The sequence below is a fragment of the Carica papaya genome, chromosome 8, assembly GCF_054855325.1.
Source record: "Carica papaya isolate Zhongbai chromosome 8, ASM5485532v1, whole genome shotgun sequence".
Classification (NCBI taxonomy): Eukaryota; Viridiplantae; Streptophyta; class Magnoliopsida; order Brassicales; family Caricaceae; genus Carica; species Carica papaya.
The window spans coordinates 4,438,051-4,578,810 of NC_142316.1; the positions used below are offsets into that span (position 1 = coordinate 4,438,051).

General features: G+C 33.5%; 17 protein-coding genes across 23 annotated transcripts in view; 12 read left to right on the top strand and 5 right to left on the bottom strand.

Annotated features, from left to right (window-relative positions):
- Positions 1-1,435, top strand: part of LOC110826210 (heat shock cognate 70 kDa protein 2) — a 3,176-nt gene extending 1,741 nt beyond the window's left edge. The window contains exon 2 of the mRNA XM_022056811.2: positions 1-1,435. This exon is cut by the window's left edge and continues 525 nt beyond it. Coding sequence (XP_021912503.1) covers positions 1-1,226 — 1,226 coding nt within the window. The 3' untranslated portion in view covers positions 1,227-1,435.
- Positions 1,436-3,635: 2,200 nt separating this feature from the next.
- On the bottom strand, positions 3,636-6,384 carry LOC110826206 (HSP20-like chaperones superfamily protein). Of its 2 annotated transcripts, none has more exons than XM_022056807.2 (2): positions 6,048-6,384; positions 3,636-5,393 (listed from the first exon to the last, which is right to left on the bottom strand). In XM_022056807.2, the coding sequence occupies exon 2, from the start codon at positions 5,361-5,363 to the stop codon at positions 3,855-3,857; it is 1,509 nt and encodes a 502-aa protein (XP_021912499.1). In that variant the 5' UTR covers positions 5,364-5,393; positions 6,048-6,384; the 3' UTR covers positions 3,636-3,854. The 2 variants fall into 2 exon arrangements, with proteins under 2 accessions (XP_021912499.1, XP_021912498.1); XM_022056806.2 differs by having other exon boundaries at positions 3,636-5,507; positions 6,048-6,383.
- A 12,948-nt stretch (positions 6,385-19,332) lies between these two features.
- LOC110826207 (RING/U-box superfamily protein) lies at positions 19,333-20,230 on the top strand. The gene has a single exon (XM_022056808.2). It carries the CDS (start codon positions 19,502-19,504, stop codon positions 20,030-20,032), a length of 531 nt encoding a protein of 176 aa, XP_021912500.2. The 5' UTR covers positions 19,333-19,501; the 3' UTR covers positions 20,033-20,230.
- A 1,723-nt stretch (positions 20,231-21,953) lies between these two features.
- On the top strand, positions 21,954-43,171 carry LOC110811470 (Core-2/I-branching beta-1,6-N-acetylglucosaminyltransferase family protein). The gene is made up of 4 exons (XM_088210219.1): positions 21,954-22,836; positions 32,453-32,528; positions 32,618-32,733; positions 42,598-43,171. The coding sequence occupies exons 1-4, from the start codon at positions 22,290-22,292 to the stop codon at positions 43,110-43,112; spliced, it is 1,254 nt and encodes a 417-aa protein (XP_088066345.1). The 5' UTR covers positions 21,954-22,289; the 3' UTR covers positions 43,113-43,171.
- A 1,592-nt stretch (positions 43,172-44,763) lies between these two features.
- On the top strand, positions 44,764-50,087 carry DPA (Transcription factor DP). 4 transcript variants are annotated; one of them, XM_088209882.1, is made up of 10 exons: positions 44,765-44,962; positions 46,065-46,265; positions 46,356-46,420; positions 46,608-46,651; positions 46,907-46,972; positions 47,067-47,207; positions 47,483-47,551; positions 48,028-48,126; positions 48,695-48,765; positions 49,841-50,087. In XM_088209882.1, exons 2-10 carry the CDS (start codon positions 46,108-46,110, stop codon positions 49,881-49,883), a joined length of 756 nt encoding a protein of 251 aa, XP_088066008.1. In that variant the 5' UTR covers positions 44,765-44,962; positions 46,065-46,107; the 3' UTR covers positions 49,884-50,087. The 4 variants fall into 4 exon arrangements, with proteins under 4 accessions (XP_088066007.1, XP_088066008.1, XP_088066006.1 ...); XM_088209880.1 differs by lacking the exon at positions 49,841-50,087 and adding an exon at positions 48,863-49,269 and having other exon boundaries at positions 46,359-46,420; XM_088209879.1 differs by lacking the exon at positions 49,841-50,087 and adding an exon at positions 48,863-49,269 and having other exon boundaries at positions 44,768-44,962.
- Positions 50,088-50,340: 253 nt separating this feature from the next.
- Positions 50,341-52,101, top strand: LOC110807018 (Dof-type zinc finger DNA-binding family protein). The gene is made up of 2 exons (XM_022032035.2): positions 50,341-50,708; positions 50,901-52,101. The coding sequence occupies exons 1-2, from the start codon at positions 50,658-50,660 to the stop codon at positions 51,846-51,848; spliced, it is 999 nt and encodes a 332-aa protein (XP_021887727.1). The 5' UTR covers positions 50,341-50,657; the 3' UTR covers positions 51,849-52,101.
- A 7,403-nt stretch (positions 52,102-59,504) lies between these two features.
- On the bottom strand, positions 59,505-63,154 carry LOC110807016 (peptide transporter family protein). The gene is made up of 5 exons (XM_022032033.2): positions 62,479-63,154; positions 60,945-61,002; positions 60,752-60,869; positions 60,489-60,606; positions 59,505-59,926 (listed from the first exon to the last, which is right to left on the bottom strand). Exons 1-5 carry the CDS (start codon positions 63,022-63,024, stop codon positions 59,870-59,872), a joined length of 897 nt encoding a protein of 298 aa, XP_021887725.1. The 5' UTR covers positions 63,025-63,154; the 3' UTR covers positions 59,505-59,869.
- A 1,146-nt stretch (positions 63,155-64,300) lies between these two features.
- LOC110807017 (Transducin/WD40 repeat-like superfamily protein) lies at positions 64,301-69,183 on the top strand. The gene is made up of 7 exons (XM_022032034.2): positions 64,301-66,017; positions 66,306-66,396; positions 66,497-66,654; positions 66,765-66,816; positions 67,463-67,542; positions 67,649-67,742; positions 67,825-69,183. Exons 1-7 carry the CDS (start codon positions 64,482-64,484, stop codon positions 68,847-68,849), a joined length of 3,036 nt encoding a protein of 1,011 aa, XP_021887726.1. The 5' UTR covers positions 64,301-64,481; the 3' UTR covers positions 68,850-69,183.
- Positions 69,184-69,462: 279 nt separating this feature from the next.
- On the top strand, positions 69,463-73,944 carry LOC110807028 (cation/H(+) antiporter 20-like). Its single transcript, XM_022032046.2, has 4 exons — positions 69,463-69,979; positions 70,081-71,079; positions 72,200-73,063; positions 73,392-73,944. Exons 1-4 carry the CDS (start codon positions 69,752-69,754, stop codon positions 73,728-73,730), a joined length of 2,430 nt encoding a protein of 809 aa, XP_021887738.2. The 5' UTR covers positions 69,463-69,751; the 3' UTR covers positions 73,731-73,944.
- Positions 73,945-75,778: 1,834 nt separating this feature from the next.
- LOC110807025 (soluble inorganic pyrophosphatase 4) lies at positions 75,779-80,001 on the bottom strand. 2 transcript variants are annotated; one of them, XM_088210123.1, is made up of 9 exons: positions 79,733-80,001; positions 78,296-78,433; positions 78,168-78,196; positions 77,658-77,723; positions 77,468-77,575; positions 76,799-76,864; positions 76,596-76,716; positions 76,370-76,451; positions 75,779-76,178 (listed from the first exon to the last, which is right to left on the bottom strand). In XM_088210123.1, the coding sequence occupies exons 2-9, from the start codon at positions 78,429-78,431 to the stop codon at positions 76,136-76,138; spliced, it is 651 nt and encodes a 216-aa protein (XP_088066249.1). In that variant the 5' UTR covers positions 78,432-78,433; positions 79,733-80,001; the 3' UTR covers positions 75,779-76,135. The 2 variants fall into 2 exon arrangements, with proteins under 2 accessions (XP_088066249.1, XP_088066248.1); XM_088210122.1 differs by lacking the exon at positions 79,733-80,001 and having other exon boundaries at positions 78,296-78,452.
- A 13,814-nt stretch (positions 80,002-93,815) lies between these two features.
- Positions 93,816-109,893, top strand: LOC110807005 (Acyl-CoA N-acyltransferase with RING/FYVE/PHD-type zinc finger domain-containing protein). Its single transcript, XM_022032022.2, has 19 exons — positions 93,816-93,954; positions 94,174-95,235; positions 95,322-95,390; positions 95,483-95,681; positions 95,892-95,973; positions 97,647-97,715; positions 97,801-97,882; positions 97,970-98,029; positions 98,138-98,190; positions 98,270-98,436; positions 98,553-98,736; positions 100,218-100,275; positions 100,396-100,452; positions 100,533-100,781; positions 107,110-107,171; positions 108,181-108,237; positions 108,344-108,437; positions 108,572-108,712; positions 109,305-109,893. The coding sequence occupies exons 2-19, from the start codon at positions 94,489-94,491 to the stop codon at positions 109,398-109,400; spliced, it is 2,526 nt and encodes an 841-aa protein (XP_021887714.1). The 5' UTR covers positions 93,816-93,954; positions 94,174-94,488; the 3' UTR covers positions 109,401-109,893.
- A 1,491-nt stretch (positions 109,894-111,384) lies between these two features.
- Positions 111,385-114,225, top strand: LOC110807030 (NAD(P)-binding Rossmann-fold superfamily protein). Its single transcript, XM_022032048.2, has 8 exons — positions 111,385-111,819; positions 112,169-112,400; positions 112,488-112,567; positions 112,733-112,886; positions 112,967-113,045; positions 113,456-113,540; positions 113,630-113,676; positions 113,791-114,225. The coding sequence occupies exons 1-8, from the start codon at positions 111,552-111,554 to the stop codon at positions 113,971-113,973; spliced, it is 1,128 nt and encodes a 375-aa protein (XP_021887740.1). The 5' UTR covers positions 111,385-111,551; the 3' UTR covers positions 113,974-114,225.
- Positions 114,226-115,971: 1,746 nt separating this feature from the next.
- Positions 115,972-116,325, bottom strand: LOC110807026 (forkhead box protein G1). The gene has a single exon (XM_022032044.1). The coding sequence runs from the start codon at positions 116,323-116,325 to the stop codon at positions 115,972-115,974; it is 354 nt and encodes a 117-aa protein (XP_021887736.1).
- A 492-nt stretch (positions 116,326-116,817) lies between these two features.
- On the bottom strand, positions 116,818-127,212 carry LOC110807006 (Major facilitator superfamily protein). Of its 2 annotated transcripts, none has more exons than XM_022032024.2 (11): positions 126,942-127,212; positions 126,613-126,818; positions 126,148-126,305; positions 123,381-123,444; positions 123,163-123,276; positions 122,978-123,022; positions 119,629-119,879; positions 119,416-119,506; positions 117,937-118,049; positions 117,711-117,834; positions 116,818-117,181 (listed from the first exon to the last, which is right to left on the bottom strand). In XM_022032024.2, the coding sequence occupies exons 2-11, from the start codon at positions 126,769-126,771 to the stop codon at positions 116,990-116,992; spliced, it is 1,311 nt and encodes a 436-aa protein (XP_021887716.1). In that variant the 5' UTR covers positions 126,772-126,818; positions 126,942-127,212; the 3' UTR covers positions 116,818-116,989. The 2 variants fall into 2 exon arrangements, with proteins under 2 accessions (XP_021887716.1, XP_021887715.1); XM_022032023.2 differs by having other exon boundaries at positions 122,960-123,022.
- Positions 127,213-128,580: 1,368 nt separating this feature from the next.
- Positions 128,581-129,273, top strand: LOC148240399 (stress-induced protein KIN2-like). The gene is made up of 3 exons (XM_088209420.1): positions 128,581-128,709; positions 128,844-128,912; positions 128,988-129,273. The coding sequence occupies exons 1-3, from the start codon at positions 128,644-128,646 to the stop codon at positions 129,063-129,065; spliced, it is 213 nt and encodes a 70-aa protein (XP_088065546.1). The 5' UTR covers positions 128,581-128,643; the 3' UTR covers positions 129,066-129,273.
- A 2,961-nt stretch (positions 129,274-132,234) lies between these two features.
- On the top strand, positions 132,235-132,870 carry LOC110807023 (stress-induced protein KIN2-like). Its single transcript, XM_022032039.2, has 3 exons — positions 132,235-132,370; positions 132,484-132,552; positions 132,630-132,870. The coding sequence occupies exons 1-3, from the start codon at positions 132,305-132,307 to the stop codon at positions 132,705-132,707; spliced, it is 213 nt and encodes a 70-aa protein (XP_021887731.1). The 5' UTR covers positions 132,235-132,304; the 3' UTR covers positions 132,708-132,870.
- A 2,364-nt stretch (positions 132,871-135,234) lies between these two features.
- LOC110807021 (stress-induced protein KIN2-like) lies at positions 135,235-135,891 on the top strand. Its single transcript, XM_022032038.2, has 3 exons — positions 135,235-135,345; positions 135,460-135,528; positions 135,606-135,891. Exons 1-3 carry the CDS (start codon positions 135,280-135,282, stop codon positions 135,681-135,683), a joined length of 213 nt encoding a protein of 70 aa, XP_021887730.1. The 5' UTR covers positions 135,235-135,279; the 3' UTR covers positions 135,684-135,891.
- The last annotated feature ends 4,869 nt before the right edge of the window (positions 135,892-140,760 follow it).

Below are 140,760 nucleotides of genomic sequence, written 5' to 3' on the forward strand. Positions count from 1 at the left end.
TCGTTCAGGAGTTTAAGAGGAAGAACAAGAAGGACATCAGTGGAAATCCGAGAGCACTTAGGAGGTTGAGGACTGCTTGTGAGAGAGCTAAGAGAACCCTCTCATCCACTGCCCAGACTACTATTGAAATTGATTCCTTGTATGAGGGAATTGACTTCTACTCCACCATTACTCGTGCTAGATTTGAAGAACTCAACATGGATCTGTTCAGAAAGTGTATGGAACCAGTTGAGAAGTGCTTGAGGGATGCCAAGATGGACAAAAGCACAGTTCATGATGTCGTGCTTGTTGGTGGATCTACTAGAATTCCCAAGGTCCAGCAGCTTTTGCAGGACTTTTTCAACGGAAAGGAGCTCTGCAAGAGCATCAACCCTGATGAGGCTGTTGCCTATGGTGCTGCTGTACAAGCTGCTATTTTGAGTGGTGAAGGTAATGAGAAGGTGCAGGATCTCCTGCTGTTGGATGTCACTCCTCTGTCTCTTGGTCTAGAAACAGCTGGTGGTGTTATGACTGTGTTGATTCCCAGGAACACAACCATTCCCACAAAGAAGGAGCAGGTCTTCTCCACTTACTCCGACAATCAGCCTGGAGTGTTGATTCAGGTATACGAGGGTGAGAGAACAAGGACCCGGGACAACAACTTGCTTGGCAAATTTGAACTATCAGGGATCCCTCCTGCTCCAAGGGGTGTTCCACAGATCACAGTGTGCTTTGATATTGATGCTAATGGTATCTTGAATGTCTCTGCGGAGGACAAGACAACTGGTCAGAAGAACAAGATCACCATCACCAATGACAAGGGAAGACTGTCTAAGGAGGAGATTGAAAAGATGGTTCAGGAGGCAGAGAAGTACAAGTCGGAAGATGAGGAACATAAGAAAAAAGTTGAGGCCAAGAACGCATTAGAGAACTATGCATACAACATGAGAAATACAGTTAAGGATGAGAAGATTGGTGCCAAGCTCCCTCCACCTGATAAGAAGAAGATTGAGGATGCTATTGAGCAGGCCATCCAATGGCTCGACAGCAACCAACTTGCCGAGGCTGATGAATTTGAGGACAAAATGAAGGAACTGGAGAGCATCTGCAACCCTATCATTGCAAAAATGTACCAGGGTGCTGGGGCTGATATGGGTGCAGGAATGGATGACGACGCCCCTGGTGCTGGTGGAAGTGGTGCTGGTGCTGGTGCTGGTGCTGGCCCCAAGATTGAGGAAGTGGATTAAGTATTTTCATTGCCTATTTTTATCTTGTGGGTTTCATTTCAGCAACTTAGGTTTTTATTATTTTGGCTTTAATTGGTTTTTTATGGCTTTGAAGAACAATTCTAATAGTCTCGTTATCGGATATTCAGTATTTCGTTGAACTTATAATTTGGTATTTTTGCCTGGAGGCTGAATTTAGGTTTGAAACATTGATCAGCTTTTGTGGGATAGCGACCGCCCAGGTGTGCATAAATTATTTGTGGTTCTTCCTTTTTAGTTTTTTTATTTTAGAAGTAGTATTGGGTGAGTGACTTGAGGGAATGCAGGCGCAGACCGCAGCCACATTTTATCGTCCAATTTATCAACAAAGATAAAGAGGGGTAAAAATTGCTTCTAGGGAATTGTATGGCCACTCAAACCATGACATGTCATATGGGTCTATTGATGATTGTTAAATTTATACGAAGGAAAAAAAAAAAATAAAAAATTAAAGATCACTGTATCATATACCTCAATCGTTATCCCAATCTTATTTCAATAAGCAACTCAGTGTCATTCTGGAAAGAGTGCAAAAATTTATTGTGCGCTTAAAACTGTATGGTTTGGTTGAGCAGAGCAAAGCACATGGTCTTATTAGATGCCATTCCTTCATCATTCTATAAAAAACTTAATTGGAAAAATGATTAGAGCTTTATTTTTTTATGTGCAAGCTTTCTTCCACTTAGTTTTCTTACTAAAAGGAGTTCAATGAAACAAACATAGCTCTAATAATTTCAAAACTTCAATTTCGTATATGGAGTTTTTTTTTTTTTTTTTTTTTAACCAAATACTTGTTAATGGAATAATTTTTACCAAACAATGAAACCTTTTTATCTCCTTATTTCTTTATCATTTGTTCTGTTATTTTCGCATAGAAAATATTTGAACTTATATAGTGTTTTATAAATAAAACCTCATGCCTCCTTTATTTCGTAATTAATATATTTTACAAATAACTTCAAATCTACTATAATTGGTTTAGCTAATCTTTAAATTATTAACAAATTTCATATCCTATTTTTTCCAAGTTTACCATTACACACGACGACAATTGCTTAAACAGCTAATCCTACACCTCCTTACGCTATCTAAACAAACTGTGCATTTAGGTCTAATTAAAAAAAAGGAAACCTCCTCTTGCCTTACACAATGTATATAATTCTTGAGATATTCGATCATCTATTTCTAGAGAGAAAAAAAAGAAAGAAATAAAAAAAAAACATAATGGTTCCATTAGGTGTGCCTGAATTTTGTTCCTAAAATAAGCAGAGGTAAAAATTCGTTCATTACAAAACAATCAATTAAATATTATAATAAAAAAAAATGATATAAAATGACTTTTTAGATTTAGAGGCTTTCCCTTAAATATTTGATTTTGTCTTCATTTTATTCAGTAATTTATTTAAATTTCATTTTTTTATACTACTTAAACGTGCAAGAAGTTGCATTAGTAATTATTACTTTCATATGTAATGCATACAACAAAGATGAATAAAGCCTCAAAAGGCAGAAATGAGGGAAGATATTATCTTCTTGAACACATCAAGATAATGCCGTCGACCTATTCAAGCATCCTTGCAACATATTACTCCTTTCTCAACATGTATATGTATACGTGTACATATATATATATATATATGTGTTTGTGTGTGAGATAAAGATGAAATATAAAAAAAGACAAAAAGGAGATGCTTGTATAGGTTTACGTCTGGGAAACTGCCACCGGCATACCCATAAAAAGTATTAACGTGATAACGGGACTACCCTCGACCAACCATTCATGTCTCCTACGCTTATCTATCAGCTTATCATAATCTCTCTACTTATCCACTCCTCTCTCTTTCTTTCTAATTTATTTATTAATATTTTGTTCCAACAAAAGTTTTCATAAGAATTCTCCGCCTATCGGCACTACAAGTATTATAAGCCACAATAAGCGGTTCCCAATGGAATCCAAACTGTCAACTCTGTAAAATGACACCAATCACGCGGTGAGAGAAAGATGATGCATGAACCTTCAATTTAAAAGTAGTTGATGTTGTCAATGCTTAAAGATATATTAATTTATATTGACACCCAAAACCCAAAAAGTAGAGAAAAATCAACAGAAAAAGACTTGTACTGAAAACATGTATTCAAAATAAAATTCTATACATATATTTCACCAACCAACACAAAAGAACTTGAAAGAAAAGCTACCAAAAAGTAAGTAACTGGTTCCAAACAACATAATGCCCATTCCCTCTCCATTTCATTATATTCTCTGCATGTATAAATGTATTATCAGCTCTCAGCCTCATATCATCAATGATACATATACGCAACTGACAATGGTAGGGAGATAAAACAGCTATAGAAAGGTCAACAACTAACATTCAACAGACACTCAAATAAATTGTGATTGTAACTTCATATAAATAAATGTAATTGAGGTTTTCCCAAACTAATCATACCTACAGTCAAACCCACAGCAGTTAGCAAGCAAAAAGATTTAACAAGGGAAATCATAAATGCCAGTTTCTTTTCTTCATGGGTTCAAAGTATGGTACACAAGCAAGTTAAGGAATGAAGCACAACTACCCTCAAAATTCAAAATTCTTAATTAGTTATTCAGGTCAACATAAGGTCATTTCCCCCAAGGTGAGGACGAAGGCAAACACGAACCTCATGTTCTTCAGGTCCAATACGTAGCTTTGGCACCATAATCTCTAGCACTGATCCTGGTCCATCATAATAAGCTTCTACATTAGCATCCTCAGGAATCCTAGTTGAAAGAGGAATTTCTCTTACAAATTCACCAGGAGGGCAGTGCTCGGAAGCTGGATCTGTAAGCTTGAATGTCCTATCATGTCTCTTGATGAAAGGCATGCGAGATATGCTCACACAAGAGACCTTTATAATACCACGTGTGGGAGTGTTCCTCCATGAAACCTTCACATTCTGGAGGTCCACAAATGGCAAGCTGATGATGATCAAATAACCACTATCATCCTCATAGATTGTTTTTGCAGCAGTAACAGGCCCATGTACATTCTTCATCACCCCACTGAATTCATTTAACCAGTGAGGCTCACGGGTGTGAATTTCCATGTCAGAGATCCTATCAGATGGAGGATTCACTGCTAGGTAACAATCATCATCACCATTACCATGTGGAAAGAAGTCCTTCCTCCTTTTACTGCTTACTGGTGATAGATCCATTCCATCACCATTGCTGTGGCTTGTCGGCTGAGTTGACAAATTAAGTCCAGAACCGTTGAGCAGTTTCTTTGAGTGAGAATTTGGGGCACTCTTTATTGGAAGAGGCCTCTCGAGCTCAAAATCTGTGTTTGGAAGGTTTCTCCATGAACTGAAGTCACTAGCTTCAGGTGGAATACTGAAATTCAAGTCTCTTCCTGTAAGTTCCATCCACCTTTTCTGTTCGTCCTCATCAAGAGTCATGAGATTGGGAGATGGAACAAGTTCAATACCATGAAGACACTGAGGGTTTGAAAGTCCCCTGTAGTGCTTCCTTTGCATCCTGTGAGATCGGACAAATCCCTTATCTGCACTGAAAGGAAATGGCCGCTCCCCTTGGCGAGAATGCCCATTCATGTAGCTTCTCAGCTGCATCTTTCCCAGTGCATTCTCAGGCCTTTCCTTGAAAACCCACATGTACATGTTCTCCATATCATGTTGCACCAAAAAAACATCAAGTCTGACATCGGATTTTTCAAACCCCGAAACTCCATTGCTGTCGCGGATAACTTTGGCCTTAGATTTCTCATTCAACGCAGGCCTAAAATAGAAGCTAAAGAAAAACCAAGCACCCCAAATGCTATCAACCCGCTTGGCGCATTTTCTCCCAACCTTGGGGATACTGATATAACTCTCAGTCTCATAAACTTGTGAGCTGAGCCCAACATCTAAAATATCACATGACTCTGAGTTCCATGGCTGTGGAGGTGGGCTACGCTCTGCTGAAAGGGGCAAATTGATATCCGGTGGACGCGAAAGAATGATCTGCCGGTTCATTTCCAAGTCCAATTCCTCGTGAGAGGAAGCACTTGAGTCCATAGATAACAAGGTGGATGGGTGATGATTCTCCATTGACAGGGCTGTGAGAAGGGAATCTCCCATTTCAGCTCATCTCCATGGTAGGTTCTGTGGCTGGTAGGTAGAATATTTCCATTTCGCAATAAAACAATTCAACAAAACAAGCTTATGAACGCCTTCATCATATGATCATATCAATCTCCACAAGATCTCCCCTCCATCAAAATGCTATACATCTCAAGCAGACAATAAAATAGCGAAATTCCCCACAAACCCAGACAAACAAATCAACAAATCAAGCAAAATTCAACTTAATTACTCCCTTATTATTAAAAAAAAAAGTACAAACAAAAATTTAAAGAAGAACCGCAAAATTTGTGTACTTTCTTTTCAAGAAATAGGCACCTTATACAAACACCAAACCCAGAAAATTATTAAAAGAAACTTTTTTTTTTAAAAAAAAGAATCTCTTCAATCTCTACGAAACGAGAGAGAGAAAGAGATTAAACAAATAGGCTAAAGAAAGACAATATCTAACCCCAGCCCAAGAATCTCTCGAAATCCTCCAAACACTGGTGGGAAACAGTCAATCATAACCATCAAATCCATAAAAAATTCCAAAAAAGAAAAGTTTCTTCTTCCGTGTAATATTTGACCTTTTATACCCACACCAAAATAAGATAAAAAAAAAACTAAAAATTGAATCTTAAGTGGGGAAAATCAGAGTGAAAGATCTACAAGAGAGACATATGGGAAATCAATTTGTACCTTTGGGGACAAGCGTCAAGGAAAGTAAAGCAAGAGGGATATCCATGAACTACGACGATTCTCATCTCCACCATATCATCATCATCTCCTGCAACCACATCAACCATTTTCCTGTTTATCAATCCCAGTATCCACTACTTTTCTTCTTCTCCCTCTCTTCTTGTTTATATCCAAAAAGAACAGAAACAACGAGAATTTTCTTGCATTTATCGATCGAAAGGAAAACAACAAAACCCAAAAAAGAAACGAAAAAAGCAGAGAGAGTTTTGATGAATTTGTGTTAGTGCGAGAGTGAAAACAAGAGGAGGATAGAAACAGAAACGGAGTTCATTATGTAAGAAAAACTCCGGTAAAAGCCTCCACAAGATAACACCCAACCAAGTGGTGCCGTTTGTTAACGGCGACGGTGCACTTTTTCTTACTTTTATTTATTATTATTTTTATTTATTTTTCCTGTAATGGACTCATATTATATTTGTACTGGACCAAAGAATATATATTATATTAATTTCTACTTATAAAAATTAACAAGTACATATATATATATATATATACACATGAGGAAACATGATTACGTGTGAAAATTTTGTAAGCGGTTAAATGAAAATGTATATATAAGAATATATTTTTTTTAAAGTTTATTGAATCTAGCTTTTGTATAAATAAATTAAGGAGAGTTAAAAAAAAAACCTTGATGGTTTATTGTTTTAGATTTAGGATTTATTAATCCTATTTAATTTTAATATAACAAATTACATATCTGGTTTATAATTAGAAATAAGTATAGACACGAGTGTTTGAAATTAGGGAATAACTAGCTCATTACTAACCCGATCCGGATATCGCTGTAATAAGTTGATCTTATACATTAGAGATAACTTCACGAAAGAGATTTAGACTGAAATCAGATAAGTGTATGAATGCTTACAAATGTAGTTTAATCTTTCTAATATATTAAAAACTATGATATTTAATAATTAATGATTAGGCACATGATTCCGACGGGATTTTACTACTGATTATTGTGTTCTTATTTATATTTACTATTAAAATTGCTGATGAATTGTTTTACTATGTTTTGGTAACTGAATTCGTAGATGTACTAGTTTCTATGTAATTTAGAGTATAGTAAGAATATGTAGAAGAATCTAGGGTAATGAATGATTACCGTATGCATGTTATAGGTATAAAATATATTAAATAATAAAAATTAGAAAATTAATTAGTGAATTAAAATAAATAAATAGATAATAAAATATTTGAAAAACTCATTTAACTGGTATCATCGAATAGTGGGTGTGTGTGTGTACCTTTTTGGCGTGTGACTGTGGTGAACCCTACCTATGGATACTATTTTAGTTAGACGTGACGAAGTGATAGGAATTATGAACTAAATACTATGTATTGTAAACTATAAACTGTGAGCTCAACTGTAACGTATTCACGTGGTAAAAGGGATCTTTACTACTCTCGTTGATACTTACATAAATGACATCGCGTGGTGAAGTTATTTTATAGGATATAAGCTGATAGGAATGAATAGAAAGTCGTGTGTAATGTTTATGATACTGAAATACTGAACTGCTTACTGCCTAAATTATGATACTGAATACTGAATTATGTTATTTATTGCACTATTTATACCCTAAGTTATGATACTAAAATAATGAATTCTCAATGTTTACTAAATAAATTGATTTATAAGGTTTGGTTAATGAATTAGAGTCTAGATATTACGTGTTTTTTGAATTAAAGATAAAAATATTTTGAACCATCTCCGTCGACAGTTTTATGTTTTCTACCAACTTAGACAAATTACCCTATTATTTTTTGATATTTACATGCTTACTGAGCATATTAAGCTCATCCTATTTATTATTCATTTCTTTCAAATCATGATATTTAGAACCCCGCTTCTAAACAGTGAAAGACTTACTAGAAGATCTTTTAATTTTTATTTCAATTCGAACGGTACTTAATGTTAATCATTTCATTATTTGTGAATTTTTATTTTAAAGTTTAGATATGTCTCACGGATACTGGATATTTTGAGCTAGACATGCAAATGATGTACCTTTTATTATTTTAAATTATTACGCGAATTATTATTACAGATTATTTTATCATGAAATGATGTGCGAATGGTCAAGATTCTGAATGGGAGTCCAGGCTGTCACAATTGATATCAGAACCCACGTTCTTCGTAACCGTCCCTTGTGCATGAGACTTAAGCATAAGATTACAGTTGAGAATATAATTTTAAAAATGTAAATCTTGAAAGTTTTGTATAGTGATGTAGGCAAATAAAAATGAGGCGATGACGACCCCCCATGAACAGATCTTCTCAAATAAAATCATTATGGAAAGATGTTGATCGTCTTTACAACTTGGTGAAGAGACTCATTATTAGTCAACAAGCTAGAGAAGAAAGGAAGGACCTTTCGGATCCTCCATCTGTTGCTACATAGGGGGACCTACCAGATCCTCCACCTCCTCCTCCACCTCAACAAGGCCCAACTCTACTAGTGATGGATCCAAGTTATGTTGTGAGGTACAAGTAACTGAATCCAGTCCCCTTTATAGGAGCATCGACTTTTTATGAGGCTAAGAATTGGCTAAAAATAACTGAAAAGTCTTTTAGAGTTATGGGGGTGACTGATGAATAGAAGGTTATCCTCGCCACCTTTATATTTGAGGGAGATACAGAGCACTGGTGGGAAATTAAACAGACTACTCTACCCATGCCCATCAAATGGGAGCACTTTTTGGAGTCGTTTAATACTGAGTACTTCCCTAACCACATTCGTCATAAAAAAAGATAGAGTTCACCTAACTTACCCAAGAAAGCCTCTCAGTCACTGATTATGCTAGAAGATTCACATAACTTAGCTGCTAGTCTCCCGAGATTACATCTGATGAAGGGAAGATGGCTCGAAGATTTCAATGGGGTCTCCGTCAAGAGATTAGGAATCCCTTTGTAATACTTGAGCTTCATACCTATCAGTAGGTTCTGGTCAATGCGCAACTCATTGAGAGTATTATTGAGACATCTGCACCGACAAAAAGTAGTTCCAAATGTCCAATCCCTTGTAAAAAACCACTCCAAAGCCAGCGCCACCAGAATATGAGCTACCCCACTCCAAAATTTATTGGCCAAACAAGATTAGAGTTGCGTTCACTGTAGCAAGAATCATGGGAGCATCTCGTGTTACCAGCTCAACAATGCCTACTTCAAATGTAGAAGTACCAATCATCAGATCCGTGATTGGCCCCAACCTCAATCGCAAGCTAGGCCAGCAGTCCTAAGCTGAGTTTATGCCATCACAGCTAAGGATACGGAAGCTACTCCCGACGTGATTTAAGGTACGTACCTTATTTGCAAGCACATAGCACATGTTTTAATTTATCCTGGAGCTATACATTCTTTTGTTTCACATGCATTTGCACCATATTTAAGTGTTGTTCCTATGTCTCTTGATCTTGTTTTAGTAGTGTCTACCCCCGCAAATGGTAATATGGCAGCCAATATAGTTTACAAGTGATGTATTATAAAAGTCGCATATAAAGAAATTGAGGTAGATTTACTATTATTATATATTAACGATTTTGACGTGATACTAGGGATGAACTGGTTAGCAGCCTATCATGTTACTATTGACTGCTACTACAAGAAGCTTGTACTCAATATTCCTAATTAAGCACCTTTTTTGTGCTAATGACTTTTCCTTTTTCTTCTTAATTATTTGCGTATAAGGAAAATAATTTATTGATTTTAATTTATATGATGTGATATAATAATCTTAATATGTAATAGGTAAGATAAGTAAGGGAGTTGATATCTAAGAAATTTCAGTAGTCATGGAATTCCTGGATGTATTCCCTGATGACCTACTAGGATTACCTGTAGATCGAGAAGTAGAATTCACCATCGATCTTTAGCCAGGTACTCAACCAATTTCATTGGCCCCACACAAGATGAGCCAAATTGCAATGAATGAGTTGGGAAAGCAGTTTCAAGAACTTTTGGATTAGGGTTTCATCCGGTATAGTCCTTGGGGTGCTCCAATCACATTTGCAAAGAAGAATGACGAGACATTGAGATTGTGCATAGATTACAGGAAGCTAAATAGAGTTACAATCAAGAATAAGTACCCCCTTCCCAGAATTGATGATCTCTTTGACCACTATAGGGTACACAAGTCTTTTCTAAGATTGATCTACATTCAGGGTACCATCAAATAAAGGTAAAAGCTGAAGACATTCCAAAGACGGCTTCGGACTAGGTACAAACATTATAAGTTTCTTGTCTTACCGTTTAGGTTGATTAATACACCTACAATCTTCATGAACTTGATGAATAAGCTCCTCAGACCATTTTTTGATCAATTTATCATAGTCTTCATTGATGATATCTTGGTCTACTCTAAGAATAAGGAGGAACATGTTTCACATATGGCTCAAGTTTTGCAGGTTCTTAGAGAAAAGAAGTTGTATACGAAGTTAAATAAGTGTGATTTTTCGTTGGATCAGGTTGCCTTCCTAAGACATGTAATATCAAAAGATGGTGTATTAGTGGATCCCTGCAAAATTGAGATCGTGTTAACTTGGGAACGATTGGCCACAGTCAAGGATATCAGAGAATTTTTGGGATTAGCTGGGTATTATCGCAGGTTTGTGAAGGGATTTTCCAAGATTGCAGCTCCTCTTACTTGGTTTACCAAAAAAGATGTTAAGTTCGAATGGGATGAAGCATGTGAGAGAAGTTTCACAGAGCTCAAGCAATGGTTGACCATAACTCATGTGCTAACTTTACCAAATGGGACTGGTGGGTATACAATATACAGTGATGCTTTTTATCAAGGATTGGGATGTATTTTAATGCAGCATAAATGGGTTATAGTGTACGGGTCTAGACAACTGAAGACACATGAACGAAATTACCCCATTCATGACTTAGTCTTGCTGTAATTGTCTATGCCCTAAAACTCTAGCATCATTATTTGTACGGTAAAACATTCGAGATCTATACTGATCATAAAAGTTTAAAATATATTTTCACTCAGAAAGATATTAACATGTGTAAGACGCAATGGATAGAACTACTAAAAGATTATGACTATAAGATCTTATATCATTCAAACAAGGGTACTATAGTAGCAGATGTAGTTAGTAGGAAGAATATAGGTACACTAGCTTGTATGATGGTTTCTGAGTGGAAGCTTTTAAAGGTTGTGCAGAAAATTCAATTTTATAATCAGGTTGAAGGTGTTTATTTGGCCAGTTTAAATGTCCAACCTGCGATACTACAACAGGTCAGAGATGCTCAGTTGACTGACTCTACATTATCAGCCATTAGGAGAGACACAGGGCAAGGTTTAATGACAGGGTTCAGAGTGTCGGATGATGGGTTACTCAGATTTAATGATAGGGTGTATGTCCCCAATAACGATGAATTAAAAAAAGGCATTTTGACTGAGGTTCACTACTTCAATTCGCCATGCATCCGAGTAGTACTAAAATGTATCAGAATTTGAGACCTCAATTTTGGTTGAATGGTATGAAAAGAGACATTGGTAAGTATGCTCCTAAATGTCTTCCTTGTCAGCAGGTGAAAGCAGAACAACAACGCCTTGATGGACCCCTCTAACCCTTACCAATTTTCAAGTAAAAATGAGAACACATCACCATGGACTTTGTGATTAGATTACCTAGGACCCGAGCAGGCCATGATGATATCTGGGTGATCGTGGATAAGTTAACCAAGTCCTCCCACTTCCTGACAGTGAAGATGATAGACTATTTGGATAAGTTAGCTGAAACTTATGTCCATGAGATCATAAGACTACATGAGATTCCAGTTAGAAGGATTTATCCTATGAAGAAATTCATGTTACTGTCTTGGACCATAAGGAAAAGGTGTTTCGAAATAAAATGATTCTCCTAGTCAAGGTCTTATGGCAGAACCATACTAAAGAGGAAGCCACTTGGGAGGTAGAAACGGAATTTCAAGATAAGTATCCCAATCTATTTAATGTTTTGTAATTTTAATTAACTTTATGTAAAGATATTTTATATTAATAAAATAAATTTGAAGGACCAATTTTTTTCTAAGGATAAGGGATTCTAATAGACCCAAAACAACGTCGTTTTTGAAAACCCCCAAAACAACGTTGTTTTACGTAAGAATGAGAAAAAACAAAGGTGATTGCCTCTGGTCAAGGAAGTGAAGAGGTAGAGGTGTGTATGCCTCTACCACCGACTAGAAAAGGAGGAGAGGAGACCTGCACGACAGAGAAAAAGAATCGTGCAGGACTCTTTCTGCCCCTCCCTATAAAAATAAAGGGAGGGGAGGCGATCGGTGTAGGAAAAGAGAGAGAAAGAGAGAGAGAAAAAAAAAGAGAGAGGGAAAAAGTCGCAACTACTGTCAGTTGGTAGCCGAGAGAGGAGAGGAGAAGGATACGAGGGTAAAGGAGGAAAAAAGGGTGGTGTTGTGCCCAGTGGTGCGCGGGAGAAGAAAACAGTTTACTCAGAAGCTCCAAGTGCGTTTGGCCATTTTGTGGCTCTCTTCGGCGTGATTTCACTAGATTTGTACCAGATCTGAGGGTGCGAGGCTCTCTGCGGTGAATTTTAGCCAATCGTAGTAACGATCGGTGGTGCGTGGCGGTCTGGTGGCGCCGCATATCGAGGCGCATGGACTTTCGATAGTTATGCGCAGTGAGTCCTAGGGACTCGATTCAGATAGGTGAGTTCAAAAAACCCTGATGGTTTATTATTTTAGATTTAGGGTTTATTAATCCTATTTAATTTTAATATAACAAATTACGTATTTGGTTTATAATTAAGAATAAGTCTAGACATGAGGGTTTGAAATTATAAGATAACCAGCTCATTACTAACCGATTTGGATATCACTATAATAGGTTGATCTTGTACATTGAAAATAATTTCACGAAAGAGATTTAGACGGAAATCAGGTAAGTGCATAAATGCTTACAAATGTAGTTTAACCTTTTTAAGATATTAAAAACTGTGACATTTAATAATTAATAATTAGTCACATAATTCTGACGGAATTTTACTACTGATTATTTTGTTCTTATTTATGTTTACTACTGAAATTGCTGATGAATTGTTTTGTTATGTTTTGATAACTGAATTCGTAGATGTATTAGTTATTATGTAATTGAGAGTATATTAAGAATATGTAGAATAATCTACGGTGATGAATGGCTACCGTATGCATGTTATAGGTATAAAATAAATTATGTAATAAAAATTAGAAAATTTATTAGTGAGTTAAAATAAATAAATATATAATAAAAGATTTAAAAAACTCATTTAACTGGTATCACCAAGGGGTGGATATATGTGTAGATTTTTGGCGTGTGACTATGGTGAATCCTACATGTGGATACGACTTTAGCGAGACATGGCAAAGTGATAGGAACTGTGAACTGAATACTGTGTACTGTAAATTGTAAACTGTGAACCCAACTGTAACATATTCACGTGGTAAAAGAGATCTTTACTGCTCTCATTGATACCGGCAGAAATAGCATCCCGCGGAGAAACTATTTTATAGGATATAAACTGATATGAATGAATAGGAAGTCGTGTGTAACGTTTATGATACTGAAATATTAAATTAGTATCTATTAAACTGTTTGTTATCTAAACTGTGATACTGAATATTGAATGATGCTATTTATTGCACTAATTATGCCATAAGTTATAATATCGAAATAATGAATTCTGAATGTTTACTAAATAAACTGATTTGTAAAGTTTGGCTAATGATTAGAGTATAAATATCACATGTTTTCTAAATTAAAGATAAAATTGTTTTGAACTATCTCTGTCGACAGTTTTATATTTTCTACCAACTTGGATAAATTACCCTATTATTTGTCGGTACTTACATATTTACTGAGTATGTTAAGCTAATCCTATTTATTATTCATTTTTTTCATATCAAAATATTCAGAATCCCGCTCCTAAACAGTAAAAGACTTAATAGGAGATTGTTCAATTTTTATTTCGATTCGAACAGTATTTAATGTTACTCATTTCATTTTTTGTGAGTTTTTATTTTAAAGTTTAGATGTATCTTACAAACACTAGATATTTTGAGTTAGACATGCAAGGGATGTACTTTATATTATTTTAAAATTATTGCGCGAAGTATTACTATAAATTATTTTATCATAAAATGGTATACAAACGGTCAGGACTCTGGATCGGAGTCCGAGCTGTCACAAATAGAATTCGTAATACTAACAATTATGGTGAATTCAATCTAAAGTTAATCAAAAATTACATTATTCATAGTCCTAAACTTCAGCTTACATGACAAATTCATAACCTTACTCTTTATGTACAAAATCAACCAAGTGTAATGGTTGCCTCATTGAGATCATTGAATAAATGACAATATATTGATCAAGTTTTTTAATCCAATGTAATGATGCCCTTACTCAAACAAATGACTTCAGTATTGCTTAATTCTAACTTTTCAAAAACAAAATTGAAGTTAAAAAATAACTAAAAAAATGATATACATAATTTAAACAAATAAATGATAATATCCTCATCGAGTTTCTCACGTAACTCATGTATTGATCTTCGTCTACGTATACTTTAGGTTTACCCCAAAGCCAATCTTGTTTACAAATTTAAACTTTTACCATTTATATTTTCAATAAGATAACAAACGAAAAAGTAATAAGTAAATGATGACATTTTTATGGTATCGTATTAAAAGAATGTACTAAAAAGAATATATAGACTTTCATGCTAAAAAACTCATGAATTCTTCAAGGGTATGTCCTTTAGTACTAAATATTGATTCAGAGGCCAATATATCATATGTAATAAATGAAGGGATATGAAATATACGATAGTGGTAAGAGCATGAAAAATTTGGAAAGTCCATTCTCAATTTCTTATGTCAAATGTTCATTCATTTCATTTTTACAAAATTTAGTTGTCCCTAAATCAATTTGCACTTTGATATAATTCTCTCTGATCAAATGATGAAATTGAAGAACCTTACTTTTTAACGAATTTGAAGCACTATTACTGAATGACGATGACCACATAGATTATTATCATATATAAAATTAGACACGCAAATCTTTTATATTTATCATGAAGTTCATAAGAAACTCTTTTATATTGCTCAACATTTCATATACTTTATACTCATCATAATAATATAAAAGATAGCATTTAAAAGCTCCAAGTTGTACCTCAAATCAAGAATATAAGCAACAAAAACAAGCGTGTTCATTTTGTTAGCCTCACAACATATTTATTGAACTCTAATCTCATCCTCATAACCATTTAACACGTATGCTCGGATCATCATTGTTCTATCAAGTATTCAAGAGGTGTTGTAATTTACATATTTTAGTAACAAAGGTGTTCATTACCACATATAAAGACCCAAAGATATGCAAGTTAGGTCCATAAAAACTCTTAAATATTATAGACAACTTTGTAACAACTCTTTAATATACTTCAGTAGGCAACCCAGGCGATTATCTTTATTAAATTCATATCTAAAAGACATGTTATTATCTACATATCTATCAAATACTCTCTTAAATTTGTTGGTTGTATTCAACATATTTTATGTTAAATCTTAACACGGTGCGACATTAATACATAAAAGATCATCACTCTTTATATTCTCAATTACTTCACATTCTTTAAGAGTGTGCAACCGATTGGGTTTATGCCTGATATATTTAACCACTAGATATACACGCTTAATATTAATATTGTGCTCTCCTAACCCATCTTGTAAAATAAAATTAAGTATACGTGCAACACATATCATGTGGATACATTTCCCCTCACAAATTGCAACCCGTGTCAAAGTGAGCTTTCTTCCAAATATTGACAAACAACACCATCAGTTGATATATACCGATCGTGACAGTTAGGACTTTATTCTAAAGTCCTAAATCCATCAAACCATCTTTAATCACTCTCCCAATATCCTCACCCTTCTGAAAATGTATTTGATCAAAATCAATAATATTTTTTTGAAAAACCTCAACTTCTATCAAAGGAAAATATAGTTATAAAAATATTAATTTTTTAGTTTGAGATCTAGGTGTCAATTTTAAGACAAACCCATTGAACAACATATTTAAAAAATTTCCTTCAATTTTGATTTCTAACGAATATACAACTTATAACTTTTCCATGCAATAGTTATTCGTGAATAAATAAAAAACTGAGGGCAAATACTTCATACAAAAATCACATAATTTTTCATGCTCAATAAACTTAAATGGTAGCTCATGTACCATAATCATTCATGTTAAATGATCTCTAGCAACTTATTGATTGAATTTCAAACAAGATATTAACCCTTATTCTTCAGTTATCAATATGGGTTTATAACTTAAATAGGTTTGTACTTCTTGTTTATGTTTTTTTATTAATAGGATTTAACTAACATTTTCTCATGTAATTTAATAGGGTTTTTTTTTCTTTATTGTTTTTAAAAGAGTTAGCAACATACTTAGCATGAAATAATTACAATTGGCCTTACTTCCATCAAGTTGGTAAACAAATTGTCAGAGTGGTGCTTTTCTCATGGTACATAGTAAGGAATGTAAGTTCTACAATTTCATCCATAATTCTGTGCATTTCTAATTTTAACTTATTATTCATCTTGGTTTATTTTTTATATTTTAAGTGTAAACAATAAACACTATGCTTTAAGGTGCAAAAAAAGTGAAAAAGGATGAAAACAAGGTTCAAAAGTCATATGAATCCACTACAGCTCAGAAACTCCACACTATAGTGAGTAGACGAAAAATCCAAAACATAGGCACTACAGTGAGGTGCTGCAGCAAAAGTCAAAGAAAGTTTGTCGTACAACAAGTGATCGCACGCTATAACAACACAACATTGTGTAAGAGGATATAAAATCATCATATTTTTATCGTAATAGCAATGAAAATATAAGCAGAAAAAAAATACTAGCATAGTTAAGATAAAAAAGTCATAAAATAAAACTGAAGAAAAAAAGTAAAGATCAAGATATATTACAAAAGCATGAATTTTTTTTAGAATGAAAAATAAAATAAAATAATATAAAATAAAAATACTAATAAATGAAACTAAAGCAAAGACAGAAATAAAATAAAGCAAACATTAAGAAATAAAAGTAAAATGAAATATAAGAAAGTAAATTAAACATCATAAATGAAAATTATTAAAAGTTGTACACTCTTTGTGATGATTATAAAAGTAAGCATTCCCATAACTTAAATGATACATTGAACTTAATGTGTAAAACTTGAATGTGTGAGAGAGAGATTACTTATAAGGGAGGTGAGACCGACTTATCCACCTCATTTTGTTTAGTGGCTCTCCCTCTTTTATTTCGTGCATGTGCACCAACATGTTCCTCTTATCCTCTTTAACAATTGTGAAATGACGTTTTTAGTTAAGTATTCTTACGAAATAAACACTTTTGGTCAAATATATTAACACCAACTATAGTAGAAGTTAAAAGTAATCGCACCCATATTGAATGGAAGATCATGTTTAATGACAAAGAGTGCTAGGGCTTTATCCGTAACGATCTTCTCAAAGTGAGAAGTGGGGATTAAGTGGGCATAAAGAAATGGTTTTAAACCTTCACACCGGGCTTGTGTTCCTTAGTGAGAAACACAGTATGCACTCCTCTCATCATGACCCATCAAAACTCCCTGTAAATGTCTCAATAAATCATATCCCCGTCAGCTTCTCGAGTAAGCCTATCAAACTTATCCACATGCGTGATACTGATATAGAGATGTCAGATGAAATAAAGCTAATAATATCATGTTAATCCTACTTTACTTAATATAATATCATGTTTATTTGTGATTTTTAGTATTTTCAAGATCAAGTATTTTGAAAAAAAAAATATTATAACACTATCAAATTGTATTATTTACCTTTTAGATTTTTTTTTTTTAAAAGCATGTAAATGCTCTAACTTTATAAGACAAAATATATTTGGTTGATGAATTTATTGTATTTATATTTTTAAAAAATTGAATTAAAAAATCTTAGTTATTAAGTTGAATTGGTACTCATTTTTCTCAAGAAAAAATAAATTATAAAAAAATTCAACTAATTGAGAATCTTTGACTTAAATATAGAAAATGCCGAAAAATAAAATAGTGAATTGTATACGTGAGAGTTTTTTTTTTCTATAATAATATATTTTGAGGTAATTTAAAAATTAACAATAGAAATGGATAAGGGGTAATACGTGTAATAATTTTTATAGTAATTTATAAAAATAGTATTTTCTCTTTGATATAATAAATTTTAGAGGTGAATTATAATTATATATATATATATAACTAATTAACTTTATATATAAAATAATCATAAAGGTGGTGAAAGGTATTAGCATGATAAAGACGTGAAATTAAAAGCAGGAAAAGTCGGAAATTTTATATTACTTCAATGTAAGTATTCAATCCCTACAAGAATATAATGCAATTAATTGTAACTTACAACTGAAATAAAATTAAGGCCTCAGTTGATTTTATTAGGTCCAAAAGTCATTGAAAATTAAGAAAGTTTATGATAAAGTATTAATTAAGTCCTTGAATTACAGACTATATAATAATTTAATCCATTTTATATATATATATATATTTGTATATAAACTTATAAAATTATTTCAAAATTAATTATTGAGGCTAAAATAGTAAAAATCCTCTTGTCTTAATTAATTAACATAAAATTAAAAACGTAATTTAAATTATAGAGTACTATATTGAATTTTAAGTAAATATTTTTTCTATTTTTTTAAAAAATTATTTTAAGATGTAAAATATTAAAAAATATATATATCTTTTCTTGGATTAAATAAATATAAAATATATAATTTACAATTTAAGGCTAAAAATTCAAAATAATTTTGAAGAAATAGTTATTATAGATTTTTATATCTTTTGTTATACTTACGTGGATATTTAAATAAATTCATAATAAAAATTTTAATATTGTGATTATAAATTAATTTAAAAATTAAATTAAATTAAATTAATAATTCACCAAAAATTCACTTTCCAATCAGCATTTGCTTGGGAATATTTTTTTTTTATGACTCACTGAATGACCAGTGCCCCGCGACTGTAACTCAGTTTTGTCTCTAACCTCATATATATATATACATATACATATATAAATTATATATTTCCCTTCAATTATTGATCTAAAAAATTTCACACCATTTTTTATTATTATTATTTTTATTAAAAAAAAAAAAAAAAACATAGACCCACCGCTTTCATCACCTTCGATCACCATCACCGTCTTCTTCTAACAGATCTCTTATCCATTCTTCGAAGCCCAAATATGAAATAACCAATATATGTGTATATATGTATGTATATACTGGTTTCTTTCTGAAATTAAAAAAAAATTAAATGATGGATAATAACACAACCACAGTGATTACTGTTGTCCAGCCACCACCACCATTCCCTGCTCCTCCTCGAAGCATCGATTTATCTCCACTCGAGTTCATTCTCGCTCTCATCGCCGTCATCACCATCCCCGCCTTGGTCTACGCTTTCTATTTCGCCCTTCCCTGTCCTCCCTACTCTTCCCGCCGACGTCACCGGAGCTCCGACGATGTATCCTCCGCCGCCAATCATGCCAATCCGGAGGCGGCTTCTGGTTTGAAGTACCAGAAAGAGGCGCACGTTAAGGAAATCGGCAGCGACTGCCCTGTTTGCTTATCGGCGTTTGCCGATGGAGAGGAGGTTAAACAGTTGAGCGCGTGTAAGCACTCGTTTCACGCTTCTTGCATCGATCTGTGGCTTAATTGTCACGCCAATTGCCCGATTTGTCGGGCTACTGTCGCCGTGAAACGGCCGACTCGTCCCCGCAATTTGCCGTCTGGTAGAGAGGATGATCTGCAACAAGGTTTGCCGGATGCCTCTGCTCTGGTTTGAATTTTGATTTCTTCGTCATTCTTGCCTTGAATTGTTTTGAGGTGAATCTGAAGCTAGTATTATAAGATCTGTGAAATTTTCCTTCAATCGAATGGAAAGTTCAGTACAGGTTTTAAGAGTAATTTGAATCGTCAATAGTTCTATTCTTTAATCTTCAACAGTTGAAATGAAATGAAGTAGGGCTAATTTTGATGGCCATGTTCGTCGTCTTCTCTTTCCCTGTTCAAGAAGAAATTCGAGGAACCATTGTAGCTTTTGTGGAGTCGATGACCAAAGCCATGGAGTGAAACCAGAGTAGTTACAGGTTATTTTCTGATTATTAATTAATTAGGAGTTTAGTTTTAAATTTATATTAAAAAAATTTAATGATGTATAATAATTACAATGTAAATAAAATATATTTTTAATATTAAAACAATATTTTATAATTTTTTATTTTGTTTAATTAAAGAATTAATAATTGAAAATGTTTTTGTACCAACAAAAGTTAAAAAGGCAGGTGAACAGTCATGCGAACAATATATTTTACAATTTAGTGAAGTAAATAAAGCATGTATATATATAATACAAAAGGTTGAATTTGCTAATAGGGAATCATCCATCAACATAAATATAACCATAGTTCTCTTTCGGTCAATATTAAACATGAAAATTACTCATCGTTTCATCAACAAGAGACTTCACAAAATACTTAATAAATTCATACATATGTTCTGATAGAAGTGACATGAGAAAATCTTTATTCCCGGAAGGTCTCACAACTTTTTTTTATAGAGAAACATATGTAGATTCTCATAAATAATAAAAATTTAGTGATTTAGAGTAATACAATGACATATATTTATTTAAATAAATTATATTATTCTAATATTTTTTAAATTTTGAATAATCTGTTTAAAAGAGTTCGACTCATTTAAAGTAAATAAATTTACATAATTGTATAGATAATATAGAAACAAACTTAAATTTTAAAGATTATATTACTAAGTATTCCTGGGTAGGTCGACATGTTTCTTCTAACGATGAAACTATAAAACTTATTCTTCATGACAGTGGATATGAGATTACAATGCACCTCTTAAATGATTGACAACCTTTTCTTAGTGATCGGTATAAGTTGAATACTGATGGATTTGCTCAGGTGATCTAGAAGACGTTACTTTATGTAGCTTGATTAAAAACAATTATGGAAGATGTGTAACTAGATTTATGTATGGCATAATATTTGGTGTTGTGATATCATTTGAGATTCAAGTTCACTCATAAGATATGTATTAAGAGATTAATTATTGAAGTTGATTCATTTTATCTCATTAAACTCTTCTATAGTTATTTTATCTATACTAGTTTTAATATAGTTTTATCGTTCAGATTTATTATATTATTAACAGTAATTAAGATATTTAGGTAACTCACATTTATTATAAAATAATATCTACCTATATCAACTGATAATATAGACTCATAATGCTCATATTAGTTTACCTTAATTTTCGAGTACCTCATATGAGTTGAAGCGATTATTATATTTTAATTTCTTTAATATTTTTTGAGGTTGGTTCATTGAGATGTAGAGTTTTTTTATTTATTTGTGTCAAATTTTTTTTTTATTTCCTCTTCGCCTTGTAGACAAAATAAAAATCGAAACTTTTATGATTTAATTGCAACAAAAATATTTTTAAGATTAAATTTTAAACAAAATAAATATTAACAATCTCTTCATGGTAAATTTTTTTAAAACAAAATTTTCTTATATTAAAACTTTTTTTTATTGAATATCACTTTATATTTACTTTTTAATAATATAATTCTAACTTTAAATGCAAATTAATAATTAAATTTCATAATTTAAGTTCGTATAAGACACATTTAAATTCAAAAATATATTGACAATTACTTTTGTGGATATGGGAGAATCAAGGTGGGGCCATCACCTCGAGACATAAGTTCAGATACAAATTAACCGTTAGATCACCAAGTACGAGCCCATCGACGGTCGTGGATTACCCGATTAGCCTCACCCGGTACAAGAAAGACCAGGATCAGTACCACCGTACAAACTTGGCCGCGTCGCATTGGATCACAACTTGCATTTCAAATTATACTTCCCTCTCCAACGAACAAACTTCAACAGTAAACTTCGAGCCGACAAAAACCTTTCACCGAAACCAAACTATCTACCTCTCCACCAGTTTAAAGCTAAACCCTAAAATTTCTCTTCTCTGTCCTGAATATCTTCACCAGTAAAGAATTTCAAATGAAACGAGCTCATCAATCGTATTCTGTCAATCGGTTATGGCTGATGCCAGTTTTGACCATCGCCATTTTCTCTCTCTTGCTTCTTCTCACAGTTATTTTGAGTCTCAGTAAACCTTCTTCAACAACCGGATTTTCTTTTAACAGACCGAAAATCGCTGATTCATACCAGAGTCTCGCCGAGCCGTCGGAGCTCCCTCGGCTGCCGAAATTCGCTTATCTGATATCCGGCACGAGGGGAGAAGGGACACGTGTAAAACGGCTTCTTCAAGCGGTTTATCATCCGAGGAATTACTATGTGCTGCATCTCGATCTAGAAGCGCCTGATGCGGAGAGACTCGAGCTTGCGAAGTATGCAAAACTGGAGAACGCGATTGGTGGATTTGGAAATGTGATGGTGATTGGTAAGGCGGATTTGATCACCTATAAGGGTCCAACAACAGTTGCCAGCACACTTCACGCGATCGCCATCCTGTTGAAGCAAGCCGAGGACTGGGATTGGTTTATTAATCTCAGTGCCTCGGATTATCCTCTTATGTCTCAAGACGGTAATTCTAAATTTCTGCTTTAGTTTTGATTTTCTTTTTCTCTTCTCCGTAATGAGGGGTTCAATTATTAGTTTACTGAACACTGTATCAATTACTGAAGTACCTAGAGAGATTGCATTTATTGCATTATTTATGATTGCATTTGTTACATTAAAACTTCATCAATTCTCAGACACCACTAATCTATTTTATTTTATTATTGGGCCTGAAAGATTGTCTTGAATTTGTGGTGCATAAGATGGTTGGGAGAAAAGAGGAATTGACAAATTTTTCAATTAAGAGAAGTTATTTAGATTGTTTAGATTTATTTAGGTATTATTTTAGTTTTCTATTTATATAGATATTAAGTACTATAGGAATTAGATTCTTTTCGATTTTCTTTTTTTGATTTTCTTTATTAGTTGCAATCACTGTCTATATAATGGCTAGTAACTAAAAGGGAAAGAAAGAATAAATGATGATGAATTAAAAACATGTTCTTAGGATTTTATTCTTTGTTTTTTCTCATTTCGTTTATTTGATTTTTGTTTTTCAAACCTATATCCTTTCAGTCTATTTCTCCCTATATTTATGGACGTTGATCTTTGATTTCATTTGGCCTCTATTTAATTTGGGTTTCTAACCTAAGTTTCCTCTATTTCTAAACTAGTCGACAGACAAGTTAGTTTAATTATCACTTATTCAGCATTAGTTGGTTTTAGAATTCAACTTCTATCTCTACTTTCTACCATTCTTACACTACATAAAAGAACTGTAGATTCTTCCATCGCATCTAGCTAAAAGAAATCCTAACAAAAAGAATAAAGAAAAACCGAACAGCCAAACAACCATGAAATCTTTCGATTTATCACCATACACCAAGAGTAGTTAGCAACACCACAACCATTATGTTCAGACAGCACTGACTAGCCCCAGGAACTGTTGACTTAGACCACCAGAAACCATGTCACTTGCTTTTAGTCTCCCAAACTGTGTAGCCCTAGATCTTTGTTTTCCTGGCTGAAATGAGTAGCACTAGCCGCCAACCTGGAATCCCTGAAGGTCGATGCTGAACGATTACCAGAGAACCATGAATGGTAATCAAGTGCCCATGAAAACGAGTGGGCTTTAACTTTTTTGCTACTGTTTCTTGGTTGATTCACCCCTTATTCAACCGGGTTTGGTCTAACCAGTTTGGTTCAAACTTGTACAAACTGATTTTCCTTCCATATAGACTCGTTTCTAAGATTTCTCAGTTTGTTCTACATGTTTTTTATTTTACTTTGATGATATTGAATTTGATAACTGGCTTTAGAAAAAATAAAATTGAAGGTAACAACTTGGTGTGGAACCATACAAACTTATGGTTTGTAATTTATCACGTAATCTAGCTGTTTAGTCATAATGTGTTGTACTAAGTTTTTGATCCTTGTGGATGCATAGGGAGTATTAATATTGTTGGAAACTGTAGTTAATTGTACTAATTGTATTATTTGTTTCCTATTTGTAAAGATAGTTTTTTCCTATAATAGGCTTATTTAATCAGCCTACTTATTTTCCTAGGGTTTCCTTCTCTGCGAGTAAGATTGTGCATAAATAGTGGTGTATTGTGTCATAAAATTATATCCATTCTTCTAATTCTTCCATAGATACGTTTCCACAAAATCAAGCTTGTACTTATTTAATGTTTTGAAGAGGCTATGCATGCTAAAATTATTTATATAGTTGTTGCATTTATAGTATTCGTTGTTGGACGAGTTTGAGGTGTATTCGACCTATTTGCAAGAAATAAAGAACTATGGGATACTCTATAAGAACATAAAAATGAGGTAAAATGTTCAACTAAGTTTTCTCATAAACTAGAAGAGTCAAAGTTTAAAGTTCCTTCTGAATTACTAGTGGCAGCTCAATAGGTTTTGGCTCTTGTTGAAGTTATTTCTGCTTATAGTAATGATATTGACAATCCTTCTTTCAATGATCTTGTTTTACTTCTTATTGCTATTGAAGTAGTTCTCATCCATGATGACTACATTACAGAAATATTTTTGGATGATTTCGTTTTGCTTCACTAGTTTTATGATCTAAGGAATGTTTTATTCTGGTTAGCTTTCAATTCTTCTATAAATATTATCAGAAGCCTCCATTTTTTTGAAGATTATAAAGAGTCTGTTTGAGCCATTCCTATCTATTAGCACAAGAAACCTTTGAAGGTTTACCAGAGCATTAAGCTCTATAGAGAAATAGGAGTGTGATTAATTATAGTTGACTGTTGTCAAGCGGGAGCCAAAGTAAGTTGGAGTTGTTGTTCTGTTAACAGAAATGTATAAAAAGTTTGATGTTGACAGAACCTAGGCATGTAAGACTGTACTCATTGATAAATCAATCTAATTCTCTCTCGAATCCTCATCTCTATCTTTATCTCTCCTTTATAACTTTTGCTACAAACTTGTTGGAGGCAATGTCCAAAGCTCTAGACAAATTGGGACAGAGCAGAGACTCCATGGAAACACAAGCTGCTGTGGTAACAATGACCAGAAACAAGGGAAAAACCATAGCTGTGGATCAACGCATTCAACAGATTGATGAATCTGTAAAAGAGGTTGATTGGAGGCTGTCTGATTTCATATTAGAAATGTATGAGTTGCAAAGACAGATGCACCAACAATTTGACCAGATCGTGGAGCTTCTATGGGGTAAAACATGACTGTCCGACTTTAATGCATCGGTAAGTCCCTGACCATCTACTATTCCTTCTGATAAAGGACTTCTGCCTATGCCAAAAGTGCGAGAGGCTTGAGGAGTGGTGATGATGGAAGAGCAAGGAACTTCTATAACAGTTTATTGCTTAGGATTAGAATTCTTATTTTTGAAGAAGTAAATCCTTTGGGATAGATTAGAAGGTGTATTTCATGGAGTTCCTAACTAATAGATGATTGAAATGTTGAATTAAATAAATCTTTAGAATAGAAACTCACCCTACATTCAATTAAATGAGAACAAAAAAAAAAAAAAAAAATAGTGAAAACATACCTTGATCCATTGTGGAAATGATTGTTCTTGATGATTAGGGTTTGATTATTACAATTTAAAATAATCTTAGAGTTTATAAGTTTTTCTGTTGAAAAAAGAAAAAAATCTCTTGACAGTTTTTGAGAACCATAATTCTTTAAAAACACATATGAAAAGGCACATGCTTTCATTATTTCTAATTTGTCTCATAATCAAATTAGAAATAACAATTTGGTCTCTATACATTAAATCTATGACAATTTAATATCTTAAAGTTAATTATCAACTTTATTAGAACACCAATTAAAACGATACACATTAAATCACATATGTGTGCTCATATATTGAAATTTTTTCCAACATGAGATTGCTTATCTCTATCTTGGAGAAGTGGGTGATGTTTGATTAAAAGGTTTGCATGCGAAGAATGACAATCAAGACTGAGATCTATTCGTAGAAGAATTATTTCGAAGGTTTGAAGGAACTTATTGCAGAGTTAACCAGTATTCTTTCGAGACAAAATGTAACCGGTCCTTGAGGCCTCCTCGAGTTGGGCCCAAAGCTTGGCATTTCTTTTTGATTCCTCAAGCCCATTAATCTTACTTGGGCTTTAAGTCTTCTGGCTTGGACAAACTTGGCCCATCTCTTTAAATAATCAATTAGGAAAGAGTTCAAGAATGAAATTACTTTCCTATTCTGAGCATTCCTCATTGATACAAGATTGCATCTTTGGAACTAATTATAGGCTATTTAGGATCACATCATCCACCCCTTTTTCAAAAAGATTCATTCTCGAATTTGGACCTTCATCATAAGGAAAAAGATTAGTGATTACAATAAAAAACAAACCATATTTCCCTGACATGTTTACTTTGTTATTGGTCTATGTCATAGCTTGATTTACAATTCCTTCGGGATCTGGATCAAATATTTGTAGCCCACTTGCATGGTAATTAGCCGAAAGAGGAAAATAGTATTACTACGCAAAGAGTGGTTAGGGTCAAAATGAATCTCCTTGTAGGTAAATACAATCAAACTTCTCTTTTCACAAGAGATATTCCTTAATATTTTATCCCCTTTCAAGAGTCACAAGTTGCCTTCCTAAGACCAATCAAAAAGAGATTGAGGCTAAAAAGGCGGCCAATTTGTGTCCCAAGTGTAGAGACAAAGATTACCTTGGCCATCAATGCTGCACCAGAATGGTGATGGCTGTGGAGGAGACAAAGGAGGTTGGTGAAGTTGATGATGAGGAGGAGGAGGAAAAAGTTGAAGGAGAGGAGGGCACAAGAACATCTCTGCAAGCCATAGAAGAGGTGACAACTGGAGGAACTTTAAAGATTATAGGAACAATGGGGGCCGAGTATCATTTTACTTGACAGTAGAAGCTCACTCTCATTTATAGACGTGGATGCTGCAAACATTTTCAAAGACGAATTGTAAGCAACAAATTGTGTGACGGTGGTAAATGGTAAGAGAATGACTAGCAGAGAAGAGTGTTTGGAAGTGAAGGAATTATGCATCAGTATAAGTTCAGGTACAATTTTGGGGTGATAGAGTTGGAGGGAGATATGGTATGATCCTGGAGGTTGACTAGATGAAAAAATATAGTCCTTCAGTTTTTGACTTCGTGAAGTCCATAGTTATATTTAGATACAAAGACATGGAGGTACTGTTGAACATGGCAATAAGGACCCAAAGATTGTTGAGGTTGTCGATAGATGAAGTTGTCATGAAAAAGTTATTTTTTATGTAATGAGAATCAGAGTAGCTAATAGTAACTATAATATCCAAATTAATTTTAATGTAATTTAAATTAATTTATAAATATAATTTTTTAATTTTTTAATTTTAATTTAATGGAAAAATGAAGGAAAATAGGTGAAAGATGAAATTAAAAATATTTTTGGGAAAAAAAGGTAGAAATTTAGGTTTCGAGGGTATTTTTGAAAGAAAAATCGAAAACTGGGGGTCAAAACGCAATTTAGAAATGTACCACGTAGGACGCTCAGTCAGTAGCCTCGACGAACTAGAACGCGCTGCGTGGTAAGGGATGCTGACGCGGTGCCACGCGAGAGGTCACGTGGGCGATCCGCATGCCCGCAATCGAATGACCCAGATTCGCTCCCGCGCGCACGGACGGCCTGGATGCATTCCCTTCCCAAACACAATCGGACGGTTAGATTTAAACGCGATCAACAGTTCAGATCCACTTCCTATTTAAATGCGATCGAACGACCCAAATCAGATTGCGATGAATGACCCAGATTCACTTCCTATTTAATCGCGATTGGACGGTTCAGATCAAACGCGATGGATGACCCAAATTAAAAGGGAATGGATATAAATAACCATTTTCACACCAAATCCTAACCCTATTCGCCAGACACCCTTGTCGGAGAAGAAGACCCAGCCGACGGGAAGGAGAGCTGCCGCCACCTGCCGCCGTGCCGGAGCCACTTTCGACTGCCAAAAGAAGTAAAAATTTCTTCATTTGCTCGAAATTCAATTTTAAACACTCTCAAGGCCGAATTGGAGCAAAAAAACCGGCGGATTGATCGGAAACCACAGGTAAAGTCCGGGGGTACCCGCGGTGACGCTGCAGGAAATTTAAAAAAATACCTCCGATGAGACCCTTCCTGATTCTCGTTCTACGTAATTCTTTCACCATTACAACCACTGTTTTTTTCTCTACAGGTTGACTGAAGTAAAAACACCCAACTGCAAAGGTGAGCCGGCGGAGCCGTCGCACCGGAGAACCCAACCGCCAGTGAGTTTCAGTTTTTTATTTTTTTTAACCAACCGAGATCGCTTAACATGTTTTCTCACAGGAATGATGCAAAACCGGTCGAAAACAGCCGATCTGAGGCAAACCGCCGCTGTCACCGGTGGAGCCGCTGTGCTGAAATTCTGGAATTGGCCAAAAAGAGGTCTTGACATCGATTTTGGGTTTTGAGGATATTTGTAGGTATTTATAGCGCGTTTTAATTCCCGAAGAAAAATTTAGAGAACCCGAGGACCGCCAGTAGGCGCAGTCAACAAGTTTAGTTTTTTGAACATCAATTTGATTAAAAATCACTCACCCTATTCTCTGTTATGAAATTGATTTTTAATTATAAATAATGTAGTATTTTGTACAATTTAAAAAAATATCCATAATTAATTACATGTCATTAATGGAGTCAAAATCGAAAATTATTTACTGTTGATTTTGTTGATTGATTTTACAGTTTGAATACATTATAGTATCTGATTGATCGATTTTATAGTTTTGAATACATGTATTGTTGGTTTTATGTGATTACGGTTGAATTGAGAAACTAGAGATTAAAGGTAAACGGACATTATGTGATTAAGTGAATGGATGAAACGACAGCCTTATTGGATATTTTGGGAGATGATGGATGGATCGGGTATATAAGGAACCCTACCGTGAATGTTGCCTCATACTGGATGAGGTATCGAGACTTGGTAATTTAGCGTTCATATCGGACGGGGTATGGAGACGGCTCGTTTTACCCTCATACCGGACGGGGTATGGGGACGACCCGTTAATTAGAAATGTTAAAGGAAATGGTTCATTCATTGTGGGAACATCCTTATGAATCCCCATGGATACCAGCAGGCTGATAAAAGAGAAAATTGTTGTTCCAACTAATTACATATGAAATCATGAGATGTGTTATGTTATTGTCTCTATAATTTGTAAATCTCGTTACGGTAAGAAGACGGTAAACGATTTTACTTATGATAAATGAATTTGCTTAATTAAGAGTTTCATTAGTTGTTTTGATTTTTCTACCAACCTTTATTTCTGTGTCGGTGAATAGCGTGAGATTTTTACTGGTTTAGTGTAATTCATTCCTTTATTAACAATTTCATATCAAGAAAATCAGGATTCGGAGACCGACCCACAAGAGGGTTGCGAGTAGGATGCCAGTTTTATTTATTTTCCGTTTATCGCTTTAATTTTTTTGTATTTCTTTCAAAAAATAATTCCTGTAGCACTATTTGGTACTTTAAATTATTGTATAAGAAATGTAAAGCTTAACTAATTTTTTCGTTTTCACCCTTAATTTATGATTTATTTCTTTTAGAATTCTGGGATTGTTACAGTAATCGAGAAGAATATGAGAAAATAGGGGCCAGTTCCCACAACCAAAGGTTATCTTGGAAAAGTTATAGGATGTATACTAGGAATCAAAACGGTTTCTGCCCAATTGGACCTTTGGTCATGCCATTCCATTAAAGGGAGACAGTCAACTGGTTAATGTTAGATCCTGTCAATATGCCTATCCCTAGAAAAATGAGATAGAGCAGCAGATGACCAGAATGTTACAAGATTCGGTCATTCGATCGAACAATAATCTTTTGTATCCCCAATACTTTTGGTAAGAAGAAAGGTACTAGATGGAGGTTTTGTGTAGACTACCGTGAACTCAATTCAATCACTATGAAGGACAAGTTTTCAATCCCATCATTGATAGTTTTTTAGTGAGAAAATTTTTATTGGTTGATGAACATTTATCAAATTAGACAAACTGTGAGATATGATACAAAAGATGTTTAGTGTATTCTCTTGTACCTTTGTAGAGTGCTATAGGTATATCATTATCAGACTGTGTAAGTTTTTCGAGATTTAACTGAATTTTTGGATGAGGGTTAGACTCTTAGATCGACTTTAGCTCAGTTCCTGACATCTTTCTTCTTGTATATACTTGTGTTACCAATCTTATTTTGTATCTCTTGATTATCTTATTTGCTTTATATTTGATTGTAAACACCCATTTGCATCCCACTGGTTTTTTGTCCTTGGGTAAATCCACCATTTATCAAGTTTGGTTCTTTTCAAATCCTTATATTTCCATACTTATAGCGTTTTTTCATTTTTTATAGAATAATGTCTAAGATACTGTGTTAGAGATGAACTTAGCACTCTAGCTTGAAGATGATTTCTTTTCAGGCCTTGTATGGATACAGTCCATCTGAATATTTGGATACTACATAGACTCCTTCACAAGTAGTGCAGAATTTCTTACTTGAAAGGCTGCAGATTAGTCGAGACATTCGGCAACAATTGCTCAAGACTCAACACATATCTAAGCAATATGCGGACATGCGCTGTAGTGAATGGCAATTCAACATCATGAATTATTTCTGTTGAAATTTCAGGCTTGTAGGCAAGGTGGGAGAGGTTGCATACCGGCTGAGTTTGTCGGTTACTTCCTGAATTCACCTGTTTTTCATGTTTCCCAACTAAAGAAGTATGTTTAGGCAAAAAATTGTATTTTCAAGGACTGCCGCAGTTAGACTCTGAGGGAGCTGCGCTCGTGTTGCTGAACAAGATTCTACAAGTCAAAAAAATTCTCTGGAATGAAAAAGAAGTTGAGCAAATCCTGGTCCAGTGGTATTGATGATTGTACGTGGGAAGACAGACTTTTTGATGCAGCAATTTCTTGAGTTCAACCTTGAGGACGAGGTTAATGTTCAGGGAGAGGGGGGAAGGAGGGGTATTGTTAGCACAGATAATCCTCTGAAGGTTTGCCAAAGGTGTAAAGCCCTATAAAGAAGTAGGAGGTGCGATCAATTGTATTTAAATGTTGTCAAGTGGAAGCCAAAGTTAGTTGGAGCTGTTATTTTGTCCCAAGAAGGTTGATGTTGTTAGAATGTATTGATAAATCAGTCAAAATTTCTCTCAACTCTCTATCTCTTTCTCTTCTCTAAATCTATAACTCCAAGTCGTTGAAGCTAATGTCTTAGCTCTTGACAGTATCTTGATGTTTCATCACTTCGAAACTTGAGCCTGAATATTCTCCAACTGGGTACAATTCTGCAGAACAAGAAGTTATTTTCGGGACAAATTTTCAATTAAAGAATCTTTTTGTAATGATTATTGCTATTTGGTTTTTTTTTCCCAAAAGTTCCGTTATTTATGTTTATTTAGTCATTGTATACATTAATTTCGTATTTATATAGATCTAAACTATTATGGAAATTAGAATTTTTTAGATTTCTTTTATAATTTCCCTATTAGTTGTATTTAGGTTTCTATATAAAGGCTAGTAGGTAGGTAAGAAAAAGAAGAATAGACAATATTGAATTAAGAATTTATTTGTTAGGATTTTATGTCCTTTTATCACTCTCTTTGTTCTTTTGGTTATTGTTTTATTAACATATCTTGCTTAGTCTATTTTTCATTATATTTTTTTCACCTTGATCTTTAGTTTCCTTCAGCCAATCTTTATTCTTCAGTCTCTCACCTAAAATTTCTCTATTTCTAGACTATCCATGAGACGAGTTAGTTTAATTGCCGCTTGTCCTGCATCACTTGCTCTTCTTTCTATGGGTCCGGCAGGTGTAAACCTGGTCAGTAACTGGATTAAGATCATTGGTTTTGACAATGAGGGGCTATTCAATTTTGTTTTTCTTTTGTTTTATTTCACTGCACCTTGTTCATATCATTTTGAAGGAACCTTCTGCCTCAGTGTGAATTAGCAGATTGTCTGCATTATTGGCCTTTCCAAATGATTTATATAAGTATTTAACTTGGCATTTTCTCTGCTACGCATATTTCAAAGATTTGTGGGGATTTATCAGTTATGCTGATCCTATCTTTTGGTTCTTGCTTCAGATATCCTCAACATATTTTCATACTTGCCGAAGGATCTGAATTTCCTGGAGCACACAAGCAGTATTGGTTGGAAAGAGTAAGGGTCTAATGTGTTTTGAAATGTAAAAACATCTGTATCTGCTGGTTATAGCTTGTCTATATATAATACTCCCCTGTACTTCTCAGGAATGAAAGAGCAAGGCCCATAATCATAGATCCAGGACTGTATCATCCAAAGAAATCTGGTGTCTTTTGGGCTAAGGAGAAAAGATCTTTGCCTGCTGCTTTCAAGTTATTCATCGGTAATGCTTTAATGTTGTTATGGTTTCTGTTTCTGGTCGATAATCTTCTCAACCCCACTGGAAGCCTAGTTTCTTTGCACTTGTATATGAAATGTTGTATAATCAGTAGATATTTTGCAAACTGAATGTGTAAAGTCTAGTTATTAGTACTTTATATTGCATCTTCACGGATTTCGGATGGTAAATAGTTGAAAAATGAGGATTATGCAGACTGGACATCATGCATTAAAAAAGTAGCTAGCCAATATGGGTATGAAATTCTCAAATTTTTTGTTTTGGAGTACTAATGGGTCACTTAATGTGACATGCATTGATATTTTAATATTAGAGCATAAAAAGGCAACTGCAATTTTCTAGAGTTGTTTTCAGTTTAAGTTCTTGGAAAGCAATAAATGTAGCTGGGGATTGATGCAACTCTAATGCAAGATTTCTTTTTGTTCTCTAAGGTTTTATTTTTTTTAATCCTAGAGAGTCTTTAGTTAATATAATTTTGTACTACTTAAAAGGAATCTCCTCCAGTTGAACTAAGTTGATCATTTTTATTGTGAGATTTGCAATTGTTTTTTTGCTAAGAGTGACGGGAACGCATTTGTTCTCTCAGTACTCTCTCTCTTTCAGTTTTTGTATATTTTATTCTATTGCGAGAGTTGCGATTCTTTCTATCCTATGTTTGGTTCAGTTCTCATTTCATTCCCATTTAATTTGTACCTCGATTTTATATACGGCTCTTATGTGTGCTTGGTTCATTTTCTATTAAATTCCTAGTTTTACTTCTCATTTTAGTCATGGTAGGAGTAGTTCAATTGCCATAGCCTGTCTTCATTGAAGGAACTTAACAGCCTAGGAATATGACTTAGGTTCTTCAGGTAAAGGAGAGGAGACAACAGTAGCAGCAAGAAAACTATCCTTGATTTTGGGCTTAAGATGACTTATGCCACTTTGAGTCAACACTGGATGGAAGTGAGAATGGGAGGATCGGAAGTAGTAGGTCCAGAAGCATTGAAGGGCACAACAACGGTGGTGGCTGGTGAAATCTGAGTCTTAGGTTTTATTATTATTATTATTATTTTTCTTTTGAAAATAGGTAATAAGAGGTTCTGTATTGGATATACCTTGTGATGGCGAACTTGGAGTTGATGACTGGAGATGACGATTAGCCTTAGTAATAGAGGAAACCTTGGATTTGAGAGTTGAAATAAGAGAGGAGTTGATGATGAGGTTGACAGAGCAAACCAAATACTTAGCATAGTAAAAATCGTGTTCACAGAAAACAACATGATGAGAAGTAGTAACCTTTTGTATTTCAACATGAAAGCAAAGATAACTTTTGTGATTGTCTGAATATCCGATGGAATCACATTTAGTGGAGCAATGCCTCAATTTGTTATTAATTTGGAAGATAGATTTGGATAACATGTACAACCAAATACCCACAAATGATCATATTTAGGCAACTTGTTATAAAGAAGTTCAAACATATTCAAATTCTGAATAGAAGAGGAAGGTAGTCTGTCAATAAGATGTGCAACAATCTTGAGAGGTTCTATCCGAAAATAGGAGTCATGGAGGCCGGAAAAATAATGTATAAACCATATTGACAATGGTGAAGTTTTTAGAGAAAGTAAACTTATAATTTTTTTATTTCTTGTTTTGTTTACATTTAGAAGATATATATAGATTAGTTATCTTTATTTTATTTGAACTTTAATTATAGGATATAATTATACTATTAGAACTCTAAATAATATAATATTCTACTTAACATAAAATCCTTATCAACACTCTCCCTCAAGTTGGCGCAAAGATATTACACATGCCTAATTTGCAAATCAGGTTCTGAAGAGATTTGTTGTATAGTCCTTTAGTGAAAATATCAATCACTTGATCGTCAAAAGATACATGATATAAGCATAGAGAGCCACCAACCATCTTCTTTTTTATGAAATGTCGATCAATATCAATGTGTTTTGTCCGATCATGTTAAACTGGATTATGAGCAATATTAGTTGTTGCTTTATTGTCACAAAACATGGATAATTTCTCATTTTTAAGCAGTTTTAACTCCCTTATTAGCTTTTGCAACCATAGTACTTCACATTCTCCTTGGGACATTGCTCTATATTTTGCCTCAGCATTGGAGCAAGTAACCACATTTTGTTTCTTACTTTTCCATGTGATTAAGTTGCCTCTTACAAGTGTGTAGTAATCTGTAGTTGATCTTCTATCATTTAGGGAACCAACCTAATTGGCATCTGCAAATGTTTCTATTTTAAGGTAATCATGCTTAGAAAAGAGCAGACATTTTCCTGGTGTAGACTTCAGGTATCGTAATATGCAGAAGACAGCATGTAAATTAGTCTCACGAGGATCATGCATGTACTAGCTCATAAGACTAACTGCATATGCTATATCGGGTCTGGTATATGAGAGATAAATGAGTCTTTCAACTAGTCTCTGGTATCTTCCCAAGTCAGTTGATGTACCACTACCTGCTTGCAATTTGTGGTTGCCTCAATAAGTGATTCTGCCGATTTGTTACCCATCATATCAGTATCTTCTAATAAGTTTAGAATATATTTCATTTGAGAAATGAAAATCTCTTTATTAGATCTGACAACTTCAATCTTCAAGAAATATTGCAATGTTTTTAAATCTTTTATTTCAAACTCTTGAGTAAGAAGTTCCTTCAACCGAGCCATCTCATTTGTATCATTTTCAGTCACCACAATATCATCCACATAAATAATGAAAAAAGTGATTTTACCCTCACAATGTTTAATGAATAAGGTATGATCCGCATTACTTTGTTGATATCCAAAAGAGATCATAACTGTTCTAAACCGTTCAAACCATACTCTTAGAAACTGCTTCAATCCATATAAAATCTTTTTTAATTGACAAATTGTATTCTATCATCTTCAAATTCAGGTTGGAATTTACATATACACCTCTTCTAAGTCTCCATTGAGGAATGCATTTTTTACATCAAACTGCTGTAAATTCCAATTAGGGTTAGCTGCACAAAATAAAAGTATCCTAATTGTGTTCATCTTCGCAACAGGTACAAATGTCTCCTGATAGTCAATCCCATAAGTTTGAGTAGATCCTTTAGCCACCAATCTAGTTTTGTGCCTTTCGATCGATCTGTATGCTTTGTGTTCTATAGTGAACACCCATTTGCAATCAATTATATTCTTTCCCTGTGGAGGTGAAACAAGTTCCTATGTTTTATTCTTTGTCAATACTCTCATTTCTTCAATCATGACTTTCTTCCACTTGAAGTCTCATAGAACTTCTCTCCAATCCTTTGGAATAGACACAGAGGAAACAGATAAGAAAAAATCTCTATAGGAGGGAGATAGAGAGTCATAGGAAACAAAGTTAGATATAAGGTGCTTAGTGCAAGTTCTCGTTCCCTTTCTAATAGCAATAAGTTTATTTGATAAATTATAAGAGAAAAATAATTTACCAGTATTTTATGGAACCAAAGAAGATTCTTGACCTAGAACAGATTGCATAATAATTTTTTCAGACTTCTCTATCCTTGAATACCTTTTCAAGTATAATTTATCTATATGTCCAACACTATTTATTTTCTTGATTAAAACTTTCTGTAATAGAATTCTCCCATTGAATATGATTCTCAATCGATACCCAATTAGGTATCATTTCTTCCTTCTCACTCTTCTCCTAAAGAGGTGTTGGGTTTGAGTTGAAGTAAGGCTCATTCTATCTAAAGGTAACATTTATAGTTATAAAATATTTTTTAAATGGTGGATGATAACACTTATAGCCTTTTTGGGTAGAAGAATATCCAACAAATACACATTTAAGAGCTCTAGGTTCTAGTTTACCCACATTTCTAGCATGAATAAAGCACACACATCCTTTTGGGGGAACAATATAGGAAGTTTTTCCTTGCAAAACTTTTATATGACTTTTAAAATTCAGGATCCACAAAGACATTCTATTGATAAGATAGACAGCTGAGAGAGCTGCATCTCTCCAATAACTCTTTGATAGATTCATGGTGAACATTAGTGATTGAGATATCTTTAGTACGTGTCTGTTTTTTCTTTCAGCAACTCTATTTTGTTCACTAGTGTAGGCACAATTTGTTTGATGAATTATCCCATTTGACTCCAAGTAGGCACGGAACCCACTATCCATATATTCTGTACCATTGTCAGTTCGCAGAATCTTAACTTCAGTACCAAACTGTGTACATATCATTTTGTAAAAAGATTGAAAACGTAAAAATATATCATTTTTTGCTTTTAATAGATGATTCCATATTAATATAGCACAACAGTCAATAAAAGTAACAAATCATTTATGACCGGAAATAGAGTATTCTGAGTAGGTCTCCACACATCAGAGTGAATAGTTTTAAAAGGATCAATACTTCTATTATTACTTAAATGATAAGAGCTCATCTTTTGTTTAAGAAGTTTGCATTTATCACAAAATAAAGATTTCATATAAGTTTTTTTAAATAATTTAGGATATAATTTTTCTAAAATAAAAAAGGAAGGATGTCCCAATCGTCGGTGCCATTGTAGTATCTCCATATTGACTTCTTTATTTCTAATGGTTGCTTGATTTCCAATTAAGTTCAGATGTCTATTCAAGACATATGAGCCATCTTGCAGTCTACCAATGCCAATCCTCTTCCTGGTTTGATGATTATGAAAAAATTCAATTTTACAGTTGAGATCTCTAGTTATGACACTAATAGATAAAAGATTATCATAAAAACTAGACACATGTAAAACTGAAGATAGTGTAATAGTAGGAGTATAATTAATGAAACTTGTTCCCGATACGGGGGTGTATAACCTATTTGCTATACGGACATTATCCCCTTCAGTACAAGAAAAATAAGTTAAGGATTTTTTATAAGAGTCTGTCGTATGTCTATTAGTTTTAGAGTTTATGATCAAATTATCAGGAGTAGAAATAGAATGAACAATACCTGATTTTCGCATATTTGATGTGCCAACAGTTGATGGAAAGTTAAGTTGATTCAGAAGGCGTTTCAGATATTGAATTTTTTATGTGGAAAAAGCTCTAATGGATAATGAACTGGGTGTTTCCCTAGTTTCAACAAAATTTGCTTGAGCTCTTGTGGTTCTAGCTCTTTTTCCTCCCTGACCTTTAATTGATCTTCCATGCAACTTCCAACAAGTTTCCTAATGTGTCTTGGCTTGCCACAATAGTCACATTTGTATATATCTCTGGATTGATCAGACTGAGCAACTAATCCAGCTTTTTCAACTGGTGCAATGTGAAGCATGACATTTCTTCTACTCTTTTCTTGTTGAACATAAGTATAAGTTTGTTCTAATGAAGCACTTAGACCCGCATTTGATCATATTCAGTGTTCAAACCAGTTAAAAAACTATAAATTCGCTATTTTTCTATCAATTTCTGAAATTTGACTGTATTTGCATAGCACTTTGCTTGAAAATCTTGATAGTAATTTGACTCCTGCCATAATCCATTTAGTTCAGAAAAATATTGAAAAATAGTCATCTCTCCTTATTTTGTGTTATGAACTTTATTTTAGAGTTCATAAATCTGGGCGTCATTACTCATATGTGAATATGTAAGATATGTTGCATTTCATATTTTTTCGGCAGTGTTAAGCAACAGATATGTTCTGACAATATAGAGTTGCATGGAATTTATGAGCCATGACATTACCAATGAGCTCTCAGAATCTCATTTATGATATAAACTATTAACATCCGGTTTCTTCACCTCAGCAGTAATGTAATCTTGCAATCCTCTATATTTGATAAATAATAAATAAGATATCGACCAAATAAGATAATTAGTTCTATCAACTTTTACGGGACTGATTTGTAATGAAAGATTATTAAAACTAGTAACACTCACTTTTTTTACTTTTATCATTTTAGAATACTAAAATTAAGAAGAAAAAATACCTAGTAATGAAAAATAGACCTCCTATTTGCACCAAAGAGCCAAAAACATAGAACTAAATTTGGTTTGGCTCTAAACAGCTTGGGTTTAGTTCTAAAACGGCTTAAACTCGGTTCTAAAACGACTCAGACTCGGCTCTAAAACAACTCAAGCTTCGTTCTAAAACGGTTCAAAGTCGGCTTGGCTCGTCTTTTCAGACAGATCTTTGAACGTGTGCAGAAAAAGATAATGGTGTGGCCTTTTTTACCTGCATCTATTGATGTGCGGCTGTAATTTTTTACTAGTGTTTCTGAATGTGCGGTTTAAATTTTTACCAGCGTCTCCGGATGTGCGACTGTACCTTTTCACTGACGGTTGTATATTATTACCGGCGCTTTCGGATGTGCAGCTGCACTTTTTACCGATGTCTGCGAATGTGATGTTTCAATTTATACCGATGCCTGCGAATGTGCAGCTTCAACTTTTACCGGCACCTGCGAATGTGCGGGTTCAATTTTTACCGACGCCTGCGAATGTGCAATTTCAGTTTTTACCGATGTTTGCAAATGTGCGGCTGCAGCTTTTTACCGGTGCTCTGATACTATGAAGTTTTTAGAGAAAGTAAACTTTTAATTTTTTTATTTATTGTTTTGTTTACATTTAAAAGATATATATGCACTAATTATTCTTATTTTATTTAAATTCTAATTATATGATATAATTATACTATTAGAACTCTAAATAATATAATATTCTATTTAGTATAAAATCTTTATCAACAAATCGTTATATGCATATGTTCAGTCATACCATTCTATTGTGGTGTTGAAGGATGTGACGATTTGATGTACATGTCATTGTCTTGAGCAAAGGTCTCAAATTTACTGTTGATAAATTCACCACCACCTTCCACTGGAGTTTGTTTAATTTGCACCCAAACTAGGTGAATGTATAATTATAGAAACTGAAATAGGTACCATATACCTGGGATTTTCTTTGCATGGGGAATGCTCGTATGAAGCGAAAATATTCATTAAGGAATAAAACATAATATTGACAATTAGAAAATGAAAGAGGTCCAAACATATGAATGTATTATTGAGAATAACTCAGTGACATAAATAAATGGCTGGCGAAAGAGAAGCCTTGTGCTTTTGCCTTTCAAACAAGACTCTCAATTAAAAGAATCAAATTCAGAAATTAATGAAGGATTTACATAATCATTTTTAAGTCTAGATAACGTCGAAGAATTGCAATGTCCTAAATGATGATGCCAAAGCTTAAGACTTGATGAAAGAGAAATGTAGGATATATAACCAGAAGAGGGAAAAACCAAAGCTGATGATGGAAAAAAATATAAATCACGTGGTTAATTGCATTTGAGAATAGGTGTCTGAATCTTTAGGTTCTTAGCACAAAAACCAAAAGGATCAAATTCTATTGAACAAGAGTTATCTGTAGTGAAACGTTTAACTAAGATGAGATTAGTAGTGAGAGATGGCACAACAAAAACATTGTTTAGGTAAAATTTTTTACCAGAACAATTTAGGACAGAAGAACCAATATGAGGGACATTATGGACCAAACTATCTCCAAACATGACTTTGGAGGTATTTCTGAGAGAGGAAAAGTTGAGAATACCTGGTGTGGCTTTGATATGAGAGGCTGCCCCAGCATCAGGCAACCAGGAAGTTTCATGGGTTTCCTAGAGTTAAAGAGCAGCAAATAACTTTTACATTGGATTAGGTTGGGTCGTGAGTTGTGTGTATACTTACCTCGTCAGTGAAGGACATTCTCGGGCAGTGTAATTATTTCCCAAATAAAATTGGCATTGAAGACTTGTAAAAAGCGATTATAGTGTTGTGTTTGAGGAGTTGGACCAATAATTCAATTTGAAAAGTGTTGATGAGAATTAGGAGACCGATGGATAGGTTGGTGGTGACTCTACCATGTGATCGTCCATGTTCCCTGTAACTAAAAGTAAACTTTCCTCATGGAGGTTGAGAAGATTGATTCATGGGAGCATGCGATTATTAAGAAGTGTTTGTGGCAACAAAAGCAGGGGAATTCACTGCCAAGGAAGGCTTTTTTTGTTGTGCAAGTCGAACCTCTTGGAGATATTGTGCAGTCCGAAGGTCGACAAAGGAGGCTAGCGATTTTTGGGAACTTAAAACTGATGACAACATTCTCATATCAAGGGGAAGACATCTAGGATTTGAAAAACCAAATCTCATTTAGAGAGCTTATCGCCAATAGATACCAAGGAGTCGAACAGAATCTTCATCTTTTAAAGGTATGCATCAATTGACAGATCAGATTTAGAGGTACTATAAAATTCTGATTTTAGTTGAAGAAGCCGAACAGGAGCTTGATCTTGGAATAGTCTTTCAATAGCAAGCCAAGCGTCTCTGGCAGTGTGAGAGTCATTGGGTTTGAGAAGGCTTCGGAGGATGTTAGGAGAGACTGTTGCTTGAATCCATGAAGCTACTAGAGTATCAATCTGCTTTTATAAAACATAATCTGGATTTGGCACCTATTGTCTGTTCTCGAGGAGACTTACACTGTAGCCTTGAAAAGTCGGGAAGAAAAGGAATTTCCAAACTAAAGAATTAGTGAAATCAAGTTATCGATTAACATGGTTGTGAATGTTGGAAACACCGAAAGGAGGATGAGAAAAAGCATGAGAAAGCTGAAGGAAAGAGGAGGGGCAAGAGTCACCTAAGTGGAAGGAGAAGAGAGACATGTTGTTTGATCAAAAGTTTTTTTTTTTTTTTTTTGAGGAGATTGATCAAAAGGCAAATAACAAAAATTATTTATTGTCATATAAATAGTGGAAGTGGTGTGGATCAAAGTATATATAACAATAAATATAAAAATCAGCAGACCTTCTTTTAGGTAGAGTGGCAGAAAGGGCTACTTCGCAGGAGAGAGAATCACTTATTGAGAGAGTTTGAGGCTGTTGGTGCTGCAGGAGAAAGAATCACAAAATAAGAGAGAGCCAAGGCAGTAACATTTCTTATCTGATATTTCAAAAAAAGAGAGAGCCAAGGCAGTAGTTCTGCAGTGAGAGGACAGAGACACAAATAACAGAGGCTTTTCTCTATCAATGTTTCTGTAGGAGAGAGAACGGAGTCCTGTGCTTGATTAAAAATGGCAGAGACAGTAGAGATAAACTGACAGTCTGGTAGAGGAGAAGAAAAAATTGTGATCGAGGGAAGAGACAGCAACTGAAGAGAAATTAACGATCGTGATGTAAGAGAGAAATTTCGCCTGAGGAGAGAGGAAAATTGCAATTCTAGTTTGCCTGGCAGAGGAGAAAAATTGCGCCTGAAGAGAGATAGAAGAGGTTTTGACCAGAAGGGCACACGCACTATTATTGGTCTGAAGAGAGAGAGTTTGAGAGATAGAACTGTTGAGAGCTGCCGTAGGTGCACTGTTGGGAGACGCCGAAGGTGCAGACGCAGAGTGGAACTTTTTTTTTAACAGTAGACCAGTGGGTTAACGGAAAAATTTTAAATTTTTTTTACATAATATGTTCTAATACATGAACAGATGCGAATAGGATGATCCTATTCATCACATGAACATGCTATTTTATTTATATACAAGATGTAGAGTCCTAATCTAACTAATCTTAGGTTCTAGAATCCTGATGATACAAAAACAATGCTATGTTAGAGCTATGTACAAATGACAATACAATTAAAAATAAGATATATTTATCCTTTTATCCCTTTAAATCAGACACATCCGTATGGTAACATCATTTTTGTTCCCAGTGGACATCACCTTTTTAGGAACAACAGAAACATTTGATATTCTGGAAGTGAAGTAAATTGTATTAGCTCAGAGTTTATTTGTTTATTTATTTTTTTGATTTTCTTATTTGCATGTTATGCTTCTGTTCCAACGTGTTTCAGTCTTTTTGGTCTCCAGGATCTGAATGGGTGGTCTTGACAAGGTCATTCCTTGAGTTTTGTGTTTGGGGATGGGATAATCTTCCCCGCACACTTCTCATGTACTACACAAATTTTCTGTCATCCCCTGAAGGCTACTTCCACACTGTCATCTGCAACCACAAAGACTACCAGAACACTACCATAAACCATGACTTGCATTATATAAGGTGGGACAACCCTCCAAAGCAGCATCCATTGACTCTCAAGTTGGAGCACTTCAATGACATGGTTGAAAGTGGAGCTCCATTTGCCCGTGAGTTTGCAAAGGATGATCCAGTTCTCGAAAAAATCGATAAGGAGCTTCTACGGAGATCAAATGGCAGGATTGCACCTGGTGCTTGGTGTTTGGGGGATTCTTTTATGGGTAAAGATCCTTGTGTAATTTATGGAAATCCAAATATTATTAAGCCAACTGTAAATACAAAAAGGCTTCAGAGGTTAATGATCAAACTCCTGGATCCTGAAAGTTTCAGATATAAACAGTGTAAATAGTTATTGTAATGTACATTACTCCTGCAAATCATTTTTTACCTGTTATCTCCTTCTGATAATCGAGATTGTATATGTCAACGTAGAATACACAAAGTGTTAACACAAAATTTTATTTGTCATCTTAATCATATTTTAAATAAATCTCATAATCATAAAATGAATTGAGTATAATTATAAAATTGATTGATAAAAATTAAGAGAAGTTGAAGAGATTTTATGATACATACAATTGTTTAGGATTTTCTCAAAAAATTTCACTAATTCGATATTTTCCTATTAAAATCAAGGATATGCATCAATTCGATAAATTAATTTCACTCTGCAATATATTCAAGTTAATCAAATTTCGAATAAGATAATAGTCTTACCAAATTTTCAATACTTATTATTTTTCTTTGTAATCTAAAATATCTTCAAGTATGACTTCATCATCATGATTGAACTTTCTTCCTCAATTTTTGCAACTAATTCATGGGAGGTATCTACAAGCATGCCCAATCTTTGATATTTATTACCTAAATTTTCTCAAATCCATTAGGAGTAATACTAGAAAGTATGACTTCTTTTGGAACTCAATTTTTTTTTTTTTAAACTTCATGTAATATATTTCTTTTAATTAGATATGAATGAGATGTTAAAATTAAATCAAACTATATCTGAAACTATAAATAAATCTCGTATTAAATAAAAAAAATAAATATAGTAGAAAAAAATTTCGTGTAGTACGGTAGATTTTCCTAATCGACACGCAATTATAAAAAGTAATATTTTCTGCTGACGAGATAATATGAAATAACTTAAACGCACGTATGATTTGAGAATTATAACTATTTTTTTTTAAATCGTCAACTTTTATTATTTCTTATTTTTCTCATCATAAAATAAAAAATTACAAATATAATATTTACACATATTATAAACATATACTTAAATATGATGTATTAAAGTTTATAATTATTTAAATATAATTAATTATTTTTAAACGAACTTAATAAATTAATAATTTATTACGCATGTGAAACCCCGAATTAAACTTACTAATCGATAAAAATCTAGTATAGAGAACTTGCATATTTATTCTTAAAGATCTAATCTTCTTATCAAATTTACTTGATGTGTTTCCCCTCAAACACTTAATAAATTCACTTGATGGAGAGTAATGGAAAGAGAAAGTGAACGAATAAGAACAAATGAACAGACCAAAACCCATTTAGAGAAATGTGTATTTTTCCAGTTCTTATCTTAATTATTAAAATTAGTGTTTATTTGTAATATATATGTAGAATTTGGCATATATTTAGAGTCTCATTACTTGTGTAATATATATATATATATATTTACATAATTACTTATTGGTAAGTGATATTTAATTTTATTAATAACGCAGTGTTTAATTATTTAATTTCTAGATCGTTCTTGTCCAACATACAATATATCTATATATATAATATAATTTGTTCAACATATAATATATATACACACAAAATTTAAAGTTTCGTTGCTTTATGAATATATATATATATATATAGTAGGCAGATACTGGGAATGAAGTTCTTTAAATTTTAAAATTCTAAGGTGTTTATAAAATATTTAGAAAAATTGTGTTAAACAAAATTAATTAATATCATGATATTTAATTTTAATTTCTCATTAATTAGATGCAAAACGACGTCGGTGCTTGGCACAATTGCAACTTTTGAAATTCTCTCCCACGGCGGAGAAACATCTTGGCTTTGCCGCTGCCGGTGATCAATATTTAATATTTAGCAGGGACGCAAGAATGCATCTTCTTCGCTGGGGCCTTTAGGGTTTCTGTGAAAGTCAATCCCAAATGCACCACTGGTCTTCTGGTGCGTCTGTCGTTTTCTTCCTACTTCTCAGATTTAAACGTATTTTCTAGTTCCTTTTATTTGCGATTATGGCCCGGTATATTTATTATTTTATTTATTTATCGTACTGCATTGGTCTATCGAGTTTGTTACGAGCAATAAGAGACTCTGATTTGATCTTTGTTGCATTATATCTGATAATGTTGTATTTCTTCTGTAATTTCTTTGATGAAAATCTTAGCGTTTATGTTTGAGGTATCTTAGAATTCAAATATAGTTCAGAATTTTTATGGCACTGAAAGGACTTTATGGTTGATGGTTGATGGTTGATGATTGGGCGATTGTTTTAGCCACTGTTGAGTTTCTAAGGAAACTAGTAGTTCGAATTAAAGGAGTTTTTTCCGCATTAAACAAGGTCCTTTAAGTCAGAGGATGATATAAATGATCAGGATCCACATTGATGGTGTGTAATTTCATCCTAAATCAGTAAACTGTGCTTGCCTCCAAAGGAGAACAATTTTACCTTGGTTCTGTAAGTGCGGGTTGAGGGAAACACACACATATACACCCCTTTAAATGGTAACTTAACATTTAAGGCATCCCAAAATCAGAAGCATATAATCCAGAGCTTAAGGAACTGTCTTTGCGGCAATGAATTTGTAAATTATTGCATATTTCACCCAAAGTTAGCACTCATCGTTGCTTCTTGCTTGGCTTAGTATGTGGTCCGTGTGTTTTCTGGTAAATTTTGTTCGGTATTTTCATCGAATACTTGGATCTTTTAGCCAAGCCCAAGTTTAAGAGCTGAACAAAAGATATCAAGCATTGGTACACAACATAGAAAAATATAATTCATTGATTAATTGGGTGGTTAGGAGGAAGTCGTCACTATTTTTGCTTACTGATAAGTTTCTGGCCTAAAAAATCTATATAAATTAAGAAAAGGATGATGGAGGTCCTTGTCAATGTTTGTGTTTCTTCTTCAGGAGATATAAAGGAAGTGTCTTGTATACTTTTTCAATATCTATTTTCTTTCTTTTTGGCCCCGTTGAAATGAGATTTACTTGCACCAATTCCATCTCTGTTTGCTGCTTTAACCATGCTACACTTTTCACATGAGTAGGAAAAAAAGGGATTGTTGATGAAGGAAGTCACTTCTAGAACTTATGGCTAGCAAGTACTTAGATAAGACCCAACTTAGCGAACAGTGTCCTTTTGGCTCTTCAAAGAGCCCTAGGCAAGCTTCATCTTCTGAGAGTACTCCAGTTCTGAATAAAATGGCTGTTCTCAATCACGGGCGTGACAATACTGATGTTTCAAACAGGTGTTTGTACTTAAGAACTATTTTCTCATTCTTCTTAGTTTTCCCTGTTTTCCCTTCAAATGGTAAAATTTCTCTCTTTTTGCCAAAAAGAAGTTCAGCAAATAAGAAAAAGGTATCAAGAGTAATTGGAGGGCTGCGCCAATTCAGTGTCCTAGGTAAGTGATTTCTGTACTCAATTCGATATATTTCGTCTTATACACATTGCATTTCTTGCTGTTTTCATTAGGAGATACTGTGCAAAGACTTTGTAAAACAAGACTTTATTAAAAATATCATGGTTTCATATGCTAAGTGTAAATTTCTGATGGTGATACTGATGAGAGTCACCAATGATTTCCCCAGTATGTAAGACATTGGAGACAAAAGGAACGACTACATATAGTGAGGTATTTCCTCGCCTGATTTATGTTATGATTTATTCTTAAATCTGCTTTGCTCAGGAACCTGGTAGAGATATGGGAAGAAATCGAATTGGTTTCATGTCAGATTAAATCAAGTTGTTTCCCTATGCTTACACATTAGAGGATTCCTTAACTGCTTGTTTTTCAGCTTGGTTGTATTTTGTTATGCCGTCTTTTAATCTGCTTGTTAAGTTCATTAATTACTCTGTGATCCTAAAAATTTCTTGAGTGGGTCTCCAGGTTGCAGATGAAATTGTTGCAGAGTTTGCTGCTATACAGAGTAATGCAGCAGCGTCTTCGGAAGAGGTTCTAAACTAACTGAGGAGTTTTAATTGTTCTGTTATTCAATCATGTGAATTATCATGTTTAATGTCAAATAACAAATATTTCAATTTATCAGTTCAATGAGAAGAACATACGGCGTCGAGTGTATGATGCATTAAATGTTCTTATGGCATTGGACATCATCACAAGAGACAAAAAGGAAATTTGTTGGAAAGGTCTTCCTACTATATGCACAAAGGATTTAGAAGAGATGAAGGTGACTTAACTAATGCGATTAATGTTTCAGTGAGAAAAAAGAGTTGACAAAACTCTCCTCTTTTTCTCTCTCAGACACACACTTTCTCTCTATGTCCCTCCCTCTCTCTCTCTCTCTCTCTCTCTCTCTCTCTTGTGTGTGTGTGTGTATATATATTTCTCCTCATGTCACTTACATCCATGGTCACAATCATTCATGAATGATGGTCATGAAGAAACCAATTTGAACAAATCTGAATAGTGAAGCCTTTGATCATTTGATTTTTATCCTTGCAGAAACAACGTGCTAAACTTATTACCAGTATTGTGAAAAAAACTGCTTACTTAAAAGATTTGGAAGAACAGGTATTGTTGGCTGATTATTTCAGACATGCTTTATGCTTAGATAATGTTTTGATTGTATCTAGAACTTGAGATGGTACAAAAAAATGTTTTTCTTTTCATGTCCATTACAATGGACGTATAGCTGAATCAGACTCACGTGGTGTAGAAAAGTAGAAATACTAACTACTCAATCAAGAGGTGGTTTGTAAGAGAAAAAGAACTTGAGATAGTGAACTGATAATCTTCTCTTGTAGAAATTGGACGATTGAGTCTCTTGCTCTTACAGTTCATTTCTTGGATATTGTGAACTAGTTTTGAATTTCTTAGAGTAGGAGTTTCTGTGCCTCTTGGGGATGCATAACTTATATCCAAATGATGTTTCTTACAAATTTTTCTTCTGTTTGATTAGGTGATTTTATTTAACATTCTGTTTTAGATGAAATGGTTACAGTTTATTGGTTGAGTGGTGGGCACTAAATTCTTTGTGGAACTAAAAGATTGCAGGTATTCAAAACCTTATCTTGAGAAATCACCAGCTGCTCAAGAGTAACAAAGCCCCTGCAGAAGGATTTACCTTGCCTTTTATACTGGTTCAAGTATGTGTATTTTTGTTCAGACACTCTTTTTGTCATGTTAATTACTTGCAGATTTATTTTTAGAGGAATTTTGCTCAGTTAGTATGAACTTGGAAATATTTTGGTATCATTTTCCGTTCTTTATGTTAAATGCAAGGTAACATCTTGTACTTCTTATAATTTTCCAGGGAAAAGTCGGACTTGATATGAAAAAATTAATAAGTCTTTAACTTCTTTCCCACTCAATTCCTTTTGAAATTATTCGTCTTAGTTAGTTAGATGCAAAAGAGTACTGTTCTTTTTTTTTTTTTTCAAATCCTATATAAAAATTGCAAAGAACACATTCTTTAGTATCATTTTTATAATTTTATGATGGGAGTGGAGGAGAATAGACTGGTTTACTCCCGCAAAGAAGCTAGGAAGGAACCCCATTGATTTGTATATAAATTAATAAAAAAGCATTAGTTCTCCATTTTATTGTTGGATTTTGGATTTGTAATTCAGTTATATCTGCTTCATGGTTTGTGCTGATATTAGTTCTTTGACTTAATTATGACTTGTGGGTATGCATTATCGCCAATTTCTGCAGACAAGCCCTCACGCCTCAGTTGAGATTGAGATTTCAGAGGACATGCAATTAGTTCACTTTGACTTTAACAGGTATGAGTACTAAATGGTAACAACCTAGCATTTCGTTTGTAAATATAGCGACGCCATTTGGTTCTCATGCTTCACTTGATCATCATTCAATTGACAGTACACCGTTCGCATTGCATGATGATTCTTATATTTTGAAGTTAATGCAAAATTATCAACATCCCCAAAGGTCTTCATCTCGTTCATCTTCCAGTTCTTGCATCGCATCAGGAGGCACAAACTATGAAAAAGATATTCGTTGATGAGAACATAATAGTAGACAATGGTCTTAAAGTGGGGAAAAAGAAAAAGGGTATAGGGGTATGGGGAATGCTAAATTTTGATTTCCTTGCACAGGTTACTGGTGATTTTGACTATATGATATATACCTTGTCAAATTATCTGCTTTCAAATTTTTTGTCGACAGGCTGTAATGACAAAATCAGCAGCATCTTATGTCTTTATCACCATTAAAATGTCGGATGATTCATGAAAATTATTAGAAGGAAACTTTTCATGATTTATAAAGTTGAGTTGGTAATGTATTTAGGAAACATGAAATCTTTGGATTAAGGAAGGACCTTGCGAGGCAGGGTTTTCAATCCAAGCTGTGATAATATGCTTTGTGGATTTTTCAAGTATTTTACGGGTTCTTTTAATTAGTAAAAAAAATATAATCTTCATCAACGAGGAGTCTTTTAGTATAAAAAAAAATTTAAAAATTTTAATTTTAATAAAATTTAGTTCATCATACATCTTATTTCCAAAAATTAAGATATTTTAATTTCATAAATATATCACTTAATTATAACTCAATGAAGATCAAATTAAATATATATATTTTATCTATATTTAATAATTTTAATCTTCATAATTTAAATATTGGTAATATAACATCACATGTTTAGTTATAAAGTACGAATTTTAAGAATTTCGTTCATATAAAGTTTTTTATAATCAAGAAGTAAAATTTTAAAAATTTAAAATAAATTAAATGAAAAATTGAAAAAGAAAAAAGACAAATTTCACATTTTAATATATATATATATATATTTGTTTATTTATATGTTTGAAATTTTTTTGTGCTTTCACTCTGTAGGAGAAGTATGAAATGGCGGGAGAGAGAGAGAGTATGGAGATAGGCGCGTGAAGGGAGAATAGGGAAGATAGATATTCCCATGCAAAATAAAGCAAAGAGTGGGGAAGACAAGAGGACAAACCCGGCAAAAGAAGGTCCAATTCAGTTGGGACACTTACACCAACAACCAACTTTTCTTAATTAACGTTTTATTTACTTAATTAATTATTAATTACTTTTTAAACAATTATTTTCTGATTCTGTGATTAATTTTCTGTATTTGACATACAACATGTTATTTTATTAATAATTAATTAGTGAGTAATCTTAATCAATTCAAGCTGCTCTGCTCTGCAACTACACTCACTCATAGGCAACCTTTTTTTTTACATGCAAAGAGGGAGTGAGAGCCACTAATCTCCTTTCTCATTTTTATTTTAATATGCAGAGTAAATACAGAGAAGCTTATGAGTTAAGAAACATCTCCATCTCTAAACCCTAAAAAGAAAAGCAAGAAAACAAAAAGAGTCTACCAAGAAGGAACAAGAACTCAAGTAATTATATTATATATTAATATGAAGTTGTCTCTCTCTCTCTCTCTCTCTGTGTATATATATATATATATATACATGTATATATACACAAAGGTTCCTCCTTTTAGTTTTTGCTCTCCCCATTCCGCATCCGCGTCTTCCTTTCTTTTTCTTTCTCCCCAAACACTCTCTTGAGTGTTGATGTGATTCTCCACTGTTACTCCTCACAAAAACCCAATCAGCCTTTATCAAAAAGAAAACTAAAAAAAGAAGAAACAAAAGGAAGAAGAAGAAGAAGAACGAATATGGTTTTTACTTCAATCCCAGCTTATCTTGATCCAGTCAACTGGCAACAAGTAAGAAGTTTAATTCTTGAGTAAAAATTCAAAAGACAAATATTCCTGCTACTTTTTTGTTTTTTTTTTGTTTTTATCTCTGGTTACATATACCCGATTGTTTGATTTTTTTGAAATAAATTTATATCTTTATTTATTGGGTAATATATATAAGTTGATTTTATTTATATATATGTTGCTCTATTTTTCCAGCAACAAGTAGCAAATCATCAAGCTGGAGGAACAAGCGGTGCAGGCATTCACCTTCTTCCTCCTCCTCCTCCTCCTCCTCCGCTGCCACCAGCAGTTCCCCAACCTCATGGAGAGGGAGGGGCTGGATCGATCAGGCCTGGTTCGATGGCAGATCGAGCAAGGCTGGCCAACATACCAATGCCAGAAACAGCTTTAAAATGCCCTAGATGCGAATCCACAAATACTAAATTTTGCTACTTCAACAACTACAGCCTATCTCAGCCTCGCCACTTCTGCAAGACCTGCAGGAGGTACTGGACAAGAGGTGGGGCCTTGAGAAACGTTCCGGTGGGTGGTGGGTGCAGGAGAAACAAGAGAAGCAAAGGGAGTAACAGCTCTAAATCTTCTTCGGCCGTGAGCGGTGACCGGCCAACTGGGTCTGGTTCTACTGCCTCAATGTCATGTAATAGTAATGAAATGATAGGCCTTGGAACCCCGTTACCACAACTAAGGTTCATGGCTCCTTTACATCATCTCACTGGCCATGATGATTTAGGTCTGAGTTATGGTCCAGTTTCAGCTCCACTAGTGGGAGGAACAAGTGAGTTGGTTCCTGGTACTTCTCTTCTTCTTGATCAATGGCGCCTTCAACAATTTCCTTTATTGGGTGGGTTTGATTCTTCTTATGGATTATACCCATTTGAAGCATCAAGCTACGGAGGTGGAGCGGGTCAGATCCGACCCAAGTTATCAACAACTGGGATGGCAACTCAGTTGGCTTCTGTGAAAATGGAAGATAGTAATAATAATAATAATAGTAATCAGCAGGAGATGAATTTGTCAAGGCAGTTTCTTGGGGTGAATCCAGCAGCAGGATATGATCATATTCACCACTATTGGAATAATGCTGCTACTTCATGGAGTGACGTTTCTAGCTTCAGCTCTTCTTCAACCAGCAACCCTTTATAGATTGCCTCATTTCTTAGTTTCAGTTCAGTCCTCTTGCAACTTAAAATATGGAGAAGCTAGTTTAAAACCCTAGAATTATTACCTTCTTTTCTTCTTTCAAAAATTAGTTTTAGGTCCCAAATTTAATCATTACAAGCTTGTTTGCCACAGGGTGTGCGTGAGTTGTTGGTTTTTTTAGGCAGATGGAGATATATGTATCTTAATATATATGTATCTCAGACATCAAATTGAATAGTATCTTTCTTTTTTGGTATTTTCATGGATTTCAAATAATTCATTCAATTAATTATTTTGAAAAACTTAAAAATGAATATAATCAATTATTTATACTTTAATACATCTTTAATTAATTATTTTTAAAGTTTAAATTGATAAAAAAATCTAATCAATCATGTATATTTCAAGATATCATTACGTGTAAACTCAACAGATTTAAGCATACGATATCTTATTTTGATATTATTTTAAATAAATTTTTAAATTAACTATTTCTAAAAATTTAAAGTGAAGGAAAATTACTTCAATAACTAATTTATATCCCACCTTTACCCAAGTTAAGTATTTGATTGATTCAAACTCATCACAGAATTACTTAATCTAATTCTTCAAATCCATCAGCCTAGCTAGGTTTATAATTCTCTCGTACTCATACCATCACGTGTACATACAAGTTATATCTACGCATAACTTAAAGTTCATAATTAGGACGAAGTAATTCTAACCTTTGGTCGATATTGCTGATGAACTCAATACCCAAAAATGTGAAGTGCATGCAGTAACTATTACCTTAATTTGCACATTAACTTATTTAATTACCCAAATATGATCTTAGAATTATTTCCATCACCTTCAAATTGTCTAGCTTTTTGAAAATCATACGTAATTAATGCATTATTTTACATTTATCTATACAAACATTTGATTATACATTAAACCCAAGAAGTATCTTACACTTAATTAGAAGCATATGAAAATAAGAGAGATCGATTTGATTTTCATTTCTCTCTTGTCCATAATCTGATTTAAGATTAATGTTTCTATGCTTGAATTATCAATTATGTAACACATCTCTTAATAAGCTAGAGATTTTACATATTTGATTAATAATTTTGATTATTTAAGCTAAATTAGGTGATACATCTTATGTATATTTTTATTAAAAAAAAATTGTATTATACTCAGCGTACAATCGTCAAATTATAAATAAAATATATAAATTAGTTTATAATAAAAAATATTAAATCTATTGTGATCGAAAATATTTTTTGTTTATAAAAAAAAAAAAAACTATTTTAGTCAAAACTATGAAATGATACCAAACATTTTGCAACCACTAGTGTCTTTGTGTATGGTTTTGGTCATTACTATAATCATTATATTTCATTCATTTGATTTCCTTAAGTTAAGATTTACATTTTATTTGTAATTTTATATTATCTCAACCTATATAATTATGACATGATATTTGTATGCTTGATTAACCTCACTCTCAACTTAAATTTTGATCATGCAAATTCAACTCTATTACTTTAAAAATTACAAATTGAAATCTTGCTCACATAAAATTAAAATTGCACATAGAAATAAGTCAAAAGCAATAACTATGCTCTTATATGGATTAAAATGTTATGTAAAAGAATAGTTAATTAAGTTTTAAATTGGATGTAACAAAATAAATGCATATTTATTAATGTTATAAAAATATAGGTGAATATTTATATCTTTACACTCTAAGACCAATGATAATACTATATGAAATAATTAACTAATAATAATAATTTAAATAACACAAATTAGTGAAAAACGAATTATCTATACCACCACAAGAAAAGGTAAATTATCATTCTAGTTCCCAATTTAGACCTATTTTTTAAAATAGCCCCAAATGTTCTTTTTTTTTTTTTTTGTTCCGAATTGATCTTTGAAAATTTTAATGTTTTCAAAAGCATTAACATTGTCAATGCTTTCAAAAGTATTACGACTTATACATTAATTGTTCATCTTCTTCGCTAAAGAGAAAAAAGTTAAAGAGATTGAGAGGGGGAAGTAAAGAGGATCTGCATGAATTATGTTGAAACTATACAACTTCTTTTAAATTCAAATTAAAAACAAGAAACAAATCATTTAACATATTTATGGTTAAGTGAATCTTGTATGACAAATATAACATAATGATAGTGTTGATATGAATCTAAAATACACGACCATCAGTCAAGCTTATGAATCAAATATCTCAAAACTTAAAAAATTGAAGGAAATTGCTCATGTAAGGTCACTGGTATTTTAAGTCTTACTAACAATGAGCTTTTAGTTGAACCAACAAAGCCTCCCTAATTCTTCAAACGAGTAATTACCAAAAACCTTAATGCTTTTATAGAAGAAGTTTGTAATTCACTTTTTTGAGTTCCCCTTTAATTTCTTATCTATTTCTCTCTCACATCATACGTTATTTTTTCTTCTTATATTTAGTCCATAAAGTTTTCTCTTTCTTGATTCTTTATCACTTTAGACCAAATATTCAACTTTTCACATATTTTTTTCCTTTTATTTTTGCTATGAATTTTCATCCTTCCCTTGCAAAGAACCATAGTTTTTACTTCTTAAATCTTAACTTCCCATAATTTCAAATCTCTACCCATGAAATGTAGCCAACATATTCTAATTCCTCACACGCAAACCCTCTACTTCACTTTACTGTTGACTTCTAATGCACCATCCATCTAGCTCTAAAAGAGCTCCATGTATGTCATTGAGTTCTTAACTGGAATCAGAGAATTGGGTATGCTATAAGCCATCTAAAGAGAAAAGAAAACACGAAAAAGCTCTTGAAAGCTTAGAGAGTAGGCATTTAGGTTTTTATTTTATTTTTATGAAGAGAAGAGAAACATATATGAAGAAGAGAAAATCAAGTTTTTTTAAAAAAATAATAATTTAAACATAATCTCTTATAAAATCTATTTTTACTCTCTTTTTATTTCTCTACCTTTTTTTCTTTAATGAAAAAAATGAATAGTTAATGTCATAAGTCAAAAACTATTTTTTTCCAAATAAATCAGTATATTACTGTGTAATCTTATTATTTATTAAGATTTATCAAGAAAGTAGAAAAAAAAGTAAGAAGAATAATTCAAATCCTTCGTAGAGGCACAAGATAGATCCATCCAAGAGAGAGAAAATCCTATTAAGGTTTTATAATAAGATGAGAGTTTTAAAAGAATGTAAGGTATTTATACCTCAAGCAAAACAAGTAAACATATAGCATGCTTATAATTCATCAATGTCTCTGTATGTTTAATGAAATATCGCACTTTAGACTCTTTTTTACAGTGGGTTCAGGCACATAACCACTTCTCTTTAGCACAAAGTCCATTAACATACATATTTTGAAATTAAAATTAAATATAATGTATTATTCTAATATTAAAAAATAATTTTTCATTTCAGTTCGAAACAAAAATAGAATAGATAAAAATAAAAGTAATTATATAAAAATTAAAAAAATCAAACAGAATCAATTTATTCAGTCAATTTGCTTTTCTCATATTTACCCTATCCTAATTTATATTACTATCATCTATTTAATTAAAATAAAAGAAATCAACTTTCTCAGTTTAAATTTATTAAGGTTAATATTTTATTTATTGCTACTTAAATTTTATATAAAACAAATAGTGAGACAACAAAAACAAAAAATGTTATTTTTAAGTCAAATTATAATTGGCATAAAAATTAAAAATTTAGAATCAATTATAACAAATATTTTTTAAAAGAATTAATTATAATTTTGCCAATAATTTTGTAAACTAAAATATTAATTTATAATTTTTAAAAAATAAAGAAAAAGAATTTGTCAGCATGAAGAGCGTGAATTATAAATAATTAAATTATTTTATTATTTTATTGACTGGTGGTGTCGTGTCAAATTCTAATTTTTATTTAATATATATATATATATCATTTTTATTTTTTAATGACCCCAAATTTATATATTTTTTATTCATAAAATTATGTAAGAATTATATATTTATAACCTAATCATGATATAAGTAAAATATCCTTAAAGAAAAGATATCCTAAAAAATGTTTAGTTTTTTTTTTTTTTTTTGGTTCATTTTCACTATCATTAAATCTTTATTATTAACCAACTTATATCTTTTTATGAAGGAAATATATATATATATATATATGTATATAAATTTTGACCATTGATGATTCAATTAAGAATCATGTTTGCAGAAAGTTAGACAAATATGGGTATGCATAGCCAGAGTGTATATAAGGTTAAAGAATATAATATTAAGGTCATGATGATGATTGGGTCTCAAAATAATAAACCCAAAACATGTTTATATTATACAAAAGAAAAGAGAAAAGATGGGAGTATTCGCATGCAATACCTAAGAAAGTTGGTAGATGTATTAGAAGAGAACGTTACATCTATACATATAATACATATATATATATATATATTAATCCAACAGGGATTGGGTCATCCGGAAAGAAAAGAATCTATGTGGTTTGATTTGCTTTTGCAATAACCAAGGCTGCTTACCAAGAAGGAATAAAGCACATTCAAAATTATAAAGCTTCTGTCTTCTCCAAACCTGTAATATGAAAGAAAAAGAAAGAAAAAAGAGAAAGAAAGAGAAGACTGTGATTTTGTTGGTCGGTTTACATAGTAAGATCCCCAAATACTGAATGCATGTTTACATATGTATATATACACACACACATATATAAATATATAATAAAAGAATAGCATAAGATCAGTAGGAATGGAGACTGAAGGAAGGTGGCTCGGAAATCCAAGCAAAATCTCTCAGCGTTCTCTCCAAGACACGTTGAATGTTTTCATGAATCTCTGTGCAAAATTCTCCTTCCTCTTACTAGCTATGTACTTGCCAGCCAACACAGCTTTTACTTTTGTAAGCAAAATCTTCATTAAAATTTACTTCTACACATGCACCTTCTCCCCAATTTATACCCCAATCATTTTATTTAACATTGATTCAACAGATTCCCTTGTAGTAAGCTCCCACATGTTAGTCAAATATGGGTAATTATAAGCTACTATATATAGCTCATAGAGTAATTTTGAAGTGTTTCAAAATTATTGACGAATTTGTAAATCTCTTAATACGATTAATATATTTTAAACTTTTGTTAAATATTCAATATGTTGATTAAGTTTGCCAGTCTTAATAGACAGGCTAGTAACTTTCTTCTAACATGCTGTTTAGTTGCTGAACTTTATATCACATATCTACATATACATATATGTGTGTGTGTGTGTGTGTGTGTGTGTGTGTGTATAACAACAAACAAAATACTATTAGTTTCATATATATATTTAACTGCATGTCTTAAGTAGCCTCTTATACTTTTTAAAACATCTCAAAGAAACTCTCTAAAACATTTAAATAGTCTTGAAGCAATAAATAAAAAATGTAGAGTATTTACCCACCTTTTTTCTGTAGCAAGAAGATACTTTTGTTGGTGTGGATATTTATTACAGAGACAAAGTTTGGGCCAAGGGGCCTAGTGAGATGACCCAATTCAGTACATTTTGGGCTATGTGATTTTGACTGAGCTTTATGCAAAACTAATGGAGATTCAAATATGCTGTGAGGTGTTTAAAACTGTGGATGGAATAAGATAGTCCGATGTTGGAGTGCTGGAAATCATGTTGTTGAGTCATGAATAAGTTAGAATTGAAACGAATATTTGGTTTTGTATAGTTGAGTGATTGACCCAACCATTTATAGTGTACTTGTAGGATGTCGAGATAGTTCTTAAGGTTAGTTTTAGTGCATGCATCAAATAGGAAAAGATCATCAATATATAGGATATTGAGGAAGCAGTTTAGTTGAGCTAAAAAGAACTTTTATGAAGTAATGTGTTTCTACTTGAGTTAATATGCAAGAAAAAGGGATAGTACATAATATGAATAAATAAGGAAAGATGGCAGATCCCCTTATCTAAGACCTCTATAAGAAAGATTGGGACGACCATTAATAATGAGTTAGTAAGAGATAGTAGTATAACATTGAGAAAGAAGTTGCATTACTTTCGAAAAATAGCAAATAGAATGAAGAACTTGAGTGATAAAATGTTATTTAGTATGATCAAATGCTTTGCTCATATTTCATTTGATCAAAACTAATTCTTTTTATTTTATTTTATTTTATTTGTTAGTATAAAACATATGACTTTGTAAAAATATCAAAAAAGGTAAATCAATTACGAAATATTTAAAGAAGTCAAATTCATTATAGATAAATCATTACATTTGGTCGATCCCATCTCTTGTTAAATTTAATTTACTACAATATTGTACAATCTTAATCTTGTTTTATCATCTTTTGGTTAATTCTCCGAATCTTTGCCCTATTCCATTACTACTCATGAGTTGTATTGGCATTATTTAGCTCATGACATCATACTAAAATTTCTTCATAAATCCAATATGGTCAATATGGTTTAGAGTTCCTAACAAGCTCATATCTTTTGGAACATTTGCTTAATTAACAATGATTTTTTAAGGAGATGCTCATTCAGTTCGAGTTAAGTTTGTAGTTTTCCTAATTGTTCTATAGGTCAGTATAAAAAACAACACATTGAAAGGAATTATTATTGGATTATGATGGAAATGATGAATCACAATCCCGTATAGCATCTTGAATTATTTTCAAGAGCAAGACAAATTTAAAGTACAAAATGAAAAATGCATAATCAGATTCAAAACCTAAAAAAAATTAAAAAACTTCATAAAAGAATCTAGTTAAACTCAAAAAGAAAATGAAGTTAAAACACCTAATAGGGTATGAAAAACAAAGATAAGATAAAACATACTTGTAACAAAAAGGGATTAGTAAATTACAATGTATTTAAAACATGCTTGAAGTGCTACTATAAACACCAAGAAATTTAGGATATGAAACAACACATTTAAAAATAAAATTGACAAACATGAAACAAATATGGTCGGTAAATATGACAACAAATAAAATAAAGGAGAGTTAGGCGTCGGAGCTCATAAGGACATGCATATTTAAATACTTCACATTCGCTTTATCATTCAAACAAGATTTTTGGAAACAGAAATTGAAGGGGAAAAAAGAAAAGAAAAAATCTCATTCTCTTATTTGCGCCATTCTTACATTTTCGTAAATTATAACAACGCTCACATCAAATTAATCTCAATCATTTCATGCTTTCAATGAGATTACATCAACTATTATGCATACGGGAAACATAAGCAGAAGAGTATCACTAAATTTCATTTTCATAGCATTTATATTTTGGAAGACACAACCAATACAGGGAATAAGAGTTTTAGGTTCTTAGATATAGATCTAATATGCTTTATGTTTTATGTAAACTAACAATACACTTTGACTGGAATTGAAAAGCCAACGAAAGTAATCATTTCTGAGATGTTTTATGTAACTTAACAAATTTTAATATAGCTGTAAATAATTCAGGTTTTCTGAGAGACCACCCCCGTATAAAGGGTAAAGGAAAGTGCTTCTGCTTTTCTTTAGGAGTACATTAAACTGATGGAAGGGACAACTTATTTTTGCTCCACAAAACCCTGTTGGCTACATTGTTTCTCAGTCTTGGAGCTCTACACTGACGTCAGAATATGTTCTGAAATTACAAAATTGAACGAGTGAAACGCCAATAAAGTGCTTCAAATCAAAAGAGAGGTTCCCCACATCCATCATTTAAACAGTGGAGGAATACAGGCCCCTGTGTAAAAGCTGGAGTAATCACTTGCCAATGGAATATATATCTAGTTGGTGGAATTCTATACATTTTCATATTCAATTTTTGATACCGAATAAAACAAATCTTGGTTTTTTTTTTCCCTTGTGATGGGCCGGGAAGAGGGGGAACATGTCAAGTATCCGCTTGGGATCATGTCTTCTTACAACTATTCTGGATGTGGGTTGTATGCTTTCAGGGAGAAGTGGGCTATTTCATTACATTGGTCATGGACATTTGTTGTTGAACCAGAATTACCGACTCTGAAATTGGCTGGCACCTGGTCGATACTCTCCAATGCCTAGAAGGTCCTGCTAGCACAGAATTGCTCATTCAGAGGGGAAACAGATAAAATATGTGCTGAAAGATGGGCTATTTCTGGGCCTAATGATCTTTCCGGATATAACGACAATATGAATCAGCACAAGCAGTACTTCAAATTGTAAAGAAATTGCAGTTTTGCTCCTTATTGTCATTGATCAGCATAAGCAATGGAACCACAAGTCAGCTAATGGACTTTCAGAAAATTAACATGTAAAGCCATAAACAGCAAAACAAGAGCAAAACCCATTTCGTTAAGGGAATAGAAGACAGGTTTGATGTGCACAGCAATCAGATATGTGTGATATGACAGCTTAATTCTCAAAAGTTCAACAAAATCTTCCACATCTTGGAAATATGTGGAAATTTACAAAATGGAAAAGCCTATTGAGTTTATTGATCATGTCAGGCAGATAAGAACTGAACCAGTTCAGCTAGGCCTAGCATGCAACATTCATACCAGGGTCCACCAGAATCATTTTGAAGCTAATTAACCGTCTCTTTTTAGGCAATAAAATCAAAGTAGCCAATATTAGGAGAAAAAGAACATACCTGGCAAGCTTTATTTTTTGCTCTTGTTTCTGCTGTACTAGGGATATCATTATTTGGTTTTATAAATTTCTTCTCACGTCGATCACATGAACCCCATCCATCCGAAAACCTGCCACCTCTGATGGTAAGAAAAATAGGAGTCAACTTAGTTACCAATAGAAAGTCTCATGAATGCAGTTTCATTTTTTTGGCTAGAAATATATTCACAACTATTTAATTGCTCTATGCCTAATTCGTGAGAGGTGATAAACCCAAGAACATACTGCATATATGCCCGAACTACAAACTCGGCGCGCTGAACATTGTGGTTTTCGTCGTATTCAATAGTCTTGTCTTTGATTTCAAAAGAAAGATTGAAGTAAAATGATATCTTCCTCCAACCTGTAAAGGTGTATAATCCACATTAAATCCCTCTTTTAACACTAACAAAAATGAACTATTGATATCATTCTTCACCTGTCTTTTTTATGAAGGGGTGCCCAGAAATCATAGTGTAATCGGATTTCTCCAGGATCTGGATATTTAACAATACAAAACAGATTTTGATTAGATGAAAATAGAGTTTAAAAACTGTTTAAAAGATCTTGCGAGATGATAAAAGATATAAGTACGTCCAAATACTTAGAAAGATCAGCATGGACTTATAACTGCAGCAAATATCTCGAGTCTGAAATATGTGCATTTATTGCATTGGCGAACAAAGAATATTCATGCTTACAGATTTTATACCCCAAATTAGTATGAACAAGACAAATATAATATAGAATATGTTTAAATAAATCAACAATTTCTGTAGAATTGATTTAAAAATTCACAATTAACAGATAATAATATTTTATTAGAATTTTTGAAATTTCAGATGGAAGTAAAATAATGCATTTTAAATTTAAAAAATTTAATGTAAGTCGAAATATATTATTTTATCTTCACATGAGCTATGTTTGAAGATTTACATTGTATTCACTTGCAAGTCCATAATTATTCAGATAGAAGTTGAAATATATTACCCCACTTCCACATAGAATTCCATATCAATTCAAGATTTATGACATTCAAATAGAACTAAAATAAAAATTAGAATTAGCAATTACCTATAATTGAATTTAAGATTGACCAAATGATTCAATAAGGTGGAAACCAACAAATTAAGGTTGCAATTACCCATATTATGACTAATATGAAAAATGTCTAGTGCATCAAGTAACAAGACACTATTAGTGAACTGAGGACTCAGAGTTTGATTTTGAGTCCTCCACCAATCTGGTCTTGAAAAAACTAAATTCAAATTCAAATTAGAAATTGATTAAAAGTTAAGCAGAAAATAAACGAATCTCAGCTTAGAGTTAATTTGCATTCTCTTACTGCTGAATTGAGAATATACTCCCAAAAGAATTTCACAAAATAGTTCATTTCTTCCAATTTCAAATATAATCTTCTGGGAAACTATAAATGCGTGAGTAAAGTTGGTCCAAACAAGAAAACTATCACTTGTATACACCAAATCAGTCTATTAATCAACTGCATTGATAGTAACAGTATGGACATTGAATCAAACGGGCAACCATGAGATTATTTCATCTATTTGATTAATGCGAATCAGCTAAACATTTTCACAGAAAATCAAACACTACAAACTTCATATATTCACACATCTGCTTGGCACTCGCTTCTCTGATTTGAATGGATAATAGCCGTCCGTTGAAATCCTAAACCCTAAATTCAGTAGATTAAGTTTACAAAAGAATCAGTGTCTTATAGGAAACGCATACTGGGGAAACCATTGTTCGACCTTTCATCAAACACCTAGAAGGCAAGAAAGCAACCCCCGCCCCGCCCAAAAAAAAAAACCAAAGAAAAAGAGAGAAATGAACATACGACTAATTTGCAATCACTTTAACAATTAAAATTTCTATGGCTACAAAGTCAATGCCGGTTTCTGATACTAAGGAAAGGTAAAATGAGCAAGCAAAAACAAAGACGAATCAATTACCGCCATAGCCGCATTCTGATACTCCTTAAACAACGAAACTGAAGGAAAACTCCCGGACAAACTGTGCCGCATAACATCTCTCTCGTCGCTCCTCCCACTACTTCCGGGAGGAGAAGCCTCCGAGACATCGCAAGATCTCCCTATCTCAGGCGACAAGAAACTCTCCGGGGCCGAAAACATCGTATTTGTGGGCGAAGTTTTGTGGACAGTCCTAACCAGAACAAGAGGACTAGTGGTCTCACTCATCTCGGAGGGTAAAGACCTGGCCATCTTGTGCGGTCGGTGATTGGCCACGAATGAGTCTCGATGTGCGTTAGGAGAAGGGAATCTGTGACTGCGGGGCTGGTTTCTAGGATTTTGAGGCAGCTTCGGGGACGAAGAAGGGTGTGAGTTCGGGGCAGATGGAGATTGGAAGTTGATAGGCAGAGACTTGATGGGCTTTGAGGAGGCGATGGAGTGAGAGGCTGCAGTAGAGTCGATCACAGCCCACAAAGCAGCGTCGTCTAGGTCCTTCTCATCGATGGAATATGAAATAGGCAAGGACATCGTCTTCTTCCTTCAGCTCTGCTTCTTCCTTCTTCTCTCACACCGAAGCGCGCTGGTGTTCACTTTTGAAATTCAAACTCAAGTTCGAGGAGCCCCTCCAAGTAAACAAAACGGTGTCGTAGCTCTCAGCTTATTGGAGAAGCGGCAACAACTTTGGGCTCATAATATAATCTGCTAACTTATAAAAATTTGGGTCTCATTCAATTCAAAGCGTTGATTTTAATTTTAAAAATAAAATGAATGATTATATATTATAATACTATGAATTTATGGATCGATAATAATCGTGAATATAAAAATAAGTTTCGGAACATTTGCAAATAAGATGGGTTGATATCAAAAGTTTTCGATAAACTATAAATGTTAAGAGAAAGAACAAGTTAATGACATAATTAAGTATTAATTAGGAACCTGTTAAATTAAGTACAATGCATATATAAAATGAGAGAATGAAATAGAAATTGTAAGTTTAATTTTTTATGGCACACGCACTTATTTTTCTCTTTTAAATCGTCGCTTGAGTATTCAACTGAATTTTAGTAAAATTTTTACAAGTGTTAGTTTGTAGTATATAATTTATTTTAGTAATAAATTCATCTCTTACGAGAATTAAAATTTTTTTTACAATATCATTTATTTCGTAAAAAAATTTTATTATTTTATTAAAAGTACAAAAGTCTCGCACTTTTGTAGAAAAGTTTCGCATTTTTTCACAAGAGTTTTGTACTTCTTTACAAAAGGTTTTTTGAACCCTTCAACGAGAGATTCATACGATTTTTTGTAACGAAATTTACGTATTTTTTTTAAAAGAGTCAAAACTCTTTCACGAAAGGATTTTTCTTACTCAGATTCTATATCCTTGGTAGAACTTCTCCTCTCGCAAAAGCAAGACTCCCCTTTTTTAATGATTCTAAATCCTTTCGTTACAATACCAAAAGAAAAAATTAGATGAAAATGTTACAACAGATTTTTTTTCTCGACGAACAAGTTGGAAGTGTACAAGTTTTTGAAGAGTTATTTTTCCCAGTCAAAACGTGATAAAAGGGTTGACCAGGCTTGGGAATTTTGTTTCTTGGTGCTCCCCCACCACCTCACATGAATGGGTCCCACTAATTCCACGTGGCAAGAATTGATCGGTTACCCACAAATCTCACAATGTGGCGCCAACTTCCTTACGTCTGTAGACGTGATCGTAACGGATCCAATTGAATTGACCGTTTCCTTTTATTGGATTTTCACAACCCCAAAAATAAATAAAATAAAAACAAGTTTTAACTTAACGGTAACCACCACCACCACCACCCCCACCCCCTTCTTTTCCTCCCATCCCTTCTTCTCCCTCCTCCCCAAAATCTCACTGTCTGAAACCAGAAACAAAAAAATCACAAAACACCTTCCACTTTCTTTTGATTTTTTCATTTTTTTCTTATTTCTTTTTGCGGATTTCATGTGGGGAAATGGACGTCGCCAACAGGTTAGATCGAAGGAAGACTCTTACCATGAACTGGGCTGGGCTCGGGGATCATGACGACGACGATGACAGGTTTTTTGAGAGCTGTGATAGAATATCTTCCGTCATGTCTTTGGACCTTGCTTCTTCTGGCTCCGATGAGGATGACGACGACTACGATGACTGTCGTATCTCCTTCGCCTCCGCTGTTTCCTCTATCGTCCCCAACAAGGAATTTCGAGCTCCAGCCATGTCTCCCGATTACGATATCTGGATGGCCGCTCCGGGATCCATTAAGGAGCGTCGCAAGCGACTTCTGCACGGAATGGGTCTCGCCGCCGACAAGAATCTCCTTCGGGTCACCAGCGTCGAGTTCAAACGCGCTGTTTCCGTCAAGCCCGTCAACGGCGAGGTCCCTGACGCAGTCCACGATGATTCCAAGTCGACTCCTTCCCCTTCACCTCCGGTGCGGGTTCTGCTCGTGCGGTCTAGATCCGAATCGGATATCGAGTCTTTCTCTGTGGATAAAATCAGGAAAGAGGAGATCCTGGGAGTTGTATCTAAACAACGCCTCACGAGAACCTCTTCCACCATAGCCGCACAATGCGCGCGAATTTGCCCTTATCAGACTCCCGCCAGAACGCCGCTGAATGATGGCGGACATGGGCGGTCTCCCGGTGGTGGTTCATTCACGCCGCTTCTACCGAACGGAGGATTCGGTGCATTTTTCTTGATAAAGAATCTGGATACGGGGAAGGAGTTTATCGTTAAGGAGTACGACGAAGATGGGATGTGGAACAGACTGAGTGATCTTCAAACGGGTAAGCAGCTGACAATGGAGGAATTCGAGAAATGCGTCGGGTATTCGCCAGTGGTTAAGGAGCTTATGCGACGAGAGAACGTGAATAGGATGCAGGTTGAGGGAGCCAATATTGACTTTCGGAAATTCAATTCATATCTATCGAAAAGCTTGAGAATGAGCAAGAGAAGAGGAGCTGCTTTGTTGAAGAACATAAAAGGTGTTGCCAATTCCATGAGCTTAAGGGTTAACGAGAAAGAGAAAGAAATTGGGAATATACCAGCAATGACAGATCCAAAACAGGGAAAGAATGGTTGGGTTAAAGTTAGGCAAACAGGGAAATCATACAAGGAGCTTAGTGCATTGCATTTGAGTCAAGAAATTCAGGCTCATCAGGGATCCATTTGGACTATCAAGTTCAGTTTGGATGCTCATTTGTTGGCGAGTGCAGGGGAGGATCGAGTAATTCATGTTTGGGAGGTTCAAGAATGTGAGATTATGTCGATGAATGAAGGGAGTTTGACTCCCCTTCACCCTTCCATGGACAAGCCTAGCATTGGTGAGGTTCCACTAATGCCCTCAGAAAAGAAGAAGAAGGGGAAAGGCTCAAGTGCCAAAAAGGGAAATCATATTCCTGACTACGTCCATGCCCCTGAAACTGTCTTCTCCCTCTCTGAGAAACCAATCTGCTCTTTCAAGGGTCATTTGGATGATGTCTTGGACTTATCCTGGTCCAGATCTCAGGTTACCTTCTTTTCTCTTTCAATTCTTATTCTTAGTTTAAGAGTTTGATTCAAATTACTCTCATTCAATTCCTAGTTCTCAGTTCTTACTTTTTAGTTATTTGATAGCTAGAATCTAGTTAATTTGCACATTCTTGACGTCTAAATCCACTTTACTTCTTAGTTATTTGATAGGTAAAATCTAGGTATTTTTATTAAAGTTTTTGTCATACTTGTATTGTAATATAATTTGTATTGAAGTGAAATTTAGAAAAGATATAACTTGTAGCTACCTTCTGTTGGTATGCAGCTACTGCTTTCATCTTCTATGGACAAAACAGTCAGACTATGGGACTTGGAATCCAGGAGCTGTTTAAAATTGTTTGCTCACAATGATTATGGTAACATTTGTTGTGTTTAACGAAAGGAATTACTATAATTATGACTAGAATTTCTTGGAACTCTTAGACATGGAGCTTTGCTATTGTTTGGGTTTGACAGTAACTTGTATACAATTCAATCCGACGGATGATGATTATTTCATCAGCGGCTCACTTGATGCGAAGGTTCGAATATGGAACATACCTGACCGGTACGTTGTCGACTGGACAGATATTCATGAAATGGTCACCTCTGCTTGTTATACGCCTGACGGCCAGGTCTGCCTATACATAATTCTCATGAAAACTAGGTTTTCTTATAAGCATAAAAAAACTGTTAGAGTTGATGTTACTCATTTGTTTGATGTTTTTTGTTTCTGAGTTTTCAGGGTGCCTTTGTTGGTACGCATAAAGGGAGTTGCCGCTTGTACAATACAGAAGGTACCAAATAGTTTACCACTTAGTTCAAGATAGAGTACTAAATATAAAGATTTAGAAATACAAAGGATCCTTTTTAACCCAAGAGAGTACAAAATTTCTAACAAAATGCTTTCAAGTTAAACACTAGCACAAAAATAAGAGACTATCACAGCTCTTGGTAAAATTTAGACTAGCATAGGATGAAATTGGATATAATTGAATAGAACTAAGCATAGCTAGAACAGTTTGTTTTGTATAAATAGATTAGAACAGATCAAGATATTCGCCTAATTACCTAAAAATGATATGTTGATTGTTCTTTCTTTTTTTCTTTTGTAGTTGCACAAGATATATTGTTATATTTACAAAATTTATTTCAATTAAGACTGTAATAAAAAATATAAATGCAACAAATTGAAAAAATGATTTTTAATTTAAAATTAATAAACCATTTTAAGTAACTTCGATTTAATAGAATGTAAAATAATATAGTTCTACTAATTATCAAAGCAAATGGTCCCCGTAATTGAATTCTTTTTCATAGAGAAAACCCACACTTGTTTTTCAAATCAGTACTAAATTATGAAGTTGAAGCAAATATAGATTTTGTCTCAAATTTAAACAAATTATATCAATAACCTTTTCTCTTTTTTCTTTTCCGAGGTAGGTTGTAAATTAACTCAACAAACCCAGATTGATTTACGGATTAAAAAGAAGTCTCATGGGAAAAAAGTTACTGGCTTTCAGGTACTATTCTTTTTGCCTCTTAATGCAACTCATCACAATTTGTTTACAAGGTTAGTTTCATGTTGCTGCTGGAAGTTGAGTGCCCCCCCCCTCTGTGTTTTAACAGTTTTCTCCAGGAAATCCATCTGAAGTGCTTGTTACTTCTGCTGATTCTCGTATTCGAATCTTGGATGGTGCAGAAATCATTCATAAATTCAGAGGTAACTCAAAAGAAATGTTTTTTAATGTTTGTCCCTGGAGTTTTTTTTGAAAATGACAATACATTTGTTGTTTTGCTAACAGGTTTTCGAAACACCAGTAGCCAGATTGCAGCTTCATTTAGTTTAGATGGAAAACATATTATATGTGCAAGCGAAGATTCTCATGTTTATGTCTGGAAGCACGATGATTCTCGAAATGCAAGCACTGGAAAAAGAACTGTAACTAACACAAGATCTCATGAACAATTCCAGTGTAGAGATGTCTCGGTAGCAATCCCGTGGCCAGGTACTATAAAGGGTGATCTCCCACCTATGCCACTACATTCGAAAAGGCATTCAAGACGTATCAGCTCACAACCTCCTTCTGTTGGATCACCAACTAAGGAAGACTCCTCTGCTGTAGCAAACAGTAAGAGGATGTTGCCACCTCTTCCAAAGAAAGTTAACCCCATAGAACGAACTATAACTCCTCCAGAAGAAGATCTCGTGCAGATTTCCCGGTCTGAATCAGGCATTGGTGAGTCATTCAGTATGAACTCTCCTCCCTCAATAACATCTGGCGATTCTCCTTCCATTTCTGCAGCTTCCAACTCTAATTCTGATCTAGTGACGCATGGGGATTCACCGTCTATCTCTGCCACGGCTGCTGCATCTAATCATTCTGCTTCAATTAGCCATGGTGATTCACCTTCTATCTCTGCTACTGCTGCTGCATTGAATCATTCTTCTTCAATTAGAAATTGTGATTCACCCTCCATTTCTGCTGCTTCTAATATCAATTCTGCTTCAATAAGAAATGGTGATTCATTTTCAATTTCTGCTGCTGTCAACACCAATTCTCCCTCAATAAAATATGGTGATTCACTTTCAATTTCGAGTGCTTCAAGGTGTGGTGATTCACCTTCCATATCTGCCAGCTCCCATGCGCCATCTTCATCTTGGTCATCTTCTTGGTCTTGGTTTGATGTTAGTAGCCATGGAGCACACACTATACAACCAACAGCATGGGGCATGGTAATTGTGACAGCAACATTGGGAGGTGAAATAAGAACTTACCAAAATTTTGGCTTACCACGTAGACTTGGTCGCCAGGCAAACCTTTTTTGAAACTAAAAGAAGTGGCTTTTTCATTAGTCAAAGGTGTTAGCAGTGTTATCTTTCTACCTCAAGAGTACTTTAGTCTTGAAGTATGATTATGTATAGGAATCTAAACGTACCGTGTTATACAGGTAGGAGCTAAAGCCATGGTGCAATACTTGTTTTGCTTTCTCAGTTTTGTAAGTGTTTAGTGTTGTATTTGAAGATGTTTAGGAGAATTTTTGAATTGATTTCATAAGTTTGAGTTCAAGATATATATAGACTGTACAGTTGAGACACTTTACGTGTTGTTAAGCAGATTTATACATATATATAGAGATATAATAACATTCTATTCTAAGTTAGAACCAGAGTTTTACAAATGAAACTAAATTTCAGACATGATTTGATCTTTGAGATACAGTAACATTCTATTCTAAGCTAGATTCAGAATTGTATAAGTGAGACTCAGTTTCAGACACGATTTGATTCTCATATACATTTATATAGAGATACAATAACATTCTATCCTGAGCTAGAGCTAGAGTTCTATAAGTGAGATTCAGTTTCAGCCCTGATTTGATCCTTTTTACATGCCCCCTCTGAAAGGAAGTTTGTGTTAATAATAATAATAATAATAATAATAGTAGAGGGGCCAATATACAATTTTATTCCAGAATTTCATTTATAATTTTTTTAGTTCCTGATAAACACAATTAATTTACTTGAGCGACTATGGTTTCACAAATTGTCCCTGTTGTTCAAATTCCCACCGCCCCATTAACATTGGAAGAACAATTAACATCACCATCTTCTAATGAACAAATACCCCTAAGTATTCCCACACCCCCAGTGTGTGTGTGTGTGTGTGTGTGTATATATACCCATCAAGAAACTCTCAGATATCTTAAACTCTTTCCGTTAAAATTTGAATGTTGGAAACTTGGAGCATTAATTCTGTAATTGTACGCAGAGTAAGCATGACAGTCAACATATCCACCATCAAAACCTCATCAGAGGGCGCATGGCAAGGCCAGAATCCTCTGGACTACGCCTTTCCTTTGTTAATCCTCCAAACAACTTTAGTCCTTTCCATCACCCGCTTCCTCTCCATCCTCCTCAAACCCCTCAGACAACCCAAAGTCATTGCCGAGATTCTTGTGAGTAATCATCATATATTCATTAGATATATATATATATATATATACTTTTATGTAAGTTGTGGTTAATTATATAGTTTTACTTGGGTTTTGTCTATCAGGGTGGGATTCTTTTGGGACCATCTGGTATAGGCCGAAACAAGAAGTTCTTACAGCTTGTTTTCCCTTCATGGAGCACTCCTATACTGGAATCTGCTGCAACCATTGGCCTTCTCTTCTTTCTTTTCCTCGTGGGTCTGGAGCTGGACTTAACCTCCATTAGACGAAGCGGCAAGAAAGCTTTCGGCATAGCACTCGCCGGAATATCTCTTCCATTTGTCTTTGGAGCCGCAGTGTCTCTTCTTCTCCGCAAGGGAGAAAACAAAGTGGGATACGTTCAGTATCTCATGTTCATGGGTGTCGTCTTCTCCATCACAGCTTTCCCTGTTCTCGCCCGCATTCTAGCTGAACTCAAGCTCCTAACCACTCACGTAGGACAAACCGCCATGGCTGCAGCTGCTCTAAACGACGTCGCCGCATGGATCTTGCTGGCTCTAGCCGTCGCATTATCAGGCAATAAAGGAAATCAAAACGGCACGCTGATATCCGTCGAGGTGCTTATCTCGGCGGTTGCCTTTGTGGGTTTCATGATGTTGATCGTCCGACCCATGATGAACTGGGTAGCCCACCAGTGCGCACTTCGTCACGACGCGTGCATCTGCATGACCTTAGCCGGAGTGTTGGTGTCCGGGTTCATGACAGATATGATAGGGATCCACGCCATTTTTGGGGCTTTTATCTTTGGGTTGACGATCCCGAAAGAGGGAGATTTTGCGGGGAGACTGGTGAAGAGGATAGAGGATTTTGTGTGCAGTTTGCTGTTGCCACTTTACTTCGCGTCGAGTGGGTTGAAAACAGACGTGGGTAAAATACGAGGAGGTGAGGCGTGGGGTTTGGTGGTGGTGGTGATATCGGCGGCGTCTGTGGGGAAGATATTGGGGACGTTCATGGTGGCGATGGTGTGTAGGATGACGATGAGAGAATCGTTAGCACTGGGAGTGTTGATGAACACCAAAGGATTAGTGGAACTGATTCTGCTGAATATTGGCAAGGAGAAGAAGGTGATGTCTCTCTCTCTCACCATCTTCTTTTTCATTACTTTCCCATAATTTTTATATAAATTCATTAATTAGTCTTTACACCTCTAAGATATATTAAATAGTACTTTAAAATAAGAATATTGTTTGTTCGAATCCATAATCTTAATTAAATATAATTGAACTAACCATGATCTTATAATCTCTTACAAGTCTTTTTATTAATTAAGTTTTCGTGCATGCATATTATCTCACCTATATGTGTGTATATATATATGTATACATACAGTCACATATGACTCAATATAAAATATACATTTTTTCTTTGGGTTTTGGTACGAAATCCAAGTAATCTGATTCTTTTTTTCTCTATGAGCTTTCAGTTTTAGTATTCTTGTTCTCTTCTTTTTCTTTCTGGTCGACTATTGAATAATTATATTATTCTTCATGCACCATCATCTTTAAACATCCAGAAATGGAGCACTTGCCGAACATTTGTGTTTGCCTATTCCTCCTGATGGAATATATATATGTATATATACGTTCTGCTAATATCAAAATTATAAAAGATGAAACTGATATTCAGAAAAGAAGAACCAAATAAGGAATATGAATTTATTCAATTAAAAGCTAGGTTATTTAGCACTGTTATAGATTATTGTTTATCATGAGTGGAGTAGAACCACATCAAGTTCACAAAACAGACACGACAGATAATATACTCTTTCCTCAATCAAGTCTTTGTTCCAAGTATTTCTATTTCATATATTAATGAATTTTCGTTATATCATTCATCTGATAATTTGTTATTTCACACCCGAATCGCCTGTAGTCGATGATAAATACATGTTCATTTTCTCTAATCTTATTCCAATAGAAAGTTAAATTTCATGTGGGTTGGCTTGATTACTATTCAACTTATACCATCTTTTTTGTGATTTACTTTGTTTTCTATTTTACATTTATTGTCAGTCTTTTGGAATGTATGTCTGCATATAAAACTTTGAATCTAAACAAATCAAAATTAGTAGAAAAATACCAAAAAGATTACGAGATAAAATTGTCTAAACAACACAAAAAAAACCAAAAGATACCAGATTAATTTAATTCTAATCAAGCTAATTTTGTAATTAACTAAACCCAGGTGCTTAATGATGAGAGCTTCGCAATCCTGGTTTTAATGGCAATCGTCACCAGCTTCATCACAACACCAACAGTAATAGCCATCTATAAACCTGCTCGTGGCATCTCCGGTCGAACCCACCGGAAACTTAACGACTTATCCACCACTCCCGACGAGGAGCTGAGAATTCTGGCTTGCCTCCGGGGACCTGAAAGTATAACCTCCATTATCACTCTCATCGAATCAACCAACAGATCCCCACTCAAGCTCTTCATCATGCACCTGGTCGAGCTCACTGATCGCTCATCTTCCATTATCATGGTCCAAAGAGCTCGTAAAAATGGCCTCCCTTTCATTACCCACTTTCGTCGTAGACTCGGCTGGTGGCATGACCAAGTGGGTGAAGCTTTTCAAGCTTACAGTCAACTGGGTCGGATCTCAATCCGGCACATAACAGCTATTTCTTCGTTATCCACCATGGACGAGGATATTTGTCAAGTGGCAGACAAGAAGAGAGTGTCTCTCATTATCTTACCCTTTCATAAACAGTGGAAGGGTGGGAGTGAGGAGAGAGTAGAAAATGTGGGAGATGAATGGAGATTGGTGAACCAGAGAGTTGGGAAGAATGCACCTTGCTCGGTGGCAGTGCTTGTAGATCGTGGATTGGGTGGTGGAGGACAGACTACCATGGCAACACGAAAAGTCTGTGTAATGTTTTTTGGCGGAGGTGATGATCGTGAAGCCCTAGAGTTGGGGAAGAGAATGGCTCAACACCCTGCTGTCAATTTCACTCTTTTTAGGTTCATTAAGGAAAATGAAGAAACTGGTTTCTCAACTTCGTCCCTGCAAAAAGACCAGAGCTCCTTAGCCACTAAAAATGACAAGGTAAGTTGCCTTCTCTTAAATAGTTTTTCCACACATTATTCTTCTCTCTTTTCCCTTTTTTTTTTAGTTTAAAATTCTTTCATAAATACAGTATGGAAATATTAATTTTTCATAAAATTTTAAACTTGAAATGCTTCTTTTAATGAATATTTATATATTTCAAAAATAAAGTTCATCCAATATTCAAAACCCCAGTAATATAGGTTTTCTCTTATGATGAAAGTTCCTTTGTAACTCACTACACTCTCATTCAACTAAAATATTGCATCATGTGGTGAAATAAAAGTGTTATAGTAACTAGTTTTCATCATTTTGGATCTCAATTCAGGAATTGGATGACGATGCCATAAGAGAGTTCATGAGTAAAATGGGTGGTGCGATCGAGTATATAGAAAAAATAGTTTCCGACATTACAGAAGAAGTATTGGCCATAGGTCGTGGTGGAGAATTTGAGTTAATAATGGTGGGAAAGGGAAGGTCCCCATTAGATGTAATGGTTGATGTTGCAAACCACCAGGTTGAGTCCGTCGAGTTGGGTCCTATAGGCGACTTGTTAGCTCACCCAGTACATGGAATAGTGTCTTCTGTGCTTGTAATTCGACAGTACCAAATTGCAGATGCCTCTCAAGCTTCAATATCTATGGTTAATAGCACCATTGATGCATGAACAAATGAAGAAGAGACTTTTAAAGATTTTGTATGTTAGTTTTTAAACAATAATAATTTAAAAACATTATAATATAACGCCAAACAATCATTATTTATAAGTAATGTTATCCTTTGGACTTACAATAGCACTATCTTTTTTAAGTTTGTACAAATTTATTTGTAATATTATGTAATTTAGCTGGTTGTGGATAATCATGCAGTATTTGGTTGTATCCCCCTCTTGGAAGTGTATAGGTCAAGTTTCATACTTTTTGGAAGTGCCAATCAACAACTTATCTTTTTATTTCAAAATCTTTTTTGTTTCTCGTTTAATAAAAGATCGTATAAATTTATTATTACGAGATTTTTTTATCAATATTTATATGAAAGAATTTTTTTTTCATAATTATATCTCATATTTTTTAAAAGTGTGACATAATAGTGATTAGAGAGAGAGAGAGAGAGAGAGGAGTGAATTGAACTTCTCAACTTTTTAATTTTTAACAAATCATGAAATGTAATAAGTAATGTATTTAAATTTTTAAGATATAATTAATGCAACTGTTATAAACGATATCTACCAATCAAGCAAATAAAAGAAATAGAAAATATGGTGAAACCCAAATAAGCAAAGATTTAAAAAAAAAAAAAAATTGAAGTTGGGGCATTCTTAGATATTAAAATTTTGATGTTAAATTATTATTTGATTCAACTCTTGATTAAATGAAATGAAATGGTAATTGATTTTTGTAGAATGGTGGTAAGAAAAAGGCCTAATAAATAATTTGTTACTTCAATTATTTTAAAGAAAGTTCAACAAATAATTTTTTTTTGGGTACGGTTCGTAAAAATTCAATACGTAGTGATATTGTATTTGTTGTAGAATTTTAAAAATAATCCTAGTTATTATGTCACATTTATTTCTTTTTTTTTTTCAAAAATTATAAAAGATGAGCAATAAATTTCCAAAGTAAGAACAAATTTTCCCATTTATGAAGTTTTCTTCTCAAGAGGAAGAGACCTTATTTCCTAGCATCTTCTTTGGTAGTTCTTCCAAAATTTTCTAACAGGCAACAAGATCTCTTCAAATTGCCAAATAATCTAACTCACATCTAAAATAAAAAATCTTCAAAAGAATTTAAGAATTTTGGTATCAAGTTAATAGTTATAAATAGTTATCGACTCCTCAAAAAAAAATAGAAGAATATGATCTATTATGAAATATATAAGAAATTACAGATATATGATCATTACGTTTCAACCGAGTTATTTTATTTTACTTCTTAAAAAAAAGTAACTTAAATCAAAATATTTAATAGTATGACGATATATTTATATAAAACTTTTACTCCGAACACATAGAATAATATTGTAGACAGTTAAATAAAATCCAATTCACGAAATAATTTGATCACTAGATCTCCCAACAAGAAAAAATATAAGTTTGATTATGAAAGAACCACGTAGTCTTTGATTATTCCATCAACAAATTATTTTTTTATTAAAAATTGACATCGTTCAAGATCAAGTGAATTCGCTCTCAAATTAAGAATTATTTTAAATTAAGTCCAAAAGCATTATTTTCTTAATAAAAGAACAGAAGTTTGAAATTTGTACTTTAATCTTCACTACATTAGAAATTAATTATTTTGCAACAGATTTAGGTGTATACTTAGTTTTAACCATGAAATTTTATACAAGTAGATAAAGTTTGTAATACATAATAAATTAAGGCCTTATCATAAAGTCTTTTTTGTTAGATACTTGTTCCCTTCTTAGTACCAAAAGTTTTTTCTTAATTTATAATTTTATTTTCCAATTTTTATTTTGACAAGTAAGCACTTTTTACTTCTAAAAAGAGATTCTACAGAAGAACTAACAAAATATCTTCACTTACAATATTAATAGACAATTACATAATATATACAACTGAATAACAAATTAATTAGAAAATAATATACTAATACATAGTAATAATATATTAACTTATTGATTACCATAAAGAGCCTAATATTTTTTGAATGATATAAAATAACAATTCTTCGGGAGGGTAAAAGATGCCAAGTATGGAGGGAAGAGGGATTGAAACATTAGAAGAAAATCAAATACAGCAACATGTTCAAAGCTACAAGAATATCATCACTATAATCAAATGTCCATAATTGTCATCATCATCATTGCAAAATCTATTACAACTATTACAATAACTCCCAAAGAGTAAATGCAGATGTGTGAAATAATACTTGAAAATATAGTGAGATCTAACTTTTTTGTAGTTGTAGAATTGAAAATATGCTTGAGAGTAACTTGTCTAACTTTTTTTGTAGTCGTAGAATTGAAAGTAACTTGTCTAAGCTGAGCATCACATCTATGTAACAGGATCAAGAACCCAATTTTATCACTTGCACGTGTGAGTTGGAGAAACTAGCGCCTCAAGCTCTCGACAATGTAGTCCGCATAAAGATCCCTTCAAAACAGAACTACTTGTTAACAACCCAAAAATATAACTCCACATCAGTTGGGTAAAGTTGATTCTGGAGAATGATGACAAATTAGATGCAAATAGTATCTATAGGAAAAAATATTCTGGTGAATGACTTCTTAGATAGATACGATGCTCGCTACACCATCACATAGATATGATCATGATTCACTTACATCGATTCCTGAATTGCTTCATAAGCAGAAGTGGCAGGCAAAAAGTCATTAACTGCAACTTCCTTGTTCTCATTTTTCTTGTCTTAAATAACTTATTAAGGTGAACTAATTCCATTCTTTAACAGCTTGGCAAGACAGACCAGCAAGTTATGCCAGAAGAGATGATTGCAGAGACTTCATATAACTGGTGCTAAATAAGAATCAATAACAGAAATATTAAGGATACAGTCCTCAAAGAAGCGGCGGATCTCAGCCAATCGATGTGGTGGAAGATCCTTTATGTCCTTGAAATGTCGATATTCAGGATCATCAGCACAAACAGCAATAATCTTGTCATCTTTTTCACCCTGTTATCACCAAATAACCTGAGCATTTTCTTTCTCATATTGGTTATCGAAAAAAAGAAATTGTCTCTTTAGGAAAGTATACCTGATCAATCATGGGCATCAGGCCTATGGCTTTAGCCCGAAGAAAGCATCCCGGAAGAACTGGCTCCTGCAATTGTCATCTGTCAGCATCTATGCATTGCTGGTTAACATGATAACTTTTATATTTTTGTTATTGGCAAGCTAACAAGGCCATAATAATAATAATGTAGACTTTACATGCGTATGTCCACGACATTCTGTCTACAGTGGACCAAAGAAATGCAAGGCTTCATATTTTTGCCATGTATCCTTCCCTTAAATCTCTTTTCCCAAACTGGGTAATTTATTTACACCGAATACTTAAATAGGTCACATTTTTTAAGTGCCTATTACTATTCTTTATCTATATATATTTAAAAACAATTTATTAATTGAATTATTTAAATTATTCAAAAATTTAGAAGTTCAGAATCGCATCCAGTCATATTTTTCAGATATCTTGATTTGCTGTTTCTTTATTTTCCTTGCACGCTCTCATTTTCCTACATTGATGGCTATAACCAAATATTCGACCTGTATCAGTGTGTGATAAAGGAGATGCATGAATTAGAATGAAAATTGCTTCAGGTCTTAAGAAGAAGACAGAAGAGATGGTATAACAAAATCTGCATTCATCCATTTACTAAATGTTCCAGAAATTGAATGGGAAAATGTAAACCAAATGTCACACCTGCATGATTACTAATACGTCCATGGGATCATTGTCTTGGCAAAGAGTGCGAGGGATGAAGCCATAATTGTGGGGATACACAACTGATGAGTAAAGAATCCGATCAACCTGCCCATGCACATCTAGCAAGACTTAACAAACCTATAAAGGAAAAAGCACTACTGAGAACCAGTTTGGTATAAGTAAGTACCTTGATAAGTCCTGTCTTTTTGTCAAGTTCATATTTCACCTTGCTCCCTTTTCCAATCTCAACGACCTGTAATTGAAAAATCATTAGATACCCAAAAAATGGAAAAACCAACAGAGTATGGCAAGTTCCTTGCAGATTCCATATTTATTTGAAACAAAAGTCATGCAGAAAAAAAATATTTTGATCTGTGCCATATCAGTTTTCAGTACAGAAAATGTACCCATCCTTTAGGTCCTAAGATCCAAATGAACAAGACATGTACATAGCATGTTGAATCCAGGATAAAAAGTGAGAAAATATACCCATTTCTTGCCATTTGATATCCAATAAACCTCATTTTGCTTTGTAATATGTGTGTGTGCATTTACAATCACATATCCAAACTATTAGGAGTTGGCTAGCTTTTTTTCTATGGTATCTGATAAAACACTAGCCAAAGTATTGACATAAAAAATTCATATGTAGATAAAGCAAATGTTCTAATATGATCATTATTGAATATGTTCTTACACAGTTGAAGATAATTGGGGCTTCAGGTCCTGTGAACAATGTGAGGAAAAAAGTAATATATCAGGTCAAGTTTAGTTACTAAAAGACTAATGAAACAAAACCGCATATGACTTATATGTGCAGCATACCTATCTCAAGATCATGCCAAGGATGTGCAGCAACAGATCTCCTGGTCAGCGACGAAAGTATTCTCTCATTGAGAGGTGGATGCGAAGAATGGTGGCTAGCAGCAGCTTTGATTGGGGAGTCAATAGGTGGAGTCATAACTGCAAGTTAAAACATGTCAAAACGAATTAGAGGAAGAACAATGGAAATCCATGCTTTAAAGTTTAAGAGAAAATCGAGCAAAATTAAATGACAAGCTTCCATGCTTTTCTTGGAAGCATTTGTGGCAACTCAATTAAATAAACAAGAAAAGGAAAAATAAAAGAAAGGAAGAAACTACCTATAGGTAACATCTTCAGATTAAAATGCAGTCAACAAATGAGAAAAAGAAAATAAAAGGGATAAACCATATACCAAGCACCATCTTCAGATGAAACACAGACACGTCTCTGCAATATTTCTCAATTATAAGGTTGTAAACTTAGTAACAACAGAGGCAAACAAGCCTCTTAATCACAGTCTTCCAAGATGCAATGGAGATATAATTTCTCTTTTAAAATGGAAAGAATCTAAAATCACTGTAAAAGAACATCTGAAAATATTTGTAACTCCCTTATTTTAGTTGAACTTGCAAGTCCTTTTTCAGCCTAAGAAAAAGTGCAAAATAAATATTAAGAAACTTGCGTGCTACTTCAATTGAATTTTCTTTTTTTTTTCTTTTCTTTTTTTTTTTTTTTCTTATTGAGCTTTAAAGCCTAAAATTGCTTGCCAAGGCTCTTGCGGCATAGTAGCAACATTTAGTGGAGATCTTTCGGGCTTCAAACCCGCTAATCTAAATTCCACTCTCCCGTCCCAAATCAGTAAAATATTGAGCCCAAGATCTGGAGGAACAGATTAATATCAGAATGTTCCCAATTCATTGTTCACAAATATCATCGGTGACAAATAAAATATCAGTACCTCGCAACAGTTACAAATCACAACAGTTACAGACTGTTTTTAGCTATGTTTTTTACATTTGCAGACAAATCAAAACGTCAAAAGAAAAAATATATGTTTGTATATATGTATATAACGAAAAGAAAAACGTAACAAGCAAACATAGATCGTTTATTTTGAAAACCGCCATTCATGGAGAAAACGTAGATCCACTAAATTATAACCCCCAATCAATGCCAGCCGCTAAAAAATGGTAAAACATCACTGAAGAAGGAGAAATAGCAACAAAACCAAACAAATCGAACAAATATGAAATGTTGATCATGGAAATAATAATAGTAATAATAATAAGATTCCAGAGTGATGTGCAAGACGCGTTGCTACAAGTACGCCTACGCGCTTGTAATGGTGAAGAAGAAAGCGGCCGGATAAAGATTTAAGAAATAAGAGATCAACATATCAACAGAAAAGACATCGAAACCCTAAAAGAAACGATAATTTCAGGATTTAGCGAGCATTACCTGTTGAGAGTTGAAGTAGTGATCCGACGACGAGGTCTGAAAGAGCTGAAAAAAGAAAAACTCACAGATCTCAAAAAGACGAGAGGAAATCAGTGAAGAGATGATGAGAAATGGAGAAGAGAGTTGCTTAAGTAGAGGAAAGCAAGCAATGGCGAAGTGCAGGTTCCCGCTCTCTTCCCGTAAGCGTTTAAAGGAACTATCACCACCTCAGCAGGAAAAAGAGAAAGGTCAAAGAATTAATACGGTGGAAAATTCTGATGCGTCTGATAAAGCAGAATGAAATGGCATAAAAATTGCTTTGAAGAATACAATCTCGCGTATATTACGTGAACACGAATTTTTCGTGTTTACAGCTGTAACACCTTGTTTACGTGTCGGTTTCTGATTGGGTATTTGAATGCGGACTTCGGGACCCACTGGGATGCAAGACGCGTTGCTAATGGTTGTTTCCTTCAATAGTCTTAACGGTCAGGTGTTATTATCATAAAACGCATATTTTCTCATTCCTCAAATATTTTATATATATTTAAACTAATAATATATTTTTTTTTTCTTTTGAGTTTATTTAATAATAAATATATATTATTTTCATTAATATATAACTAAAATATTATTAATCAAATAACAATTAGATCGAATTTTATATTTTAAAAAAACCAAATAATAACATTAAATTACTAAGTTAAAGTTTATGAACTATTTTACTGCATGAAAAGTGATGATCACTGTAAAGATTTATTACATGTAATTATTGTGGTTCCCTTTTCCACATTATCATCAAGTTAGAACGTAGAAATGTTCAATCTTATGTTATTATGTAATGTGAATGTTAGAATTTAAGTAATTAATAATGGAGTGTATAATTTTGCGTGTTCTACATGAACAATTATTTCTTACAATGAACAATTAATAAATAGTGATATTAAACATGTATAGATAATAAAGCACTACTTTTTTTTAGGGAATTAAAATATTATTTGATTTTGTAATGTTATGATTACATATAATTATATTTTGATATATATTCCAACTATATGTTAAAAATTTTGAAAGATTAAGATGAGACAATACGTCAAATACTAACATCTTTATGGTACATTAGCTGTAATGTCATGTAGTCTTTTGTTACTGTAAATTATTTCTTAAGTTCATTTATTCTCGATATGAATCTAGACTTTACATAATATAAAATTATTTCATCTCGTGATTCTCCTTCAAGCCAAAAATATACGTGAAATGATCCTTAAACATGGATTGGATCCTTCATCCACTATTGTAATGCATTATTCACCCTAGTAATGGCATTTCCCTTCTTCCTTTATGTTGACTATTTGTGAAAAAACCTAGTCTTTTGGTCTCCCCATTTGAGCTAATCCAATGTAATATTTGAGCTAGCATTATTTTTTCCTTTTGATAAAGCTCATCTAGTCTTTTATCTCGCTCTTTTAAGTGAAACTACATTATTCTTTAAATTTAAAATCTCATATGATACTGTCATATCGTATTTAATTATAATAATTTGGTTTTTGATACTTTACATAAGGTTCCGTTCCCAACTACTTAACATTATTTAAGATATACTAAAGTTTACTATCAACTTACCACTAAAATGGCTTTTATTTTTTTATCATGAATTCTCAACCACTCCCTTAAAGTTTCTTCTTTTGATTGTTATGCCTCAAACTGAATAACTTGTATTTTGTTAGTAACCCTTATTATATGCATTAAGTTAAGTATATTAGGTACATGATCATATCCATACCTTAATAGATTTCGAACACCATAGTTAAAGAATGCAGCTTCCCAAATAGAGGTTGTCAATAATCTATCCAACTTTTTTAAAATATTGTTTTATCCTTTCACTCATTATTTTAAGTGAACTTATACTTATCAAACCTAGGAGCTCCCAACTTACAATCGATTAGTGAATTCCTAAAAGTTTAGATTTAATATTTTTCATTAATAAAAAAGACTTTATTAAAGTTACTTCTACTATCGAATGATGATAATATTCTTTTTTAAATTACATAACAATTCCTAGGTATTGTGTTTTATATGTCATTTAAAATGGCTATAGATCCTAGTAAATCTTCACATGGTCTCCCCTAATCCCTTAACAATCATATTATATTATGATTAGATGTAAATTTCACTTCCACTTGGATTTAACTGGTCTATAATACACACATCACAATGTTCGATTATGCTCTAAGACATTGCATTCAACATGGAACTTGTTCATGGAATTCATGAAATTGAATAATTCTTTTAGTGTTTTCATTTCTGCAATTGCTTTAATACTTAAGGCCTCATAAGATTTTAGCTTATGTTCATTTATGTGTGGTCATGGTAAAGAAGAAACATGTGGATTCACAAGCAAAAATGGATGGAACCACTCTCATGGATATTAAAATTGCATAACTACATTTACGATTTAGAGATACTGTATGATGAAAATGGTATCAACGAAGCGCAATCACTATATAATAGAAATAGTAGACAAAATAACACTAATAGTCACCACCTAGAAAAAGAAAAAAAAAAGGGGGGTTCAAAACGACATCATTTTGGAAAACTCTAAAACGACGTCGTTTTGGAAGAGTAAAAAAGAAAAAAGACCAGAGATGTGTTTGCCTTTAGTCGGGGAAGATGAAGAGGCAGAGGCGTGTATGCCTTTACTGCCATCCGTAAAAGAAGAAGAGGGGACCTGTAGCGCCCGGGAAATTGAAGAAGAAGAGAAAAAAAAAAGGGGGGGGGCACGTCAGCAGTCCCGGCCAATCGGGACTTGCCACGTGGCAAGACCACGTCGATCCGGGACGGGCCACGTTGGCGATCCGCGTATGCACAATCGGACGGCCCAGATCAAACGTGCGATCGGACGGTCCAGATGCAATCGCACGGACGGCCCAGATTAAATCAAAAACGGACGGCCCAGATTAAATCAAAATGGACGACTGAGATCAAAAGGCAAAAGGGTATAAATAAGACTCCCACACCAGACCACAAAACCCTAGCCGCCTGCCCTCGCCGGAGAAGACGAACCAGAAGCCGGCCGCCGCCACCCGCCGCCGCACCGGAGGGATTTCCGACCGCCGATTGAGGTAAATTTCATATCCCCGACTCGTTTTTCCACGCTGATTTCCCCTGTGGCCAAATCGGAGCCAAAATCCCGGTCAAACGGCCGAAAAATACGGCCGAAGCCCAGCGGCGCCACCGCTCCCCTCCTCGGTTTTTGCCTCTGATGAGGCCCTTCCCGGCCTCCGTTTAATGCAATTTTTATATCACCGTGATCACCATTCTTTTCTCTACAGGTTGATCGGAGCTGAATCACCAAAACACGAACTTCACCATAGAGCCGCCGCACCCGAGAGCACCGCCGCCGGTAAGCTTTAGTTTTTCGTAATTTTTTGGCCCCCCGAGGGCCTTAGAGTTGTTTAATCGCAAGGATCGATGCAAGTGTGGCCGAATTCGGCCGAAAACGGCCAAAACGAGGCGAATCGCCGTCGCAAGCGGCGTCGCCGGAGCACGGCGGAGCCGCCGTGCTGGAGTTGCGATATTGGCCGAAAGGGGCCCTGGGCCTAATTTGGGATTTTTTGGAACACGTGCAGGTACCAGTAGTGCGTTTCAGTTCCCCGGAAAAAATTCAGGAAAAATTAGGGACAGCCTGTAGGCGCACTGTGAAGCCGTGTTCGGACCCCGAAACGAGTAAGGACCCCTCACCCTATTTCCTATCATGGTATTAAAGTTCAATAAATGATAAAACGGTATTTCATGAATCAACGAATGTGTGAAATTGTTTAGGGTCGCTAATGGAGCCCGAGTCTAGTGTGTTTGTCGGTTAACTGTTATTTGGCCTGTTTTACAGTTTTAAATGCAGTATGAGGTTTGATGTTTTCATTTTATAGTTTCACGTGCATATTGTACTGTTTTATTGATTATGGATTGAATGACTGGGATATTGATGCTGTATGTTGTCTGTTTGGCATAAATTACTGTTTTACTTGTTTGTATGTGGATTGATGATGCTGACTGAGGGAAAAGAGAATGATAGATTATGTAAATGGGTAATTGTATAATGTGGTCAGCCTGACTATATATCCTGGGAGATGGTGGACGGACCGGGTCCGTAGGGAACCCTATCGGGATTGTGGTCTCCCATACCGGACGGGGTATGAAGATCTTATGTGTTTTGGCGCCCATACCGGACGGGGTATGGGAACGGCCCGTTTCACCCTCATACCGGACGGGGTAATGAGGTCTATAGTTTTGGCGCCCATACCGAACGGGGTATGGGGACGGCCCTGGAAAAATGATTTCAAGTGTTAAGAGTTAACGGGTAGCGGGACCCCTATGGATCCCCATGGATACTAGTGGGCTGGTAAATGAGAAAAATATGTTATGTAATGATTGAATTACAAAAGGCTTGATAAATATTATGTTATACAGTTTATATATGATTTCATGATGATGATGATGTTATTGCTTTCGTACACTGTTTTCTGGATTCTATCGAGGTAAGTGAATGGTAAATGTTTTATTATTGATAAAAGAATTTATTGTAAATTATACTCCATTGGTCTTTTTGTGTTTTCTACCCACCTTTACCTCCGTGACGGTGAGATATCGTGATGTCTTTACTGAGCTAGTGTAGCTCATTCCTTATTTAATCATTTTAGATCAAGAGGACATCGTTCCTGAGCCGGTTCCGCAGGAGGACGACGAAGGGGACGCCTAAAGACTCCATAGTCATATTCGTAGCTTTTACTTTCAAGTTTCTCCTTTCGGTAGTTTGATCTTTTATATTTTGTGAGAACGTTTTTGGTTTTAGTGTAAGGGATGTTATTCAAATTTTGACTTCGCTTCGGCATTTGATATTTTTAATATACATTTCATTTTAAATTTCCGGGGCTGTTACAGGACCTGCATGCCGAGGAAGAAGGGTCGTGCAAGACTTCTTTTGTTTCTCTTAATAAAAAGGTGAGTTGCGCAAAAAGAGAGAAGGAGAAGCGGGTGCTGGGCACGACAGTGGAACTGAAGAAGAAGAACTTCGCGGTGGTGACCAAGTGCAACTTCGTATTCCCAAGCGTGTTTCGGCATGGTACCACCAGATCTGTGCTGGATCTTAGGGCGGAAGCGTTCTGCGGTGAATTTTGGCGAATTCACAGCAACGAGCGACGGTGGTGCGTGGAGGTCCAGTGGTGGCGTGTGTGGAGGTGCGCGGACTTCCGGTGGTTGCGCGCAGTGAGTCCTATGAATCCTATTCAGGTAGGTGAGTCCAAAAACCCTGATGGTTTACCATTTTATATTTAAGATTAATTAATCATATTTAATTTTAATGCAATAAATTATTTATCCGATTTAGAATTAAGAATAAGTCTAGACATGGGTGTTTGAAATTATGGGATAACCGATTCATTATTAATCTGATACGAATATCATTATAATAGGTTAATCTTATATCTCAAAGATAATTTTACGAACGAGATTTGGATGAAAATTAGGTAAGTGTATAAGTGCTTACAAATGTAGTTTAATATTTCTAAGATATTAAAATTATGACATTTAATATTTGATAATTTGGCGCAAGATTCCGACGAGATTTTACTATTGATTATTGTGTTCTCATTTATGTTTACTACTGAAATTGCTGATGAATTGTTTTATTATATTTTGTAACTGAATTCGTACATGTACTGGTTGCTATGTTATTGAGAGTATATTAAGGATATGTAGAAGAGTTTAGGGTGATGAATACTCATACTATGTGTGTTATAGGTATAAAATTAAAAAATTAAAAAATTTATTAGTGAGTTAAAATAAATAAATAAATATTAAAATATTTAAAAAAAAATCCATTTAACCGGTATCACCGATGGGTGGGTGTGCGTGTAGCCTTTTGACATATGACTATGGTGAACTCTACTCGTTGATATAACTTTAGCCAGACGTAGCAAAACAATAAGAATTGTGAACTGTATACTTTTTATTGCAAAATGTAAACTATAAACTAAATTGTGACATATTCACGTGATAGAGGGGATCCTTACTGCTCTTGTTGATACCAGCGAAAATGACATCGTGCGGTGAAATTATTTTTAATAAGATATAAACTGACATGAGTGAATAAGAAGTCATGAGTAAAGTTTACGATACTGAAATACTAAATTGATATCTACTGAATTCCTTATTACCTAAATTATGATACTGAATACTGAATTACATTATTTATTAAATTATTTATATTATGATTTATAATACTGAAATAAGAAATTCTAAACGTTTACTGAATAAACTGATTTAAAAGATTTGACGATTGAATTAGGGTGTAGATACCACGTATTTTCTAAATTAAAGAGAAAAGTATTTTGAACCACTTATGTTAATAGTTTTATGTTTTCTACCAACTTAGACATATGATACTATTATTTGTTAGTACTTACAAGTTTACTGAGCATAGTAAACCCACCATATTTATTATTTATTTATTTTTCAGATCAGAATATTCAAAATTTCACTCCTGAACAGTGAGAGACTTGCTAGGATATCATTTTATTTTTATTTTAATTCAAACAGTACTTAATGTTAATTATTTTATTTTTAGTTAATATTTATTTTAGAGTTTAGACGTGTCTAATGGATATTGAATATTTTTAACTAAGCATGTAAGAGATATACTTTTATTATTTTAAATTTTATTGTGCAGAGTATTCCTATTAATTATCTTATTATAATATTGTGGGCATTCGATTAGAATTCTGTTTATAATGAAAATAGTATCAACGAAGCGCAATCACTATATAATAGAAATAGTAGACAAAATAACGTCAATAGTCACCATCGGTGGGTATATATAAGTTGAATTTTTATGCATCAAATGGCAATAAAAGAAAATTCTTTTATATTCACACTTTCATTTTATGTTTAATATTTATTTCCAACTAACTTTAAGAGTCTATAAAAGAAAATTCTAAGTTATTAGTATTAATAAATATATAACAAAAACAAAAGACTATTTGTTGGCATACAAGTAACGGCAAAGTCATTTGTCACCTAATCAGACTTAGTCATAAATCTTCATCATCACATTGCATGCCATAACATTGATCGTGCACATGATTAGAGTCATTGTAGGACTGCCCACACTTTACTCATTCCCCCAACCACCAGTCTTCCTAAATTCCACATTCCTTGCCTCCTACTTTTCATATATATATATATATATATATATATATATTCTGAGAGGCATACTTTTCAAATTTACTCCATCTGGACCCAGCAAATAAACATTAACATATGTATTCAAACTATGAAGAAGCTGACGAGGTCAATTTTTGGCATAATCAGTAGTCATGTTGTGTGTGTGTGTGTGTTTTTTTTTAAATGGTATTCTTATAAAAAAATAATGTACACCAAGTCATTGTGGTTTTAACAAAGTATAGAATTGGAATAAATAGAATCTTATAAATTCGAAACCTACTTAGATTAAATGATATATTATCTCCGCACTTAGACTTGTCTTGTTATATATATAATAAATTTTAATTAATATTTTTAATTTTATTTAAATTAATTAAATTTTGATTGATAAATGTTTAATATTGTATATTTTTAATTCTTATCATAGTTAACATTAAGTAGATTATGTATAAAAATTATTTAAATTATAGTTTAATTAATATTTAATATTTTCAATCAAGGTTTAATTATTTATTTAAAAATTTATAAAATTCTTTAAAATCAAAATTAGGTAAATGGGTAAGGTAAATAAGTTTAAGTACGTGAATTGTATGAAATTATATTTTTATTACCATAACGAATATAAAATTTAAATATTATTTAAAATTATAGTTTAATAATATTTAATATTTTTAATCAATATTTAATTACTAATTTAAGATACATAAATAATATAAATTTATATTTTTATTAGCAAAATGAATATAAAAATTAACATACCTACCTTATATTTGTCTCATATCTACCATTATATGAACTTACGATATAAATTAATATTTTTTTGTTCGGATATTAAATGAAATTATTGTAGCTTTATTCTAAAAAAAAAAATAGACCGTTGGATATAAATCAATATTTACTTTAGACTTAAAATTTTATAGTTTCATTAAAAAAAAAAAATAGTTTAGACCAAAACAAAGAAATATTCTTTCTTCTTGGACCATCTTTATATTCCCTAATCATATTTCTCGTCATATATCTACTTGTTTTCTAACAAGAAATTGAGAAAAATCAAGAGAGAAAAAAGTATATTCTCTTGAGCCAAACTTAAAAACAATTTTCCTGGTTCCAGAAGAACTAAGATGCTCTCCATCATTCTCAGTGTCTCCTCTGAACTCGAGATCCTCGAGCTCGTAGAGGAGACCTCACAACAATCCACATGATTTGCACTAGTCAACTGTGCTCGTTGGCTGTTGATATCTTAAAGACTTGATGCAGTGTATTTGGGAGACAGGAGAGGTTTTGAAACTTCTGATCTTATGTCATCATTTGAAGCTTCTTTTGCGTGCTTCTTGTTCGAAAATCTGTCAACTTCGACATCTCCTGCCAAAAACTGATTGTCTAGCTTCAATTCATTTATCGGCGACCTTCCATTCCCCACAATCCCATTTTCTGGTATCTCAACGCAGACTGCTGTTTCTCCCTTTCAATGATATTTTATCAAGAAACCTGATTCTTGATGAAATCTTTCAAGAAATGAGAGGAGAGAAAAACAAACCCTAAGTTCACTAGAGAATGGTGATTGATGAAATCAAAACCAGAAGCTTGTATTTGAATTAAAAACTGTCACGATGAAATTGCTCCACGCCATTCAATGGCCCCTAAAAACGACAAAACCAACAACACCAAAACAATTCAAAAGAAAACCAAAAGAAATTTCAAGGTCAGAGATCTGAGATTCATAAATATTCTTGATTAATATTGAATTATTATAATAAGAAATGAAGGGCAATATGAAACAAGTGTGAACGATGTGGGTTATAGAGCAATTACTTTGATTCATCATATTCATGGTCGTTTTAGTATTGATGAATACTAAGCTAATGACGATGTAGATAATTGTCTGTGATTACATTTCATTAGTTATGTCGAATTCGACTAGTCATTCAAGATTAAGACATACATATTGTATCATACTTGTAAGAGGAAGAACGAGATTAAGGTTATTATAAGATTGTACATTAAGAGGGTCTACAAGAGCAGAATGTAAAGACAGCTAAATATTAAGTTGTTGGTGCTACAATGAGCAATAAATAACAAAAAAATTTAAGTGAATGCGACAATGAGCAAATGTCGACGAGTAATAAGATTGTTTTAGAAGAGCTTGAAGGTTCATACAAGTTTCAGTACATTAGACTTTACGACTATACTGAGGAACTAATAGTTATTAATCTTACTTAATTGTGAATGTTGAGGCTCGGAACTTAAAAGGTAATAAAATCATAAATTAAATGCGAAAAATGAAATAATAGAGTTTAGGGTTTACATTTCTTACACAATAAATTAGAATGCCCAATAGGACTACAAGAATATCCATTCTCAAAAGAACAAATAAAAGTCAAAGATATAAATAAAAGACAAATAATTAAGCATTTTAGGACGACCTTCACTAGTTTCTGAAAGGAGTTTGAGTGGTGGATTTATTCACAACCCTCTTATTGATCAGGATCTGGATCTTGGTCCTCTTGATCTGAAATAATTGATGAAAGAGTGAGCTACACTACTACAGTAAGAATATCACAGTACTCACTGATAGAGAAACTGAAAGTTGGTAAAAATCATAAAAACAATCAATAAAACTCTTGATTTAAATAAATTCATTTATCATAAAGAAAACCATTTATTGCATATATTTACCGTTGCGAGATTTTCTGAAATCGACCTATAGAGACAATAACTCAAATAACATTCCAATCTCATATTCAAATGAGTAAGAACAATAACTTTTCTTTTTTATTTGTCTACTGGTATTCTTGTGGGTTCATATAGATGTCCTCCTATACGTGAACTAATATCCAACATTGTTAACTAACTAGCTGTCCCCATACCCTGTCTGGTATGAGCACCAAAAATATCATCTCTCAATACCTCGTTCGGTATGAGGGTGAATCGAGCCGTCCTCATACCCCGTTCGGTATGAACGCCAAAATTACCATTTCTCGATACCTCGTTCAGTATGAGGCAATGTTCACAGTAAGGTTCCTTATATACCAGATCCGTCTACAATCTCCCAAAATATCCAGTAAGACTACTATTCATTAATTCACATGACCAAATAATTTCTCGTTTGCATATTAATTACCAATTTCACAAATCAACCGTAAATCACATAAGACAAGCAATATATATATCCAGAAAGCACAATTGAATCAATTAACCATTCTACTATATCATAATGTATTTAAAGCTGTAAATTCAACAATCAGTTAAATAGGATAAATAAATAATTAACCAGTTTTGGCTCCATAGTAACCTATAATTATTATATCAGTTTTTTAATTTACACAAAATACCATATTATCGATTATTAAGCTTCAATTGCATAACATAGAATAAGACGATGGATTCTTACCCGAATTGATATTCGAAATACCGAACTTTATATTGTGCCTACTGACAGTACCTAAGTTTTTTGAATTTTTATGTGGATATTAAAACACACTTCACGTTCTTAAAAATATCCAAAAAATCTAAAATTTGTATTAAAAACCTTTTTTGACCAATTTTGAAATTTTGGCACGGCAGCACTGCCGAGCTCCGACAACGGCACCGCCACTCGGGACAACAGTTTACCTTGGTTTGGCCGTTTTTGGCCAGTTTTGACCGGTTTTATACCTATCCTTGTGCAAAAACACGTTAGGAGGTCTTATTTGGCCGAAAAAAATCAAAAAACAGAAGCTTACCAGTGGTAAAATTTTTTTGGTGTGGCGGCTCCGTCGGCTCACCTTCGCGGCTGGACGTTTTTCTTCAGTCAACCTGTAAAAAACAGAACGGTGAACACAATAGTGAAAAAATCGTACGAAACGGAAAACAGAAAAAGACTCATCAGAGGCGGTTGCAGGTTTTGCCTGCGGCAGCGCTGCCGGATATCACTCGCAGTTTTCGACTCACCCACCATTTTTTTTGCTCTGATTTATCCATGAGGGTGTTCGGAATCAAATTTCGAGCGGATAGGAGAATTTTTACCTTTTTTGACGGTCGGAGGTGGCTTCGGCGCGGCTGTAGGTCGCGGGCGGCGGGTAGTGATCGATTCCCTTCTCCGGCGACTGGTTCTTCTTCTTTGGCAGGAGGCTAGCGGTTAGGGTTTGGGTTCAGTGTGATGCAAAATATTTATATCTGTCTCGCGTAAATCTAGGTGATTCATTATGATTGATCTTGACCGTCCAATCGCGTTTAAAGAAGAATAAATATGAACCGTTCATCGCAATTTGATCTCGACCGTTCAATCGCGTTTAAAGAGAGAACGAATCTAGACCGTTCATCGCATTTAATCGTGACCATCTGATCGCGCCTGATGAGGGAACGGATCCGGATCGTCCATGCGCATGGGAACGCTTCCAGACCATCCAATCACAGGGCACACAGATTGCCAGCGTGGCCTCCTACATGGCACCGAGTCAGTGTGTTTTGCCACGTGGAGCACTCCGGTTCGTCAAGGCTATTGATTGGGCAGTTCTACGTGACACAATTTTTCTTAATTACGTTTTAACCTCTAATTTCTGATTTTTCTTTCAAAAATACCATCCAACCCCAAATTTTTACTCTTTTTTTCCCAAAATTATTTTTAATTTCATCATCAACTTATTATTTTTTCATAATTCTATATTAAATTAAAATTTATTAATTTTAAAAATATATTTTTACACATTTTTTAACACTAAAATTAATTTTGGGCCAAATTATGGGCCCGAATATTACAGTGAAAGTCAGGTCCACAGGAAGGAGATAGATGGGAAAAAATTGCTTATTCAAAAATTTATAGGTGTGTTTTACAGCTCCTAAAGATGGGTGGAGAGTCGAATATAGACCAATTATAAGCATCAAAGGATTTTGTTTAAAAAAAAAAAACAAAGATGGGGATATTTTTAGCTACTTTTTGTGATAAGTAGAGGCACAAATAATTAAATGTTTTCAATTACACGAGGAATTATAAAGGTATTAAAAGTAAATCATATATTTGTGGCATGAAAATATGTCATACAATTTTCGTTCTTTATAAAATATAATGTTAATAATTACATAAAATTTATGGTATTATATAGTATTTAGTTGTTAAATTGGTATATAAGTTTGTAAAATACAAGTTGTTGAGCATGAACATATTTGGCAAAACACAAGTCAGTAAATTGAACATTACTTTTAAGGTAAAGAGCAAACCAACACAAGCCTTACCATAACAACCATTGCACTCAGACTAACACAAGTTCTTGATGCCAAACAATAATTTTTTATATATCCCAAAATATTCTCGTAAAAAATTATTATTTCACAATCAACTAAATGAATGTCATTAAGTTCTTCATAGAGTCTGACATCTTTCTTAGGAAAGTAAGCAAATGACAATGATGCTTTGTAATTATCTCCTGGTTATACCAGTAAAAAAAGTTATAGTTACACAACTGCATTAAAGTAAATAAGATTATAATGTTTATCGTAATATAATATAAAAATTAAAATATCTATAAATAAGCTCTATCAATTGGGTCATCAAAATCGAATTTAACCTTTTAACGTATTGAGAAATCATATGATCTTGAGGTATTTGTGTCCATCTTGATGCTAGTAATTACATCACCAAACATAATGCATAAGCTTCAAAGATTATGAATGCAATAGTTTTTACATCATTAATAAATATTATTATGTTTTCTTGACACGAATAACTATTCACTTGAGTATATGTAGTGGATACTTTTAATAATTGACACTTAATGGTACAATAGATCTTGCATGATACATATGTACATACTTTTATTAATTATAAAAAACAACACAACTACACCATTCAGTTTCATTTGTTATATCTATTTTTTATCATAAATATTTTACTATATCAGTAAATGATGTCCACTAAAAAATGAACAAAATGAATAATTAAAGAATGATATCAACTTAAACAATATGGCAAGATTCATGCACAAATTAGCGTCTACATTCCTAAGTTCCTTTACTAATGAAATCCTTATTTATCTTTGTATAATTTTTTTGCCTTTTTAATCTCCAATCTTTTTGTCTTTGTATTTATCTCTATTCTCATATAAACTCGAATCACATATATAAAAAAAGAAAACTGAATAGAAAAGAGCGAGAAATAAAACAGAAAACTTATCATGGTAAGAGCGTGGGTGTTGTGAAGAAGGAAAACTCGTGTGAAGGAGGCAAATGTGCGTGTGTTAAACAAAAATAAGTTTGGCATGGACACTGCGTTAGTTTTTTGTGAAGAAGATGAACAATTTTATGAAGAATACGATCGAATAAAAAAAAAAAGTTAATGGGAGAGAAACTAGTGTTCATGTTCGAGTACAAATAAAAAGAAATAATAGGTATAAAAAAGAGTTTGATGGAGTAAAAAAGATTAAAATGGTTCATGTAGTAAGTTTAAAATAGATATGACGTAGCAAAACCATGTCATTTGCTAAGTCAGCAACATCCACGCTGTTAAGGAAAGTTAACGGAGAGGGAGATTTTTGTGACATCTTTAGAAGTCTGAGGAAAACTTTAAACACGCAAATAATTGGGGGAAAACTAAACAATTTTGTATAATTCAAGGCAAAACATGGTATTTTTAGCCATTTTTATTATAACCCAAGAAAATGATACTGCAACGGTCCATATTTCACGCTCTACCTATAACCAGTAACAAGTGTCCACGTGGATTATCTGACACGTGTCCAACAATGATATTCATCCCATTTGTATAGCTGTGCTACGGTTACAGGGCAGTCATGCTACGTGTCATTGTATTATAGGTCCACGGCACCGTAATTTATCACGGCCCCACCTGGCTTCTCAAGTCATCCACCTGTCTTCTCGTATCTTCCAAACATCGTCAGCAACATTTTGGCCTTTTCCTTTTTAATATATAAAATAAAATGTCGTCTCTCCATCGTCCTTCTTGAAATAGTTCAATCTCGACCGCGAACGAAGCCTTTTGTTCTGGTTCATTGCCGCCTTGTGCGTTCTCTCTGTTTTTTTCCTTTTCACAGGCAAAAACCCTAACCCTAGTTATTCGCTCTTCTTTTCATATTATAATAATTCAATATTAATTAAGAATATTTATGAATCTCAGATCTGCAAGATTTGGAACATGACCTTGAAAGTTTCTTCTCTTTTTTTTTTTTTTTTTTTCTTAGCTCTTAATTCTCAGATTTGAAATAAGTGCATGTTTGCTTGATCTATTGTTTCTTTTGAATCGATTTCTGTAGATTGGAGGATTTGTAAAGGGGGATGTTCTGAATTTACGCGGGCCAAAACAACCAAATTCAAATAAAGATTTAGCGGTTATTGACTTTTTGGATTTTTTTTTTTGAATTGGTTTCCGCGTCGTTGGTTTTGTCAGTTTTCGGGGCCATGAAATGGTGTGGAGCAAATTTATCTTGACAGTTTCTAATTCACATACAAGCTTCTGGTTTTGATTTCCTCGATAATCCATCTTCAGTGAACTTAGGGTTCATTTCTCGCTTTTTTCCTTTCTTGAATGCTTTCATCAAGAATCAGGTTTCTTGATAAATTGTCGTTGAATGGGAGAAGCAGCAGTCTGCGTTGAGATACCAGAAAATGGGATTATGGGGAATGGAAGCTCGCCGAGAAATGAATTGAAGCGAGACAGTCAGTTTTTGGCTGGAGATATCGAAGCTGACGCATTTCCGAACAAAAAGCACACAAAAGAAGCTTCAAACGATGACATAAGATCAGAAGTTTCAAACCCTCTTGTGTCCCCCAAAGGCACTGCATCAAGTCTTCAAGATATCAGTAGCCAACCAGCACAATTGACTAGTGCTGATCATGTGGTTTGCGGTGAGGTCTCTTCTACGAGCTTGAGGAGCTCAAGTTCAGAGGAGACACTGAGTGATGGAGAGCGTAGTGGAAATGATCCTTCTAGGACTGATAGTTCTCAGATCGAGAATTCAGGCGCTGTATCAACGTCTCAAGTTGTATTGGAAATCCCTAAGCATCTTAGTTCTTCTGGAATCAGGAAAATTACTTTCAAGTTTAGTAAGAGAAAGGATGATTTCAATAATCTCTTATCTTCTTCGGTATCTGAGCCTTTGATGGACTCATCTTCATTTGGTACAAATAGCGTAAATATAAATACCTGTTTGAAAGGATCACCTGATTGGAGCAATCGTCATGCATGTGCTCCCAACATGGAATTGAGGATGTCCAAGAAGGTTATTCTCAGGAACTATCCTACCAATGTTAAAAAGTTGTTATCAACTGGTATCCTAGATGGAGCACGGGTGAAGTATATTTCAACTCCGCCAGTGGTAAATTTCAGCCCTTTGGTTTTTGGTGCAATTAGTTTGTAATTTTTTAAAAAATCTCATTTTGTGGTACTATTAATTGTTGGTAGAGAGAGCTTCAGGGGGTTATTCATGCGGGTGGATACTTGTGTGGTTGTACATCATGCGGTTTTTCAAAAGTAAGTACCCACAGTTCAAAATAGTTATTATTGACATGAACATATATTGTATTTTCTGTATTTCTATGACGATATTTCCATGGTTTAAGCAGGTTCTGAGTGCCTATGAGTTTGAGCAGCATGCTGGTACTAAAACTAGACATCCCAATAATCACATATATTTGGAGAATGGAAAACCAGTCTATAATATTATCCAAGAGTTAAAAACTGCTCCACTTGATGCACTGGATGAAGTGATACGTAATGTGGCTGGTTCATCCCTCAATGGGGAGAATTTTCAATTATGGAAAGGTAATGACGGGGATCTAAATTTATACAAAATTGAGAGAGTTGTGTTGCTTGACACGGTACCAATATCGTCCCACCCTGCTCAAAGAAAGCTTTTGGATATATGTTTTTGTATATATGCTTCGTGTATTCAATATATTTCTTACTCTTTTATCTCAAAAAAATAAAAATATATGCTTCGTGTATATTAGCTACTGACTGATGATTATGCAGCTTGTTTTTGGCAAAGCAATGGAATGGCTGAAGCTGATAGGAATCATAAAATTGAGCATCCGAGTACATCTTCGCTTATAAGGTATAGAAGTTACCTATGACTATTCCTCCTACTAGCTACAAAATTTTCCGTGTAAATTCCAATTCCATTTTGGAGTGGTTTCTGCTCTTACTGTCATGAAAGAAAGGCCTTCTGATGAAAATATCAATAAACTAAGGGTAGAATATCCTGAGATGGATGTTGCTTTAGGTTTTGTTGGGAGTTTTTGGAACTAGACTGCAACTTCATGGAATGTTTGGTTTTGATGGGGTATATGGAGAGGACATGAAATTGATACTGATTAAATTTTGTGAGTTCCTTAATGTTTAATAGAAGTTATAAGTGGTTGGTTACATATGACAAATAGCATCAATACTCAGTCAAATTCTTTTATATCTTGTCTTTATTTTTCTAAAAAATTGTACAAAAGCTTTATTTCTTCTTGATATTGGGATTGAATAAATAAAATCAATCAGTTCAATAGGGAATGGAAATCATTCCTTTTCTATTCGTTACTTCGATATTAACTTCTATGTTATAAAGATAAAGTGGATTCTAAAATAAATTACCTTTTCAAGTTATGCCAGCGCAGATTATTCTAATGTTTTGTGATCTCCACTATAGAAAAAAAGGAAAGAAAGCGCGGCTAGTAAATTAAATACTAGAAAAAAATAGGCTTTCTACATACGCATTGTCCAAAACACGATTTTTATCAGCTGTAGCAAAGAAATAAACTTCATAGAAGTCGAACTATGAAGAATTAGATATGCTTAAATACTTTATTATATGGATAAAGGATCTAATTGGGAAGCACTGTAAAGATCAATTAGCGAGGTTATGGGCCGATACGATAAGAACTGCTTATATATGTCACGATATGAAATAAAAATTCGGAATGAATTTATTTTATCTCAATTTAGCTCATACAGGACTTTTTGAATTTGGAGTGCAAAAAGGGGTTTGAATATATTCTAGCTTCTACACATGGTAGTCATGCTTTAATATTGTGTCCTTAAAGCAAAAAAAGAATAGATATCAACTTTCCATTGTCCGCAAATTTCTGGTTTTATGGGTCGTTTTCTTTGTTTGTGTAGTGGCTAAGATTATTATGTTGAAATTCGCAGTTATCTGTCAGGAAATTAAGGGTAAAAAGGGAAATAACAAAAGGGTAAATTAGTCTTGTATGTTAGGGTTAGGGTTAGTGTCATGAATGTATTTCCAGGGCAGCCGCCGCTGCATCATGAATGGCCATTTTGATTCTGGCTGTGATTGTCGCCTCTTTGTTCTTTTGTAATCTATAAAAGGCTCACTATTTATGCTTGTAATTAGGAAGGAAAAGAATAAGAATTATATCTCAGATTTTCCTCTCTATTTCTCCACTCTCTTTCCCTCCTCTCTTCCTTTCTTTCTCAAGATCAGACAGCCATGACAAAGGGCTCCGACATCGTCCTGTTTAACTTTTAGAAGAAAGTTTAGTCCTCCTTACTGCATCCTCCCGCAGAACAATCCTTTTAGGGAGCACTTGGTTGTAAAGGACAGAATGAAGGAGAGGAAGCGTGTGGTTAAAAAGTAGATATCGCATTCCCTTTTATTCTTACCCCTCCTCTCATTCTATTTTCTTTATCTATATTTTCCCTGATCCAAATGATTGCTACTGGCTAGTTATGAATTGTTGGAATATGTTTTTGGTTGCCAACGTTGTGGTTGTTTTTCAGGCCTAATCCCTACATCTCTAACTCAGTCGTGAAACAAAAGAAGACCACTGAAGGTGGCACGAAGAAAAGGTTTGTCTAGCTTCCTTAGGTAATTAATTCTGCTTTTTTATCATGTTCTTTTTTAAACCTGAAGATTTTTTCCACTTGTTGGCAGAGACAATGATTTACACCGCTTACTTTTCATGCCAAATGGACTCCCCGATGGGACTGAATTGGCTTATTATGTAAAAGGACAGGTGCTTTATCTTCTACTTGAAGCTTAAGATTTTTTGCAATGAATAATTTGTGTTCTTGAAGTTCTGATATTTTGGTCTATTTCGCAGCGAATACTTGAAGGCTATAAACAAGGAAATGGCATTTTCTGTAGTTGCTGTAATAGAGAGGTAAAACTATTATGCAGTTGCAAGAAATTCAGACTTCTGCATGTCTTGGTGGGACTTAGCAAGGTTTTTTATTATTAACATTATTGTAGCTAATATTTTTGTGAACAGATTAGCCCTTCACAGTTTGAAGCTCATGCTGGAATGGCTGCCAGGAGACAACCGTGAGTAATACTAAACATCTCCGATGTATTGCTGGAGTTTCTGTTTGAATTATGATTAAGTTCCTTTATCCTTCAACAGCTACCGTCACATCTACACATCTACCGGATTGACACTTCATGATATAGCCACATCATTGGCAAATGGGCAACAAATCACTACTGGTGGTAGTGATGACATGTGCACAGTTTGTGGAGACGGTGGAGATCTCCTCTTTTGTGGTGGTTGCCCTCGTGCGTTCCATAAAGGTGGATGTTGCTTTTCTTGAGTATCTTTAACTTGGTAACATACAGGCCAGAGTTGTCTTGTGGTCATAGAAAGTTTTCTTTCATATTCAACTACAATGAATTTGTTTGTCTTGCAGTGTGTTTGAATCTAGATTCCATTCCCGAAGGCGATTGGCACTGTACAAATTGCAGGGATAAATCTGGCCCTGGCAGAAAAGCTTCTGCTGGAGAATCTTCAAATATCGCCAGACCTATTATTATACGACTGACGCGAGTTGTGAAGGCACCAGAATCTGAAATTGGTGGTTGTGTTGTTTGCAGGTATGCTCCTCTGGATTTCTTTTTCATTCTGTTACTAGAACTCTTCTGTATAAGCATTATGCTTTTCATTCTTTGAATAGTTTCCTTTGGTTTTGTTTCACCTATTGCTAGCAATGACCTCATTCGCATGTGGCTGATGTTAGCACGATTTTGTTCTGATTTCATTTGTCAATACGCATTCCTTTAGAAGATGGTTCATTCTCTGTTATAGCCCTAGCTTGTAACTCAATCCAACTATCTATTACATCATCCTTACACAAGCTTTACAAATATCAATTTACGTTTTCCTCAAGGTGTACATTGGAGATGAGAAATGGGTCTGTAGAAAATTCTAATAGTGGTAGATTCTGATTGCAGAGAACATGTATAGGATTGTTGAGCCTTTTGGCAATCCAGGACTGCAGTGTTTGAAGATGAATTTTATATGTTTCTTGTAGAAGGTTGAAATTTGGCGCAAATAACACACATTACAAATAAGCTAAATCTAACCTTCTCCTTAAGCCTCAGACTCTAAGACAAATTGAAGAGATATTGTCAAGTCGCCGAATCTTCTTGCTGCCAAAATCTCTGAAGCTTCACCAGGAAGTTGCAAGTCCTCTGAAGCTTCACCAGAAAACTGCCCCTTTCAAGAACTCACTTCCACATACCCATGAATAGTACAAAAGCATTAATTATATAGATTTTATAGGAACTCTGTACAGGCCTCTCTAACAATTCTATATTGCCATCTAAAAGTTCCCATTCTATAGAGCTTGGGGTTCCTCCAAAAACATCTACTGGTTTTGCAAAGATGCACTTGATTCGGATCGATTTTCTTGTGAATCTTCATCATCGACATCATCAGACGAAGCTGCGAAAGAATCAGCTGAGGCTTTGAAGAATTGTTTCGGTGTTAAGTCTTCTTTTATCATCCTTGTGACATCGTCCGAGCATAACAAGAGTTTATCCACCATTTGATCCATTATTGTGGTGCTATTCTCTCAACTATTGTTTTTTGATGGTTAAGGAAAAAATGGTACAGAAAAGAACATGTATAGGATAATTAATATGTTTTGATGACCGTGCCTTATTCTCAGCTTGTAACAACCTAATTGTCTTTGTTATCCATCTTTAGATGCATCAAGGGTGCCCAACATCAGCTGTTTGGACTAAGGCGGTGATCCATAGTTTTCTTGGTTTTGCTGTTCTCTTCATTTAATATGAAATCTATGAAGGATATACTGCAGAAGACCAAAACAATTGGTTGGCAAACCATGCTTTAGTTTTCTATTGTTGTGAAAAGTCTTACCTACTTAAGAGGACTACTCTGGGGAATGCATGTTAGTAAAAAATATCCAATTCTGACATTGTTGAAAATATTCTAGATTTTATTTGAGGAAACTTTTATGATTTGCTCGTTAGTTTATGAGGTGGTGTTATCATATGCTTTCTAATCCTTTATTAATTGCAAGTCTTTTCTTTTTCTCTACTCTGTTTATCAGGGCCCATGACTTCAGTGTTGCAAAATTTGATGATCGAACAGTTATTCTTTGTGACCAGGTATTTGGGCTTCTCTCTCTACTTTTCTGGAGGCATGGTCATTATGTATTTCTAGTGGAAGTTATCCTTTAAACCAAATTGTGCTTTTCTTGTGTATGTTACTTATCTGCTATTTTCCAGTGTGAGAAAGAGTACCATGTTGGGTGCTTGCGGGACAGTGGACTCTGCGATTTGAAAGTAAGTCTAGAAAGATTATCATAACTAAACTTATTATGCACCATTGTCAGTATGCACTAACCCTTTGTTTAATCAAACAGGAAATTCCCCGTGAAAAGTGGTTCTGTTGTGATGGGTGCAGCAGGATTCATGTGTTTCTTCAGAGTTCTGTTTCAACTGGAGCACAGCTAATTCCTACTTCCCTGTCAGACATTATAAGCAGGAAGCACAAAGAAAAAGGATTATTTATTGATGGAGTGGCCAATTGTATTCAGTGGCGTATTCTTAGTGGAAAAAGCCGTTATCCAGAACATCTGCCATTACTTTCAAGGGCAGCTGCAATATTTCGAGTATGTTTTTTGTTTTGCTGATCTATTTCTTTCTTTTCTTTGACTTCTTATAAACAAAATTATGCTTATTAATTGTGGTGCGCTATTTCATGGAGCACTGCAATATTTCAATTATGATTTTCATTTTGGAACCATTTTTGCTTGTTACGATTACCATGTTGGGAATATAGGCAGTTTAAGGGACAGTTTTAAGAGAGAGGGGATGCCACATGCACAGAAGAGCTTGTTTTGGGAATGAGCACCTTCTACACTTCTTGCTTACCTTTCTATTTGCAATTTGCAACTGTAAAAATGCTGAAAATTCAGTCCCTTAAAGTGAAGGTAGTAGATTATAAAAGACATCTTTTGAGTGAAAGCATGAAACTGAGTGGGGATAGAAGCAGATGTTACTTGGGCTACATATGAGTCAATTTTTTTCTCTTTGGACGGGGAAAAATGGAATTAAGAATTCTGTAGAATTACTTTTAGTGTTTTCCTTTTTTACTGTTTATTTTTCGTTCATTAACAACTTGGCAATGTAACAAAATGTTTACTGCCATTTTCTGCCTTTTCACTTCCACTAGGGAAGATTGTTAGTTTTTGTCATTTTCTCCTTTTGCCTATAAAATGTGTCTGATCATTGATGAATAAAAAATGTGAGAAAAAGGAAATTATTTTTTACTCTAAAATTCTTCATAGTATTAGAGCATGCTTGATTCAAATCCTCTAGCATCCCTCATGCATTCAATAGGCTGCAATGGATGAGCAGACCTCTTCTTCGCCCGAAGTCCTTTCGGGCTTCCATCTTCAGGTGCCTGACAGCCATGCTCTTGCTGATCAGGCTCCCTCTTTCGTTACTAGCTATTGACTAAATGACAGTAATTATCTTCAATGGTCATCCTCGGTGTTAATGTTCATCCGAGGAAAAGGCCGGGATGAATATCTTACTGGAGAGCTCTCACCTCCTCCCGCAAACGATCAAAATGCTCGTTGGTGAACTCAATGACTTGGTTGTTGAACTCAATGACTACCGAGGTTGGAGAAAATTTTCTCCTTTATCAGATGGCGCACGATATCTGGGTCGCAGCTCGTGAGTTCTACTCCACTCGCGATAACACTTCTGCCATCTTTGAAATCGAAGTAAGTCTTCATGACTTGCGCTAAGGAGAAAAAATGGTAACTTAATATTACAATTTTCTTACTCGAAAATGGCAGCAACTTGACGCTTTTGAGGAACATGCTTGGAGCTGCCCAGAGGATGCCAGAAGATTTGGAAGCATCGTGGAACAAAAATGAATCTTCAAATTCCTATTCGGACTGAACAAATACCTCGACGAGGTATGAGGACGCATCCTTGGAACCAAATCTCTTCCGAACATCAGAGAGGTGTTCTCTAAGGAGTGACGCGAAGAAAGCAGGAAGAAAGTGATGATGGGTGACTCGCAACTCAACCCTAACCTTGCTGAAAGCATATCTCTCTCGCTCGAGACTGGTGTAGTCCTCACAAGTTGGGTGACTGAGCGGAAGGGACAGCCATGGTGCGAATACTGTAAAAGGCCAGGACATGTTCGTGGAAGATACTGGAAGCTTCACGGGAAACTAGCTGAGAAGGAATCGGCTGAGAAGAAGAAGACACCAAAGCAGAAAATGGAGGAAATTCATCGGGGAAATTTGTCTCAACAGAGGAGGAATCAGCTGCAGCTGTTCTTATCGAAAGCTCCCTATTTAGTCCTGAACAAATCATCCTCCTTTAAAAAATATTTTCTCCCAATATGGTTATCGATAATGCTTCCACAACTCACAAAGGTAATTTTTCTGGTTTCTAAACTTATTCCACAAAAAAAGGAATATAGATCATTGACTCAGGTGCTTCCGATCATATGACTGGGGATATCTCACTATTCAAAGAATACAATAAGTGTAGAAGTAAATTTTCGGTTAAAATTTTTAATGGCTCTAGCTCACAGCTCGAAGGAACATGAATGATTGCACTGACACCCAAGTTAATTTTGTACTCTGTGCTATATGTTCCAAATTTGGATTGCAATATCCTGTCAATAAGTAAACTATCACAGGACTTGAATTGTGTTGTTACATTTAACTCTAAACAATGTGAATTTCAGGAATTGGACTCGGGGAAGACAATTGGCAATGCTAGTGTGGATTCGGGTCTTTATCTATTGCAAGCTGACAACTCTTCTCTTAATAGACAAACTCATCATGCAGTATGTACTAATTCTGAATCTGTAAACAACTTAAATATGGAATGCCCTATCATGTTATGGCATTACCGTTTAGGATGTCCTAACTTCGTGTACTTAAAAAAAAATATTTCTTGCTTTGTTTCGAAATAAAAATCTAACTTCCTTTCAATGCGAAGTGTGTCAACTGTCCAAACATATTCGAAACTCATTTCCCAGTTTAGTTTACAAACCCACAAAATCTTTTTCATTAATCCATAATGATGTATGGGTTCCCTCTCGGGTCAATAATATTATCGGGACAAAATGGTTTGTATCATTTGTTGATGATTACACTAGAATTACCTGCATTTTTCTTATAAAAGACATATGAAGTTGGCCAAATTTTTAAAAAATTTCACATTATGATTCAAAATCAATTTCACACCAAGATTCAAGTAGTGAGATCAGACAATGGATGTGAATACTTTGAAACCATTTTGAGCCAATATTTTTCTGACTATGACATTATCCATCAAAGTTCCTGTGTTAATACCCCACAACAAAATGATATAGCTGAACGAAAAAATAGATACATTCTTGAAGTAGCCCGATCAATCATGTTCACTACCCACATTCCAAAATTTCTTTGGGGAGAAGCTGTTCTCACCACTGCATATTTGATAAACCGCATGCCCTATCGAACTCTCTCATTTCGAAGACCCTATGATATTATTCTCAAGACCTTTCCACAATCTTATATTCTTCATACCCTTCCCTATAAAGTTTTTGGTTGTTCAGCCTATGTCCATGTTCATACTCACTTCAGGGGTAAGCTTGACTCACGGGCCATTAAATGTGTTTTTGTTGGATATTCACCAAGTAAAAAAGGATATAAATGTTTTTGTCCTAAGACTCGTCGTTTCTACAAAACTATGAATGTTACTTTTTTGGAAAAGCAGTCATTCTATCCCACTACCGATATTAAGAGGGAGAGTACTAATTAGGAATATCAAATATGGGATATAAGTACACCACCTCTCCCCTCTCTTCCCTTCACTATTCCCGAGTCTTTATCAAATTTTTCTAAAACCAGTATCAAAGAGTCTGAACCTGAACCTATACCTACTACTATCAACAAAGAGTTACGTGTCTATACTAGGAGACACAAAACTCCAGTTAATAAAGATTCTGAACCAACTACATTGACATGAGTCTATTCTAGTTCCAAGCAGTAAGAACACATTAGGTAATGAGTTTTCAGGCACAATTTCTGACACTGTTATCATTATTGATCATAATACTGAGTTACCTATTTTGTACTAGACACTCTATACAGGATTACATTTCATTCAGCAACTTGTCTTCAAAGTATCATGTATATATAAGTAAACTTGATGACAGCTCCACTGAACTCATGAAGCCCTTGCATTGCCAATGTGGAGAGGTGATATTCAAGAAGAGATTAGGGCCCTGGAAAAGAACAAGACTTGGGAACTGGTAGAACTTCCACCGGGAAAACATAAAGTTAGGTGCAAATGGGTATTTACTGTAAAATACAATCCTGATGGAAGTGTGAATCGATACAAAGCTCGTCTAGTAGCTAAAGGCTTCACTCAGTCCTACGAGATAGACTCTCAGGAGACATTCGCCCAAGTGGCTAAGCACAATACTACTCGGATATTACTCTCTCTTACCTCTAAACTTGATTGGCCTCTCTGTCAACTTGATGTAAAGAATGCATTTCTCAAGGAAGATTTAGAAGAAAAGGTATATATAGAAGTTCCTCCAGGCTTTGAGACCACATATGAAACTCACAAGGTATGCAAACTCAGAAAGGCACCCTGTGGTCTAAAACAATCTCTGAGAGCTTGGTTTGACAGATTTACTAAAGCAGTTAAACATATGAGTTATGAGCAATGTCAGTCTGATCATACTTTGTTTGTCAAGAATAGTGCCTTTGGTAAGAAAGCTATCCTAATTGTTTATGTTGATGATATTATTTTAACAGATAACATAGAGGAAATTCAGAAATTCAAAACTTTTCTTGCCACGAAGTTTGAGATAGAAGAACTTGGAGCACTCAGGTATTTTCTGGGAATGGAATTTGCTCGTTCTAAAAGGGGGATATCTGTGTCACAACGGAAATATGTTCTTGACCTACTAAAAGAAATAGAAATGCTTGGGGTGTAAACCAGCAGAAACACCCATGGAAACGATTATAAAAGTTGGATTTAGAAATGGCAAGTCAGTTGATAAAGAAAGATATCAGAGACTTGTGGACAAACTTATCTATCTCGCTCATACTAAACTTGACATTAGTTTTGTTGTAAGTACTGCAAGTCAATTCATGAACCAACCTATTGATGTTCATATGAATATGGTATATTGGATCTTAAGATACCTTAAGAAAACTTCAGGATAAGGACTATTTTTCTAAAAAACAATGAGCAGGAATATTGAAATTTACACATATGCAGATTGGGCGGGTTCTATAACTGATAGAAGATCTATGTCTGGGTACTGTACTTATGTTTGGGGAAACTTAGTCACTTGGCGGAGTAAAAAAAAATCTGTTGTGTCACGAAGTAGTGCAGAAGTTTAATTTTGGTCATTTGCTCATGGAATATGTGAGGGCATTTAGTTAAAAAGAGTTCTAATGGAAATAAAATTCTCGGTTACTACTCCCATGAAAGTATGGTGCGACAATCAATCAACAATCAGCATAGGTAAAAATTCTGTATATCATGATCGAACTAAATACGTGGAGATAGATAGACACTTTATTAGGGAGAAGATTGAAGATCAAACTATTACAATACTCCACGTTCCTACTAATCAGCAAACTGCAGATATTTTAACAAAGGCACTTCTCAAAGGACTCTTCAACGAATTGATATCCAATTTAGGCTTACTAAACATTTATGTAGCCTAGATTGAGGGGGAGTGTAGAATTACTTTTAGTATTTTCTTTTTTTACTGTTTATTTTTCCTTCATTGACAAACTAGTAATGTAACAAAATGCTTATTGCCATTTTCTGCCTTTTTCCTTCCACTAGGGAAGATTGTTAGTTTTTGTCATTTTCTCCTTCTTTTGCCTATAAAATGTGTCTGATCATCGATGAATAAAAAATGTGAGAAAAAGAGAATTATTTCTTATTCTAAAATTTTTCAAATTCAATTACTTGTTTTGTGATTTTCTTTAAAAATAATTTAAATTATTAACAAGGAGAAAAATTGTAGACTTTGCTCTGTATTTTCTCTATGGGTGAAGTTAATAATTTTAATGTGGATTAGTTACCATTTATACTCTAAATAGTTGTGATTTTTTCCTATCAAATTAGGATTACATTAATTAGTTCGGTATTGGATTTCTTTTTATTAATTATTTTTATTTTAGGATTAGTAGTAAGGACACTATAAAAATATAATTCCTATTTTTTTGTAAAATAGATGTTTAATTTTTACTAAATTCTATATTATTTTTGATTTTCTTCTTGGTGCATTCCAAGATTTTCTTATCATGGTGCATTAGAGTCAAAGCCTTAGTGGACTCTAGCTTACGCATCTAGCTTGGATGATATCAAGTAAATGGGTTTCCCCTTGTTAAATGTAAGCATGGAAACAAAAAAAAAGTTTAGAATTTTGCCTCCGAACTTTCATGTAGATCTGCAGCACCCACGCATAAATCAGCAAGCAGGACTTAAGTATTGAGTTTCTTCCCTATGTTTAGCTTGAAGAGTGCTCTTTCAATGAGCGTTTACACAGTCCGCCACAACAAACCTATAACTATATCCCTATTAAGGGACCTAATAATTCTTTTATTTGGAGCAATAGAATGAGGGATAAAATGAACTTTTTGCTGATAACTTTTAATTTTAGACCTCATGCATTTATAAGGGTAAAAAATCGAATTTCTGACTGATAACTTTTAATTTTGCGGATTGTGCCTTGAGCAAAGGCCTTTCTTTACAAATATATTATAGCAAACTTTGGGTTTTTTTTTTTGGTTGGGGGGAGGTCTTTTCTCTTTTCCTATTGGTGTTACTGCTGGAATAGACTTAATTAGATGTGTGATTAGCATCTTTCTTTAAGTTATTGACCAAATATTGGGTTTACTAGATCACATTTTTTCGTCCTGTCTAATCATATGCCTGTCATATTTCCAGGAATGTTTTGATCCTATTGTTGCGAAATCTGGTCGGGATCTCATTCCAGTTATGGTCTATGGGTAAGATATAGTGTTATTTTCCTGGTTAACATTATATGATGATAATTATATATTAGTTGGCTGCTTTCTTTTTCTCTTGGTTTATCAAGATCTTCTTGATGTTCTATATGATGCATTGTTGGCTGTGCTTGGACCATGGTTCAATGGGATCATTGGTTCATGATATTCCATCAGAGTTTTGCTTAAATGGAAGAATAATTGCTTAATTTTTTAAAATTTATTTTTCACTTTAGGATCTTATCAACGGATGGTGTATGGGAATTATTGAAAAATGGTTCATGGAATGCCAGATAAATCTCTTATCACATCCTGAGTTTTTCTCAACCTGGAAATTGACCATATAAGTGCATTCAAATACAAGAGCAGATTGCTTTACCTTTGAAATGCGGCTAGGGATAATCTTAACACCATTTGTGTTGACAGATGACTGTGGTAGTTTTGGGGTCAACAATGAAACAATTATAGGAATATTACTTACCATTAATTTTCTCTTGTTTACTTTCTACTTTCTGAACATGATAAATTGGGTTTGAAGTAAATATTTCCCTTGCCAATTATGCAGTTCTTATGTAGGCTGTCTTTTTGAATTTTTTTCCTTTGGGCTGTTTCTGATTTATGGTTGCCACATCTGGGATCAAAAACAATCTCTGGTATCTTATAAGGAGGGGGAAAAGGCTAATGAAAAGGTTCTTGCAGCTGTTCTCACATGAATTATATCCAGTGAAATTGTCATTCTTTCATCCTTTTAATATCTTATCCTGTTCAAAGATAACACCTTATCACACTGAAAATGCTTAGGATTGTAATCCATAACTACAGTGTTAGGGGAGCTGTGATTGAATATACATACTGAGCATTGATATATGCATACACATACATGCAAATTAGTAGGAACAAATCAGTTTTTCTCAAAACTGCATATAGTGTGCTTGGTGGAAGTTTTCTTCTGATGACTTGTTTTGCTCTTCTGCCAATACCTAGGATGACAACTCTTTGAATCTTTTTGCAGGAGAAATATATCTGGCCAGGAATTTGGGGGCATGTATTGTGTGGTTTTGACAGTGAAGTACGAACCCATTCAAAATTGCCTGTCTTTTCTTGAGCATTCTCCACTTAGCTTCATTTTACATTTTTGCTAATTAGTTCATTTTTTACATTTAATGGATGATCAGTTCTGTTGTTGTATCGGCTGGACTTCTTAGAATTTTTGGTCATGAGGTTGCTGAACTTCCTCTAGTTGCTACAAGTCGAGAACATCAAGGACAGGTAAGCATTAACTGTCTGGATGTGATCAATACTTATTTTTTGATAGATTTTATTATTCCCCTAATCATTTCTCATATGCTGATGGTAAGCATTATTCTAAGTTTTTTTTTTTTTCCAAAAAAATTTGTTTTTAGGGCTACTTCCAAGTGTTATTCTCATGTATCGAGACATTACTGAGTTCCTTGAATGTTGAAAACCTGGTACTTCCGGCAGCTGAGGAGGCTGAGTCTATCTGGACAAAGAAATTTGGCTTCAGAAAGATGACTGAAGGACAAGTAAGTGCTTTTTCCTTAGTATTCAATACTTTAGCAGCAAAAATTATTCAGTAAAAGATACTTTGGACATATTTCATTATCTCTCTCTTTTGTATCCACAAAAGGCCACACGACCGAGGAGAAACACTGATATTTATTTTTATATAATTTAAAAATTTGAAAGAAGAAAGCTCTGATGAGTTTTGGGATCCATGGATTGTTGTGATAATATTTCCGTTGGGTGTTATTGAGGTATTGCTATGATTGGTTATATTTGGTTTTTCTGCAAATCTAGTGGCTAATTACTATTAAAAAGTCATCCAATGGAACAGAGAACAACTAGATAAACAGAGCCATTTCTTTTATGATTAATTATGTTTCTCCATAACGAGCCTGATTACAACATTAAAATGTCGTCCCAGCAAAACAGAGAACCTTTTCGTAAACAATTGATATTATATGTTGATTTTTAATGAACATTAAAAGATTCATGAAATATATGGCTGTTACACAATGAAATAGAGAGCCTTTTGTTATAACAATTTATATTTACATGTTCTTGTTTCACTAAAATTGAGAACACTAGATAATCACGATATATGTTGTTTTGCAGTTGCTGAGGTACCAAAGAGAGCTGCAACTGACAATTTTTAAGGGAACATCTATGCTAGAGAAGAAGGTGCAGCAGATACCGGAACAGCCTGAATAATTCATAGTAACAAATCAGTTGCATCACAGGATTCTTATTGGAATCACAAAATGGTTTGGAAGTTTTGGTAGCAAGTCGTATCATATAGTTGCCTGTTCTAATTTTCCTTCTCTTTGAGCAGTATCTGTAAAGAGATCACTGCATGCTGACCTTTTATTATGCATGCATGTGCGAGAGTAATTCTTTGATTGTATTGCTATGTGGCTTAAGTATGTAGAAAAGAAAAGGCTTGCAACTGTTAGAAAGTTTAAAAATTAGATTTTGCTTCGATTCAAAAGTTGATGTCAGTGATTGTAAGGGTTTGTTTTTTGGGTTTTTGCTCCGCAGGGTTACTAGGTTGAGATGCCATACAGATGGGGTTTATCATTGTTATATATGTGTATATATTTTGAGAGGGAGGGAGTAGGAGTACAACCGATAACTAGTCTTTTATGGCTCTGTCTAACATTTCAACATACAGATTTGTGATCAAGATGCAAGATTTACATTTCAACCGATAACTAAAAGTCTGCCAAATTTTCAACCGTTCAAGTGGTTGGAATTTTATGAGTACACTGTTTTTTTTGTATTAGTTGGTGCGGGTTTAGAGCACAAGAAGAAGTCTTGGAACTACAGAGACCAATTTACATGTTGATTAAAATATCTTGGGATGTGTTTATCCTGCACAATTTCTTAGACAGCATTGGTGTCTGGCATGATATTGTTAGAAACAAGCATGTCCAATGGATAAGACGGGTAGGTAGTGCCAATGATTTCACATAAACCATAAATCTTTTCAAACATAATAGCGGGCAGAGACCATGTATTGAAACATTGCACTACTTCCAAACTGTTGTGGTAGGCTCTTAGTTCTCAAAAAATTAATTGAAGGGATCTGCATGTAGTTTCAAGGTAAATTTAAATAGGTGTGTGTATTGTTGAAAGGGGCAACTTTTATTACTAAAGCAGAGGAGAAAATAGACAAATAAAAGTAGTAGAGGTTAAGAAGGTGAGGAAAAACTTATTGGTAACGTAAACTGTAAACTAATCGAATTAGCATCTAATTTGCATGAGTTTTATTTTGTATCCTACTCAAGTGTGTGACCACGTAAAAGGGTCGATTAAATTAGAGATAAAATATGTATCTAACACAGAATGTCAGAAGAAGAAGCAAAAGAGAGTTGTCGTTCGAACCCTCTGGCATTACAACATTTCAATAGTACACAAATATATACAAAGACTGTTTCTGTGAGAAGCCAATTCTTTATGTTGTTAACGTAATTATATTAAATATGTTGATTCACTCGTACACTGAGCATAGACCAATGTAGAGGAGGAGCTATTGATTTCCAAGATCGGTAACACTCTCAGATCAACTGAAGACAACATGAATATATATACACATATGTATTCAATCTCCAAATCAACTGACAAAGTTAAATCTTATTTTATATTAGAAACAAGTTGCGGATGCTAGTATACAACTTCGTGTGTATTTACTGAAGAAAATACATTTTTCTAAAAAGAATTTGTAAATATTTGTAGCTCTGTAAGCAAATAATAACAAATTTTCTACATAGTATTTTGATTGTTAGGGTCTTGGTGTATTTTCTATATATGCAACTCAATAATCTTATAAATAACATCATAATATATTAATCACAAATCATTAATGATACTCGTACAATTATATATTGTTGTAATCTTTTTCTTTGTTGATTAATTTAAAGGCAAAAAAGTTACATTAGAATGTAATTAATTTGGATTAAACAATTGGGTCGTCCTAATTATGAATTAATTAAAAAGTTTTGATTGGAAAATTATGTAGTAGAGAAAAAAGTAATTAATTTTTAACCACAATATTTTTTACATTCCATAAATTATTAAAACCTACCAAACTTGCTTTCAAGAGTAGTACAATGTGATAGGAGTAGGAATAAATAAATAAATATAAATAAAGATAAGGAAGGAAAAAAGGAAAGAAGAAAATGTGGGGCGAGGAGGTAGGGGAGCCAGAAATCAGCGCAAGTCCCAACCAGCTCCTATAACGCGGTCGTTGAGAGTATTAACGCCGTGCCATTTAATGCCATTCAAATTGCTTTATTTTTATTTCAAAAAATTTCTCCTCCTTTCCCTCCCCCCAACTACACTTCTCCAAACCCATAAATTCTCATGCACGTCTTCCCTTCTCTTACCATTCCCCAGTCACCTGCCTTGCTTTTTATTTGCTGGGTTAAGAAATCCTCTCTTTCTTTATTGAGTGATTTGTGCCATTTGTCAGAGGAGAGGAAGAAGAAGAAGAGTTTGGCGGGGTGGAGGGAAATGGGGCTTTTTTCATTGGTGACAGGGAGGCCGGGACTAAGTGGGTTTGGTTCTGCTTCTACTGCAGAAGAGGTTACTCAAGGGATTGATGGTAGCAACCTAACTGCTATTATCACAGGTCATTCACTTATTTCCCTATTTTCTGTTGGTTCAATTGGGTTTCTTTTATAACTTTCATTTTTGTTTTACGGGTGTTTTTTTTGTTCTGGTCATCTGGGTTAATTTCGTATGTTTGGTTTCATTTTTGCTTTATGGGTTCTTCTTTTTGGATCCGAGGAAATTGTTCTTGGAGCTTTAATTTGTTTCCCTTTTGTGGAAATTGTACGAGTTCTTTATGGTTTTCTTTGTTGGTTGAGAAATGATGCAAGGCATGATATGGAACAATTTGTGAAAAAGCTAATAGTAGTAAAGTAGATTGGAAAAAGAGGAGCAAGGAAATTGATTATTTAATGAAAATCTTTATGCAGGAGGGGCTAGTGGGATTGGATTGGAGACTGCAAGAGTTATGGCTCTTAGGAAAGTTCATGTCATTATAGGAGCAAGGAACATGGAGGCTGCAAATGAGGCCAAACGTCTCATTCTTGAAGAGAATCAATCTGCTCAAATTGACGTTTTGAAGCTTGATCTCAGCTCGGTGAAGTCAATTGGTCAATTTGTTGATAAGTTTAATGCTCTTAAACTCCCTCTCAATATCTTAATGTACAATCTCATTCTCACTCTCTTTCTCTCTCTTCTTTGTCAGTTTTATTGAATCATTAAATTAAATGGTTTGATTTGATTGAACAGAAACAATGCTGGGATCATGTTTTGTCCATTCCAGCTCTCAGAAGATGGCATAGAGATGCAATTTGCTACAAATCATCTTGGTAGGATATGTAATATAGAATATTTACAAGATGAAACTGAAACTGTTAAAAATGGATGTAATCCCAATACAAAGATTTACAATAGCTTATATATATATATATGTTTATATTTGTGTTAAAATTCTAACAGAAAGTTGGGCTTCTTTCACTTCCTTTTTTCCCCAGGCCATTTTCACTTGACAAATCTGCTCCTGGAGAAAATGAAGAAAACAGCAAAATCTACTGGAATAGAGGGGAGGATTGTGAATTTGTCATCAATAGCTCACATTCACTGCTACAAGAATGGGATTCGATTTGATAAGCTAAACGATCGATCAGGGTGGGTACGCTGTTGTCCTTCGTTTCCAAAAGACTCTTTCTTTATAAATATGCTAACATTTTTTATCTTTTCACATTCAGTTACTCGGACAAGAGGGCCTATGGACAATCCAAATTAGCCAACATATTGCATTCCAATGAGCTCTCTCGTCGATTCCAGGTGACCGGAATTCATTGGAACATACGTTTTAATCTAAAGATCCTAGATCTGTAAATCTAACTTTGTGTTTCTTTCAAATTTTAGTTTCACAAAATATGGAGAAGAAAACACAGAAATGAGCTGGAAATGTGAAAGAGAATTTAGTTTTAAGTTAATTGTATATCTATCCATTTCAAGTTCTTACTCTGTACGTAGAAATATAAAGTTATAATTGTAGAATTCACACGTGAGTGAAATTGATTCAGTTATATATCAAATATATAAATTATGATTGATTTTTACTTAGTAAATCATTAAAATCTAAGAATTGAACTAACTAAAATAAAATAAATTTAACGAAACTCGTCGAAATAGAATAGAAAAGATGATTTGACATCGAATTTTGACAAATCTTTTTCCGCAAAACACAGGAAGAAGGTGTGAACATCACAGCAAATTCTGTCCACCCTGGACTGATAATGACAAATCTCATGAAACATTCAGCCATGTTAATGAGTGTGATCTCTTTCCTCCATCCATCATCTTTAAAACCCTATCTTTTTTCTTTTCTAACCTTCTTATCTTTTTACTTGTTTTACGTGCAGAATTTTTCAAGATGTTCAGCTTCTTCCTGTGGAAGGATGTACCACAGGTAATATATATATATATATATATATTTACAGCATATCATCACACCAGTTTTCATTTTTGAATACATGAAGATCCATGAAGTTGAGATAGTAATACATGAAGTTGAATTTATTAGGGTGCAGCCACCACATGCTATGTAGCTCTTCATCCACGCTTGAAAGGTGTGAGTGGGAAGTACTTCGCTGACTGTAATGAGATGCCACCAAGCGTTCTGGCTACAGATGAAATACTGGCAACCAAACTTTGGGATTTCAGCAACAAATTGATTAGTGCAATCTCCAAACCATGGACTTATTAGGTTCCCAACCACCCATTTCTTAATTATCATTATTGTCCGAGTGTTATGCATGTAACACCCGTGTCCCACATCGACAGTAAATCGAAAAAAAAAAAAAAAAAAAAACACGGGTATGGTTTAAAATCGTCGAAAATAGTAATAGATAGTATTTATAAACAATATGGGTCTGAGTTGGTATTGAATTTGTGTCGTTATCTTCTTGCAAAGAAAAGGGTATTTATTATGTGATGAACAGAGTATTATTTTTGTTAATCCTTGCAATGTGAATTAAATTCAAGACCAGACTTAGAAATTTTCAGCAACAAAGAAAGCATACATTCAACGCTCCAAATAAATGTCGTTGTACTCAAAACTTACCCAGGTTTCTATCGGCATTAAAAGGGCTCAAAAACCCCCACCTGTATTCTTCCAACCCTAACCTATTTCTGGGAAGCCTTGGTGTATATATACGGTATGCTGGGTCAATACATACATTAGACTTTTTGTTTTTGTTTCCATATAAACATACATACATACTGTGTGTTTACACGTATCGGTGCCGACCTAATGTTTGTCCATACCTGTTGGCATATATATATATATAGGTATGTATGTAGTTATATTTATGAACTAATTCTCCATTGTTAGTGGTCGCATGATATTAAAATGAAAGGATAATATAATACGAATTTTTCAGTAAAAATATTTTTTATTTTTATATTTTCTGCTGAAAAAATTGTTATGATGTTATTTATATATGCTAATTGTTTAAACACAATATACAATATATATATATATATATATATATATATATACAAGGAGAAAATTAATGCTCCCTTTATATATATATATATATATACACATACATGTATAGACAGGCGGAGACCACTAAATATATAGATGATATTATATGTGTATGGACAGGCACCAAGAGATATAATTTCATTTATTTCAAATATTCCAAACATTCAACGTTTAACAAAATGTCTTAATTGTAAAAGAGCACATAATATTTCCTCTATTTTCAATTTGGTCATTATAATAATTAAATCTCAATTTTTTTTTTATTTTTTTTAAAAATAAATTCTTTAATTATCTGAACAAATAAAATTTTTTAACTTTTTTTTTTTATCTCATAAGATTAATATTATACGAATAAAATATTTTCAAACTAAAATTCAAATAAACATAATACTATGATTAAAAAGTATAAAGAATTTAATAATTGAAATAAAATGATTATGGATCAAATAGTCTAATTGTTAAATCTTTTTTATTTTGATCGAACTTAACGAACTCTAACTTTAATGAAAATATAAAATTTATTAATGTATTATGAATTATTTTTAAATTCAAAAAAATTTTAAAATTAAAAATAAGTAATTCTAAATTAAATCATCTTTTACGAAAATAAATAAAATAAAAATTTAGAATACAAAAAAATAAAAATAAGTGATTAAAATCATTTCATAAAAGTTCATAATTTCTTTTCATAAAATAAATCTATTTTGATTCTCGAACAATCCGTTGTCACTTTTGCTTCTATCATAACAAAAGATTCACTTTTATATGTAAAAGATCCGTATCAATAATTATGATTTTATTTACGAATAATTTCTTAATATCTTATTTATTCACAACAAAATAATTGATTTTCAATTAAGTCAATAATTTAATTTATTACTTCATTAATTTTTATCTAAACAAAAAAAAAAAAATTGGTAACAAAATAGACTAATTATAACGAAGTAGAGAAATACAAATAATTTTTGTATTAAAAAAAAAAAACTGAAATAAAATAGTATTCAATTGGTGGTATGTATTAGATATTTATAAATTATAAATAAAACATATTATAATTCATATCATAAAAATTATTTTCTCTATCTATATAACGTTTTTTATAATTATTTTTATTAGATGCTAAATAATTTTTTCTTAAAAAAAATAATTGTTAATAAATAATTATTTAACATCAATTTTACCCCAAACGCATAATAATTCAAGATGGAGCACCGCTCAATCAATCTCCCACGGACACATGGCTCGGACCGCCCAGGCAGATCCGGCCACAATCACTGCAGCAAAAATCGGAGGAACAATCCAATCAAGCTTCGATCTACCGACCATGGAAGCCGGCAAACAAACAATCTCTCCGCCGACCTCCAGCGGAACCCTAATAAAACCATCTCTTTCACACGACCGCGAGAAATACGACGACGGCAATAACGCCGATGCGTAAGCGAGTTCCGGCGAGAAAGAAGCTAAGACCACCGCCGCAGTAAGGAGAATGGTCCACATGGCAGCGTAGAGTAGCAGGGGCCACCTCGAGCTGAATCTGTGGAGTAGAGATGTAAAAACGCCGAAAGCCATTAGTAATTTGTTTGTCAGAGGCTCTGAAATTCTGTGATAAAGCCATCGTGGATGAAGATTCTAGTGGGGAGACCTAACATCAAACAACTGTTTTGGAGTTTAGTGGAGGTTCGTTGACTGACTCCATCCATCTTTTATTTGATCTCTCAGGTTGACCGCCACGACAGTTTGGGTTTGGTAGGAAAAACTTCCCCACTGTTGTTTCTGATGACATCACGTGCATGCCTAAAAAATTCATTATTTATTATATTAATTTTTTATGAAATTTAAGTTTCGGAAAAATGTGTTCGTAATTAATAAAATTTAAACTTCACCTTTAAGTTAATTAAGGATCTCTTAATTAAATTTTGATTATAAATTTTAAATTAAATTCTAATTAGATGCAATGATTATATTAATTGAAAATTTTAGTTATAATGACACTAATTTTATTATTATTAATTCTAAACAAAATTTAAGATCATCTAATTAAAAATTTGAACAACTTCCATATATAGTAAAAAGTTTTGATATGATTAAAACAACAACAAGTGTCATAAGTGTACAATATTTGTATCACACATATATATATATATGTATGATACATTGCTTCATAATAAGCGGCATATGACTAAAACTCTGATAGAAATAAAAGTATTTAACAGTTGAATATTTTACATCGTTATCAGGGAGTGTGACTGTGAGAGGAGAATACTTTCTCCACTTGAAGAGCTAGAAAGAGGAAGGCCAGCAACGAAACAGAGATTCCAGATACCATAATCACCAACATGGTTTGCAGTGAGATATATGGGCAGAGAAAGAACACCACTGCAATAGCAGCACTCTGCCATACCTTCAACTGTGCAAATGCTCCTTCCTGCATGTGTTCCATAATCCAACATGAATTTCCGATACCATGATGAGGACTGGTATTTTTTTTTTTATTTTTATTTTTTCATAATACCAGATAAACAAGTTAAAACAAATGTTGGCACTTTGAAATCTGTGCATCCACATCCATGGTATTATTCCAGTAAGTTAAAATGTTCAACAAAAGTGTTTCAGAATAACTAACAGACCATTTATTAACCGATTCTACGAGCATAAGGGGGAGCACATAAGATGTGATGCAGGAAGAGCCAATAACCCATTTTTGTGCCCCGAGTTGAGGGTCGCAAGCTTCATAACAGATCCAGCCACATTGAGGTTACTCTAGCCTTTGTGCCATTATATCCAATACCTCTTACAAGTTACCAAGGAAGATAAAATAACTTTTGGGACATGAGAAATGTAACTAAGATGTCATCCAGGCACTATTATCTTTATCCATGATTAAGCATATCGGCAGGAAGAAAAATGATCATCTCAAGTTTGAGGTTTACAACGTATAAATTAAAAGTCAGTACCGTATCATGCTCGAAGAGAATTCCAAGCAGAGCACTGAGCTGTGTCATCAATACTCCATCACCAATGCCTAATATTGCTGCCATGATAAGTGGATATATGGTACCGAGTATCCCACCAGTAACACTATATCATGACAGTACAAGCCAGTTGGAAGTTAATATCTCTAAATTAACAAATTAAGATAATTTGATCAATGAAAAACTTCATAGAATGACCAGCACCGACCTATATTTCAGCAGTAGCCAAAGGAAAATAATGGCATGAGCAAACAATCCACCACAAACTATAAAGGTGATTGATGAGAGACCAGAAGTAAGTCGACCAGCAGTCAGCGAACACTGTCAAAGTTTTTAATACCGCCAAGATGGAATTTGTTATTCAACTAAGGGATATGTATCGAAATGTTTCCACTAAAATTCTAATCTAGCGAGCATGGGAACCATAATTTATATCATACTCACTTAAAATAAGTCACAAAAAGGATCTGTATACTTGAAAAACGTTTTGATGGATCATTCCATAGCTTGAAATGAAAAAAGGGTCACAACAAAGATTCACACACCAAGGTTATACTGATACCTGTAAAACAGGCATGAACATAAACTCTTACGATATGCAAGCATTAACAATCCTATCCTGAAATGACGGCCTTGTGCTAAAACTTAAAATCTGGAGGACGTGAATAGGAAAGGCTAAAGCAAACCAAAGGTACTATATTCCCCTCAGTTTTTGTTATCAACTGCAAGAGAGTTTAAGTAAATTTTTTACGCCAAAATATATTTGGTCCTGACGTGAAAAAATATCAAAAATAATTTATTCCCTTTGCTGATGCCAAAATCTAAGCAAGAAATATGATTGGGAACAAAGGGAGGATCCTCAGATTATCTGCTTCACAACAACTTGTATGGGAACTAAATTAGCATATGCCCGAACCATTTCAACATCACAAGAATCACATACCATATGGCACATATGTGAGTAATGACACAGTATGCTATCATGCAGTTGAGCAGAAGAATGTTTGAGAACTAACTGAATATTTTGGCTTAGATGGTGGAGGATGACTAAGGCAGCGAGCACCTACTATATCTTTACCATGTTGACAACTGGAGGTTCCATTACCAGAGGAATCTTTCACATGTTTTGTAGTGTGCCTACCATCACCCAAATTGAAGATTGCCACAACTCCTACTATGTACTCCTTCAGTAATCACTGATCCTCATCTTACTAGGGGTTGTTCATTTCCCTTTCAGGCTATTATCCCTACAGCAGGTTTTTATTACTTCGAACTATACATCCTCTCCACACATCACGAGGACAACTAATAATATATAGGCAATTAGGATGAACACATTTGAATAATGTGCACACAAATCAATTAGGTACCTACTTCAAAAGATGCTTCTAATTTTAAGAGGTTAAAGCACCATTTGTTGGTCCTTGAAAATATAACTACACAGGAACACATGCATGCTAGCATTTCCATTTTTGTGTTACTTCAGTATTAAAAAAAAAAAATGTTTTAGAAAACACCAAAAACAAGTTTATATATTTTTATAACTTGCATCTTTTATTTCCTAAACATCTTTTGTTTCCAACCACCTTATTTTCATGCATAAACACATATAGATATAGAAAATGACACTAAAATATTTTCTAATATGATGAACAGAACCTTATTCTTTCCAGCCTCCAATACTTACTATTGCATCAAAAGCCCCATAAACAGCCATTGCTCCAGCAACGCCAGATACACCAATTGCTGGTTTTACAACATCCTTGGTGAATTCAGCCCTATCAGAAGAAAATAAGATCTCTTAATCTAAATCATCATTGACAAATGCAAGCAACAGATAAATAATAACTTTTTATAATGAAAAAACGCAATAGAGAGTACACATCTAATCCAGTAGTACCATACAAACGCCTGTTGTAATCCTGAATATGCCATGAGGGGGACAATTAATAGCATCCGTATATCGAGCAACGGAGTGATTATTGACTTTAACAGAGACACCAAAGAGGAATAAAAACTGACAGAAGAATTTGGAGACCCTTTCTCGCATTTACCATCTGATTTACGTATGAAGAACATAAGTATGCACCCTAATGTCACAATGCAAAGGAACACCGTGAACAATAATGTAGTGCCACTGGTACTTCCCTCCTGCACTAATTTAAAAATATTAAATGAGCAACAGTTTTGCAAATTCTTATTCGATAGAAAGCCAAATCATCAATAATAATTCAACCGAAAGAAGGGTATGTGTTTAGTAACTCAGTGCTTATTCTCTTTATATAACACGCATCTCACATGTTTACTAAGCAAAAAATATGCTAGACAATCTCCTAATGGAGCAGTTAATGTTGCCCATGATTTTTCCAAAATGCTCATGAAAGTTAAAATAAACTTAAAATGCATGCTTGCAATTTCTCAAGTACATATGACTTGAAATGTTTTTAAAAAATAACCGTTAGTGCTGGTATGCCAACAAGCCAATCACATTAGATGATATGGGGCTACTATTGTAAACGATTTAGTTCAAAGATTATAACAAAAGGCATATACTATTTTGTTTTATCACTTGTTGCTTTAATGAATAATTAAGTTCACAAAATGAAAAGTGTCTTACGAATTGATCAATGCCAATGTGGTTGTAATGAAATATAATAATGAGACATAGTGACTTTCAACATAATCCAATAATATCCCTAGTCATAGGATCACTAAGGCATGGATAGCATGGATTTCTAGTAGACTAGTTGATGCAGGTAAGGGTTAGTATTATTCAGTCTGGACAAGATATTAGACCGGACAGGATAATATGCTCAATCCAGTCTTAGTACAGAAATTTCTGGACCGAAATTTCTAGTCTATTTCCAGTTTGGACTTGATCTTGTCCGGTCCAGACCGTTTAATTTTCATAATATTAGAAATTAAATTATTAAATATACAGATTATATAAATGTGTATTGTTTTATTGAAATAAAAAGTACAGTATAATTCATCAATTTACAAGCACTGAGGAGATGTCAATCTATATACAAAAAGTTTACGTGTCAATCAAAATATCAATGAAGTCCCAAAATCCTCCATTATATAAAAGAGGATCACCCAAAACCAAAAAACTCAAGGTCTGGAACCGTCTATCTCTAACTCTATCAAATTCATTTTCCATTCCTCCAAAACTCTCCTATTTCTATATTTCCACACCACTTAAAAGATAGTAATGGGAGCGAGACTCACATTTTTCTTCCCTCCACTAATTCCTCTCTAAACCCAAATCTCTTCCTTTACTGAACCAGCCATCATCTAACTGATCCCAGTAACTCATAAGCCATGGTATATAATTTATATGCAAGGGGGCATCAAATAATGATGTTATTGCAAGACTCCACCTCCCTCTTGCATAGAGAACATCTATTCACCAAAAGCTTTCTCATCCTCATAAGCTTGTCAAAAGTAAGGATACACCCACGACCTGCTTTCCACACAAAGAAAGCAACACATTGGATCGAGCATTACCCTTCTAGATTTGCTGAAAAGGAAAACTGGTTTTCGTGTCTTTCTTAATCAAGTAATTATAGAAGACCAGACCGAGAAAGTCCCTCTGGTATTAAGACTTCAGATTAGTTGGTCATTGCTCTTATTAATTGATGTTAAAGAGAGTGTATTGAGGAGAGTTTCATAATCATTCAATTTTTTTGTAGCTTCCACATGCCACTCTCTTTCCCTCACATTATCTTTGAATGCTTCAAGAACTGTGATATCCTTGTGTCGTGCAACAACATAGATATGCGTAAACTAATCTCTGAGCAATCCCTCTCTAAGCCAAATATCCTACCAAAAACTAATTCTGTCACTAGTGCCAATACTCCACCTGATGAAATCTTAGAATTCATTTATACCCATGCATATATTTTTCCACATCCTCTTCCCATGCAATCTAGTCAATACTCTGGAGTACCACCTTCCATCCGTGATGTCAAACATCACCACTATCATCCTCCACCATAAGATACCATTTCTTGTATGAATCTCCCTAAGCACTTACCCTGTAAGGCCAGATTCATCTTGAATAAAGATCTCAACCTCAAATCTCCCTAAGAAATTGACTTTTTGATCTTATCCCACGCCACCAAGTGATATTTTTTTCTATCCTCAGACTTGCCTCAAACAAATCTACACTAAATTGATCCTAGCATCTTGTTAACACTTACCGGGATTGTCAAAAGGGACATGTAATAAATAGAAGGTTGGCCAACATATAATAAGTGTAAGTCTCCCCTTTATGGACAGGAGGTTTCTTTTCTATCCCGCCAACCTCCTCTCATATCTCGCAACCATAGGATCCCACATACTCACATCTTTTTATTTGGTTCCTAAAGGTAACCCCAAGTACTTAATCAGCAACTCTAACACTTTTACATCCCATGACTCTTGTCAATCCAGGAGTATCTCTCCTTTATCCATTTTCACCAACTCAGAGTTGGTTAAGTTGATATTTAGACCAGAAACTGCTTGAAAACTCATTACAATGCATCTGAGTTAAGCATTGTCCTCTTGTCTGGTTCACAAAATACTAGAGTGTTATTAACGAAAAATAAGTGGCTTACCTCCTCTATATGCTCTTTTACCTACCTTTAAACATTTAAAAAAATCCAACTCTCTGGTTCTTAGCAATATTTTGTTGAAGGCTTCCATGACGACGACAAAAAATATGAGAAATAATGGATCAACTTTCCTAAGACCTCTGGAGGTATTGAACAAAGAAGATGGACCCCATTCACCATGACCGTAAAAGAAATTATACTAATACAAGAGGTAATCCACCTGCACTATTAGTAGCTTAAACCAATCTCTAAGCATATAATCAAGAAAGCTCCAATTTACATGACATCTATAGTGATCCAAGCTTATGCAATGTAGTTCCCATAATGTTTGCAGATATTCTTTTTGGTCAATCTTGGCTTTATGATCAAAATGTTTAATATAATGAGACTACCAATACTTACCATCTTACATTTTCTGAAAAGGATGTAATTTTAGAACCTATGATTATAGAAGAGAGAAATAAACATAAAAATCCAAATGCACCTCCAGTTGATAAAGAAGATAAAGAGAAGGACCATATTGAAGTTGAGAAAAAGAACTGTCAATGTTAGTAAAATTATTCTTCTCAAGAAAAAAAAAATATAAATCACTAACATACTGCAAGAACAACACACAGAAAAGCTAAACTTAACATTAAGTACAGCACATAACTTTTCATCTCTCAGCACTGCAAGTGAAACAAGATTTCCAGCCAGCTGCAAATAAATTGGTAGAAAGAAAACTTATTAGGCTTTCACAGCTTCAGTGAAATAACCTAAACACACCAGCATAAATTAATTCTAACATTAAATTTGGATCATATAATTAGACAATTTGCAAAAGATAATAGATGCACCTGGTGGCAGGCAAACATTCCCCAAAATACCCCATTGAAGTTTCCAATCACTGATCCTTCATGCAAATTATAGTCTTTAGCATGATCACGTGCAATTGAGGTAAGATATGTCCCCTGGTGGACCATAATGGAATTATGAACCATGTCATTCTTTTGAAAGTAATTTTCAGAAAGTAAAAAGATAAGAAGTCGAAGAAATCAAAAGAATTCACTTGCACCTGCCCAACCCATATTATTGAAGCTGCAAACCCGAGGTATAGAGAAGCTGGTACCATTGTATACCTAGAAGAATGAGAAGAAATGCAGTTTCAAGAATTATAACAGAAAAGGAAGCAAAAGTTTACAACACTGCTCTTTTTTTTTTGAAAAAAAAGTATTGAACTATATTAGTATGGTACCAAAAAAAAAAAGAGGGTGCCACTCATTTACAAGAGATTTACAAATTAGTTAGTATATCAAGGACATTCCCAAAATTCTCAGCCTTGATGATGTCATGACCTAATACAAGAAAACCAAAATAATTGAACCATCTCTCTCTTAACTTGTTAATATTATTCACAACTCCCTCAAAAGCTCTCAAGTTTCTCTCTTTCCATAAAACCCAAAAAATGGATAGGGGGATGAGTTTCGCAATTTCTGTTTTTAGCCCAACACCCTCCCAAGCCCGAATTTCATCCTCAATCGACCCCGCAGGTACCCAACAAATACAAGGCAAGCCATGCACCAAGCTCCACAATTCAGAAGGAAAAGGACATCTAAGCAAAAGGTGGCGGCAATTTTCCTCATCCCTAAGACACATGAAACATCCATTTACTAGTGTAACACCCCTAGACTTCAGTTTATCCAAGGTTAATATGCTTTCCCTGCAAGCCTCCCAAGCGAAGAATGCCATTCTAGGTGGTGTGGAATTTTTCCAAATTACTTTACTCGGGAAACAGGGAGAGTTATTCAGCCTATGCCTCATTAACCTGCAGCAGTAAGAGCCAACAGAAAACATGCCATTTTTGCTCTCCCTCCACAGTACTTTATCCAGTTTGTTGCCCATTTGAAATTAGGAAATTTTCTTCAACATATTTTCATACTCTTCCACTTCCCAGTCAGTCAAGTTTTTACTCACGTTAACAGTCCATATACATCGATTATGCTCCCACGAATAGGCCTCTTCCACTAGCATATCTTTGGCTTGTGCTGTCGCAAAAATTCTAGGGTAATACTGCTTTAGACAACCCTCCTCCAACCAAGTGTCATCCAGAATCTAGTGCCATTCCCCCTTCCGACTTTCCAAATCAGATTCTCCTTGAAACCAGGCCATCCCATCTTAATTTTCTTCCATAGACCCAGGCCATGACCTCTCCTGTCCACCCTGCCCACACCCGTTAATGCACAACTCTGCCATCTAGCCAAAATCACCCTTCTCCACATTCTTCCTTCTCTCAAGAATCTCCACAGCCATTTTCCTTGCAAAGCTTTATTGAATTCCACCAGTGATCAAATTCCCAAGCCACCTGCATGAATGGGTTTCTTCACATCATCCCACTTAACAAGATGAAACTCCTTGCTATCCTCTCTATCGTCCCAAAGGAATCGACATTTGGATGGATTCCAGTCTTTTTGCAATATTAACCAGAATAGTCAAAGTTATGAGATAGCATACAGGTAAATTTGCCAAGGTGCTCCTTATTAAAGTGAGTCTGCCCCCTTTTGACAAGAAATTCTTCTTCCATCCCGCAAGTCTAGCCTCGAACAAATCAATCACCGGTTTCCAAGTTTTCTTCCCCTTGTACTTAGCCCCCAGCGGAACCCCAAGGTACTAAATAGGGAGTTTTGCAACCAAAAACCCTTGCAAGAGAGCAAACATCTTCCTTGTCACCAAGTTTGACAAGCTCAGATTTATCAACATTGATGTTGAGCCCCGAAACACCTTGAAAACATAGAAGGATGCATTTTAAATGAAGGAGGAATCGCTTTTCTGGTTGGCAAAACAACAAGGTATCATCGGCAAAAAATAAATGAGAAATTTCCATCACCCTGTCGCCACTGCCAATCTCCACTCCTCTAAGAAGCTGAAGCTGTTTTGCCCTTACTAACATTACATTTAACGCCTCCATAACAATGATGAATAACCATGGGGACAATGGATCCCCTTGTCTCAAACCCCCAGAGCCCGTAAGAAATTTGGATGGCCACCCATTTATTAATACAACAAACGATGTAGTTCTCATGCAAGTACTCATCCAACCCCTCCATTTATCTCCAAGGCCCATCCTACACAGCAAGTAATCCACAAAGTTCCAGCTCACGTGATCATACGCCTTCTCCATGTCCAACTTACATACCAATCCTTCTTTTTTGTTCATTGTAAGATCATCAACAATTTCATTGGCCACGAGGACTGCACCTTGGATTTGCCTTCCGGCTACAAAGGCATGTTGGCATTCATCGATGATTTCACTCAAAACTTTAGTAAGTTTATGGGCCAACACCTTCGCCATGATCTTGTATACGCAACCCACCAAACTTATAGGTCTAAATTCTCGAATGTTCTTCGCCCCGTTCTTCTTTGCAATCAGCACCAAGACTTCTTCCAACACTGCTCTTAACTTCATCAAACGGTCGTATCTTCATATTTCACCTCAATATCTTGAATTGATAATCTTTTATCTACTATCGTTATTGCTAAATCAACAGTTACAGTGAAAACTACAGAGATTGCCTCACTGCTTAACAACTCTTTTTTTCTGGACAAACATTCAATACTCATCACATCTAGTTGCATTTATTTATTCTATTACATTTATCTTAACAAGGCCAACATTAAATAAACAGTGGCTTTTCAGCAAACCCACAAGTAATCAAATTTTTTTTGTTCCCACAAGTAACATCACCATTAAGTAATGGCCAAATTTTATAGTCCATTTCAAGGACAAAGAGGCACAAAAACTAAAGCTCAAGATTAATTCAGCAAAAATTGAAATCACTAATTACCATGACGGCACCAAATTTGCAGCAATGAACAGCCAATAACCCGTAGTCCCCAAAATCAAAGCATTCTTGGATCCCAAAAACCGAACCACCGGAGAGGCAACCATAGAGCAAAACATGAAAGACACGTATAATATCCCCAAAGAAATTGTTCCCAAATCCTGAGACAAATTCCAGACCATAAAATGAGTTCAATAATTCACATTCACATTCAATAGATCACCCAAAATATCCGATTCAACTTCAAATATTTGCTTTTTACGTTCAATTTCCCCATACAAACAAGCATAGCCCCAAAGCTAAAACTTCCAAAATAATCTGACAAGCTGAAACACTTCGTTCTCGCCATGACTATAATTTATAATTAAAAATACAGCATTTGACCTTCCCACCAAAATTAGAAACAGCTACACAGTGGGAAGATTACCCACGAACCTCAAGAACCCAGACAATGAAACAGCAGTTCACCTTGTAGACAGTAGTCTCCAGATTCTGAGCAGCTCCGTAGGCAAGGAATACCAACAGGAAGGAAGAGCTCAAAATGTAAACATCTTTGGCATAGTTCTTCGGCGTTTGTATCTGCAAATCATTAACAACCAGCGGTGTCTCTTCGTCACGAGAATCCATAGCTACAGCCTCTTAGATCGAAGTCAAGAGACAACCGCTATAAAGCCCTGAAAGTGGGTGAAGGAGGTCAAAACCAAAAAGAATTAAGTGAAAGAATGCAAATAAGTGAGATCAAAACAAATGTAAAGCCGGCCAGAAGCCGGAGAAGTAGAAAACAGAAAGTGGAATACTCCGGGTGCATGATGCTCGGATGTAAATATTTAATTGTGGAAAACAACAAAATCCATTTGGTGGGAAAGGAAAGTTGGCGGACTCTGAATATTCTATTTTTTCTCCTTTCTTCTCTAAATTGGACAGTTCCTGGAGGAATCAAACAGGATATTTTAACAAACATGAAGGAGAGGAAGACGGCGATTCGACCAAATAAAGACAAACAGATGGGGAATCGAAATAATTTCAATTTCTGCAAGTTTTCTTTTTTCTTTTTTTTGGTTTAATTCTTTGAAGGGTCAGCATCAAGAAGAACCACCTTCAATAATTATGATACTATCTTTCCAAACAATAGGCTTTTTTATTTTTTATTTTTTTTTATTGTTTACTTTTTTGTTTTTGTTGAAAAATAATTAAAATATAAGCTTAACTTCCAAATAAGTAAAACTATTGACTTTCTTATATTGAAAAAAAAATCAAAATACTAAACTGATTAATATAATATTTAAATTAGTTTTTATATTAAATTTTTACCCTTTGATTCTTCTACTTTAAAAAATTTATGCATTAATCTTTGTCCGTAAATTGCCACAAACGTCTTCAGGTCACATAGCTGTTAAGGGTATGCAGCGGTTCCAAAATGAAGTAAGATCGGGATTAAAAGCCACTCAATATTTAAAATAAAGATTAGACTGAATTTGATTTGGTCCCATTCGATCTGGATCAAAATATCAGAATATAAAAATCTAAAATTTTATTTTATTTTTTATTTTTTATTTATAAATTAAAAATAAGATGAAATATAAATACTATTTAATATTCACCCACATAGTAACTATATTTTTTTACATTATCATCATGATTATTGTAGTTGTACTCAAAAGTCTTGTTATAATATAATTTTATATAATAGATACGTATTTTTATACATCTTACAAATTTTATAAATGCACGAGAAATGATTCATATTTAATCAAATTGATTAGATTTCAATACACCTACGACCCATATACGGAATATTTTTAACATTTTTTTCTATACCATAAGAAAATATAAAAAGTCACAAGTTTAAATTGTGTTCTTAAGATTTTATTTGTAAAACATAACTAACTTAAAGTGTGAGAGGCATTTTTTTTTTTAAAATAGTAAACTCTCAATAAACTTTTTATGCTCATCTTGCTTTAGTTGTATAAGAAACTTATTTGGTCAATATATTTTACATATCAGCAACATTGTTCCATAATACAACTATCATTAAAATTGAAGTTTAATAAACTACTAGTCCATTTTGTTTTGTTCTATAAAATTAATTACACTTGAGATGCATCAAGACGTAGAATTTTATTATAAGTGAAGAAATTCTTCCGATTATAATAGATAAAAATTTAAAAGTTTAACACTTTAAAAGTTATATCAATTTAATGAATAAATTATATTCTATCTCGTAAGTGCGAGAATGTAAGAAGAATATAAGAAGCCAAAAGAATAGGAAAATATATATAGTTTTGAATTTGTCAAAAGACTCAAACAACATCATTCTAATAGTAAAAATACACACGAGGTTGAAAATAGATCTTGAATTAAATAACTTCCAGGTGGTATCACAAGTGTCGAACGACCAATGAGTTTAATAAAGTATAAATAAAGGCAACACAAAGAATCAAATCATTAAACTCTCAAGCCTTAACATTGTTCATTGTAAGTAACCTCTTCGAAACAAAAATGGCCGACAACTCTTCCTCTCAAAAGATGAACTTCCAAGCTGGTGAAGCCAAGGGCCAAGCTCAGGTGATCCATTCCTTAATTAAGCATTCTCTTTTTATGTTTAAACTATGTATGTGTGTGTGTATGTGTATAAATATATATATATATATATAGATATTAGGTAGATTGGTGACAATGGTAAGAAGTTGGTTTTGTAGGAAAAGGCGAGCAATTTGATGGACAGGGCTGGCAATGCTTCTCAATCTGCAAAGGAGTCCGTGCAAGAGGTTGATGAGTTCCCTTTGAACTTGGGTGATGATATATCCAAATACTGATGAAGGATTAATTTGATTGTGTTGCAGGCTGGTCAGCAAATAAAAGCTAAAGCACAGGGAGCTGCAGATGCTATCAAGGATAAAACTGGCACGAACAAGAATTAATTAATTATTATTTGAGTTGGATTTTATTTTATCCAATTTTACTTTTTATTATTAATTAGGTTGTGTTTTGTCAGTAGGCATCTAACCAATGCTCCTTTCCCCCCATTAAGAGTGAATTTCTTTATAAATTAATGCAATTTCTTCCTTGAACAAGAGAAAAATGTAACTAAAGCAACAAAGTTATAAAATATTTTTAGGCGATTTTCTACGTTAAGGATTATGATTTGTTTTTAATTTCGTTGAAATTTCAGCACATTTATTGTTGTAATGTGAAATTTATTATGCTTAACTTTTAATATTAGATCCGTAATTCTAGTCCAAAGAACTAAGCTTTTATTTGGACAAAAAGATAAAAATCAAATTAACCTTTTATAAAATTTTAATCAATTTGGACAAAAAAAAAGAAGATCAATTTAGACTTAGCTTTACGCTAAGTCACTTGTCAAACTAAATTTTTCACAAGTTTAACTTTTAATGTACTTTGATTGAATCGTGATCGTAAAAAAACATTATATTAGTTGCTCTTTTTGTGTTAATATGAGAATTGATTTTATGTTAGTTTTGAGTTTTTTTTTTTAGTTTTATAATTAGATTAGTTGATAAAGATATTTTTTATTTTATTTCTATTCAAAAAAATTACTTCAAATAATTTTCAAATAAAAAACCTACTAAAAAATGAAAAAGTATCTTGAAAACTCCTATTTAATTCATATTTTTTTTAAAATAAACTCTTGTTCTAATTTTGTGTCTATACTAATTGTATCATTTCAAAATTTCTCTAAATAAAAATCATGTACATCATGAAAAATGTCCATTTGAAACTTGCTAACCACGTATTATCAATGGTATCATTACGTAGGTATTCACATAAACTTATTTTTAAACTTTGGTCCACTAGTTTTGACGAGGGTGCAATGTAGGTTGCTACTTTATGTGGTATGTATCACCTAATATTCATTTTTATTTTATTTATAAAATAATACTGAAATTATTTAAAAACTAAAAGCTCATTTTCCTTCTTTTCTTACTTTTTAATGTTGCGCCGAATGCCTCACTACTGTAAGCTTCATCAAACTACATGTATCAGGGTATGGTTGTTACTAGCGAGTCATAGGTATTCACACGAAAAGATAAAGAAGCTGCTACCAAGACTAAAAGTAAGAGGGTTTTTAAAGGAAGAGGAGAAGGATTTCAAAGGGCCTAGATTCTTTTATTGTGATGAATTTGGAGTGGATATCATATAGTCCTTAAAGCGACCAAGAGAGAAAGAGAAATTGAGAGAGCTTTAAGGATGAAGGCTTCTTCTTTGACTTTCTTCTTTTTGGTACAAATATTGTATGGAAAATAGGAAACCATCAAATGAAATAGGAAATGAGATAACAAATAAACAACCATTAGTTGGTTAGTTGAGAATTATAACTAAAACCATAATTGTAACCGATCCTATTTGCTAGAGTTTTTTACTTTGGAGTTTGTCTTTTAAAAGTATTTCTACAAACAAACAAGTAAATGTAAGGTGCTTTTAGTAAAAACAAAAGTCAAATATGCTTTTGATATGCTTAAATATAGAAGGTACAATGTATAGTTTTAAAAGATTAGTTACACTTTTACTAAAAATTTATAATTAAAGTTTTAAATTATTTTTATCAAACACATAATTTATGTTTTTTTGATGAACTATTTTTTAATATTATTTTTACCAAACGTCAAATAATTTTTAAATAAAAGTAGTTTCGGTAACAATTATTTTAACAACACTTTTAAAACTCTTATCACAAGCTACAACAACTAAATGCCCACTTTTTTTTTTTTTTGAAAAAAACGATAAAATCTTCATTAACGCAAAACCTCATACAAGAAAGCTAGGAACTGATCCCTAGTATAAAGACTAGCATATCAATGAAAAACTCTTGTTGGTGAGTGAGCTTCCATATTTGCTTATCGGCGAACCCATCTAACATTTATGTTTTGTCTAACCCGAAGTAACTCCTTATACTCTTTGGTGATGACACCCATTTCAGACAAGTTAGCTCTATCAGTATTCAGCACATCTACCAATGTTTTGGCGTTAGTGAGAATTGATCCTTGTTTATGGAAATGCTCAGTGGCCTAGATGATCGCTTCACGAACCACAATTGCCTCCACTATCTTTGATGGACAAAGTCCCTCGTAATGGCCTGAACTTGCTAGGCGGAAGTTCTCTTCCCCATCATGAAAAATGGCCCCAAACCCGTACGTGTGTGTATCCTTGAAAGTAGCTCCATCGACAAAACAGAGCCATTCATTGCTAATATTCTCTTCAGTGATTATTGGGATCCATCAACAAAACAAATGCCCACTTAGTAATTGTAATTTTTATATTACCATGATCATTATAGTTGTGATCAAGAGTCATGTTATTATGTAATTTTATGTAATAGCTATGTAGTTTTGTATGCTTTATAAATCTTATAAATGTGTTGGGGGAATGCCTATTTAATCAAGTTTATTAGATGTTAATGCATCTGCAGCCTATTGATGGGTCTTCTTGACATCTTTTTCTATACCATAAAAAAATATAGAAAAGTGACATGGTTAGAATTGAAATTGTATTCTTGAAATTTTATTTCTAAAAGATAACTAACTTGAGAGTGAGAGACATTTTTAGTTAATATCGTAAACTCCTTCAACTAAACTTCTTATAGTCATATAGTTTTAGTCATTTGAGAAATTTAATTCATCAAATATCTTATATACTAGCAACATTGGTCCATAATACGACAAGCAGTTAGATTGAAGTTTAATAAATTACTATTCCATTTTGCTTTGTTCCATAAATTAATTATACTTGAAATAAATCAAGATGCAGTATTTTATTATAAGTGAAGAAATCCTCCCAGCTATGATGGATAAAAATTTAAAATTAAATATTGTAAAAGTTCTATCCATTTAACGGACGGATTATATTCTATTTTATAAGTGCAAGAAAACAAGAAGAGTGTAAGAAGGCAAAAGAATAGGAAGATACATCTTAGTTTGAACTTATCAAAAGACTCGAACAACACAATTCTAATAATAGAAATACACATGAGATTGAAAATAAATCTTGAATTAAATGATTTTCATGTGGCATCACAGGTGTCAAAATACCAACAAGTTTAATAAAGTATAAATAAAGGCAACATAAAGGATCAAATCATTAAAATCTCGAGCCTTAACATTGTATGCTATAGATTAATCTCTTTGAAAGAAAGAAAAAAATGGCTGATAACTCTTCCTCCCAAAAGATGAGCTTCCAAGCTGGTGAAGCCAAGGGCCAAGCTCAGGTGATATATCCCTTAATTAAGCATTCTCTCTAGTGTTTAAACTTGTATGTGTATGTACGTCTATATATATATATATTTGGTAGATTGGTGAAAATGGTAAGTTGGTCTTGTAGGAAAAGGCAAGCAATTTGGTGGACAGGGCTGGCAATGCTGCTCAATCTGCAAAGGAGTCCATGCAAGAGGTTGATGAATTCCCATTTAATTTGATTGATGATTGATGTCCACATACTAATAAAGGATTAATTTGATTGTGTTGCAGGCTGGTCAGCAAATGAAAGCTAAAGCACAAGGAGCTACAGATGTTATCAAGGATAAAACTGGCATGAACAAGAATTAATTATCTTTTATTATTATTAATTAGGTTATGTTTAGTCATAGGCATTTAAGCAATGCTCCTTTCTCACTATTAAGAGTGGGTTTCTTTTAAATTAATGCAATTACTTCCTTGAACAAGAGAAAAATGTAACTAAAGCAATAAATTTATAAAATAGTTTTAGGCATTTTTCACATTACGGATTATGATTGGTTTTAATTTCATTGAAATTTCAGCACATTTGTCGGTGTAATGTGAAATTTATTATACTAAACTTTTAATATTACATCCATAATCTAAAAAAAACTAAGCTTTTATTTGGACAAAAAGAAAAGATCAAATTAGAGTTAGCTTTTTTCTAAGTCACTTGTCAAACTAAGTTTTTCATAAGTTTGACTCTTAATGTACTCTGGTTGAATCTTAATTGCAAATAAACACTATATTAGTTGCTTTTTTGTGTTAATATGAGAATTGATTTTATGCTAGTTTTTGATTTATAATTAGATTAGTCGATAAAGATATTTAATTATTTTATTTCTATTCAAAAAAATTACTTTAAATAATTTTCAAATAAAAAACCTACTAAAAAATGAAAAAAGTATCTTGAAAACTCCTTTGTAATTCATATTTTTTAAAATAAACTCTTCTTCTAATTTTGTGTCTATACTAATCGTATCATTTCAAATTTTTTTCTAAATAAAAATCATGTACATCATGAAAAATGTCCATTTGAAGCTTGCTAACCACATATTATCAATAACATCATTGCGTAGGTATTCACATAAATTGATTTTTAAACTTTTGTCAACTAGTTTTGACGAGGGTGAAATGTAGGTTGCTACCTTATGTGGTATGTATTACCTAATATTCAATTTTATTTTTTTTATAAAATAATATTGGAATTATTTAAAAATTAAAAGCTCATTTTTCTTCCTTTCTTACTTTCCAATGTTGCGCCGAATGCCTCACTACTGTCAGCTTCATCAAACTACATATATCGGGGTATGGTCGTTACTAGCGAGTCATATGTATTCACACGAAAAGATAAAGAAGCTGCTGCCAAGACTAAAAGTAAGTTGGTTTTTAAAGGAAGAAGAGAAGGATTTCAAGACTAGATTATTTTATTGTGATGAATTTTGAGTGGATATCATAGAGTCTTTAAAGAGACAAAGGAGAGAGAGAGAAATTGAGAGAGCTTTAAGGATGAGGGCTTCTTCTTGGACTTTCTTTTTTTTGGTACAAATATTGTATGGAAAATGGGAAACCATCAAATGAAATAGGAAATGAGACAACAAATAAGCAACCATTAGTTGATTAGTTGAGAATTATAACTAAAACCTTAATTGTAACGGATCTTATTTGCTAGAGTTTTTTACTTTGGCGTTTGTCTTTTAAAAGTATTTCTACAAATAAACGAGTAAATGTAAGGTGCTTTTAGTAAAAACAAAAGTCAAATATGCTTTTGATATGTTTAAATATACAAGATACAATGTATAGTTTTAAAAGATGAGTTACACTTTTATTAAAAATTTACAGTTAAAGTTTTAAAATTATTTTTATAAAATACATAATTTATATTTTTTTGATGGATAATATTTTTTAATGTTATTTTTACCAGACGTCAAATAATTTTTAATTAAAAATAGTTTCAATGAACAATTATTTTATTAACACTTTAAACACTCTTACTACATATTATAATTACCAAACACTCACTTAATAAATATATATTTTTATATTACCACGACCGTTATAGTTGCAATCAAGAGTCATATTATCATGTAATTCTGCGTTTATATGTTTTATAAATCTTCTAAATCTGTAGGAAAGAATCCCTATTTAATCAAGTTTATTAGATTTCAATGTGTCTACAGCCCATTGATGGGGTCTTCTTGACCTCTTTCTCTATACCATTAAAAAACATAAAAAAGTGACATGGTTAGAATTGTATTCTTGAGTTTGTATTTCTAAAAGATAACTAACTCGAGAGTGAGAGACATTTTTAGTTAAAAGTAGTAAACTCCTTCAACTAAACTTCTCCCAGTCATATAGTTTTAGTTATTTAAGAAATTTATTTCATCAAATATCTTATATACTTGCAACATTAGTCTATAATATGACTAGCATTTAAATTAAAATTTAATGAAGTACTATTCCATTTTGCTTTGTTGCCTAAAATTAATTATACCTGAAATGAATCAAGATGTAGTATTTCATTGTAAGTGAGGAAACCCTCCCGATTATGACGGATAAAAATTTAAGATTTAATATTTTAAAAGTATATCTATTTAATGGACGAATTATATTCCGTCTCATAAGTGCAAGATGATAAGAAGAGTGTAAGAAGGCAGAAGAATAGAAAGATATATCTTGGTTTGAACTTGTCAAAAGATTCAAACAATACCATTCTAATAGCGAAAATATATGAGGTTGAAAATAAACTTTGAATTAGATGGCTTCCATGTGGCAATACACGTGTCAAACGACCAATGAATTAAATAAAATATAAATAAAGACAACACAAAGAATCAAATCATTAAACTCTCGAGCCTTAACATTGTACGTTATAGACTGATCTCTTTGAATTAAAAAAAAAATGGCTGATAACTCTTCCTCCCAAAAAATGAGCTTCCAAGCTGGTGAAGCCAAGGGCCAAGCTCAGGTGATCTATTCCTTAATTAAGTACACTCTTTTATATTTAAACGATGTATGTGTATGTATGTATATAGACATATATATTAGATAGATTATGAAAATGGTGATGTTGGTTTTGTAGGAAAAGGCAAGCAACTTGATGGACAGGGCTGGCAACGCTGCTCAATCTGCAAAGGAGTCCACGCAAGAGGTTGATGAATTCCCTTTGAACTTGGTTGATGATTGATATCCAAACACTACTGAAGGATTAATTTGATTGTGTTGCAGGCTGGTCAGCAAATGAAAGCTAAAGCACAAGGAGCTGCAGATGCTATCAAGGATAAAACTGGCATGAACAAGAATTAATTATTATTATTTGAATTGGATATATACGTTGTCCAATTTTATTTTTTTTATTATTAATTAGGTTATGTTTGCCATAGGCATTTAACCAATGCTCCTTTCTCGCCATTAAGAGTGAATTTCTTTTGAAATTAATGCAGTTTCTTCCTTGAATAAAGAGAAGAATGTAACGAAAGCAACCAAGTTATAAAATATTTTCAGGCATTTTTCACATTGAGGGTTATGATTGGTTTTAATTTCAGTGAAATTTCAGCACATTTGTTGGTGTAATGTGAAATTTATGATACTGAACTTGTAATTTTAGAGATATCCATAATTTAGTCCAAATAAAAAGAAATAATCTCTTATAAAATGTAAGTTAGAACGAGATAAAAAATTATATTAAAAAATATATCAAAATTAGACTAAAAGTAAAAAGGAAATATAATAAAAAAAAAAATTCACACTTATGGACAAATAAGTTAAACCCCGATAATTCGAATCTCTTTTGCAATATTCTACACCCCTAAGGTAACAAATTATTATTTTTGGCTTGAGAGTTTTGTTCCTCTCTTATTCTATATTTTTTCTTCCAAATAATATCTCGCCAATCTAAAATAATTCTTTTTTTAATTGAAAGATAATGAATATATTGTAGCTTGCATTTACTTTTTTCTTAGAAACAAAACAAAAAATTGCAATCATGCAATGCAACTGCTGGCAGGATCCAAGGCAAGATTCTAATGAGACTTCATAAATTGAGTTGCTTTCGCTTCAATTATGTATTTGTATGTGTGTTTTGACCGTGTGCATAAACCTAAATTATGTATAAAGAATTATAATTTTTTTTTTTTCTGCAGCTCTAATTCATTTGTAGGAATTTTGGACTGCATGTTTGCTATCTTAAAGTGACATATAAAACCATACTAAAGGAGCAGTTCTGGGACCATACAGCATAAAAAAACCTTTCATGGAATACAGATCTCAAAAACATGAAGCTCTATATGGACTTCCACAGCTTAAAGTGACATGTAAATGGCTTCCAAATATGGAGACCCACATGCTCAAAATCATAAATTCAAGTTGCTTTATATATTTTTTATGCTCCAACTTATATTCTAATTATTTTCAGTCATATTTCAATTTTTATTGGATCTTCTTGTGTGACATATGAGAATGAATATGCATTGAAGTCATTAATTCAAAACGGGTGTGATTCCCACTTATTTAACATAAAAATATGTTAAAACTAGAGTTTATCTCAAAAAATTTATGGTGGTAGTAGTTAAACTGGTCACTGTATAAGTGATTGGAGGCTCAAAAAATTTTAGAAAAGTAATTTTTAATTTAAAATTTTTTTGAAGTTGCCACCTATCCTATTAGAAATGTGATCAAATGCTAAAAATTCACTAGTGTATTTTAAGAATTCTGAGTTTGGGGGTAATACAAGCTAAGAACTTGTGAGGCATAATAATAACAAGAAGTAAAAAAATAGAAAGCATGAGTTCAAAATCTTTTAGTTCAAAAAAGCACAAAATTTTAAAGTACAAAATATCAAATAGCAAGAAGCTAAACTAAAATGGGATAATAACAATGAAAATAATAATAATAATAATAATAACAGCAATAATAATAATCTAACATAAAATTTATACAATAAAAAACATCATTAAAATAAAATCAGAGTAGAACATTCTAAACTCATCTATAATCTATTATAACCTTTAGTTTCTCTAACTTATAGTCCGATTGAATTTAAATTTTACGAAGTTCGATTCAACTCTGACCCATTGCCATTCGTAATTAAAATTAAATAATTGTTATTTTCTCAAAAAAATAATTATTACGATCAATCATTACAATATCTTAAAATGAAATTATTAACATAATACCCTGGATAAGTCTCATATTTGGCTTGTTGAACATATTATAATTACTAATAAGAGAAGAGTCAATATTGTTCCCACCAATTTATCCCATATAATATGCTTATAAATGGAAATCATGCTCATATTCACATTGTTTAAATATACATAAATATTTTTAGATATAGCTTACATATATTGGGAAAATCATTTATTTTGATGTGTAAAAGAAAATGTATTAAAGAACATCTAATTCAAAAAATACTATTGTTAGAACAACAAAATAATAGTTATGAATGACTAAATCTAGTTCATATCAAGTATCAGAAAATCAGAACTGTTTACAAACCAAATGCAAAATCTGCTAACATAATTGAACAAACTTTGCTATGAATTTAATAGTAAGTCTACAAATAGATTACAAAATCCATTGATGGTTCATCACTTTCTAAGGAGCATGAGTGAAGAAAGAAGAGGAGAAAAGGTAGAAAGGGAAAAGAAAATTAAAAAAATAAATAGATAAATAACTTATTTAATTTTCAAAATTGAACAAAAAGTTAGCTATTCACTTAAATTAGGTACTTTAGGATAAAGATAGATCATACATTAATGAGATATGTTAATATTTAGGAAATGAAATCATATAAAAGTAATAAATTAGTGGTTAGAGAAACCTAAATTATATATAACTAAGGAAATATGCAGCATTTAATATTATCAAAATTGTTTATTAACTGCATCGATTTAGAGATGACAACAAACAGGTTCAGAAATAGTTTTACTAAAATTGAACTCGTCTCAATTACAGATTACATTGTTTCAAAACCGCTCTAAATCCAACTGAGTTTATAAAAGAAAAAAAATAGTTTCATTTGCACGATCTGAGTTTTTGGTAAAACCTGTCCGATTTTATCCCATATGATAAAAATATTAAATGATGAGGAAAGAGTCGAGATCGACTCACCAAAAGATGAAGTATTGAAGGTGGCAGAGGCAACAACAAGAGATAAAGATGCTGAGTGGTGAAGGCGGGGATGTCAGAAAGCCTATCACCTATGGACTATGGAGTGTGGAAATTGGAAGGTAGCCGTGTGTGAAAACATTGCAGAGCTTCAAAGGTATAGAGGCTTACAGGCAGGCGACTAGGAAAGGCAAAGATAAAGAGGAAAGTGGCTATGCTACTAAATGAAGATTGGACTTGGGAGAGTTGGAGAGGAGATTGTGTCGACTAGAGTAGTGATAGAAGTCCTCTTTACAGCTTCTTATCTTTTTTAATATCTTAGAAAATATAATCTTATATGTATATATAGTGGGGGATTGGATTTGTATGAATTTTTTAAATGTAAATCTTAACTCGTCCTGCATCGACAAGACAACTTTAGAAAATCCTATAACCAAACCCGGTCTACTTGGGTTTTACTTTAAACCCTCAATGATCTTCAGCAAGATGGATGCTTTTTTGACAGTTCCATATCTATTCGCTTGCATTTGCCACCACCCCAACTAGCAACTCAAAGGCAAATCAAACTCTCAACTCATCATTAACAGCATAACTGTTGACTGCAATATCTCTTATCCCAACACATACTCCAACATGCAACAACTCACCCCATAAATGTATCAGGTAAACATTAACTAAAATATACTCTCTAAAGGTTTTAAATTTTTTTTTTTTTTTTAAAAAAGGTTGTGTTGATTAAAATTTATTTATTTTTTGATTTAATTATTAGTTTATTTGTAGAAGTAAATGAAAGACTATAAATTTAGCATCAATCAAATAATATCTTAGTCTCCTCAAATTTATACTCGTCAAATTCTTAATAAAAAAACTTAAAACACATTAATTTAATTAATATTTTAAATAATCATTATCTATTTTGCAAAAATAATTGAAAATCTTTAAGTTTCTTCCTTCATTTTAGTCCTTGAGAAGTCTTGATGATTTATTTTTTAATTAATATTTTTTTTAAAATTTTAGTTCTTTAGGTGAAAAAATATGTACATGTGAAACATTTTAAAAATTATATCCTTTATATATTAAAACAAATAGTAGTATATTCTTTGACTAACAATTAAAACTATAAGTATCAAAATTGATAAAAATAAACAACAAATATTAAATTCAAAATATCTCATACTGAGAAAAAATTAAACTATAATTTACCTTACACTATAATTAATTACAAAATTAAGCATGCTTACAACATTGACGACATAAAAAAGCTTTTGTAAACAAATTTTTTATTATCATACGGTGTTCATAAAACTAAGTAGCTAACTAGAGTTCTTTTAGAGAGAGAGAGAGGATTAAAAAATTTATTAATAATATAGTCGACTGAACTATAACTATTATTGAACAACAAATAATATTGATCCAAAAGATATGAAAGCAACCACAATAATTATTTTCCAAAAGAAATAGTTACACTATTATTGAACGAATAAGACATGATCTATGTAGTAAGGATAAAAAATAGAAGCAACCCTAATGGCATGATCAATTAGATGACTCCTTATGTTCTTTTGCCACATTGACTGCAGAATTTGCCTCTGGTGCAGTAGTTGGAACCATGGACGGTGTCGACTGAGATGGAATTATTTTATGGGTTGGTGGAGTCTCACTTGATTGTGCTTGTGCGGTTGATTTAACAACTTGTTTCACGACATCTTCACATGATGGAAGTGATGTGAGGTCATCAAGAGAAAAGATGATGTTTTGTGATGGTTTTCGTTGGTGGCAAGGACCTTTGAGGGACATGTTTAGGTAAATAAAAGAGATATGGTGTTTTGAGCATGCTTGAGTTCTACACTCTTTATAATGGAGAGAATAGGGAGTTGGTGGCTATTAATTTCATCCTCCAAATTTGGGTATGTATTAATAGGTTGACATCTTTTAGAAAATGAAATTATCTTACACATTAAGGAATTCTTGGGTTGTGTACATCTTAATTATATGTTTGGAAGTATATAATAATGTACGTACCATAATTGCCATCCGTTTTTTTAGAGTATGCAAAATAATTAATTCAGTAAATTACTTAAACACGCGCTAAAATTCATCACGCGCTTGTCACATTTTCATATGTCTAAATAGATGATATAATTAGAAATAGATACATCATAAACTTTTGAAAATATAAGAAAAATTGAAAATTTTCTAAGAGATATATATTACATTTATTTATTCTCATTCAATTCTTACATCTTATAATTTATTATAAAGAAAGTAGTCATAT

What these genes read in the sequence shown, in the direction of transcription:
- LOC110826206 (XM_022056807.2), bottom strand. Translation starts at nt 5,363, where the DNA reads ATGGGAGATTCCCTTCTCACAGCCCTGTCAATGGAGAATCATCACCCA.
- LOC110826207 (XM_022056808.2), top strand. Translation starts at nt 19,502, where the DNA reads ATGATGGATAATAACACAACCACAGTGATTACTGTTGTCCAGCCACCA.
- LOC110811470 (XM_088210219.1), top strand. Translation starts at nt 22,290, where the DNA reads ATGAAACGAGCTCATCAATCGTATTCTGTCAATCGGTTATGGCTGATG. An exon ending in TCCTCTTATGTCTCAAGACG is followed by an intron (nt 22,837 to 32,452) that starts GTAATTCTAAAT and finishes TTCTTGCTTCAG; the next exon opens with ATATCCTCAACATATTTTCA. An exon ending in AGCAGTATTGGTTGGAAAGA is followed by an intron (nt 32,529 to 32,617) that starts GTAAGGGTCTAA and finishes TGTACTTCTCAG; the next exon opens with GAATGAAAGAGCAAGGCCCA.
- DPA (XM_088209879.1), top strand. Translation starts at nt 46,108, where the DNA reads ATGGCTAGCAAGTACTTAGATAAGACCCAACTTAGCGAACAGTGTCCT. An exon ending in TGCCTTTTATACTGGTTCAA is followed by an intron (nt 48,127 to 48,694) that starts GTATGTGTATTT and finishes CAATTTCTGCAG; the next exon opens with ACAAGCCCTCACGCCTCAGT. An exon ending in GTTCACTTTGACTTTAACAG is followed by an intron (nt 48,766 to 48,862) that starts GTATGAGTACTA and finishes TTCAATTGACAG; the next exon opens with TACACCGTTCGCATTGCATG.
- LOC110807018 (XM_022032035.2), top strand. Translation starts at nt 50,658, where the DNA reads ATGGTTTTTACTTCAATCCCAGCTTATCTTGATCCAGTCAACTGGCAA. An exon ending in ATCCAGTCAACTGGCAACAA is followed by an intron (nt 50,709 to 50,900) that starts GTAAGAAGTTTA and finishes CTATTTTTCCAG; the next exon opens with CAACAAGTAGCAAATCATCA.
- LOC110807016 (XM_022032033.2), bottom strand. Translation starts at nt 63,024, where the DNA reads ATGTCCTTGCCTATTTCATATTCCATCGATGAGAAGGACCTAGACGAC. An exon ending in CCCCTTCATAAAAAAGACAG is followed by an intron (nt 60,870 to 60,944) that starts GTGAAGAATGAT and finishes ACACCTTTACAG; the next exon opens with GTTGGAGGAAGATATCATTT. An exon ending in CAAAAAATAAAGCTTGCCAG is followed by an intron (nt 59,927 to 60,488) that starts GTATGTTCTTTT and finishes CTGTGCTAGCAG; the next exon opens with GACCTTCTAGGCATTGGAGA.
- LOC110807017 (XM_022032034.2), top strand. Translation starts at nt 64,482, where the DNA reads ATGGACGTCGCCAACAGGTTAGATCGAAGGAAGACTCTTACCATGAAC. An exon ending in TATCCTGGTCCAGATCTCAG is followed by an intron (nt 66,018 to 66,305) that starts GTTACCTTCTTT and finishes GTTGGTATGCAG; the next exon opens with CTACTGCTTTCATCTTCTAT. An exon ending in GTTTGCTCACAATGATTATG is followed by an intron (nt 66,397 to 66,496) that starts GTAACATTTGTT and finishes TGGGTTTGACAG; the next exon opens with TAACTTGTATACAATTCAAT.
- LOC110807028 (XM_022032046.2), top strand. Translation starts at nt 69,752, where the DNA reads ATGTTGGAAACTTGGAGCATTAATTCTGTAATTGTACGCAGAGTAAGC. An exon ending in AAGTCATTGCCGAGATTCTT is followed by an intron (nt 69,980 to 70,080) that starts GTGAGTAATCAT and finishes TTTGTCTATCAG; the next exon opens with GGTGGGATTCTTTTGGGACC. An exon ending in ATATTGGCAAGGAGAAGAAG is followed by an intron (nt 71,080 to 72,199) that starts GTGATGTCTCTC and finishes AACTAAACCCAG; the next exon opens with GTGCTTAATGATGAGAGCTT.
- LOC110807025 (XM_088210123.1), bottom strand. Translation starts at nt 78,431, where the DNA reads ATGACTCCACCTATTGACTCCCCAATCAAAGCTGCTGCTAGCCACCAT. An exon ending in TTGGCATGATCTTGAGATAG is followed by an intron (nt 78,197 to 78,295) that starts GTATGCTGCACA and finishes CATTGTTCACAG; the next exon opens with GACCTGAAGCCCCAATTATC. An exon ending in CCCCAATTATCTTCAACTGT is followed by an intron (nt 77,724 to 78,167) that starts GTAAGAACATAT and finishes TTTCAATTACAG; the next exon opens with GTCGTTGAGATTGGAAAAGG.
- LOC110807005 (XM_022032022.2), top strand. Translation starts at nt 94,489, where the DNA reads ATGGGAGAAGCAGCAGTCTGCGTTGAGATACCAGAAAATGGGATTATG. An exon ending in CCCTCGTGCGTTCCATAAAG is followed by an intron (nt 98,437 to 98,552) that starts GTGGATGTTGCT and finishes TTTGTCTTGCAG; the next exon opens with TGTGTTTGAATCTAGATTCC. An exon ending in GAAAGATGACTGAAGGACAA is followed by an intron (nt 108,713 to 109,304) that starts GTAAGTGCTTTT and finishes GTTGTTTTGCAG; the next exon opens with TTGCTGAGGTACCAAAGAGA.
- LOC110807030 (XM_022032048.2), top strand. Translation starts at nt 111,552, where the DNA reads ATGCACGTCTTCCCTTCTCTTACCATTCCCCAGTCACCTGCCTTGCTT. An exon ending in AGCTCTCTCGTCGATTCCAG is followed by an intron (nt 113,046 to 113,455) that starts GTGACCGGAATT and finishes CGCAAAACACAG; the next exon opens with GAAGAAGGTGTGAACATCAC. An exon ending in ACATTCAGCCATGTTAATGA is followed by an intron (nt 113,541 to 113,629) that starts GTGTGATCTCTT and finishes TTTTACGTGCAG; the next exon opens with AATTTTTCAAGATGTTCAGC.
- LOC110807026 (XM_022032044.1), bottom strand. Translation starts at nt 116,325, where the DNA reads ATGGCTTTCGGCGTTTTTACATCTCTACTCCACAGATTCAGCTCGAGG.
- LOC110807006 (XM_022032023.2), bottom strand. Translation starts at nt 126,771, where the DNA reads ATGGATTCTCGTGACGAAGAGACACCGCTGGTTGTTAATGATTTGCAG. An exon ending in GCAAATTTGGTGCCGTCATG is followed by an intron (nt 123,445 to 126,147) that starts GTAATTAGTGAT and finishes TCATTCTTCTAG; the next exon opens with GTATACAATGGTACCAGCTT. An exon ending in CAATAATATGGGTTGGGCAG is followed by an intron (nt 123,277 to 123,380) that starts GTGCAAGTGAAT and finishes ATGGTCCACCAG; the next exon opens with GGGACATATCTTACCTCAAT.
- LOC148240399 (XM_088209420.1), top strand. Translation starts at nt 128,644, where the DNA reads ATGGCCGACAACTCTTCCTCTCAAAAGATGAACTTCCAAGCTGGTGAA. An exon ending in AAGCCAAGGGCCAAGCTCAG is followed by an intron (nt 128,710 to 128,843) that starts GTGATCCATTCC and finishes TTGGTTTTGTAG; the next exon opens with GAAAAGGCGAGCAATTTGAT. An exon ending in CAAAGGAGTCCGTGCAAGAG is followed by an intron (nt 128,913 to 128,987) that starts GTTGATGAGTTC and finishes ATTGTGTTGCAG; the next exon opens with GCTGGTCAGCAAATAAAAGC.
- LOC110807023 (XM_022032039.2), top strand. Translation starts at nt 132,305, where the DNA reads ATGGCTGATAACTCTTCCTCCCAAAAGATGAGCTTCCAAGCTGGTGAA. An exon ending in AAGCCAAGGGCCAAGCTCAG is followed by an intron (nt 132,371 to 132,483) that starts GTGATATATCCC and finishes TTGGTCTTGTAG; the next exon opens with GAAAAGGCAAGCAATTTGGT. An exon ending in CAAAGGAGTCCATGCAAGAG is followed by an intron (nt 132,553 to 132,629) that starts GTTGATGAATTC and finishes ATTGTGTTGCAG; the next exon opens with GCTGGTCAGCAAATGAAAGC.
- LOC110807021 (XM_022032038.2), top strand. Translation starts at nt 135,280, where the DNA reads ATGGCTGATAACTCTTCCTCCCAAAAAATGAGCTTCCAAGCTGGTGAA. An exon ending in AAGCCAAGGGCCAAGCTCAG is followed by an intron (nt 135,346 to 135,459) that starts GTGATCTATTCC and finishes TTGGTTTTGTAG; the next exon opens with GAAAAGGCAAGCAACTTGAT. An exon ending in CAAAGGAGTCCACGCAAGAG is followed by an intron (nt 135,529 to 135,605) that starts GTTGATGAATTC and finishes ATTGTGTTGCAG; the next exon opens with GCTGGTCAGCAAATGAAAGC.